Source organism: Pagrus pagrus (genome assembly GCF_965226575.1).
Source record: "Pagrus pagrus genome assembly, chromosome: 6".
Classification (NCBI taxonomy): Eukaryota; Metazoa; Chordata; class Actinopteri; order Spariformes; family Sparidae; genus Pagrus; species Pagrus pagrus.
This window is the reverse complement of record NC_140190.1, coordinates 29,029,117-29,173,295: the sequence shown is the minus strand read 5'-3', so window position 1 is coordinate 29,173,295 and position 144,179 is coordinate 29,029,117. Positions and strand designations below refer to the sequence as shown.

The 144,179-nt window shown below is 40.0% G+C and overlaps 1 protein-coding gene and 1 long non-coding RNA gene across 2 annotated transcripts; one reads left to right on the top strand and one right to left on the bottom strand.

The window, feature by feature from the left end:
* Positions 1 to 29,454: 29,454 nt before the first annotated feature.
* Positions 29,455 to 87,191, bottom strand: LOC311258641 (BMP/retinoic acid-inducible neural-specific protein 3-like). Its single transcript, XM_084355113.1, has 9 exons — positions 86,619 to 87,191; positions 69,031 to 69,386; positions 52,887 to 53,077; positions 50,434 to 50,624; positions 44,130 to 44,235; positions 43,656 to 43,892; positions 40,119 to 40,341; positions 32,952 to 33,294; positions 29,455 to 31,254 (listed from the first exon to the last, which is right to left on the bottom strand). The coding sequence occupies exons 2-9, from the start codon at positions 69,246 to 69,248 to the stop codon at positions 30,484 to 30,486; spliced, it is 2,280 nt and encodes a 759-aa protein (XP_084211239.1). The 5' UTR covers positions 69,249 to 69,386; positions 86,619 to 87,191; the 3' UTR covers positions 29,455 to 30,483.
* A 58-nt stretch (positions 87,192 to 87,249) lies between these two features.
* On the top strand, positions 87,250 to 102,400 carry LOC311258642. Its single transcript, XR_014622763.1, has 2 exons — positions 87,250 to 87,340; positions 101,853 to 102,400. It is a non-coding gene; the product is annotated as an uncharacterized lncRNA (long non-coding RNA).
* The last annotated feature ends 41,779 nt before the right edge of the window (positions 102,401 to 144,179 follow it).

The window sequence follows — 144,179 nt, the reverse complement described above, 5'->3', positions numbered from 1 at the left end:
CATTTATCGCTCAAGGTGAGTACACTGATCGGAAAAATAAAAAATAAATACAATAAACATATGGTAAAAATAAAAGAAAATGAGTATCAGTCAAATTGCATTCACAAAAGAAAAGACTAACTGTCACATAAGGTACACTGCACATCAAGTAGGCTACCAATATCACAAGTGACAGACCAACATGATGTCCCCAAAAAAATATGAGACAGTAATTATGCACATAAGAAGAAAAAAAGAGAAAAAGAAAATTTGAAAATAAATGGCAAGATACACTAAGACCAGCACTATCCACCTCATTCCCAGCCCCCATGACACCTTGTGCTAATAATGGGAGCGACCTCGGGAGCGTCCAGTACCTTAACTGGAACCAGCATTTTTCATGGTAACGGGACATTAATCCTCTTTTCTTAGAGCATCTGGCACAGCGTATCATTCATTAAGATCTAGGTTAGTGACTTTATAGAGTGAACACTACCCAACACTATTATTATTGCTCAGCCCACTTAGGTAATGCTTCTAAAGCCTTGAAACCCACCGGTGCATCAGTTATGATATTTTGTCATGAAGTAATATTCATTTCTCCAGTAACCTCCCCAATAACCTCCCCAGGAAGCTCCTGGATGTGTAGGAATCTTATAATATCAACTGATAAGCCCCAGACTGGTGTGAAAAAACAAACTAACAAATCAACAATTGCAAAACAGCTGTAATACAACAGTGCCTATACAGATATGGTCTGCCAGGAGCATTTGGAGATAAAAGATGCCTGTGATTATTTGTTTTGTAGCTCAGATCTGACAAAATATCTGATATTCACAGCTGTGGAACTGTAATGTTTGCTACCAGCAACAGAATGTCCATCTAGCATCTGGAGGTTAACTGCACAATGGTAATGTGTTCAGTTACTGTAGAGAGAAGGATATTCAAAATGTTGTAACTAGATGATGAAAAATGTCAGTGAATGTAGGATTGTCTGATAAAAAATAAATCTAGTTACTTGGTCCTTTTCTGTTACTTTTCTTCTTTCTTTTGTCCTTTTTCTTTGTTCAGTTTTGGGCCAAACAACCCACGTCAAATTCAGAATAAAGTTAACTGACTGTTTGAAATGAATATGAGTTTAATAGAAAAAGGCTTGATCCCAAATTTCCCTACTTATTAAACCCCTCAAGTAAACAAGGCTGCTCAGATGTAACAAGTACTTTTTTTGATTGCATGTCCTTTGTTCTGTGACTGTACCTAATGTTTATTAAATAATTAATTAATTTATTATTTTTTATTTTTTTTATTTATTATTTATTATTTTTTATGTTTGGAATAATGATCCTAAAATGCTCTCATCTATACAAAGCGGGTAGTATGTTGTTAATTGTTTGATACTTTAGATGTCTTTCACGATTGGGGAGTATGCTCCTCTTTTTTTTAAAAAAAAGATCTGTTTTCTGAATTTCATTTATTTTTAATGTTACTTTTCAAATTGTGTGTAATTTGGCGAAACAACCAACCAAGTCAGTTCCCCAACTGAACTAACCTGTTCTTATGAGTTTGGAAGAAAAAGCAAAACACCAAATATTAATCTGTAATATATTTCTGAATAATAAAGCAAACAATGTTATTTTAATAATGCAAGAAAGATCACAATAAACTTGTTAGAGAGATCCCTTCACTGAATGTATTTGTATTCTTCTTTCTTTTTTTTTTTTTTGCGCTACTTTTGAATTTGTTGTGTTTTATTTGGCCAAACAATCTAAATTGTAGTCTCAGTTTAACTATTGCTGCCTATCATTACCTTTATGCTTTCGAGCAAAAATCCAAATATCCATTTATGCATTTTCAATGACGAGCCTGAAAAAAAAGGCATTTATGTCAACAAGGCTGTTTTCATGAAACTAGAGCAACAGTTTTGAAAATGATATTCATATTTGCTTTTTGCCTGACCTTCACTGGCACCAAGACCACATTTTTCTCCATCACAGAACAGAAAAAAAAATCTGACATGTTTGCCTGAGGACCATCCCATTTCAAAGGTGGATTTTGTATGTAGACAACAACCTAGTAATTTCCCTCGGCACGGCAGCTGAGCACACTCATCTGTGCGATGACAAACGGAAAGGGTTATCCGGTCCCTTCAGAATTCCTCACAAACATCGCTCAGATAAACCTAATTTTGCCCAAGGCTCTCTTCACCTGCTTGAAAAGTAGAGCAATAAATTTGCAAATATCTTCAAGAGTTCCCACTTCTCAAAACCTGCAGGAACGATACCTCCACAGGGGCATGTCACTTTCCCTTGAGGACTTTGGGAAATATCGTTGAGGCCTTCAATCTTTTTTATTTATTTTTTTTTATTTTTCTCTGTGTGTAACAATTACAAATGTCATGGAAGAGAAATCACAAGCTCCATCAGGGGCCCTGTAGCACTTTTTGGGGGGTGACATTGCCAAATGTGTTGGCTTTTTATTTATTTAATTTCTTTTATTATTCATGAATATTAATGTTGCCTCATGGTGGGAACTGTTTGCAGTACTCAGTGGGCTGGAAGAGGCCGTGAAACAAAGCTGGGAAAAATCATACTCGCTAATGTGTAGAGGGAGTTGTGGGCTTTCGGTGCAGTGGATCAGTCACTGAAATAACGGCTAACTAGCAAATTTCATATTTTTATATAGTACTAAATAGATCCAGGGGGAAAGGAGAAAATTCATAGAGCCGGCCAAAAATGCCTGCTCAATATCTGACATAATTTTTCTCCAACTTTCCAAAGAGCTGTCCAAGAAAAGCTTCACACCATTTTCCAAAAATAAGTCATATGGGAGGTGCGGACTGACCTATAGTGGGTCTTTACCCCAATGCTAGAGCTGCTTTTAGAACAGACAGCCAAACTTCAGGTCAGCAGGGATTAATTAGCTTTTTGAAACCCACCCAGCAGATGTCAAGGTAATCTTGGGATGTGGGCTGCAGAGGTCAATGCAATATCTCAGAGCAGAGGGAGTGAGAGCTCATCTCACTAGTGTACAACACTTGGCCATGCCAGGCGTCAGTCCCAAATAGGCTGAGATCGCCAAGTGCCAACCTCCAGCCCTCATTCAGGCCCCATTAATGGCAAAGTTTATAACTGGGTCACACATTTCATGCCTGCGGGAAACCCCCTTAACTTTTTACAGCGCATTTCAAACCACCAGTGAGTAATTGTATAGAGTATTCATGAAAGTTTACATGGACAAAACCTGAGACTTTCTGATCTCTTTGGATAAATTAAGCTTTCACACATGCGATGAGCAGTTTTTCCCCTGTCCTTTTTTATCTGGGTGAACAGAGTCACACATTGCCAGAGCAACCTCGACTATTCTGGAGCTCTGTGCCAGCATAGGAGGAATCTCTGGCCAAACCCATTATTATTCTGCGAAAGGTGAGAAAACACCCAGGGTTGAGGGGTATTGAGATCAGAATTGTCAAGGGCCGGCCTAAACTGTGCTGACCTTGCTGGTGCTTTCACAAAAGTATGCCAGGGGCAACAATTACTGTGGAGCATTTGGGGACAGTACCAACACTTCAGTATTTTCAGGTTATAACTGGATGTGTTTGCTAGAGCATAACAATGCTTTAGATTGTTAACCACTCTACACACATTAAATAGCTTTTCAAATGTAATAGGAAATAATACAGAGTATGACTAAACAATCAAGGCCCATCATTACATATTCTCAAATATTTTTAATCATTTGCATTCAGCAATTATCTTTTAATTTCTGCTACGAGTAACCGTAAAGCAAAACAGATCAACCCTGACCTCCTCCCTATACAGATTTTTCGCTCTTTATAAAACTTCACATCACTCCCTCCCTTCCACTGTAATAATTACTACAGCTGCTAGAGGCTGCCATCTAACAACAGGTATAAATATGGGCTGTAGCGCTGCTTTTATTTTCACCTATATGACCACTTTCTGATTAAGACTGGCTCCAAAAATCACTTGGGTAGGGTTAGGAAAAGATCATGTTTTGGCTTAAAATACCTGGTTCTCTTGCCACAAACATGACTGGAAACTGTCTTGATATGCCATCAAAATATCCAGTTTTGTGCCTCTAACAAGGCTGGAAGGTGTTGAGGCACAAAAAACACTTTGTTAGGAAAAGTTTAAATTTTGCATGTCTGGTTCTGTCACCTCAAACACAACTGGAAACAGCTGGATAATAAAAAATGGCCTGATGACTTGTCAAAAACATCCACTGGTTTCACACTTACAGAATAGTGGGCTCTGGCACAGCTTTGCTTTAATGGAAATGCTAACAAAATGCTGCTGTTCAGCAGGTATAATGTCTTATATTTTCACCATTTTAGTATAGCATGTAAAACACGTTATTTAGCACCAAATACAATGTTAAGTTAAGACTGATACCAATGTCATATTTGCAGGTAGTCAAAAAACAAATCATTAGAAAACGAGATAAAAAAATTGCCATGGCAACTGATGTAAAAGTTTATCAAGACATTTCACTCAAAACCACAAAGGTTAACCTTATTGTAGACTAGAGGAGTAGTCAGGTCGTAAACATAATTAGAATTCATCCTTGGAGAACCACGACTGTCTGTTTGTGTGAAATTTCTTGCCAGCTCCATTTCATAGTTAAGATCTGTCATTCTGACCCTGCTACTGTGGCTGAAAATCGACAGACGGATCCAACCAGGCTTACACTTGCACAGTCCAAGCCTCCATCATTAGCATGTAGAATTTTAGCTTGAGCATATGTCATTATTGTTGCTTAGGACAGGAGAGAGGCCTGGCAAAAACCGGCTCAGTCTGTGATTGGGGAAATCAATGTTGGCAGGCGGGCATTATCTACACTTAGCCAATGTTATTGTGCAACAATTTGCACATGCATAATTAAACATTTGCCATACTCAGTCCTGTCTGTTTTAAACGGAAGTTCAATGCATTTTTGAAAGATAATTTACCTACTCAGTCAAACAGATCTGTGTAGGATCGACAATATTCTCCCATCATCAGAATATTGATCATTTAGATAATAAGTTTCTATATAGACGTGGGGATTTAGACGTGTTAATGCAGGTGAGAGTATTCAGTATCTATAGTGTACTGGTGGTTGCAGTGGTGGGTCTGATGAATTAGGCTGTAACGGAAATGCACAGCTTTTCTGCATGAAGAGGAAATAAAATAAGAGGTGAAAGGAGGAAAACAAAAAAAGCTCACGGTATTTTCATAGTGGCTGAGAATATCTCCGTTCCCTTTGTTTCTGGTTGACCCCACTGCTGGGAATTGGCGACCCGCCCTGCAGTGGCACAGCGTTAATGACTCAGAAAATGCAGCCAGGCAGCAAACTTCCATGGGAGTTTCAGTATGGCCACCATACTGCTGGATGTGGAACGTATTTTAATAAGCAGGTGCAAAGCTCGAATGTAGGTCTCATCAAATCCAGCAATTAATATGTTGAGAGCAACGCTGATGGTGAGCATTTATTTCACTAACAGCCCAATGGAGAGCACTGAGTTCAAAGTGGTTCATATAAATACTGCTTTCTCTATCTATCTTTATATTTGTGCAGGTGTGCCTGGTTATAATTCATTCTTTATAACAGAATGCTATTTTTCAATGCACCAGGTTCATCTCTGAGATCCTACCTATATTTCTTCAGAGTTAGTGCTGAATACAGCAAAGCTTTGTGGGAGAACCTGCAGCCTGAAGGCTCCTGTTCTCCCATAAGGAACAGCTGAACTCATGACTGGTGCAGTGAGCACAGACTCCCTTTCTGATTGATGATGCTAACATTTTTTACTAAAATTTCAAAGAATCAGCTGCTTGAATGAATTTTACATGAGTCGACAATGACAATAGTCGGATCATGATCTGGCTTTGCTGGTTGTGTGATGTTGGACAGGTAGAGTGCAACACGGAGACTCAATAAATTCAGGGATCACAAAACTATCAACATAATTTGTCTAGAAAATTAAGTCAGCAATTGACAACTGACTACAAACACACTGGCTGGAGACACACCAGCCTGTTACTTCAGTTCTTACTGCCACAATAACTTGATGCAATTCATTTGAGGGAACAAATTAATTAATTTGTGTGCACAAATTGCATATTAGAGTGTATGTATTACTCATTTGTGCTCCCAATTTAGTTACTCAAGCATCCAAATTAATAACTCCTTACACACAAATTAGTAGTTTGAGGTTAGCATTCACTAATGATGATAAATCTAGCCCCTGATACCTGCTGGGCTCTATACTAAAGGAACCATACAAGTGTTTAGCTTCTTTGGTGACCCTATTGGTAGGAGAACGATGCACCAGCGGGACTCATGCTAAGCGGGTTCAGTGGTTGGAAAATGCTAGACTGTCCAGATGGAACCCATAAACCACAATCTCACTTTGTACAACGATCCATCAACCTGCATTACTCTTTATAGCAGTATAATGGTATAATAACTGATGCATGTCATTTTCCTTTTGTATGGAGGTGTATTGTGTCTATACTGTCTAGTAACTCAGTGAATTCAATGAAAAAAAGGACCATCTTGTGATAGAATCACACCAGCTGCAACGCCAACGTCAACATTTTGATGTTCCGACCCGTTAGTACTCAGTGGTCATTGTTGGGACCACCGATCTTTGAACTCGGCCCTTATTTTGATCTCAACTACACACCTGTAAAGTTTTGTGACTGCATCTCTTGCACAGACAGACAAGGTGGAAACAATAATAGCTGGAGTGGACGGGAATGATTGAAACTTCTGAATGACTGATCTGCCACTTAATACAAATGTAGGGGTAGGGACACCAAGTGACTGCTACCTACGTCCTACCCCCCTACTTGCGGTGCCTTTGCTCGGACAACATCCGTCTTCCAGCTCAGCCTTCATTTTCATCTCAAGTCTTATGACTGTCACTTGCACGGTTGTGACGCTTTTGCGCTGACGAAATGTATCCGCCGACAGACAGACGCATAAAACAACTGGCAACTTAAACAATTTTGGCATGATGACGTGGTGGTGGTAACATACTACACACTACATTATTGTACACAGTGAAGGTTCAGAAACACCTCAGCAATGAGGACTTCTTTACTGTTGCATTCAGCGCATTTAGGCTTTGGCAACTCTAAACTCACTTTTGAAAGCTGCTTTAGCATACCATCAATCTGTCATGAAGTAGTTTGGATTCCAAGTTGATTGTTTTGGTCTTGGATTTAAAAAAAATGTGCCTGCAAAAGGCAAAAGTCAGTGAAGTTATCAAGTGGAAATATACTGGCAGAAAATATGAATACACAGAAACACACAAACTTCCAAGACTCCTACTGATAACATCTCTTTTCATCATCTTAATTTGTTTTTACCACCCACAGCATCTGATTTTTTTTTTACTTTGCATTAATGAGCAATTACAATCCTGTATTTCTTCAGAACTGTGTCAGAGTTTCCTCATTAAATCAAAGTACATTTGATATTTAAACAGTGTTTTGCAGGACATTCTGTTTGGGTTGTTGATGCTGTGTCTTACATTGATTTGCAATGTATTTCATCCAAATAAACAGCGTTCTACAGAATCAAATCAAATAAATTTTATTTATATAGCCCAGTGGGCTTTACAATCTGTACAGTGAACAACATCCTCTGTCCTTAGACCCTCGATTTGAGTGAGGAAAAACTTGCCATATTGAGAAAAAAAACCCTTTAACATGGAGGAAACCACAGAGGAGGAAACCATAGGGAAGGGATCCCTCTCCCAGGATGGACAGACATGTAATAGATGTCATGCATTTTTAAATGTTTTAACTTTTTTTAACTGAAACCACAAAATGTTTTTCCTTTGCTTAATATGCTCTCATCATTTCAATTTCCATTATCTTGTTGACTTGAACTGTAGTAAGAAGGTGATTTTCCAATATGGCCAAATGTGAATGCATGGAGAGGGTGCATGAGATGAGAGGGATCGAGTATTTCTTGCTTGCAAGAAACATTTTTTTTATTTTTCCACTAGGCTGCCAGGGCTTGAGGTCATCAGCAGAAAAGTCACCCAGGATATAGAGTACAGAAATTCACTGTCTTGCTTGAGGACACTTCAAGGTCCTGTAGAGTTGAAAGAGTTTCCCTGCTCACTGTGAGACTCTGATGCCCCACACTTGTGATGAACACGGACAAAGGTCAGAAAGAGCAGAAGAAAATCCTCTGTGCCATTAATATTCCAAGTGCAATCACAATGCTCGGTGAAACTGAGTTAATCTAGAACACATATTTAGTCTTTTCTCTCCCATCTGTGATTAAAGAATGTAGCACTCATCCAACTGAGAAGTTTCAGGGGAATCTGTTAAATTCTCAGTGACTACAGCGTATCACTTACTCAGTGGAGATGGATGAAATTTAAATTGGTTAGGTCAAGCTTTCTGTCTGCTAGACTTTAATCAAACCATCAGACTTTTTCAGAATGGTAATTGTGTGCAGAGAATCTTTGACTTCAAATGAGGAAATATGGTCAAATAAGATATTTAATACAAATCTAAATATTCAATAGACTTAGTATTATTCATGTTTCTTGTAGAAGCTTTTTTACTTAAAGTTGACACTTTTGCTTTTTCATCAACACTACGCAACGTTAGTATACAGGATAAAAATGGGAATTTATCATATGGGGGGCATGAATGTTGGAGGCTTGGTGGGGGGTGGTCTTGTTCAGTGTCCAAAATTAACTTTTTAACCCACTAGCAAGGAGACTGCTAGATTAATTTCATTGGCCAAAATGATTTTAGTATTCAATTATTTAAAACATGCTGCAGCAGAACACCTTTAAAATGAACACAGAGCTACTTGGGGACCTGTTGTAGCCTAAAGGAATTAGAGTTGGCTGATTTTTAAAATATATATATTTTTTTTATCTGCCTATGTACAAATTAAAATTGTGGGATTGTTGTGATTTAAGCATCTAGTTATTCAAAATGCTGTTGTGAAAGAAGAAGAAAGGAATAGCAGATGTAGGCTTATGTAATTCAATAAAGGAAAATAATTTAAATAAATTAATAACTGAATTGACCGTCAAGTCCCTTTCCTTGTGTATGTGTGTGAAACTCTGTAACAGACGGACAGCAGAGAGGACAGAAGACTGTGCCGGTAAATTACACCAAAATGCAGTGTAGATTCTCAGCATGGTGCAAAATCTAAGTGGGTTGATGATGTCTTCTGTGCGCTGCGGGAGTGTAGGATGGAAGTAAGCCTGCCGCAGCTGAGCCCCGACAGCCCTGGCCCTATTTAACCTTCACTTAGATTTGGTCCTAATTATTTTGTTTTCTCAATGGCTTTCAACTCATGTGATATTAACGCATGTTTTAAAGATGCAATGTGTAAGAATTTTATTTGGACACTTTCAAAAATTAACTAAAATGCTCAGTGTGCAGAAATAACAGTCATGACGCTGTTACATCTATTTATCTGTGTAAACACCAACACTCCCTTGCTCTTTGAGCACTCAGACAGGACTGCTAGCTGCACAGCTAACTTAGCTCACTAGCTACTGACAGCTACAGTTAGCAGCAGTTAGTGGTTATGCTGCCCCCTATTTCTTTTGAGTATGAATTTGACAGCTGGCCAGTTCATACATATAGAATCCTTCAGCTGTATTTACTTGTGTCTTGTGTTTCATCATAACTCTATTGACATTTTTTGTGTCTGCATTATCGGTGGTAGCTCACACTCTGTTGTGCTTCGACCTGGAATGAAATGTGCTATGTGAAAAGTTAAGTTTTGCTTGCTTGCTAATTATGCCACATTATGTAACTGACATACATGCCTTTTTTTTAAACTCTGGTCATTGTGGACTTTTCTCATTGTGGACATTTCTCTGTGTGCTGTTCTAGCACTATAGGAAATGGTGTAGTCAGGCCTGATCCTGCAAGAATAGACCTGTCACGACTATTAATCCATCTATAGAGTGTGTAAAAAAAATGCATAATTCAAAGTCATATTACCTTTCACTGCAGCATTACAATCAGTTAGAGACCTTCTTTGAAAATCAGTAGCGACCTCCTGGAAATTAGACTCTCTTTGAAATATGGTTTAACCAGTGAGTTTTCAGGCAAAAAATCTGTAAACCTTCCTTTAGCTTTCCTAATTGTCAGTCTGCCTACAATCAAAACATTAACATCACGTAGAAGAAAAAAATAACTTTTTAGGGACAATGTCGGTAAATGAGGAGAGAATGATTAAAAAAAAAAAAAAACTCTCTGAGGAGTATATGAGCAATGTGGCTTTATTATTCCTAATTATCTTTTAAAGCCAGCAAAGGCGTCACTGTAGCTGGGTTTTGTTCCCCATGAGGGACTATTTACCTCCGACTGCATGTCTTTGTTTTTCCTAATTCTTTGCAAGTTGGAGAACACTTTGTCTTTGTTGTTCATGAATGCTACATCAGAGGGAGGTGTTTAATTTACAAATGGAACAATATTCACCTCAAAGAAATAAACATTTTGTACATACCAAAATAACACGATAAATTCATGAAACACAAAGGCAGAGTCATAGTGCATGATCCCATCTTCTTCTTAATTTTCAATCTCTTGTCTTTGGTATAAATATTTGAATTTTTCACGAGGTCAAGGTCCCGGAAAAAAATGATCCCAGAAGCGTTTTACTTGCCTGTGCTATCAGCCCTGTGGTTGTTAATACAGATTATGCTGTCTCTTCTCTTTAAGAAAAAAATAAAGTAGCAGCTATTATCTTACATAGTGGAATTTAATTGAGTGGATATTATTGTAAGAGACATAACACTGGTGAAAATGTTCACATGAATTCAGAGCAGAGAATAGAGGACACAGCCTCTGAATGTTTAATGACCGTCAGACTACCCCCAGACTAATCAAATGATCAGCTTTGCACTTGTTTTTATTCACACAGTGTCTGCATTATGCACTGTCCTTATGCAAGCGAGGGGATCTTCCAGAAATTTGCATGAATCCTCAGAGCAGAGCTGAGAATGTTTAAGAGGACTAGGACAGGAATGGATCTTTGTCTGCGAGAGATTCAAGGGAAAACAAGAATAAGAAACACCCACTCCGACCAACCTGTACCATGTATTTTTAGGTCATTACCTTTAAACGTTAAATGATCTCTCTCCTGAACACTGTAATGCTTCCAGGCTCAAGGAGAGATTATGTGGGTTTTCTGCAGTTTATCACCAGTTCCCGCTGAGTACCTCTCAAGAACATAGTGATCAAAACATGATGGATAGCTTTCACATTAGCCTTCATCTGCAATCCCTCTTGGCAGCACCCACAGAGGTATTCATTCACAGTCGGCTATGTGGGCGTAAAAGTGAATATACTTAGCCATGCAATCTGTCATGCTTGGTCATAGCACGTTGGGGAGCAATTAACTTTAATCAGGCTTCAACTGGGTCAGTAATTCCAAAAGCAATCACAATACTCCAGTTTGACATTAAATGTAGACTTGGCACTGAATTTGTTCTCAATAGATCTGGTACATGTTTGTTTCCTGTGATGCTTTTCACTAGAAGTGAAACACAAGTGCTAAATAAATTAGACATATTATGCTCATTTCCCAAGTTTCACCCGCTAGGCATCAATTATGCAAATGTGTGACATGGTGACGTAGTGTGATGTCACAGAGTCGCAGAATTAAAGGTGAGACTACTGACGAGGCATTTCAGGAGCAGTGTTTTGTGTGGGCGAGAGGAGCTTCTGTTGGTATGGACCTCAAGGAGCTTTTATATGCACATGAGCATATATAAAATATATATATATGTGACAACTGATTAGCTGATCAACAAAAATGTAAAAAATTCTGACAACTGTCTAATCATGTAAGTCATTTATAAGGAGGGACAGTTCCAGGAATTTGGGGAACTTGCAAAAGAAAGTTTTTAAATGAAGAAAATCGATGCAGTGACATTTCAGCCAAGTAGGATTCTGCCCTTAATGTCTAATGCCAACGTCAGATCTAATGTGGCAAGTCTGGTCCTTTTTATGTGAAGAGGAGGAAAGTTTTGCGGAGGTCAAACAAAGAGGGGTGTTTTTCCCTGTTGGTGTGGATGTAGTGTGCAGGACACTGGAGTCAACCACTCATGGACCTGCAATCACCTTTTCACATTTCATCAAGCTTACTGGATCTTTCCCTAACTTTGAACATATAAGAACGAGTTCTTAACTGGTTATGAAACAGACTCAATTTAATACCGACGCATCTACTGTATATAACTTAATAAGCAAAACAACACCATCAGTGAGTAGACTGGCTATTTCTGTATAGCTACTACAGGTAATCTTAGGGAACACTCAAACTTGGCCCAGTTGCTCCGTGCCATGCTGAAGAACGATGTTCCCTCCTCCCCAGTCCCCCGCTGGCCCGCACTCACATTGCTCCGGCCACAACCGGGCCTGAGCCATCACTTTACTTTTTTGTGGTTTATTTTGTGTTGTTATGGTCATGGCCCTCTCACATTCCTGGATTTCTTGATTATGCAAGGTGGCGTAATACACATGATTATACTTCATCAAACAACACACCCTTAATGCCTGTCACCAGATTGGATTCTGACTTATCTATAAGTCATAAAATTAAAAACTTCTTTTTAAATGGCAGATTGCTGAGGATGAATTGAGAAAATAAGCTGCTCTGTAGTCTGCACTGAAACAAAGATTAGTTGGTTGGTTTCACCATCATATTATAGTTATTAATCTTACATAGTCACAAATGTATATACCTCATCACCATGCAATAGTATTAGTAATAGTATTAAAAATATGTTGTGTCTTTTAGTCACCTCCAAAACAAGTGCATGAGCTAGAAGATCTTTACGTGAGATGGTGGTGCTCATATTGCTTTTGTCCACAGGGGCCGCCAGAATCAACAAAAAATAAAAGTTCCTTGGAGCTGCTAAGTGTTGTTAACCACACTGAACTCAAATATTATCAGTGATAACCACAATTTTCCTGTAGTTGTCTATCACAGATATTGTAGAAAAAGAGAATTTTGAAACCACTGGCATTGAACATAATCCATGACGTTCCTAAGAAATGTAATATCAATGTTCTTGTCTGGTGGTAAGGTTGGGCTTTTCATCCCTAGTAAGGGTCAATTTCCAAAATGCTTGATTTCTACATTTCCCCCATTTCCTATCCCTTCAATTGGCTCTCTATACATGATCAGCTGTAGAACGAATAAAAGATAGAACAGGCCTTCGTTGTCCTACACAGTGAAAACCACGCCTACTACTGAATTTTACATCTCACCAAAATTAAATCAGATTCAACCATGACCTTCTCTGTCAAAGTGGAACAAGAGATATGACAGGTTCAGTACATAAATTGACTTGTTATGAATAAATAGCTCATTCTGTGTTTCCTTGTGTTGTCATCAGTTTACTGTCTTCTTCACTGAAAGGCTACCAACTGCTCTAAAATAAATGCTTCAGTAGAATCAGTGGAGTTTCCCCTTTCAGCCAAAATACCATTTGCTGCTTCAGGTTCTCAAATTAAGGGTTTGGACTTTTGGTCCACTAAAAAAAAAAAAAAATAATAAGGAAATGTTACCTCTGGCTTTTGGCTTATATGATGCTTATTCTCCCTTTTTCTAATTTTTTGGCAATTATTTTATGGATAAAAGAAAAAATAAATCATCAGAGTTTTTTGACTAAGAGAATAATCATTAGTTGCAGCCCAAAAGTAAAACATAATTCTCCATGTATCCATGGACATCCTGAAGGGCTTTTTCTTTGTAGATTTGAGCTGTGTGCGTGTGTGTGTGCACATACTGTATGTGTGTGTGAAGTCCTTGTTTACATCTGTTCCAGTGCGCCGGGTTCATTGTGAGTGAGCATTTATTCGATAAAGGCTTAGAGGGATTTGAGATGAATCTTGTTTCTCTGTCGTTTTTTGCCCTCTGTTTGATTTTGGTATGAAAGCTGAAGCTGAAGATTAAAAAGAGCCTGTTCAACCTAAAAAGGTTGTGTTGGGGCCATCTCTGACCTCTCCACTGATTCATTTATGACTCAATCTGACCCTGTGACTATTCAGATTCAAGGGTGATATGTCTATAATCGCTCTAAATTAACTTACATGCGGTATCAAAATCTTATCAAGTTCTGACCCTAATGCTATCTGAGACATTTTGATGGTTCTTTATTCAACATGATCCTACTGGCCTCCTTCACAAGAATGTCACCTTGAGCTGAAAGCCTCACATCAAGAAAGGTTGAACAAAATCCAGCTTTCATGTCTCACATTCAAAACAACTTCGTTCTTTTGAAAGGACTCCATTATTTAACGAGCAGAAGAAAAACCAGTGAATCATCCTGTTAAAATAAAGAAAAGGTTTGGTCTGTGAATGGACCTTTGAGCTCACATCTCGACTCGCATCTCTCACTGACCGACACCTGAATGTGAATGCTGTGCCCACACAGATACCTAAAAATCAATACAGACTGTGAACGTTGCATTGTGAGGCCTGCTGTAACCTGGCACGGAAATGCCAGGGCTTGAAAGTAAAGTCTCTTTGGCGCAAATAGGATGTAATTTAAGCAGATTTGTCATGTGAGGATTTGTAGGATTCCCAGCGGGAAGACAAATGCTGTACCTGTTTGTGTCAGATTGATAGTTATGACATAAGTTACATGATATCCTGCTGCCGGGCGTATCTGATGGAACTGCAAGCTGACACATTACCACGAACACTGCTGTCCTTATCAATATTCACTCTGCGTCCTGAACCGCTACCAAACAGATGGCTATGCTGCTCTTTTTACATAAACCCACAAGAAATTGTTACATCTCTTGCATACAGAACACAACGTAGGCTCAAATAATGGGGTGTCACTCTGCATAATGTCCATATTTCTGATGGATTTGGGCTCATAATGGATTCTTAATTAATGCTTGTACGTTTTGAAAGGCGACGGTGCCTGCGCAAATGATAAGGCTCTCTAACCATCCCACACTCACTTCTTTTTTGATTCGGTGGACGTGAACGTGATGATGGTGATGATGATAACAGCTCTATTTAGATTCCTGTGTGTCTGCGCTGGCACTAGTCTGCCATACATCCATCTGTGGTTTTCTAATATTCTAGTACGTGGGCTGAGAGCGTCATTTGTCTTAAGTGTCAAAGGCACTTGACATTACTGGTCCTCCAGCTCGCATCTCAAAGAGAGGTTGACAGGGATCTGCCAGGCGATTGGGAGCCATCTGAGACAGGGCTGATCTGTCAGAAGTCTCCTCTTCATGCACTTTAAAAGTTAACCACTGAGATGACTTTCGGGAAACTTGAGTCGAGTCCTGAGACTAAACCTCGGCTGTATGGAGGAAGGCAGACGCCAGCAGCATGCTGGTATAAGGAGATGAGCGAATTATTCACTGAGTACTGCAGCATGATGGGCTTTGGGCAATTTAGCAATTTATCCGAAGTCGTTGGACAGACGATTGGAGGCAGAGAAGCACTTGAATTGTTTCTGTGTGAAACTCTTCTCATAGATCTAAAATGACCTAACTCTGAATACTTTCTCCACCACATAATTTCTAGATTTTTATGTGTCAGAATTGGTTTTGAGAAAATAGAAATTGATGTAAATTGCATTCAAGTGTCCACTCACTCCCTTCCTGGTCAAACCATTCTGGGAGAGAAACTTGCACTGCTGCTATGTCTGATAAATGTCTCAGCAATGATTTATTTCTGCCAGATACCCATAACGTCACTGCACTGTCAAATTCATTCACTCTGATCAAGGAGCAATTTCAGCACATACACTAGAAAGGCTTTTTTTGATTTAGTTTTTGACATTTTTGCCAATGTGTCTGACATGCAATATATGCAAATTGAACTTCTCTAATAAGCATCTTCTTTGGTTCAATTGGTTCAGACCTTTTTTCTCTCATCTGACAGTCTGCGCGTCTAATTTTGGTCATGAAAATAGCCTTATTATTTTCCTGATAAGGGCATGCCTATTGAGATGTCACTATTCTATTCTCATAGAGCAATCACCCCATCCATTCAATTTGGATTCAAAATATCACTTGCACTTCTCAGGGGAGATTGTTACCTCTCCACAGCATGTAGGTGCATGCACAGATGCATGCGTACACACACATCCGAGCACCTCATCATTGTCACCTCAAATAAGATTTGAATGATGGATGGTTTTGCGATGTGTTCAAGGCCAAATAGGAACGCTGAGTTCTCTCACCCAGCTCCTCCAATTTCTTGCTCTCTGCTCTGCCAGGAGGCAGAGCAAAAAAAATTGCCGCCGGTGTGTGTTGTTGGTGTTTTTCCTCATCTGAAGATAAAACAACGGGTGGTTTGAGTTAGGGGGTCAGCGGACTCACATTAACTACCTTTGGAGGAACGGGATCAAAGATATACAGGTATATAACCGCGCCTTCTGCCCCTGGGAGGGTCTGATTCCACCCTGCACAGTCCCTGCACTCCCTCTATGGGTGGGTCCCCCCCCCGAGAGGTTGAATAATGGTCGGCACCAAAGCAGATCTGAAGAACTGTTGCCGAGCAGCTGCACTGTGAAATTGATATTAATTGAAATTGATTATTCAATCTGGGAGACATGGGTCATTAATTTCTAATCTCTCCCCTCAATCAATAATATATATCCCTCTCTCTAAAGCGCCTTTTACAGCTTTTAACTCTTGTTTATGAATAAAAATGATTACAATGATAGCATTCCTTAATTAAAGCCAAGCCTTCTCTGCCTCGTCATTATTTTACTGAATTTCATGCCTCTACGAGAGGAAAAAAAAAAGCAATTACGCTAAAAGAAAAGACAGATTAGGAGTAGGAGAAACTCCTTGGTTGAACCCCCTCCCTTGCATCAAAATGTTAGCACTTAACACCAAAATTGTGCTTTACCCGTTCGGTGTCGATGACAAATGTGTTGTCTAATATATGGGTCTGTATTTTTCTTATAGGCGTACTGGCCTTTTTATCTATATAGAGCTGGGAGGGAACAATGCAGTCCATGAGATGATACATGGAAGGCTGTCAGGTAATTTTAAACACCCTTTTGGCAGCCATGTGGAGGCTTAGTCTGTAGATCAATTTGACAATATTCACAAGTGGGTGATCTGATGAGGCTCGATGCCTAAGAACACGATTTTTTGTCGATTGATTTCTAAAAATAACTAAAAGGACTAAACACCATCTTGAAGCTCCACAACGACACCAGACACAGCCAGCCTGTATCCCAATGCCATTCTATATATCAGTAGTATATGAAATACACCGTGTATGTACGATTTGTCACTGTAACTGTTTATAATCAAACTGTGACTTTGGGGTGATTCGATGAACTTTGCGAAAGAAAACAACATTCATCAAAGATTATTATATTTTAGTTGTTGTTGTTTTGCAAGTATTTTTACATAGATTAGAAACTCCATACTGTTGACAGCATACTCAAAAATCAAGAAGACTGTCTCGTTGACATCTTTGATTTTACCTTCTTAAAATATAGCATGGAATTTGCTCCTTTTTAAAACATTTTTTGACAGAATATACATAAATATGACAATTTTGCTAACTTTAGACGCATAACAATGTGTTTGATTTTACAGATTGTGGGAGGGTGGTGGTTGTGACTGACCCTCTGTAAAAAACTTCACTTTGCAAGAGTCAACCTAAAACAAAGGATGTGTCTGACATTTTTATTTACTTCTACCTCTCAACAGTAAAAACACATTTACAGCTCCAGACAGACTGCCTTTTGTTTGGTCCATTACCTCAGGGTTAAATCTTGTGTCAACACGGTTGTCTTTATTGGTACTTAGCAGAGGCTTAAGTTATTTTCCTTTTGATTATCAAGTACGATTTAATATTAGTCATCAGTGTTTCCTTAATTTAGTACAATGGTACTATTTCCCCATTCAGGAATTGCCCTTGAGAAATGTTCCTATTTCCTGTCTATTGTCCAACATTGACATGAAGTATCTGCCCTTTGTTCAGTGGGGTGTAACTTGAACGTGTTGTTTAATAAAAGGCTTATGAGCTTTTTCCAGAGCTTTCATCCTCCATGAATTGGCATAGTTGCCATTCGGGTAGCACGGGTATCAAACGGCCCAAGTATGGAAAGTATGATAACAGGCAGTTATTGTCTCATGCTAATGAGCATGGGGCAACAGGTGGAGTGACGTGTTATGTATTGTGTTCACAGCTCCCACAGTTGATTAGTGAATTGCATTGTGGGACAATAGTGTTTTGTTTTTGTTTCCATGTATTTAATTTTTGTTTTTGTTTCCAGTGTGAACACAAATGCTGCTTTGAATGGATATTTATGTAGTCTGGAAATTGGGACACTACTAGGGTCTAACTTTATGACAAAACTGCGAAACCTCTAAACATTTCATGTTCATGAGGTTTCTTCACTACAAAATACTGATTTGAATGAAACACTTTACGTGGATACAGAAAATTAACACAGGCTTCTTCAGGCAGAGTTGTTTGCCACAATACAGCCTGATTGGGTGTTGATTATGTTTGTTGGTTCAACCTTAATTATCCTGGCTGTTTGGAACGCATCTTCTCCCTCTGATTGCTGACGCATATTACCATGAAGTTGCGAGAAGCAGCATCCTGAGCGAGTCAACAGCGACATTTCAAGAGCCACTGAGGTTCCTAATGATCGTTTGCAAGCACTCCAGGCTGCTCGGGATTTGATTTGGAGTGTGTATGTCATTGGACGGTGAGCTTTTTCAACAAACACACAAGTGTGTATTGCTTTTTCATGAACTTGCCTATTCTTGAATCATCATCCTTGAGGATGTAAAGACCTGTTTGCCCCTGAAGTGATTGCATAACCTCTTCTCTGTTTTTTTAATTTAACATAAGAAGGATTTCTGCTTATTCACAAACATGCACAAACACTTGAAATGGAAATTTGGTATATTGTAACTTGTAATATACGTGAAATTTATAGCAATTATTGCATTAAAATAATTTCTCGAAAGTAAACATTTATCACGAGTGTCCTCTTACCTATGTATCAGAACGATGGATAGATAGATGGTGATGTCCTTTGTGTGTTTGTCAAATCAACAGGAATCTTGACCGATCACTGCCTACCAATAACATTTGTGATAGCAGACAAGAAAAACCTTATAGAATCTGACCATCTGATTGGAATGTGTTATTGATTTTTAGGGTTTTTCAAGTAAAGTGTTGTGGAATGAGGAATAGGTAAACCAGGGGCAAGATAAAAAACTGCTGTCTTGTAACACCAGAAGGATGCGATCAACATGTGATATTAACCTTGATATGTCTCAAGCAAAACAGCATCTCCATATGAATCATATTACAGACCATTTTCCTGATAAAGTGGCTGTCACTGTAGCTTGAAACACGTGAAGGCTTTGTAACAATGATTTTTTGTGATGTTTTTTTTTATGTATGAAGACACACATGGATGCCCACGAGTATGCAGGGTACAAGACACACAGTGATAGACTCACCTTATCAACAGGTGGCAGTAATTGCTGCTAGTAAAGAAGATAATTCACATATTACATTTTGACATAAAAAGCATATAATCATTGGTAAAATATAGTAAATACAAAATATACTTTATATCACTTTATATCTATATCACTCTCATGAATACCGTTTCCAAGGTCAAGAATGAACTTTAAATCTCAACTTTTCAGACAACACGGACAGGCCAAGAAAGGAGGTTTAACTCCTGCTGAGAAAGACTGTGTGATATGATTGAAAGCTTGAAAACAACTACACAAAATTCTGTTGTTGTTGTGACAAATCCTAATGAACAAAAATTATATCATATTAAAAAAACGAAAACAGTCTTTTAATGGCACAGGACAAGTATTACCATTTATTTAGAAATTACCGGCCCGCATTTGTGTGTCCTATGGCGTGTTCGCACAGGATACGCGTTGTCTGTATTTTACTCGTATGTCTGCTATAACATCTATGCCTCCTCAGCAGTCACATTATTAATAGTTTTGAGGTGAATTGCCTGCTTTCTACATGTGTTATAAGCATAAATACATTCATTTGGATCAAGTAGCAGATGCTCTGTGGCTGCGCTTGAATATGACAACCTTTTGTTGCTCCTAACCTACTTTGTCACTTTTGAATGTCAACATAACTGATCTCAAAGCACAACTTGTGACTGCTGCAAAACATTATGAGCCACAATCAGATTTCATTAATTCTGTCTGACAACAGAAAACAGGTGCTTACCACTATAACGATTCACACGGGACAGATACAATCACATAATGGTACAGTAGGGTATTGTTACTCTACAAATTATGGACATGGCAGATTTGCACCAACAGTTTCCACAATTAAGAAATTACTAGAGGTCTTACACTTACTTATTGCTCGGGTGGTAAATGGTAAATGGACTTGCTTTTCTATAGTACTTTTCCAGTCCACTGACCGCTCAAAGCTCCACAACACTTGTAACATTCACCCATTCACACACACATTCATACACTGATAGCAGAGGCTGCCATGTAAGGTGCCAACTGCTCATCAGGAGTGTTGCAGCACATCCTAGCCAAAGCAACCCAAAGTATTTTTATGCTCAGTCACTCACACATCAGCTCACACACCAATGGAACAACCACTGAGAGCAGTTTGGGTTTCAGTATCTTGCCCACGACCGTCGAATTAGTGGATGACCGACTCTACCTCTTGAGCCACAGCTGGTCTGTTTTGATGTGATGGTTCCATTTTTTCTGCCAACTCTGTGTGTGCACCATAAAATAAAAATAAAAAGGGGTAAATGTTGCAAGGTGTAAGCAGGAAAGCAGGATGTAAAGATAATAATAAAGAAAATCTTTCTTCAAACCAGCGACCTTTCCATTACTAGACGACCCGCTCTACTCCTGAGCTACAGCCGCCCACAGGGGTTGAATGTGAGCCCACAGCTCATTTTTGCCCTGGAGCCACCTAGCTGTTTAATCTGGCCTCAGTGTTCCTACTTTTGCTTGAGTAAAGGATATGAATATCTCTCCCACCACTGCCATTGTATGAAAATGACCTCCATCAGACAGTAACAGGTGTAGCATCTGTGTTAAGATACATACATTCTAATAGAAAAGTGAAAAGCCATTTCATTTTCATATTCGTTTCACAGCTGATTTCCTGCTTTATACACAGTGTATGTTGGTATTCCTAACCATGTACATTACCTTCGTGAAATATTACATAATGAGCCCTATTTAAATGACCCCATTACCATTATCTGAGGGCAAGTGTAATGTTTGATGAGCATTAAGTAGGCGAGTAATACTTAACTCAAGCATCGCAGCACTGTCGGGCCTCAGCTATCCAGAGAAGAATAAGTGCTGAGTTCACAGTCCATTCACTAACACACACACACACACACACACACACACAGACTCAGACATCGACTGTGGAGCAGCGTATTCGTAAAAAATGTGACACAAATCCAAATAATTCATAAATGACCTTGTCTAGCGCCAGTGCCTCAATCCTCTGATGAGTACATGTCACAGCAAAGGATTGTCTAATAAGTGATGCATTGGAGAGCCTGGCCAGAGGATCCCTAAAGCAATTCTTTTGTAATTGATGTTGCAGCATAAAATGGCTCTCAGCGGGCCCAGCTGATTAGGTTGGTTTTTTGTTGCCGTCTAGCCGCTCGCCTCTCACAGTCACATACAACACTCACTCACCAGGTGGAATGACGGTTTCACATCCAATTATCCCATTAACCACGATCACATTCTTTTCTGTCCTGCCGGTTGTCTCTCATTTCTAACTGCGTGTTTGCAGACCAGAAGGGTCTGCATATAAATATTAAAGTCTGATTATCGACCGCCACATGCATTGATGGACGGGAGTAAAAACAAACAGATAAGATGTTGGAGTTCATTTAGGACTACTGAATACAATCTATAATTTATGTGGATGAATGTGCTGGAAAAAATTCTTCATTTTTTATCCCCGGCTCCCCCTCTGTATCATTGTCCTTGTTTTATTTTCTGTATTCACTGCCACATGGACTCTGGGGACTCAATGCAAATGTCCTAGTGCTCCACTTACTCCTCGATCCAACAGGGTTCATCAAATCTAATCAGCTGCGTGCTCCGTTGAGTCCCTGTCCTCGTAACAGACACAGAGAAAAGAACAGAAGTACGTCTTTGTGTATGCAATAATTTCTCCAAGCACTTCAGTGCACTCTGAGGCAGATGAGCATTAATCTATAAGCATCAGATGGCTAAAATTTGTGTACTGCGCAATATTGCACATTATGATAATATAATATATATAATGTATGATATATTATGAATATTGTGTAAGATTAACATGCAGCTGCCTCACAGTACTAAACCCAGTGGCCCGAACATGAAGCGAGATATATATCACATACGTCTGACAATTACGATAATGCTTTAAAATGAGCTCACATTAAGCTTTTGATGCCTTGTGAGCTCACTCAAGCATGGCACATTTGTGTTCTGTTGTGGTTTTGAACAGTGTTGGTGCGTAGTATTCACTAGCAGTGGTACTATGGTGTGGTGTGTGACTTATGAAAGGATGTTTCCATGAAAAAAGTCGAAGCAGTTTTCAAGTCAGTCTCTCATCATCCACGCCTATGATGTTGTCCTCAACTGTGTGCTTTCACATACAAGGACATTTTTTTCTGGTGCTTTCAAAGACACATTGTCTCTGTGTATAGAGACAAACAGGTTAAAATCAAGTTGTTGTTTTTTTTACTTCTGTAAGTGAGTGCAAGTGCTTGATTGTTAAGTGCTTAAATGGTTATAAAAAAAGTTATTTTCAAATCAGTGATGCTGTGTTGGTAACATAAGCTGCATGCATCAGAGATAGTCCTATAATAAATATCTAATGACAAAACATTTTGAGGTGACCCATTGCCCATTTTACTTCAGATGCTTTAGTAAATATATTTTTATGTAGCAGCCTACAGGAATATTCATAGATCTTGAAATACTGAATATTCATAAATTCCCTCTCCTGTATCCTCGATGTTAGCAACATAAGCATGCACAGCAATTAGATAATATGACAAAGTAGTTCAAATGTAACTTTAGATCATATACATGTAGCAACATAAGTACTTTAACATAGCCTATGTGTATCTATTCAGGCCTTCCTCACCAGAAACAAGCTTATGTCGTCCGTGTAAACGGCTTATTACGACCCATTTTTTCGTTTTTTGCGGTGACCTCTAGTGGCTAAAGTGTTTATTATGGCAGTGAAGAAGGAACTCAGATGAGGAATAAAGGTCAATGTTATTTTAACTTAGTAATGTAGTTAACTAACGTAACAAAGCTAAACTTAATTTACATACCTATACACATGTTATGTACGTTACTTAAGTTACATTGGTAATGTATAAATTTGAACCCAAACAAAAAACATGATCTTTTCCTACACCTAACCAACATCTAACCTTAGTTGGATAGGTGTAAGCTCATGGTTTTAGTGGCTAAACTGAACCAAACTGCAACCGTAGCTCTGGTATGCCTGATGCTATGCTGAACTAGTCATGTTGTTTTGGGAACAGGGATATATGTCGTTGTGGGAGAAACTGGTTATCAAACAATTCAGTTGTTTCTGTATCTATCTCTTTTTTATTGTCAAAATGAGGAAGCTTTATTTATATATATATATATATATAATTTATATTTTGTAATCTATTATAATGAATCCTACACATATTATCCAATTTAACTTCAGTTCACTTGAAAAACCAAAGTGGTTTTCTTTCAAAACGTCTTCACTCACTCTCTCTTTCTCTCTCTTTTATTCTCTGCACATCCACAGTCGATGCAACCTTACTTCCTAATGAATGGCATTCATCTGGCACCCTGAGTAATGTCATTTTACAATGCATCATAGCAGCTAATAAACTCAGGATTGATTTGTGCTTATACAAAAACACATCAGGCGGAAACCATCACATCGGTAATAAATTGATGCTGATCTGGTCGTGGGGACAGAGCAGCCAAATGCCAGGAGAATTTTATTTATTTATATTTTTTTCTTATTGGAGGCTCCTCGGCGGTGCAATCGATCTCGGTGCAGAGCCTTTTGTTCTCTGAAGTAATAAAGGAGCGTATTGATTTATTGGCGGGCGACAGTTACCTTTTGCCTCCTCCTCCTGTTCTCTGTTTCGTTCCGCTGTCGGGTCCCCAGGGGAGGAAAAGTTTGGTCTGTATGGAAGCTGAAGGCTGCACTTTGCTACAGCACAATGCACATCCATACTGACACTGAGATTTATCCCTGGGAAAATACAATGCCAAAGGTATAGATCTGGACAAGTAGATTTTGTTCTGGAATGGGTGTTAGTCAGGACTGGGGGCTTTATCATCATGTACAAATGTGACTGTTGATTTTCTGAATGATAAAACAGGCCCAGTGCTAATTTCCACTCAGGGATAAATTATCTCCTCCAGTTGTCATAATAAGTGTGAGCATCCATAATTGTGTAAATGTGAGCAGGAATTAATGCAGGAAACAAAGTGGCAGATGTGAGAGCAGAAGCTACCTGACTCAGCTAGATAACACGCTCACCAGCGCCACTATTCCAGAGGGCTAATGTCCAATCCTTTGTTTTCATATAAACTGTAACCATAAAGGAAGAGTTCACCCGAAATACATTTAAAACAGCTCCTACTTCTTGTTCTAGGATGACATTTAAAATAAGCCTCACATTTTACTTGTCTGTATTATCATTTTCTCTCATTTAACCAACTAGAATTGCAACTGCATTGGAAATGCATTAATGAATCATTGGATTCATTGGATACCAACATGTCCTCAGGCGGCTCTGTCTCATCATTTGGGTTTGGGCAACAAAAGCATTTTGGTTAAGGATAAGGAGAAATTGTGGTTTTGAAAACATGTAAGAACCACATTTTGTTTGGAACCTAAAATACTCACCATTAATCATTAAAACAGCAGAAATTACCATTTTATTTTTTGTTGCCTAAATAGACGATATCCTGATTCATAATGAAAACCTCCTCTCCTGAAAATGGTATGAGTCATTTTTGCATGCAAGGTCAAAAGTGCAATACAGGCAGCCAGCCACATGACCTGATACATTTTCTGATCTAAACTAACTACTAGGTAATGGTTGAGTGAATTTCCTTGCTATGGCAGCCCCTTACTTTAATTGGGGTGCCAGAAATAAGAAGAATAGAATATAAGAAGAAGAAGAGGGAGCTGGCTCACCACCTGTGAGCATGAGGATGATCTCGATAAAAGCATGTATTACTGTAGAAGAGAGAGCATGGGCGCAACTGGATAAGAGTAAATCAGACATGAGTACATCAGATTTGGGGTGGATTTGCATTTCGGTGAGTATCACAGAATGTAAAAATAAGGTTTTTTTCTATTCACAAGAGAAACTTCAAAGGGCCCTTTAACCAGATCATTCTACAGTTAGTGGACGTGGATATTGTAGGAAAACAATAGAAATACGTCATCAGTAAACATTTCAAATTAATTCAGTATCGACACTTTGCAGCTTGGTAGAGAGGTCCATTAACAATGTTTCCTCATTATGTTGATTACAAAATGCAGTCCGGCTTTCTATTGTAATGCATTTGCTGTTGCAAATGAGTATCTCAGTATATAAATGCCATTTCTAGGAGGGAGGGTTCCCTAAGGATGAAACTTCCACAAAGTTCTTGCACACCATAGAGGCTTACTGACAGGTGTGTTGAATCAGCTCTGTTAACTGAGATGGAACCAGACATCGGGCACACTCTTGTGCATTGTAGTCACTTTACTGGAGAAAGATATTTGTTATCTGATGGCATCTTGTCATGAAAACATTAAATCACTTGTATGTGGTGCCAAAAATAAAAACTTTAAATTAACTGTCCGTCTTTGCTTTCTGTTGTTGAATTAAAAGTGACAGGAGCATCATAAATGTCACCTAAACTGACATCCTGACAATGTGTCAGTCAGCCTATTACCGCATCAATCTAAGGCAACAATAGAAAATAGAGATCCAAATTTGAATTAAAAGTACTCCCATCTCTACTGAGAAGAACTTCTGCAATGAGCTTGTCCTTTTCTCAGTTTTTATTTTAGTCAGTTGTATACAGCATTCTAAAAATTCTTTCTTCATGAATTTGCCTTCCCTGTCTGGTTTCCAGCTTTGAATGAAAGTTGTTCATGTTGCTGAATTTTGAATATTTAAGCCCTCCAAGGTCATGATCAATATAAGTATTCTGCTTTTGGGTAGAAATTCTCTACAGAAGAAAAATGAAGTTAGAGAAATCATCTTCAGTAAATCACAAACAGAGAATTTAATCAAACAGATTTACAGTGAATCAGAAGGGGCTTTTCTTGCCTCTGATACTTGATTGACAGAGTCATAAAGGTCAAAGCATCTCTGATCAAAGCTCGCCTCTTGCCACCCACTCACAATGTCATAAGGGAGGCTGCACGGACACACCGGTCGAATAAAAAATTGAGCTATTTACAAGCTCACGGTAATGTATTATGGTTAACTGCCTCTGCAGGATGGGTTTTTAGATCCGAGTTGGATAATTGCACAATGAGCAGAGTGCTCGGGATCTTTTATTTTGCTGGAGGAGGAACACGTACTATTGGGAGGGCAGAATTATTTTCTAGTCCTCCATTTCCATTTTTCTTTGAAAAACACCATCCATATCCCTAATTACTCTGACTGTGCGGATGTTTAATACATTTTTGGTGAGGATGAGTAAAATGTGTTAGTGGTCTTCTCCTGTAGTTTCCTGTTTCCTGATGCCTTTCCCTCCTGTGCATATAAAGCGGCTTGACTACCTAGTGTAAGGGTTTGCTGAGCAACTGTGACTGTTCATTTCAACTTTAAGGTCACTGAATGTCCAAAGTCGCCACAGACCCCCAAACACAACCAGAGGTGCTGTCTCTCATCCTTCCAGACCTGCTCTTTTTACGCCGCGGTGGAGCACTCATTTCCTCCTCGTAATTGACACGGCAGTATCCAGGAAAAGACGTGCTGACATTTAGTAATACATTCCACCACTCACACATCTCATCAAACACTACTCATCCATGTACAGCCGTCAGCCAGCGTAGCTTTTGACATGAGTTGGTGTTGGTAGGAGGAGCAGACAAATTGAGGTGATGGCTGTTAACCTTTACAGGCGCTTGACTTCTCTTTGGTCTGCGAGGTCACTAAAACACGCACGTTAACAGATTAGTGGTGGCATCTTAAACCTGGCATAAATAATACAGACAGAATCTTTGACCGACAGTACAGAGGCACAACAGCGTTTGATCAGTGCCTGAACTTAGAGCCTGTATCTCTTTAACATCAATAAATCATTTTTAATCCAGAGACATCAGTGTCATTAATGTTAAGAAATAAAGGAAAACACCTGAGCCCGCCCATGACTGAAACAGAGCCTACACTGCTAAGTCTGGCTTTACAGTATGCTCCTATCACTTGCCAAATACAAGTGGAGTTCACTTTAAACATTAATTGGCAGTGTTTGCGAGTAATGAACTACTTGTAAGTAAACTAGTAGTATTACTTTATTTTTCAGTACGATTCCAGAATTTCTTTTGACAATTTTGTGTCGTTAACTACTGATACTTCAAACAATTTTAAGTCATAAAAAGGAAGGAATACTTTCAAATGCGTCTGTGTCATAGGTACCATATTGACATTTGTACAATACCTGTCATATCATGTTCACATTACATGTGTATGAGCTGAGTAGCATGTCAGTTGTTGGAGGGGCCAAGTCAGTAACTGCATTTTGAGCATGTGTTTCAACATTTGTAAGCGTGACACCTCTGTATATTTTCGAGGAGACCTTGTGACAGTTTCTAACAGTGTCTATGGAGACAAAAAATGGATATTTTTGGCACGACGTCAGCAAAAACGGGTATCTTAAGCCGAAAGAAGATCTTTTCCTAAACCTAACCAAGTGGCTTTTGTGCTTAAACCTAACTAGGTCATAAGCACAGCTCTAGCACAACATACAATTGAAAATTTAACCTACAGAAAGGTAAAGTTGCAACATAAAGGAATGTAAAGTTTCAACATATCTGTTGTTCGCAGAAACACACATTGCCAGCATTGTATTGATGCAGCAGCTTCCACTGCACTGTTAAAAAGACCTTTTGTTGACTGAAACCCAATTGCAACCTGCTGTTATGATGTAGGCTGCAACCTGCCACCATTTTCAGACATAGTAAGTCACAATGAAAAAGTCTCTCATTAACGAAATGCTAACGGCCAACTTGCTAATTAGCTTGCTTGCTTATAAACTTGCAGCATGGCAGCGCACTTTGTTGGGTCTCAAATAGAAATATTGGTATATTTTCATTCTTCTTGAATTGAAAAGTGTGGTGATGATGTGACTGTGGGGGATATTAAGCGAAAGATGATCTCAAACTGTCTTATCAAACGTCTGCCTTCAAATAAAATGCATTATTATTATTATTATTATTGATTGTCCCCAAAAGAATATCCCTAAAATATTAGTTCTTCCACTTAAGGGTACGGACGGATAGTAGACCTGGCAAATTAATTGGCACTCTGGTTGTTATGGTGGCCTGCATTCAGCTTATACAATTTGTGGAGGGTTAAGGAAAGATTGTGGTCATGCATAGATATAAAAAACAAACAAAAAAGCACTGTACAAGATGTTCTCTGAAGTTAAATGTAAAACTCTTCCTCTTCTTCACAGCGTGCCTCATCCCATTGATACAACCACATAAAAACTGTCTTGCAAGCACCGTTTAACAATGGTTTGGTGAGCTGCCACACTCTTGGGTTGGACAGAAAGTGCTGTGTGCTGCCTGAGCTTAATTGGTATTTGGTACCATCACCTTGTCTGAAGCGGCCATGCAGGGGAAGCAGCATGTCAGCAGCACAATAGCAGCAGCTGCTGTCCTCTGTCAGTGTCTACACTGGATCTGTTCAGCCCCAGTACTGTTGTGCACTCAAGACATGTTTGACAAAGCTCGCAGGCCCAATACACGAGCGTATCTGTTTGTGTACAGTAAGTGATAAAAAAAAAAGAGTGCTTCAGGTCACAGATGCATAGTGCAAATGAGGCACATGCCACTACACAGCTGGTATAGTCAGCTGCATTAGTAAAAATGCAATGTATTTGTTCAGTCACACAGAAGACTGAAAACAAAACATTGCGCGAACACGTCCAATCTCTGCAGGATGTTACTTGCAAAATACATCAGAGAGATATACTGAACGATGTAGAGTGAAAGTAGCAGACAGACCTACAGTATTTCTCGCTCACAATAAACGCTTAATGGTCAAATTCTCAAACCTGGCACAAGAACCCGAAACTCAAGAATTCTGGAACCTGGACTCAAGTCATGTACTGTGGCTGACCTCTGACATTTACTCACGTCCATGCTGCTTTTCATTTTATGGTCCAATGTATTCAATTTGGAGAGAAAAAAGAATATTATGGTTTTCCAGCATCATTGAATAAAATTTTAATAATACACAGTTTCTTTTTACTATTCAAATTGCATGGTTTCAATTTTACACAAGCTTGTCTCATTGGATTCCACAGGGTGTTTAGCTTAAGAAAGGGCTTTCATTGGTTCTTAAAGAGAGGGGAGAACAAATAGGTTCCATTGCAATAGAACAGGTATGCCTTCAGCAATCTATCTATTTTTTGCACTACCTCTACCAAGATGAGTGGCAGTTTATAGACTGATGTTTGAGCTTGTGTAATCACATGCCGAGCATTCTGCAACACTTCAGATCTTGGGATGTTTGTGCTCAGAACAAAATTTTCTTGGTGAATGTCTGTAAGTGAAGCGAGCAGAAAATGTTGAGACACATGAAAGTGATTGCGGAAAAGAAGGAATCCAAACAAAACTATGTGGTTGTTACATTTCCTTAGAGCCAATTCATTTACCTTGACTATAATTTATCAAAACCAGAAGAAAGAAAGTTCAAAGTATCATGAAAAATATTCCAACAGCTGGAATCTGTTATAACTTTAATGTTTTAATATCAATTTATCTACAAAATCTTGACTGACACCACTGTATTCTGGTCTTCATGGAAAGTGCACTGTCACTGAAGCAAAAGGAACATATAAAAATTACAAACAAACAGACTGTACCATTTTTACCATAAAATGTCCATTCATTTGGCGTTGGTACTTACAGTATAAATGAGCAGTCATATTGAAACAGGATGGTTCAACTTTTATATAGCGGTATTTGAATTTCTACTGTAGAATTCTTTCGTTCGTTTGTTCAGTTGTGCATTTTCTCGCTGATCCACCTCTTTCTTTATGATATAGCACTGAGGGTAGTTGCCACAAAACAGAAAACAACCAGATGTGTACATTCTTTCTGATTTCTCTCCTGATTTAGCATACAGTTTGGTAATCCATAGAGACTGTAAGCATCTGCCCCACAATGGGCACAATTCTTCTGTCAAGGAGTTCTCCTTGAGTCCATTTACAGTCCAGATCTTCCATCAAGCATCTGTTAACTGCACAACTTGGTGGTCTCGTAATCCATCGAATTGGGCAGACGTGAGCTGAAGGCCTGTAAAGAGGCATGAATGCGAACCACCTCGCTGGCAGTCAGTTTGAGCCGGTGCCGCAGAAGACAGGCAAACAGGTCCAACCTCTGTTGACCTGGCGGGGACAAACGGTTCACCCGGTCTCGTATTTCCAAGAGCTGAAGCATGGCCGTATCTTGGGAACCTTGCGTGTACGGATAGTCCAGCTGCAGAATCAAGTCACGGATCGCCTCCGGGTCAAAGTGCATGCTGTAGCCAAAGACCTGGATGCTGTTGATCTTCATGTAGCCCAGGTTTCGAGCGGGCTCTGTCATTTCTAAAGGCTCATAATACATGCTGTCATTCAGTCCATCTTGAGTCTTTATCCTGCTCCGAAGGTAGATATGAATGGTTTCAAAGAACGTCTTCCACTTGTTGCCCAGCGTCAGAGTCCAGTTATAGCACTCGAAGGGTAGGTCCAGCTTGGTGGCCTGCCAGTCTGGAAAACTGTTCTCGTTGACAGGGATGTACCAGCTCTCCGAGTGGCTCCCTCCAAAGGGATTGATGTAGAGAGTAAGGACAGGCTCCAGGGTGCTGTTCTTTGTAAGGCAGATCTGGAGGGATATTCCCAGCAGCATGTGGACCATGTTAGACTTGTACTTGTTGCTCTTCAGAGTCAGCAGCATTCTCTTTCTCCACGATGGGTCAAACCAGCTGTTCAGTCGCATGTCATTGCTGATGAAGATTGCGTGGACCTGTAAGACATACAGAAAACCTTAAGTACATACATGCGGTGGAAATTTTCGTCTTGTGTCAGTGAGTGGGAGGCTCAAATACTGGGATAATGGTATGCTGCTGTGTCCAAGTCTTTAAGTCGTATAATCGAAGGGAATCCAATAAAACATTATCATTTTATCACATCCTGATGGATCAGCAACTTAAAATATGGCCCCATGTTGGTCCACAGTATCACTATCATTCATCTTTTAAGGTAAAACAAAATATTTGATAACCAGTTATCTAATGTTAGCATTCAACTACTTCTAGCTAATGTTACTGTTTGATTATATCCAGTGTGTTTTACGTCCCAGTTTAAATAAATGTCTCCAAGTTGTATGTCGATATTTTAGAATTAATTTACCCCTTTTCTTCAGACATAATGTTAGCTAGGAAGTTGTGAATGCTAACGTTAGGTTTTGAGATCATGTTAGGTAGTAGGTTCAAATATGACTTAATTTCCCTGTGGATTTTCACTATCTTTTGTCTTTTCTGTTGCTGATCAATCAGAGAGCAGTGAAATGATAGCAATTTGTCAGATTCCCTTCATCATTACTGTCCACCAATAGGCGGGTCCGCGGTTTGATCCCTGACCTCTGCAGCCTACATGTCATGCCTTGGGCAAGACACTGAACCCAAAACACTAGAAAAGCACTATATAAATACAGTCCATTCACCATTTCCATTTATGGAACTCGCAACCTGGAACACAGAGGTACAACATTTAAGCTTGTGTGAAATGTCCTCTGATCTTTTGTTTTTTGTGTAGTGCTTTTTTGGGCGGTTTCGCAGAAGGGAACCGACATGCAGCAAAGGTACCCGGCTCAAACAGGCATATTGTGGTCATAAGAAGTATGTATCCTGGGCAACATGTTATAACAATAGCAGACCAAGTGACCTGCTCAGGCCCAAAAGGACTTTTTCTCCCACACACAAAGAAGCCGCTGTTAGATTTTAGACTTTTTTTGAGCACCACAAACAATTCAATGCTCATGTTCTGTGCCAAAGAAGTGAAAGCCTGAGGAACTCTTTTGCTGTCCAGAGAGCAACCTTCAATGAAATGACTGGGGTGCAATCTTGCAACATGTTTTCCTGTTTCTTGATACATCCATGGGCCGATTTGGCAATCACAGTTATGTTTTAGAGCCAAAATTTACAGAAAGAAAAAAGCAATGGATCAAGGAAGGGAAAGGGATAACTTAAAATGCTTGACAGTAAGTATTAGGTTTCTTCTTCCATTTGAACGCCTAAACATACAGTCTTACTTGTTGTTTCAAAGCTTTAAACAGCATCCCATGGCCAAGGAAGACCATGTGAATGCCGTTTCCAAGGTCAAAAATGACCCATCGAGCTGACCTGTTTTCATTTATAAAACTCTCATTGTGTTGGGTCAAAATATTAGGTTACTTCTTCTTCACTTCTCACTGCCTGGCCAGGTTTCGTCAAACACTGCCTGTTGCCTCGGACAAACAGAACATCTAAAACATGGTATAGTACAACAAAATACAAGGAAAACACTGGATAACTACGAAGTTCCTCAGGAGTCAGAAGGGCAAGACTTTGTAATGCTGAGCAGCTCCCATGAGTCAGTATATCCTCCCTAGGCTACTGCTGAGAAGGACAGCTCAGCTCTCTCTCAGTCTGACTGATTAAACAAAAGCTAAAAGAAAAATACCTCTAGCCTGCGGTCAGCTCTCTGCAGTAGGTAGCCCAGCTCCAAATCCTGGAGGTCCGTCTCGAATCCCAGGTAGTTCTCCGTAGAGTCTGCCACCATGGGCCTGCAGGCCCCCTGCATCAGAGTGAAGCCTGGGTTGCAGCTCCCACAGCGGGTGTGGTTGTCTGGTGCACATGCCGCACAAAGAGAGCCTTCCCCAATGGAGCAGGGCGGTGGCAGCTGACAGGGGCTGTGCTCGTATCGACAGCTGCAGCTGTGGAGCTCCTCGGAGAACGCACCAAGCTGGTTGTTCTCTGAGCAATACAGGAGAGACTGGAAATGACTCAGCCAGTAGGACTGAGGCCTGCACAGGAGAAAGAAGAAAAAAGAAGAAGAGAAGAGGGTGGCGGAGAGGGAATAATTATTGAACAGGACTTATAGGACGAGCTGGTTTAATAGGTAGCTGCTTTATTGGGTCCAGGACACCTGTCTGGGTGTGCCGACAGCTTGCTCGTTAAAATTATAAAGCATAATCAGCATAATGTAAAGTATGCAGACAGACCCGACAGGATTCAAGCAAGCGTGGTTAAGGTAATTTGCAGGTCAAAAGACCTTTGTGAAAGTTTTTTTTAGATGCTTCTTTACAGGTCTCAGGGATTTTATCTTGAGCTTTGAGTGTACGCATGCTCTTTCATTGTCTGTTGCGTTGACCTTATTTTCCTTTGGCCTTGTTTGTAAAGCACTATGGTCAGCTCATGGTGTTTAAAATTTGCTATTGATATAAATTTGACCTAACTTTACATGTCTAGGTTACATAACCATTATTTCAATTGTATTTCAGTCACTATATTTCAATGCATGATTTGGACCTGCTACACAACAAAATACTGTTTCTCTGACTATAAAGGAAGGAATCCTTGTCTGTCTGTCTGTCTGTCTGCCTGTTTGTCTGTCTGTCTGTCTGACTGTCATTCTTCTTCACACTTGGTGGGTGTATTGCTGGAGACCAAAGGGTGTGCATTGTTGAGTCTGAAGTTGTTTGGTTGAGAAATTCCAAATATATTACTATATTTAGTGGATCCATTATCCATTAAGGCAGCCACACAGATAATCAGGTATTGTTTTTTCTCAACAACCATTCATCTGAGTGATGGTGGGTGTGCTACTGAGGACTCAAGAAAGTCTAGTGTTGAGTGTGGAGTTGTTTGAATATGCAACATGTTAAACAAACTTTGGTAAAACAAACGAACAGCTAGACACTCCACTTGCAGTGCAGCAGGGACTGTTTGAAAAACACACAGTCGTATCCCAGCAGGGTGGGGCTTCAGGGCTCAGACTAGCTGAGGGCGACAAAGGCACGTACCCCTCTCAGCTAAACTGCCAGAGAGGGAAAAACAAGTGCATCCGGGACATAAAACGAGTGTCCCTATCATGTTAAAGAGAAACTTCTGCACCGTGGTTGTAATTCTTCCATTTTATGAGCAATCTCCATCACTGATGAAGGCCACAGGGTATGACTGAAAGTAGCAATTTCCACATTCAAGCTCGAGTTGCATCTTAAATGTTTTTGCTGAGTGTGATCACCGTTGCCAGTCAACATAAAATGACTGTCCTAGGATTACAGGCATTACAAGGTGTAGAGTTTATTCTGATGTCAAAGCTATAGACCCATAGTCATTCTACAGCTGGTTTTAGCAGAATAATGATGTCCAGATTGTACAGAAATACAAAAAACTTTTTTTTATGGAGTCAAGCTGGCCTGAGATCCTTGTGTAGTACACTAATTTTCATGCTTTTCTTGTCCTAATGTGCCCCATGATGAGAGTAGGTTACACATGCAAAGAATATGAGCACAAACAGCGGCATTTGAAAAGGAAGAGAAAGCGAGATACAGAGACGAAGAGAAAGTTGTCTTTGATCAGTTTGTGACATAAATATTAGACGTGCGCTGCAGCCGCAGGATAACTGACTCTCAGATGCACATATAATTCCCCTATGTGGGCCGGAGTTTGATTCCCGTCTGTAGCACTTTCTCGACTGTGATCCCTTTATGCCTCTTATCCTCTTTGCGCGCAGAAAAGAAGAAATGCATAGCACATACCGCCGGCTTTCCTTTCAGAAAACCAAATATAAAAAGCGTTTTCTTTGATGAGGGTGTATTGTGGTAAACTTTATGCTAATCTGAAAATGTTTGCCGGATTACATTTGGGGCATCCTTCCTGTGTATCCCAATCTCATTGTGTGCTTGACAGTGGGAAGTAAGTCTGAGTTCAGAAAATCACAGATTTGAATATCAAGACCCCCTAATGGAAAAAAGCAGTGATGGGAAATGAACCAAAGGGGCTCCTTCTTTCCATCACCCGCTACCTGTGGACAAGGTATTTCCCCTCCAACAGCTTCAGCAGAGCAAAGCAGTGGCCAAGACAAGAATGCAGTTGTACTGTTAGTTCCCTGGTGTGAATATGTACAGCCTTCCTGCTCCCTGCTACTCTTCCTCCAAAACACTGCCGTAAATCACAATGTCTTCTAACTTCGGTGCCACTTTCAAAGGAGCAGGCGACACTGTGTTTGGAGAATGAGTTCAGCCTAATATACAGTTGTTGGCTTTTGGGAAAACCCTGCAACACCCAGTGATTAAAAAGACACTTGCGCTCTGTTTCTGTTGATAATATTTTCAATAATGGAAGGACTCAGGGTCTTTGAAAAGATCAAGGGATTTCCTGGAGATTTGTGGAATTGTACCCATATTGGATTCCATGACACAGAACTAGTATGCACTTTAACCTATAGAGCTTTGGAGTAATACAAGTAATACATGGCGAAAAGTACGTGGATGTCCAAATATTACATTACATGTCGTTCTCAATCCACTGGCATTGATCCGCTGCAATGACCTGCACTCCTCTGGTTTCAAGATTTTGAAAACTGGCTGAATGGATTCTCTCCCATTGAGCCGCAACTGCTTTAGTGCGGTCCTACACTGATGCTAGCAGATCTGGCTCACAGTCTGCATTCCAGTTCATCCCAAAGGTGTTGGACAGGTTGAGGTCATGGCTCTGTGCAGGCCAGTCAAGTTCTTCCACTCCAAATTGGGAAAACCTTTAGTGAACTTGGTTTTGTGCATTCTCATGTCAACACAGAAAAAGCCCTTCTCAAAACAGTTGCAATAAAGATTGTTGTCTTAACTATCACTGTATTCTACAATATAAAATGGCACCATTCACCCTATTACAAGACAGTGCACCATCAAAATTATTTGGAGGCTATTATTTTGAGGTAAAAAGTCCCATAATGTTGCTTTAAAAATATAAATTGTGGTATTTTCTTTTTTGTTGCATGGTTGTGTCTCAGATCCTGTAAGAGAAAACGTTCAATAAATTCCAATGAATACATGTGTATGCTGTAGCATTAGGATTTCATGTTTAAGTGGAATTAATTAATCAAAAGTTTACACCTTTTTATTTTTATTTCATGCATTTGATGGTACATACAGAAAAGATTAAGTAAGTTGGCAGAAAAAATTTAATCATCACATCAAAACATCATGATATGTTTTATACTGTCTTATATGGGGCGGTTGCGGCTCAAGAGGTAGAGCTGGTCATCCACTAATTTGAGGGTTGTGGGCAAGAAACTGAACTGGCAAATTGCTCCTGATGGCTGTCCCATCTGTGTGTGAGCTGATGTGTGAGTGACTGAACATAAAAATACTTTGGGTTGCTTTGGTTGTTGTGCCGCAACGCTCCTAATGAGCAGATCCACACCTTGCATCAGTGCCATCAGTGTAAGGATGTGTGTGTGTGAATGGGTGAATGTGGCATGTGTTGTAAAGAGCTTTGAGTGGTTCAGAAACCAGAAAAGCAAGTTCATTTACCATATTTATAGTTTTCTACTGTCAATAGAGGCTCCTCAAAGGAGCACAATTGTGCTTATTTTCAGAAGCTTTCTTATCAACTCACATTTATCTTCTGTCAGAGGTACTGTTTATATGCTATTTAGAGAAAATTGGCAAACCAGCAGATTTCCCAGTAAATCCTCAGGGAAGCTTACAAAAGCAATCAATATGAAGAATGTAAGGGAAGAAAAGACCGGTGTCATGATATGCAATAATCACAACTTCTGGCCATTTTTCCTGTGAGATTTAATGTGATTGAAACAGTGTGAAACTGCAAAGATGAAACTGGTCTGATCCACTGAATGTCTTGAAAAGTTCATTAAAAAGCTATTCAACACTTTAGACTCAAATCTTAATTGCGCTCTCTTAGTAGTCAAACAAAGATGAGAGTACTCTTCCGGACAAGACCTTGTTTTCGTGAAGAAATCCGGCACCTTTTTTGGGGGAGAAGGCCGTGCATTAGAAAGACGTTTTCTAAGCTGATTAAAGCAGAAGTCCTGAAAACATCACTTGAATGACAATGTGCATCATTATGCCTGATGGCGAAAGTTTGAGCATAAAGTGTACTGTGTAGTCTTATCATTACCCAGCTAATAAAAGGCAAGCTGACTGCTGCTTCGACTGGCTTATTTGCTCATAATTGTCAGCGTGGTGGAAAAGTAGCCCCCAGGAAGCAAAATCAATCACATATCTCTCATCTATCTCGAGTGCCTCAAACGGGATGTTGAAGGGAGAGTGAGGGGTTTTTCAAGAGCTTCCTTTTCTCTCCCAGGCAAACTGACAAACATCCCATTTTCAATCTCTTTCCACTGAGTATGGAGATTTCTGTGAAGACAGAAATGAAAGGGGAAGCTTCACATTTGACGCAACGGTAATAACATAGATAAACACTGACTGGATGAGGGCGAGGACGCTCCCACACCTTTTCTTGGCAAGCGGGTGGGAATATCAGCTGCATAGATCAGTGGTTAATGTATGTTTTGGCAATGTGGTGGAGAAAACAAGACAGGGGTGAACGCGAAGAGAGATAAAAAAGAAAGACGGAAAGAAAGCAAGAGAGAGACAGAGTGCACTGTCTAGTGTCACCACCATTACTGTGGAAGCTCAGTCGATCTGAATGCTGTGTGGCTGCCAGTGTCGGTTAGATTCTAATTGAACACGAGCCTAAAACTCGGAGACTGTCCTCAACAGAGAACATTGGACAGACATTTAAAATGACCTAGGTCCATGACAAGTGACCTCCTGCTGGCATATGAATAATGACTGTCCTCTCTCAGCAGCAAAGGAATGATGTTATAACTTTCAAAAAAGTCATGGAGGAGGTCAAAGTGTAGGTTGTACAAAACATCCAACTTTGGTACTGGAGACCGTTACTTTCTTTCTGTGTCCAAACCACCTAGACAGTGATCTCCTATGTAACCAAACACTTTTAGTTGCCTAAACTAAACCCTGACGATACATGTTGTACTGTAGATCAGAACACAATGAGGCATTTTTGGAACTGCCATAAGAGTCACAGTGGACTACAAAAACAAAGCAAAACAAGCAGTCAAACAAAATCAATATTTCACCGCACACCAGGACAAGACTGTCACTATTTTCAATTTTTTGGGGGGATAATGCATAGCAGTGCATAGTTTAGTGCATAGTGCATAGTCACATTGGACATCGCCGAGGTGCTTTGCAAATAGAGCTTTATCTATTTTCATTTATTAATCAGAGCATTCACAATAATCACTCAAAATCAGTGGAGAGGCGTGTAGAAACTGTTCCTTCACTTCCATGTTGTTTCCCTTCTGTCTGTGAATTGCTCCAATGGGGAAAATGGAAGTAGGACAATATCATTTATTTACAACTGTGAAAAGCAGGCAGACAGCACCGGAACTCAGTGACGTGTTCTGTCTGTCTTTACGTCTATTGATTGATCTCCTCTGCTCCATTTCAAAACAATGGACAGCGCCGCGCTTACACAGGCACCTCCTAATTTAGCCATACTCATCATTTCACAGCACAAATGCCCACTTGCTTGTGGGGTTTACAGTAATCATATGCCAAAAATGTAGATACCAAAAGGAATTAAAACTCCCCCTCTCTCTTTTTTAAAAATTAGATTTAAAATGCAATTGACAAGTGACCGCGATAGGAAATAAAAGAATGACAGAATAGATAACATCAAATATTGAGAGTAACAAAGGAGTCAGATCCAATCAAATAGCTGCCAGTCCTGATCGGACAGATCCCAGATCCTGTTCCATCAGGATCTGTGACAAATTAAGCCAATTTAGGAAATACTAACACAAAACTAAGGTATAAGAAAGAGCATCAGTAAGTCTCTTTAGACTGGTTCTGAAACATAATTAGGAAGAAAAACCAGTGGTAACACTTCTGATAAATGTTAACAGAACAGGTGCCAATTGCTCTTACTTAAATTAATTTGCAAACATATTATAATTGGGCTATGAATCAACACATGTTCATTCCCCTTTTCAAAATTTCATCTGATTTTGTGAGTTAAATATAGAATTTTATAAACCTCTGACACTGACACAGAAATACCATTACAAATGTTGAATTTTCTTCCTTTCAGCCATAAAACCTACGCAAAGTATCTGGTTTCAGAGGGATTTCATCTGGTGAAATGAAATGATGATTTCATCCAGATTCATGAGGCTCAATAAATAATAAATGCAGCAGTGACTTGTGAAGTTGAAGTTTACAGCTGGAGCAACTGATAACAACAAAATGAGGCAGGTAAACTCATTTATGGTGATCTTCAGAAGGAACGATGTGTGTTTATAAAAACTGTGTTGAAAAATTGTACTGTTCTGTAGATGTCAGGCTTGTTCAAATGGCATTTTAGTGTGTAGCAGGATGTACTTGGTGAAAGCTATACAAAAGAGATAAAAATGAAATCCTTTGCAGTCACCAAAGGGGTGTTGTGAGGGTATACAAGTGAAATGCCACCACAGTGTGGCAGCTTGTTTGCTTCCACCTACGTCCCTGGATTAGTCTATGGAGAGCACTGCAGCCTGTGACTCCATCTACAGTAGCTTCGGGCATAAAAATGGAACAACCTTGCATCTACCATGAGGGTGGAGATCAAACAGAAAGCGAAAGAAAAGTACATTATGAGAAGACTGCTTTAATGTAAAAATGTTGCTGTAGGTTTACTCAGCGTCGTAGACTAAAGGCTATGAAAAGGATTGTGAAACTGTTAAAACAATTCATCAGATTTACATAGTTAACAAACACATGGAGAGAATGAAATTTTGTGTTACAGCAGCTGTGCTCACCGTTCTCGTGGTAGGCGGACTTGGGGCTGTCGGTGACATCTTTTACTGAGACTGAAGAGCTTGAAAATGACTCTCTGGGCTCGTCTGGAGAGGACCCGCATGCTGTTCTCCAGCTGCTCGTACCGCCACTGGAACAAGTTGTCCATCGACCACAGGTGTTGGATGGTTGACACGTTCAGGAAATAGTTCTGGGGCAGCCTCGCATAAAAGGCCTTGAATTCATCTGTAACAGAAAAGACACATGAAATGGATTATCGTAGCATTTTTAACATCAATGCAAAAATGCTTTGTTTATTTCCTAAAGGATTGCTAACACCTCATACCTAGTCTGTGAAACATGAGGCACAACCATGACAAATGGTGTTTAACACTAGGCATGCCACGGTGTGCATTTTCGACATTGGTTAACAGCTGATCAGTTTGAAATATTGCAGGGAGTAATGGAACAAGAAGGAGCAGCCACAGTGAGGTGTTACGCCCGGGCCACATTGCCTGCGAGGGCAGCTCGTATGTGTAGTAGGTAGTTACGTGTTGTGGACCCATGCAAAAAGGTTAAAGCAGCCATAGTCTGTATGAGTAGTGTCCGGAAGCTTGCCCTTTTTTTTCCCGTATCACGCATGTGGTTTAAAACATAGACCTGGAAGTGATCAGTGGATAGTCATATCAACACACCAGGTGAAAGGCAGTATTTTTTTTAGTGTGATCACACCTCTCTCTGTCTTTCTTAACGAGGATAAAGGAAAATCATCATTATTGATCACTTTCAAAAGTGAAGCCCATGTTGAAAAATATTGCAAACAGTAGCAGTGCCGCATCCATCATGCCTTGATGTGGCTCAGGCCTTACTTGAGGGGCTGCAGGCGACAGTCTGCACACCTCAATCTTCTCAGTGAGGTAACCAACCTATTTTCCTCATTTTGTTTTCCCAGTAGCCATGTGATGTATGTACTTATGCTACTCCGCTAGATAACTCCTGGGTCTGTTTATACTAGATTATAGTTGTGGCATTTCACTTCAACACATGATGGACAACTGGCATGTTAACACTTAATATATCTATGTGGCCTGTGTTTACAAGATGCCTTGGTTGCTAACAAGAAGACATTTATGTTTATGCGTATTAACATCCTTCAGTGACTTTTTCATGGGTCTAGATCATATAATATATTTATGGTCAATAATGACCACTTAAAACAAAATACCTCGTAAATACAATATGGTCAGGTGATATTTCTTGTCTTTATGACTTGACAAGCATAAGCTCACCGCTCCATTAAACAATTGACCAGTGCACACTGGATTGTGGGATGCGGTAAAACACAGAGGGTGCACCAGCCATGTCCTCCAGTTTGAGGCATTGAGGCAGTCTGAGATGGCTCAGTCGTATTTGAGGGAGCCTTTGATATTGGTTAGACCTTGGCAGCCTGTTTTATTTGAGCTAGGAATGCAGGCATTGGAGTATCTGAATTGGGGCACAGCATCTGACAGGTGGTGCTTTAAAAAGTCACCTCCAACATTTTGATCATATTCAGTAAAGCAAAAAGGGAATGAAAATCATCCAGAATTACAATAAAGATAGTAAAAAATGAGAAAGGGTCCACTTTGAAAGCAGAAAGCAAAATCTTTACTCCGTTGGCACGTCAAGACGGAGTAAACTGTGCCTTGTATCATAATTATTCCGAGCATGACACTGTATATTGATTAAAAAGGCTAAATATAGAATCCCTGATATAGTATTACAGCTGCAGCAATCTGTGCTACTACTGCTAATAAAAGTATCACTATCATGATCATCATATTCATCCGCTGAAAGGTGAACCTCCTTTATGCACTAGTTTACACCGACCTATTTTATTTGTATGTGTTTTGTGGATATCTCTACATGAATTTAAAACATATATAATATTTAGAAAAATATGATAACTTTTTTTACACTGATCATCTTCACTTTATGAGTGTCCACTATATTGGCCACTATATACTGTATATCAATATACATAAAACTAGCTGTACCCTCCAGGGCTAAAAAAATTAAGCCAATGCAGAAGTACCAAATGCTGCAGTACCCAGAGTGGCCGGTTGAGACGGCTCCAAAAGCATCAACTCAAGACAGCATGTAAAAATGCCCAACTTTATATGCACATTCACGGCCATGGCTGCTTTGAGTGACAGCTAGCTGTGGGCTGTTTGTTGGAACTTTTTTAAAGCAATCATTGGACAATGATGTGGCCTGTTGTGTGATTAATTGTATGAACAGTGGAGGGACAGATGCTGGGGAGCGACCCTGTTTGTGTTAATTGGCAGACAGCTGTGAAACAGCCGTGGGCAGAGCCGAGAGCTTCTTGGAGAATAAACACCCGGAGTTGAGAGCATAGAGGTTTTTTTTTTTGGTTTTTTTTGAAGGTACTGGCTTTTCAGGGCAAAGAAACCAGCTGCAAAATATGACATCATTTGCTTCTCTGCATGTGTGAAAACAGATAGCTCTTTAGCCTTAACTAGCTTGGTAGTTTTCAGCTAGTTGGGCGTGTTTCAATAGGCAGACTTTGAGCTTAATTCTGGCTGTTCAGAAACCTGTGGGTGACGTCACAGTGGTTCCATCTGCTAGGTATTACAGTCAGTGACTACAGTCAATAAGTAAGTAAATTATGTTTATTCTGAATGCAAACGCCACTTACTAACTATACTTTAAAGACTGTGGTAACAATAAGGGTCCTGCCTAAAACAACAGGTAACCTTTCTGATTCTGTTTTGTCCTTTTTTATCACAATTTTGTTTCCAGGTTAACAACAGTAGTGGTTCTAGGGAGAAGTATTTCCTCCATTTCCATCAGTAGTTTGTCCTGGCCTCTTCCTCTGCTGATAAAACAGAGCAGTAGAGATCTGTATATCCCTTACTGAAGGACACATTTATGACAATTGTGCGTGTCGGCATTCTGAGCACACTCCTGCCCTCACTTCACACCCAGCTATTAAAACATAAACTTTGAAAGTAATTGCACTTAGGGATATTTGAGCCAAATCTGAGGAGTGGAAAAAAAAGACATCCATTTTGATTTCACCTGAGTAATAATCACCACGGCAGGGTGACTGAGCACAGCAATAATAACCAAACATTATGCTAGGAGCTTCCACTCAAGCTCTGTTTCCCCGGTGATATGAAAAGCCGGACTCGCAATAAATGGGTTTTATAGCTGATTAATCTGCTCCCGACATATTGTAAACTACCTGAGCCGAAAGCTGTTGATTTTTTTTTAACCCGGTGCTGTCGGCTTGTTAATTTGCTTTATGCAGATAGTGTGCCGGGGCCTAGGATTCACAACCAGCTATTATAGTTCACCTATAAATCATAGAACAGGGAGGGAGATACATATAGGATCTTCAGTCAGATTTAACGGTGCAGATAAAACACTGGAATTCACCCCAACTCCCTCTCATATGAATGATTTATGTTCTTAAAGTTTGATTTTCCTGCATTAAGATGAGGTATGCGATGTGAAAAGGAAGAGAGAATTCATTATTTTCCACAGGGCTTTGTTACCTGATTCCTCAAACTCTTTATAGAAGATATCCCACGTCTCTGTGATCCTCTCCAGGCTCTCCTCCATGGCTTGGATGTCCATATAAGGGCAGTTGCACTCAGGGAACTTGGGGTCACAGTTGCACCAGCAGTCATTGTCCTTGCAGCCAAATTCACCCTCTCCATTGCAGGCTATGTAGCTGAGAGCAGCCTGCACAAAACTTTCTCTCAAGTAGTCCGGAAGGATCACCTGCAAGCCTGTAAAACGAAGCTGGGTTTAGTACCGTCATCAAACTGCAAACTCTGGGAGTGACAGTGAAAGTGTGGTGGCAGTATCATGCTGGCTGAGCTTATAACTTACTTAATAAAAACCATAAAACTGTGTATTTGTGCGTTGTTTTTTTTATCCCTTGGCATATGCCTTTTAGAAGAATGTTTGATCTTCAAACAACATAACATGACAATCATAGTAAAATTAGTTAAAATCAGACAAACCTTGCAGCTGGACTTTATTTTCAGGGCTCTGCACCAGCACAGAGCTAACGGAGTCAAGGTTGTCATAGTTACTGCATCCGAGAGGACCTGTTCGGGTTTCTGTCACCTGGGCAACAACAAATAAAAAAACTCACATATAAATTCTCTGAAGCATCCATTTTAGAACACACACACACACAAAAAAAAAAAATCTACTTGAAGGGTACATCTGAATTACAAATATAAAATTAGAGGGAAGCCAATTAAATGTGCCTTGTGTAACATAAAAGCCTGTCTCTGTTCTATTAAAGTAGTTTCTACATAATCGATTGTACTTGTGAATGTGAAAGAAACAGAAAGAAAGTGGGGTAAGCTCATTTAGAGTCTTCTAAATTGCTGTAAGAGTACTTTGCTGCACTCATTTTTCTGCTAGAATGCTAAAACGTTTCTTTTTTTCGGTCCAGTCGCTGATTGAAGATGTTTCGATTGACCTTTGCCACAAAGCAGCTCCAGCAAAGCATCCTTTTTCACTTCATTTGCAAGAAGAGCTCTTATTTCAGCACTCTCCTTTTTCTTGCTGTGGCACGGCAGGGAGCATGTAACGGATTCTCATTTTTCTCTCTTTGTGGTTCGGGGACACCATATTTTGTTTGGCGATTTGTCCTGGTCAGGCTTGTCAGAGGACAGTTGGTGTAAAGTGACAGATGGATGAGGCGAGACAATGAGGGTCAGTCGATCAGTAACACAATCATAGAGGGCTGAAGGGCTTGGGAACTCATATTGAGGCCGGAGCTGCAGGGAAGTGAAAACCCAGTGTGGGGCTCTTTAATCAAAAGCCTAATCCAGAAGAAAGGGGTTTGTGAGCGGAAGAATAAATATCCTCTCTGAATGGGAAAAGGAAAATGAAGATAATTTCATTGCAATTCTTCGACTATAATATTTATATCACATTATAAATCCCTTGTTTCCCTCATGAGGGATTTTAATCCTGATATGAATGTGAGGAAATGAGATACAATGCTGGGTTTCACACCACATGAATATTGAATCCATATAAGGAATTATTTGATATGCCATATGATATGCCATATGGCAAAACATTGACTGATGAGCAGAGTATTCAATTTCCGCTTCACATAGCAGCTGCTATTCACTGTAGATGCATTCTGGTATATTAAAAATACTTAATAGGACATTATTGGCCACCTGTATCTTGACACATGGCTATATGAGGGAATGAAGCGAAGGCTGGTGCGCTGTGGGAGTTTTTTTTGTCTTTCATTGGTATATTTTTATGATGTGAACTAAAGTTCAGGTGCTTAAGGTATTTCACTGACTCATTCCAACAGCAGAGTGGGAGGAAGAGAAGCATAGGAAGAGGAAGGCTTTGATCATCGCCACATACAGAGCATTATTATTCTATAGCAAATTTCTGAATAACAGCAAACCTTTAATGCAGCCTGGCACACAAATGTTTACAATGTATGGTCATGGTTCTTGAAATAGTCTGCCAGAGGAGCTGAGATGCTCCAACTTTAACTTGGATGCTTTGAAAGATTTTTGGCCACTAGAGAGCAGTACACACACTGCCAGACATACTGCATGCTATACAGTTGTTACAGTTAACACGGTGACTGCCGGCAAAGATTTGCGCCAACGCTTTCAATTTACCATTTTAAATGATTAAAATGGTAAGTTAATCAAACTTTAGTTAATAGTCATTTCATTTTTTACAAACTTTTTGTTGTTAGGTTACTGCCTTTTGGCGCAAGGACTAAATGGGAATGAAACTGTTGAGTGAATATTTATGACAATAGTTGAAGAACATAGAAAATATATATTTTTCAAATTAAAATCTCAAAGGTACAAGCTTGTCTTTGTATATTTACAAAATAAGGTAGACGTTAACTAAAACACAGTGATAAGAAATGTCCAATCAACGATCTTAAAATTCTGTTGTGTGGGCTGCTAGCAATAATCTTGAGTTTTAATACATTTTCTTAAGAAACATTGAGGATGTCATTGAATGCGCAATAAGTATTTTCTGCCGCTACCCAGTGAGCAAAGAGTGGTCTAGATCACGTCTTTTAGACGTCATTTAAGGACATCCAAGACGTTTAAAAGACGTCCTCTGGGGAGCCAGAATGAAAGTTTTTATACGTCTTTTCTGGACGTTGTATAGACGTGTATATAGGTTGTTTATCGACTAATTCTGGGTATGGGGTGTCTCAAATCAAAACAAAAGACCAAGTGTTGTGTAGGGGGTGCCTGGCGGAGCAGGGGGTCGGGATGGGGCGAGCTGGCTGCAGATCCAGCCCTTCTGGGGTAATAAACACCCAAAGTCACATCGGATTCTTACTGTTTAACTTCTGGGTATAAGAGCTAGATTTATCTTCACTCCTGTTTAACAACCTGACTGCAGCAGTGATCCACAGAGATGACCGCCATGGTTGGGTGTTCATGTACTCTAATGTTGACAACCAACCGGAGCTGGAGCGGGAACGTACTTTGCTTTATGAATGTACTGTAATGTCACAGAGAGGAGAGGGAGTAAAAGAAGAGGGAGAACCGGAGTCTGTGGCTGGTGAGTGCTGAGTTAAGTGAGAGGTTGAACTGGATTCAAACACACAGACACACATACCCTTTATACATGCTGCTGCTTGCTAGCTTACAGCTAATGTAGGGTAAACTAATCTGGCTGTTTGGGACTAATATATACTCCTGCATGCAACACGAATAAACATGAATGATCCCAACCGTCAAATTCGGGTACAAAGGTAATGTTTTAAAGTATTACTCACGTTGTGTTCATTCTTATTTGCCGAGGTTTGATATGATTGAAATATAAGACGAGCTAGTTATTATCACGTCACATATTCATTTGATTCAATGTTCAATGCAGCTTTGAGCCATTATTCATGGTTTATGTGTGTCAGTATGTGGATACTTGATATACCAAGTCTGTTTTTCTGTCTAAAATATATTGCTCAGTAGTCTGAAACTACTTTTTGTCATGTCTCTATTTGGTGCCCTTATGCCAGCAAAATGCTGTAAAAATGAAGTTTGTCTTGACTCTGATCATAGATGATCGAGTTAGCCGTCTATCTACCCTGTGATAATCCACACAACAATCGATTGAGTCAGGGAACACAAAAAAGTATTTCTCTCCCATAATGAGAACACTATACAACCGTGAGGCTGTCCACAAGATGAAAATATGAAGCCAGACATCCCCGCAGTTTCCTCCTCCAAGTCTGTCCGCACGCATTGATGAACAAGCCGACAGCATGGCAAATATGGCCTGAGTCAATCGGGGATATCGCCATCAGGTCAGTCTAGGAAAATTCTCAAATTTAACAAAAATGATCCCTGACGCTCCTGAACAACTTGAGTCATTATTCATTGTAGAAACAAGCTGATATGATCATAGACTCTGCTCTGCACCATGGCTTTTTTAAAAGAGTCCAAATTTCCACACACACCACAACAGTAACAAGCTTTTCCTCCAAAATGAGCTTCAATTTCCCCTTTGCATGCAGACAGCAGGGGGGCCTTGCCTTGCCAGCCCTTTTTCATTCATTCCTCAAGTCATTCGATTACAAATTCATGCAGAGGAGTTGTATCTGTTCCACTGCTGCGTGGGTCAACGCCCTGTGGCAAATGATGCACATGTGTGGAAGAATGTGTCACTCCTTTGGCTCACTTTCTACCAGTGATGGAGGTGAGTCTCTCCTCTTTCCACTTCCTACCTGTCAGTTACGCCCGCTGACTGCCTTTGGAGCATGAAAGCACACTCTCTTCCTTTCTGTAGCTACAGAAAAACCCTAATTCCCAAGAAATGAAACACACAAAAGCATCTGCCTCTGCACCTCCGATGTGCCCACCTTAGCTGCAAAAGAAATACCCAGCCCTCCCTGAACACAATGTAGTGCGAGGACAGAGCTTTGATATAAGTGCAGGGAGCCTGATTCATGTTCTGCTATAGCAGAGAAAGCCACACTTCACAAGCCGACTACCACTGTGTTCAGAGGAATAAAAAAGGCAGAAAGGAGGGTCATCCGCCTCTCCACAGCCCTATTAACCCCACGCTACCTGAAGGTGACAACCGGAGGCAGAAACCTGTCACGAGCTGTGTTTCACAAGATTCATTTATCTTCCCCTCACCATATGTGCACATCACAGAGCTTCCTCCAGCCTCGATGTGCTCGCGGCGGCTCAAGATCATATCTCATCGCGGGCAGGCTGATAAAAAGCATCATTTTCCACTTCACCGTCAATCATTGTGTTATAACAGGAAATCACACCCAAAACTACATGTATGACTTTTAGAGACGCAGATTTTTAATTTGCAAATGAGACTTGGAAGCGGCAGACAAATTTAAATCTTGCGGTTTAAATTGGAGTCTGTGATTGTTTCTAATGAACAGTGTGTGCACTTTACATAGAGATTAACGGGTATGAAGAGATCAAGTGGAAAATGAGTTTACATATTTTTAAATGTACCTATTTATTTAGAGACTCTATATTCATTTAGCACAGTATTCTTTCATGGTATTTAACTTACCGGTACATCTCTAATTTGTTTGACTTTCTATCTTGTTATATGATGAATATATGCAGAACTTTTATATGTAGTGTTCTTATTATCTCTGAATGTGAGCTGAGCAATTAATCAAAGTTGAATTATGGTGCAACATTTAAATCTACTGTGATATTTTGAGAAAGGTAAACTGTGTAACAATATACCATTATAAATTAAGTATTATGGTGCTACAGAGTTGCCCCTGCTTACAAACCATACTCTCCAGACCAGCCCACTCACCAGGATATAATGTTTACCACAGATACGTCCAAGGATGACATGTTTTAATAACAGGGCATAATCCTGTTCACATTACTGTATATGACTTTCACATCAGGAGGTGGAGGGACGGAGGCGGTGTTATTACAGCCAACAAGGCTGCCAAATTGCCGACCGCTGTTCAAGTCACAGCAGTGGATATGTATTTGTAAGCACATCTGAGGATATTTCTAGCCTTTTTTTTGTCTTTGGCTATTTTTCACAGGAAGTTTGACTACCACCATTTGTGATCATGGCGACCAAAACAGCTTATTAAGCCGGATCATGATGTTTTCCTCACCTTAACCAAGTCATTTTTTGTGAGGAAAGCATAAGCGCACACTGGAAAAAATGCAACATGAAAAATAAGTGAATAACAAGGAAAACATGGTGTTTCTCACTTGTAATAATATATCTGCCAACTAAAATTAAGTCCTGTTAAGCACACTGAAATGATCATTTCTAGGCATTTATATCTTATATTAAGTGTAATGAGATCGGTTGTGTAGAAATTAGACAAATGTACCGAGTAAGATTGAGTTTTTACAGTGTTGTGACAAGAGAGAAACAGAAAATTGAAACTAAACATACTGATTGGGTAAGAGAACATGCTTATTTAGACACCAGCACAAATTTAAAATTACCATTCCCCGTAGACTCATGACTCACATCGACAGGACTTCTTTTTGCATGTTGTTCAACCCTTCTCTTCATAAATAATCACTTGCTAGTATTTGCAATGTAATTCTGTTGTCTGAGACAAAAACAATAAAAGTCCCTTGAATGTTTCAATGCTGTCATTAAGTCCAAATAGTTCCTGGTGAACTCTCTCATTTTGATAAAGCCTAAGACATCATGTGTTGGAAAGTTTCTCACTGAAAGAATAAAGTTAGTAAAGGAGATGATATCATATCACTTCCAATTTTGGTAAACATGCTTTGCTTTCACTCAAAGAAGGGCTTTTACAAGAAGCTTCTCTGGGCAGCATCCCATTTTATAGCAGCTCCAGATGGCAGTAAGAGGTAAACCTTAAAACCTAAAATCCTGAAATCATGTACTGTGATTTTGGGCAAACTCAATGTTTACAATCAAAGCCAGTCTGATGCTTTACAACAAAGGAACAAAAAATAATGGAAGAAAAGGGAGTGCAAGGTCTAATGTTAGTGATTCAAGTCTTAGCAGAGCTCTCTGCTGCTGAAGAAAACACTTTTGTTTCAGTTTTTTATATGATTTTCGCTTAGCTTAGTCTTGGCTACACAACATAGTTTACAAAGTTAGAATGCAAACACAGGGAGACGGTTTCAGACATGTTGTTTTACAGATACTGTAGGAAAAGCGACAACAAAGGTTTCCAAAGAAATAGGATAGACAGCTTATTGTTATCTAATATGATACTGACTGAAGAAGGATGGCATATTTGACAATCAGTGCACTTGTCTGACAATGTGCCTCAAGGATTCAACAATAGAGATACGAGGGCGTTACCTTGATGGCAGTGGAGGCGATCTGGATGTGGTGCAGCTTGCGCAGAGTGCTCTCCCTGTCAATGAAGTAGGAGGCAGCCAGCTGGTGCAGAGCTTCCAGAGTCACAGTGGAGGAGTTACCCGAGTAATCGCTCACTTCTGCTTTCTTACTCAGTTTCCTCTTGTCCACAAATATCGTTAAGGCCTCTTCTCCTGCACAGAGACATAACAATTATTAATAGAAATAATTAAAGGGGTAGGGTGTGCACATTATCTATTGCCATTAAGGGCTTCCGAGTGTAATCCCACTTTAAGCTTCTTGAAGGCTGAGGTACGCTTCTCAGACATAAAATCAAAGAGGTAATATCTTAAGTGTTTAAGTGATTTTTTTGGTGTTTGGTGCCTCTATCTGTGGTGCTAAGCACTCATGCCGAGGTGTTTATGCATCGCACTTCCCTCAAATCACTTCATCAAAAATTGTGCCAACTGGTGTGTGTTCTTTTCTCTTGGATTCTCTGTTAATGAACTTTGAGTGCCTGCATTTGCCACTGTTTTCATGGCGGATAAAAGCTCTTTTGTTTTACATTAATCCAATTAACCAATTCATCATTATGCCACCTGCTCTGCTCCAGGAGAGACACATTCACTAAATACTTTTTAGGTTTGAGAGCACAGAAGCAGCCATACAGGGGTCTCTGAAGCAGAAAAGACACTTGACCACAGTTAGGATTAACAATGTCAGCCTGTATCTGTAGCCACTGATCATAGCAATCAGCACTTCACAAGTCTAGGGGCCATGGTGCAGCACACTCTCTAGCTGCTTGAGAGTCCCCAAGACACTGCACATCATATTCCTCATCATAATGCAGCGTTAATGCTTCAGGGCCATTTTCTGCCCACTGCCTTTCTTCCTCCGCTGCTGAAGGGCACCCTCTTAATATCACAATCTATTTATTAATTTCACTAAGTCCATATGTTTCTGAACACAGAGGCAATCCATTCAGAACCACAGAGGCATATCTCTGGCAACAATCCAATGCAAACTCCTCATTCTCCTCTCTTCATACCACTAAGTGCTGGCTGAGAGCCAGAGTGAGGGGCGGCATCAGCTCAGGCAGCGAGTAGGGCTGCATTACATACAGCCACTCACAACAGCGACCTTTTCTAAGCTACGAGTCAGGTCTAAAGTAATTGACAAGTGTTGCTCTGTAAAAGCAAATCTGCTTTGCAAGACCTGCCCGGGCCTCTCCGGCATCTTGAATTGTTTTTTTTTCTTCTTTTTTTCTTCACTCAGAGGACCATTAATGCTTGTCCATTCATCATACTGCAGAAAAACTAAAAATGGAGTAACTGTGATTGGGAGTCACAGTACACAGGCTTTTACATGTGTACATAAATCTCTGAAGAGTGATTCTGTGTTGCCACTGGAACATTATTTTGTTGTGATGTGTTATTCAGTTACTTACTGTGACTGAGTTATTGTGTTTATGCAATTCCTGTCAGAGCAAAATTCTAAAAGCTTTTATCAACACAAATTGCATATTTTACTAAAGCCTCATTCCTAAAAGCACATTTTTCCTCATATTACTGTAAAATAACACTTGGGCGAATAAGCTCTACACTGGAATACTTTTATTTACATTACTCACCAGGCGGTGAGCATGTTGACTTTACCTACATCATGACCTGTATCAGATATTCTGTCAATGCAATTTGTAAACTGTGATTTTGTTGTTCTTTTCTCGACATGCGATATCTATTGCATGTCTGTCCATCCTGGGAGACCTCAGGAAGAGGACCTCTTCCTGAGGTTTCTTCCATCTTTTTTTTCTCAATATGGCCAGTTTTCCTCACTCGAATCGAGGGTGTAAGGACAGAGGATGTTGTTCACTGTACAGATTGTAAAGCCCACTGTGATTGTGATTTTGGCCTATTTAAACAAAAGTGATTTGATTTGATATCTAATCACTTTTTTATACATTATTGCTGAAATGAGTCATCATGATCCTCATCAATGTAGCCTTTTTTTGCAGGGTTCTCATCTTCAATCGGCTCAGTTGAAACAATACAGAATCAACCAAAGAGAGATTTCAACCAACTCACAGAATAAATCGTAAAATCTGCCAGCACTGGTTACCATTTTTTTCAGCAAAATGGACTGTTGCTTGCTGAAAAAGAAAAGGCTGCTTTTGTCTACATCTGTTTGAAATCAAAAACCCATTGTTCCAGAGATTACTCTGATTTTTGAACGTGTCTCCTCTGTTATTGGAAATTGCACACTTGCTGAGCGAGATTACATAGCTTGAAGTGAAAAACTAAAAGGGTGAACGGCTTACGGAACAAACATGGTGGAGTCTCTAGTCCAATGTATTCAAAAGGTTTAATAAGTTACTGTATAAGGGTTAATGTGTGCCACTATAATATCTTAACAATGTAATCAACCTGCAGTCAAACATCTTCTTTGTTTGTGTTTACCTCCCAGTGTGGCTGACAACAGGAAGTGGGTCCCATACTTCCTGATTAGATTGTCAGTGATCATCTGGGTGGTGGGCCTGCGGCCCAGGAGTCGAATGTTCCTGATGAACTCAGGAGTCAGAGGTAACGGAGACTCCAAGAAGTCTCTCCTTTCCACAGCCAGGTTGTTCACCTTCCATCTCCCAAACTCCCTGCAGGAATTCATGGGAAAAACAAGAGCACAACAATGTAAGTATACACTGTTTTAACAGTGGAGTTCAGTCAAGAAGGTGGTACAGGAGAATTGGAATGATTAGTCAATTAATCTACAAAAGCAACATTATATAGGTGCATAATTTGCCTAAAGCAGAGGATGTAACTGGAATAATGACAAGAGCAGCGAGACAGAGAGGGAAAAAAAGAGAGAGCAGCAAATTTAATTCATTACGTCCCTCTGTGCTTTTGCAATGTGAGAAATCCCTCGACCATGCCGACACTGTCTGAACCAGAGTGAGAGTGAATTGATGGAGAGAGAGAGAGAGAGAATGAGAAAAGGAGAGAAAGCGAGCAACAACAAAAAAAAGACAAAAACAAAAAAAAAAATCCAGACAAAACTTAGATTGTCACCTGGGATGGATACGTGCGCCTTCTACACAGCTAACAGATGTTTTCCTTAATAGCCCCATCATGACAGAGATATACATGAAATGAAAGTACAAGGTGGCCGTACTGTTCAAATAGAGGATGTATTCAGTAATGAGAGAGAAACGAGAAAGTGGTGGTGCAGGCAGTGTGAACAAAAGACACTTTTCCTCTAATAAAGAAAATCACTGACCTCAATCATGAGTGCAGCTTATAAGCTGTGTTTATATGAATACTAACACCTCACTGATTATAATATCCCTGGATATGTTTGTATTGGGGCCGCTTTAAGATGATAACACAACGCACAATACACAATGACGTGAGTCCAGGCAGCAGGAAAGGCGCAGAATTTTAATAAAACTTTGAATGCTGTTCAGGCAGGACTTTCTTCCCTCCTATCTCCCTCTCACAGCCTTTGAGCTCCTGTGACTTTCTTTTTTCATGTAAAAAGCTAACACATAATGTACAGGAAGGAAAGGAAAGGAAAAAAAAGCAGATATGTCAAAGGCAGCATGGTAAGCTGAAGTGGAGCAAAACTCGTAGAGCCAAAGGATGTTCAATCAACAAAGAACAACCTGGCGCTCTGCAGGCATTCTCAGGTATTGTTGTAGAACATTTGCCCAAAGGCACAACTCTTTGAACTGATACGGCATTTGGCAGTGCTTTGACTCCCAGCCTTTACAAAGTTATTCTACTACCAAAGACTTAAATGTGTTTAATGGAACATTTCCATGTGAAGCGTCCTTCACAGATGCTTTGGTAGACTCCTCGACCCGCAGTTCTGCACTCAGCATAACAGAGAGAGCATCCTATGAATTAAAAAGCAGGCTTACAAGTGCGTGTTTCATTTGTCTGACATTTGGCAAAACAGTGCAGATTTTAGGCTGAGAACATTGTGTTTTTTAGAACAGAGGTGCATATGCCATCCTTCATCTGAATAGCTCTGCAAAGTCAAACAAGTCACATCATACTGATAAGCTGAATTACTGTTTTAGAATCTCAATATAATACATTTTATCTTGCTGAAAAAGTGAAAAACATCCCCTACCTTCAGTGTGTATCATTCAGAACCAGATATATCATTGGAATTAAAACGGAATAGTATTTCTTCCAGAAAGAACATAATGTCAACATAATGTCATGTATGGCAGCTGGAACTGGAATAGAAAATCATCAGCAGCCTTCTAGTACAGGCACTATGAGTAAGGTTGATTGCAGAAAGTAACTCATTTCATCATTTCGGTTTTGATCTGAGACACTAATGACTGTAAAGCTTTGCAGAAGCCTCATGAGTGCGAAGTTAATCACCAACGGAGCAAAACCAAAGATAAAACTAAATCAGCAACTTCCACTTAGAAGCTGAGCTGTGAGCTCTGACATGAAATGTTAAGAGTTGAGATATTACACACTGGTGACTGTGAGAGCCCAGACACATGAAAGCAACATCAAAGAACGAGCGGCGAGGAAAGCCAACTGTCACGTCGTCTCACGACACCTGTGTCTTGCTAAAAAGCTGCACTTGAACACACCACAAAGTCTACAGCTGACAGCCAACTTGCTTGTAAGTTCTGCACCTGCGTGAGAGGAAATACCTCTTCATACCTCCACGTGACGCCCGTCCGTATTTGTAATTCAAAAAGGGGAAACCGGAACACAGCGGATACAAACTGTTGTTATGATTAAGCAGCATATTCACACCACTTTCCCTAATATAGCCATTTCTAATCAAGACTATGCCTGATAAAAATGAGCAAATTGCAAAAAGTAAGGAGAAACTGCACTAAATGGGTGAAATCACAGTGACTGGGTCAAGGTGATTCCTCTTCCTTTTCACATTTCTCTTCTCTTGCTTAGCTGAACAGCAATTCAGAGTGAATTATCTCGCCGACTGGCTCTGCCACAGATTCAACATGCTCATTTGGCTGGAAAGCCGTCAATGTGGGCTGACTGCTGCCAATGTTGCAGGACTCACTGCAAAAACTGGGAATAATGACGATCCACCGAAGAAAATGGCCAACCACCGAAAGTCCTGTCAGGGCCCCAAAACAAAACTGAGTCTGTAGCTCTGCTGAGCCTTAAGGGCACCGTGCTCACAATGCTTTATGTTTGTCAACTATGGTCACTAACTAATGTCAAACTCATGAATTTACCCTGCAGGTGGCACTACAGTAAACGTAAGGGGATGTGAACCTCGGAAACTGTTTAAACTTTGAAGTGATATATACATATAATAATTCACCTTGCGAATGCTCTGTCCATTATTTCCATTTTCAACAGATAACCCCAACCATGTGTCCATGGACACAAACCTGCAAACACACACAGGTGCCAGTATCTGCCTGCACAAACACCCAGTAAGCTGCAACGCCAGTTTGTTTGGGTCTGTATCTTCCAAAGAAAAATTCAACTAATTTCGATGAAAGTGCTTTCACTTGCCCCGAGCAGGCACGGCTACAAGCTGTACTCTGACCACTGCTAACCTGCTGTCATAACAAATTGGATAAAAGAACCAACGGCCAAACTCCATATGACTAAGGCAGCACAAGATCAAAAATGCAAGGTCAAAACAGCTTGCTTTACAGAAAATATGCTCTCAGAACTGAGCATTCAGCCCTGAATTCCAAATCTGCAACTTTTGCTTTGAGCACAAAGGCTGTAAAATACGATGTCATATATATTAACAACAATATATAGATCAGAATCTGATTTTTTGGGCATTTTTTCACCATGGAGTTGGTTTGTCAATTACAGTACTGCTCATTTTTTACTTTGAAGTCAACATAGATGAGAGCTCCTTAACGTGATCAGAAAATTGGAACCATGTGATACAATCAGGCTCAATAACATATACAATGACCTTTTGTTGAGATGTTGTCTACAACCATTTCCAAGCAGGGAATGATCTATAGGGGTTTTCTAAAGCAGAGGCCATGAGGGGGGGGCGTACTTTACTTTTGACTATTAGACATTTTATTGTATTCTGGAAACTTTTTACGCAGGTTAATAACTACAAAACCTCCCTAACAGCAAGTCAACTTGGGGTGAGCACAAATTCAGGTGCCAGACATCAACATATCATTTATTCTTTCAAAAATTTAGTCAAGGATGTGCCCTGAGGCAAATAGCAGAACTTTAAGGTCCAATCAAGACTTCTGCTAGCGTGAATTTCCCCTGTCGCCTCGGCTGCTGGATCCACCCATGTTTCCAAGGTAGTGATCACTGAGTGATGATGCGTATACTGTGTTTTGTTCTCATATGATTTTGATTGCTGCTTATTTAGCACACGTGTTTCAGGTTAAAATTCTTAAGAGTTCAAAGCAAGTTCAGGTGTATTAATTCTACATTATACATGCTGTGCTGAGACATAACACTACTAAAGGAAGCAGTAGATGAGTAGATCTAATCTAATAAGAATCATAATTTTGGGTTAATTTACAAATATATTTTGGTACTATTTCTTTATCATACCTGCTGTTAGAAACATTAAATGCAGCTTCCAGTTTTGCACATTGTGAACATTCTTTGGCATTTTGATTCACTTCTGAGTCAGTGTGGCCCACAGGCACATAAGGGAAAGGCCACGACCTCTGAGGAATGGAGAAGAGGAGAGCTCCACAGATTTTGCTCACATGAAGTATGCCATCTGTACCTTGTTCTTTTACTTTCTGATTTTCAGAAACAAATGTATGCTTTTTTTGAATTCGCTCGTTAGGGTCCAAATGTTTTTTGGTTCATTTGATTTCCCAAATGAAGTACTTTTCAATATGTAAAGAAACAAAACGCTTGTTCATTAACTCATTTGTTAGCAAAGGAAGTGTTCCCTCATAGACCTCAAACATGTAATCATCAGAGCAGCAGGGCTCATCCATTGTTTCACAAACAGTCAGAGGAAGTAAGAATAACTCAAATAAAGAGAGATTATTCATGTGTGGGTTGGTATTAATTTTAAATCAAAGTGGTGTAGATGAAAACTATCTAAACAGACACACATAAGAAAACCCACCTACAGAGAGTTAACCTATTTCAAAGTCTATAACTAGGACTAATTAAATATGTACTTGCAAAATCAAGACGCTGTTTGAAGACCATAACTATCTTTGATGTTTAAAAAAAAAGTACGACTCTGATTATTAGGCCTTGGGCGTGATTGTATTTATTTTCGTGAGCGCTCTCCCACCGTCACAGATCTGCATGGCAATGAATGTATAAAGAGACAGTTATGAAGTCACAGACAGATATCACAGCTGTAATTATAACAGATCGGGCGTGATTACTTTGAAATTTCTCGGGGAGGCTGCAGGAGTGTGGTGCCAATTTTTGCAATCCGCCTGGCTCTGCCCCCAATTTACTCACATAATCAAGCTTATATGAGAAGAAAGTAACGGGAAAAATGTTCGTCAAACAGCCGTCTGCCTTTTTACAGAGCACACTGTTCATTTTAAAAAGAAAGGTTTTTTGACGGGCTACATCCTGATGCTTTTTAGAGAGCGACAAAAGGATCACTTTGAACATCAGAATCACGAAGCAGCCATGTAGAAATGCACCTGAGTAATTGTCTTGACTGAGGGATTATTTTTGTAACATTTCATCATGTGACGGTAAATAAACGTTCGGTGAATTCACGTGAACTGCGCTGTTCTATCACTCAAGTGCTGCACTTTTCTTTCTCCAAAACACAAGCTTGACTGCTGTAATCAGAACGGGTTGAACAACCTTGGCTGCTCGTGATGGATGGAGAGAGTGTGGCCTTTTGAAAGGGTATATATCACATTAAACCAGGAGTAATGAGGAAAGCTCGAACACCCAGATGTTTGAATGATACAAAGTGTAAATCCCCCAGAATCCAAACTGCTGCTCACAAAAGTTCCAGCAAGCCGGTGGCAAAGATTTGCAACGCGCATCGATTTCAATTCCCGTCATATAATCGCGAAACAAGACACTGATTCACACAATATTAAGCAGAAACTGTAGGCAGCGTGTGTGCAGCAAACATAATGATGTTAAATGGATATGTGGTACCCGCTGACCTTTTTGCTGACACTGTAGTATTCAGACAAAGGCTATGACTAATCTCTTGCTCAGATATATCTAGTGTAGCTATTAATCTTCACCTCATTTCATGCCATACAAATAAATGACCTCTTCAAATGGGACACTGTGTCGCCCGAGTTCCACTTTGCAAGCGTGAGAGCACTAGTTCAAAGCTGCAGCACATTCTGGGGGAAAAGAGGAATACACAGAGAGGAAGGGGGAAGCGGAGAACAGGTAGAGTATTCGTGAATCCCCGCTGTCTTTCGTTTCTTCAGTTATCGTTGACTGTGATAAGCTAGCCCTGTCTTATCTTAAACCCCCGATAGGCCAAATGGTTCGTCCTGCAGGGAGAGGAGGAAATGAAATGGGTTTCACCATGGAGTTCATTTTTGGGGCCTGCAATCCTCCCTACAACCGGCTAAGTCATTATTATTATCAATTTCAGTGCTCCTTTTCGCCAAGGTACATCACTTTCATCAGTTTAACTCTGTGGACCCTGTCATGGCCAAGTTGTTTGAGTTGTTGAATTTCCTCCAGATTTAAAGAGGCCCCTCTTTTCCTGCCTGGTTCAACATATCTGCAGCGGCAAAAAGGAACTCAACTACTTTACTTACAGGAACAGTTCAACCATAAATGAACTGGGTCAAGCTCATGCACCCACTTCAGACAGCGTGCATGCTTTTAGCTTAGCAGCAACGGTTAAAATTATGGGTTAAAAAAACGGTGTGAATAATGTCTTTTCAAATCAGTTTGGGATCCTGAGGCTTCCAGAGACTTGGATTATGCTGAACAAGCTGTATGAAGCTATTTATGTTACTTTATTTTTTGTGTTTGTTTTTTTTTTGTTTTAAAACAAATTCCCAGCTAATTCAGTTGTTTAAAATAATGTTGAAATGCTGTTTTGCTGTGAAGCTCTAGACATTTTTTGTGGACTATGGTACATCACACTGTCTATGGACATGTGGGTGAGTAGACAATAACTGAATTTTCATTTTGAGGTGAACTGTTCCTTTAGGTAAAATCTTTTGGCACTTGTACTTGAGTATTTCTATTTTACGTCACATGTACTATATACTGCTACTCCACTGCATATCAGATGAAAATATTAAACTTTTTACCTTACTGTATTAATTTGATAGCTAGTTACTAATAAACATATGGTAAGCTTATAAAAACCGTAGTATTACACATCATCACATTTAACTGTTAAGGTCTGCCTGTCCTCACAAGCAAAAACAGCTGTATAGGTCTGCCCAGGCGGCTTAGTACAACCTGCTTCAGTAAAGTGCTTTAAGTGGTCGGTTGACTGGAAAAGTGTTACATAATTGCAAGTCCATTTACCAATTTTCCATTATTACGCTTTTTTGTTTGTTGGGAAGCGACCTCTAGTTAAATCAGGTGTGCAACAATGTACAGCAAGGTGGAGGATGGGACAAACAAGCACAGGATTTCACCCAGAAAAGCAAAACCAATAAATGTTTGTGAGATCTATTAAGTTACATCACACACATAATGTATCTTTTACATTACTATTCATTACATACTGTAACATAGATCACTCAGTTTAACCCAAACCATGATCTTCTCTGAGTCCTTACCAAGTTTTCGCATAACAATGACATCCGGCCCACTCCACCTATCGCTGGTGCTCTCCAACCTCCATCGGCCAAATGTCAAAAAAATTTTGTGCGGTTGTGGGAGCAATCATAAATGGCGGCTTGTGAGTCATTGTAAACAGCCATATATATCAATTTGGGAGCCATTTACAATCGACCTGTTCAGTTGTTTAGGTATGAAGCTGTGTTGATTAAGGTCCAAATAGATACCTACTACCCAATTTTCACAAAGATTGTAGAACAATAAAAATATAAATACAAATGTATTGTCCTTCTTTCAAACACTATTAATCATGTCACATGCCTCCTGACTTTTGGACGGGGTCCAGCCACTCAGTTGGGAACCACAGGACTATACCTACAATAACAGCTACAAAGGTAAACTGCTACTTGTGCAATTATGCATTGGTAATAATCTAACGATCATTGCATATCAAATATAATAATATGAAAGTTAAAGGAGTCATTTTCCTGCACATGTAGTAAGTTGACTTTTGACACTTTAAGTGCATTCAGCTGACAACACTTTAATAGGAGTTTGATGCAGAACGTGTAATCATTTAGATTAAAGGATTTTGAGATTGGTGTATTGCTACTGTTACCCAAGCAGAGGATATAAATATCTTTTCTGCCACTGTGCTCTCATATTTCTTATATCCACATTTATTTGCTGGCAGGCAGCCTAATGCTTAAGCAGTTTAATAACATTTAATGAGTATAGTGAATTTTCCACAGTCAAATAATATTTAGAATGAAATCGTATCCCATAAAAAATAATCACATGCATTATCCAAATGCAATGTGTTCAGAACGCGGCCAAATACATGTCAACAGTCCTGCCTTCACCCTGGTGAATATGGCAGCTTTCCCTTGGCAGTGTTTCCTGAGGACAGGTGGCTAAGGCGGAAGGCCCACATTGTGTTTGCAATGGAAGCAATGGGAATGCTCTCCGGTGAATCGCCAAAACACACACTCACACATCCACATAAAGCACAAACCCTCTTTCATTTCCTTTAGACGACTTGTTAATTTTTTTTTCAAATTCAAACAGTAAGAGACAGGAAATTGAATAGAGGGATGACTTGGAGTGAATCCATTAATCCATCATTGCTGAGGTAGCTCAAACACTAACTCGAGGCACTCGAGTCTGCTAAATTCTAATAAATACAGGCAAAGATAGATTACCATAGATCCGGACTGCACATGAGAAAGACCAGATAGAAATATAATCACCACTTTCAATCCAATCTTTTCTTGTTTGAAGTTGACTGCCAAAAATAATCATTTACAACAAACACAAGCTTATGATTTATCTGTCAAGTTACGATCATTGAATCTGAGCAATGGCCACTGACAGTTTTGTCAAGTAACACAATGTGTAGTATTCAGAACAGAAACTGCTGACACAATGAAATGTTGGCAGGAGAACCGTTTTTGTCCTTGTACCATTTTCTGTAAAACTGTAGTTAATAACCTAATGTGGCTCTTTTAAAGTTCCGCTACCATTCAGGAAACAGTTCCTCGTAAAACCTTATCAACAGTGTGACATAGCCTGTGTAAATATTGTTAGCAGTCAGACTGAGCAAAAAATAGCAGAAGTAGCTCACCAAAAATGTAGGTAACACTAATAATCATTATATCATTACATTAATTAATTGTAAATGAATAGTTAATTAAACTACAGTTAATAGTCATAAATAACTGTATTTAGGCACAGCAGTGGTTTTGTTTGAATTCAATGCTAACATCAGCATCTAGCCACGTCACAGTGACATTGAGATGTTTAGCAGGTATGTTTAACATGTTCACTAAGTTTAGTGTGTTAGCATGCTAACATCTGCTACGTAGCACACAACACAAAGTACATCAGAGGCTGAAATGTCATTCATGTTGCTGTCAAACACCAAAGCATTGTGACCTGATGATGGCACTCTACAGAAAGCTGCACACAAATGCAAAAACATAGTTTTATGATGTTGTGAAGTAGCATGGGCTCATGGGAGTTGCTGTCTTCACTGGTAAACTACCACCAATTACCAATGAAAATCTTTCTGACCTGACTCAGGCAGAAATGTTCACAGATGAGAAGGTATTAAACTTTCATTCATGTTACGATTAGTCACGTTCGCTGACTTCTTTCCTCACTCTCTGATTTATAATCTGAAGTGCACTGTTACTGAAAGGAAATCATGGATTTCTCTGGGTGTGAACATCATTGAAAACATTTGGAAATCAAAGATCTAGTTGTTTTTTGACATGTTATTGCAGATATGTAACATATTATATCTTTAAAGGATTATCCAACTAATATCCAGTAAGTTTTCCTGACTCATCCTGCGGGGATAGACTTTCAAACTGAGTAGGATTTATCCTCTGGGGACAATGACTGAATACAAGTTCATGGCAATCCATCTAATATTTGAGATATTTCAGTCTGGACCTAAGTAATAGGCTCACACCACCATCCATCCATGCTGCTAGTGTGGCTAAAAACCTAACATGGGGATAAAAAGGGAAACTGTAATGATGCTTTCCTTCATTTGCAGCGCAATCATCACCTCTTTTTACACTTATTGAATCAAAGTTTAGCGAGGGAGCTCGACCATAGTGAGAAGTGTCTGACTTCAGTTGCCTGCAGCATTAACAAATTGAATTAAAGTGAGAACTAAAGTGAAAAGTGAGCAATTAATGTGGCTAATTTAGGGTAGACTGTCTAAGCTTGTGTCTCCTTTGACTTCATAAGTGAGACCATATATAGTGAGACTGATGTTTTAAGAAGCCATTGAGGAACAGTGTCTTCAGGGTGGAAAACGACTATTTATTACTGTTCTTTACGCAGTCTATTTACCATGAGGAGGAACTTGGGGTTGCCAAAACCTCTGAGGGAATTTCAGGAGGATAGACGAGACAAACAACATCAGTAAGAATGTAACAGTGGGATGATGAGAAGCAGCGCTGAGGGAGTCTGCACTAAAACACTCACCTCAGCCCTCTTCAGAGCACCTGCAGACTCCCCTGTGGTTTTGGAAATCTGCTGTTGTTCATTGAGCTTGAAGTGGTTCCTATACCAAACAGTGAGCCGCTTTCTTCTGATCAAGTTAAACTCGAAGGGTGGGTGTGTCTTATGTCCTCCGGTTTGCAGAAAAAACTAATTGCAGATAATTATTAGTGTCCCATTGTTTTAATTTATTATGTGTTGATGCGCAGTGATGCTTATTGACACACTGACACGATCTACTGTAATTAACTCCCCTCTAAACCGACTGGGTGTCCTTCATTTTAAGTATAAAGCAATTACTCGCTCTTGATGATTTTAACAGCTGTGTAGACAGCAGCTTCAGCAACTTTGCTGCAGAGCTTGTAACAGGAATGATGGCCATAGTCTAGTTCAACACTTTGAATCTCGTTTCAACCTTTAGTGACCTGGAGTGACGCAAATCCTTTCGAAGTCAAATACAATGTAGGCTTGAAAAGTGACTAAAAGTTAAAAGGTTTCCAACAGAAAAGCAGTTATGGTCTGTGAATGAAAGTGGATTCCAATGATGACAAGTTTTCATTGGGGTAAAAAGGTCAAACCTTTAAAGGGGACATCTTATGAAAACCCACTTTTTTAATGCTTGTGTGCATATGTTTAGGTATCTGGAAGGCCTACCAACCACACACTATGAAATAAGACATCCCATTCAGTTCTCTGGGTGGCTGCCTGGGCCAGAAACCATATGATTAAGCGACTCATTCAGAATTTAGCCTTCTTCTTACGCAAAGTGGAGGCTCCTATCACATACCTAGAATAATACAATTGGAAATCTGAGTATCTACAGTACACCCACGACTTGATAGCTACCTCTTTGACGGGCCGCCACACTATGTAACGTAAGTGCTGGACTGCTAGTGCTAGCAAATATGTTGTACGTAAGAGTTAAGCAAAGCTGCTTTTCTGTTGGAGGCACATACGGTACGATTTTAACAGGGGACCACAGTGTTTTAACATTTGTAAGCATGACACCATAGGATACTTTTAACGACAAGGGCCAGTAAGTTAAGCACAGGAGCTGCAAGAATCAACACAAAAGTCTTCATCTACTCCCATCTGAGGATGTAAAGACCCAGTGGATGAACTATCTTTGATAGAAATATTACAGAAATGTTCGCACAATGACTAGAAAACTATTGAACTTTTCCACTGAGCAGGCAACGTCTGTGGACATCCAAAACAGGTTGATATCAGGTCCGTCGGGCCAGGCCATGATCTGGACATCCACTGACAACCAGAATTAGTCGATAAACAACATTGACAAAAGACCTCTGGCCAGCCCATAATCAGTTGATAAAAGACTAAAGAAAAAAGATGCCAGTTGGGGTGGAGAGGCAGCATGGCTAAGAGACAGTGTATGCATCTTCCCATGGCCATATAAATGTCTATATAATGTCCAGAAAAGACGTATAAAAAACTTCATTCTGGCTCCCCAGAGGACATCTTTTAGATGTCTTTGGATGTCCATAAATGACGTCTAAAAGACGTGATCTAGACCACTTTTTGCTCACTGGGTTATTGTGTGTGTGTGTATTTTACTCCCGGACTGCTCCGGTAACCTCACAAGCTCAAGGATGCGTGGATTTTACTACAGACTGCATTATCAATGAGGGCCAGTAACTGTACAAGTTCAAGAATAGATTGATGCCAGATGTTCATGATCCGACTTCAGACCCTGTTTTATGTTGCTTTATTGTTTATTTTGTGGGGCAGGTTGTTGAATTAGGCATTAGAACATTGCTTGGCTACTCCCAGCCTGGGGCAATGTTGTAATACTGAGAGACAGTTGAGAGAAACTGTCTGAATGTCATGCCTCATCTGAAGCCAACTAAATATATGTTGGTAACTGTGTTTTTCCTGTTGCTTTGTGTGTTCATACTGCAACACTAGCTCAGCTAGCATTAGCTTTGTAGTTATACAAAGGCCTTTTTGCCTCTCAGGTATGTGTGTGTGTGCTGCTGCTGCATGTGAATGTACTTAAAAGACACACCCTGAAGATAATGATATAGGTATATGTGAAAAGGAAACAGTCAAATTTTGCTTGTCAACTGTGCGTAACTTTGATCAGCATCCAGCAGTTGGCTTGCTAACACTATACAATTTTACCTAGAAACTCTAATAATAATTCAAGGTAGCTGATAATAACCAAGCTAATTTACATTCACGGATAATTACTCAGGTAATTAAATGAAGTGGGACAGCTGAGACCTGATTCGTCTGGAGAGCTATAGCAAGGTCCATGTTACATTACCCTGGATTATTAATTTCTGGCAAATAATAAATAGATCTTTGAGTAAACAAAAATTGTCAAGCATCAAACAGCAATTCCTGTTTTTGTCTCATAGGTTCATAGTCATGAATTTGTCTAAAAAAACTCTGCTCTGCTCACCCTGGAGGGAGTGTTGTTTTGGGGCACCTGTAGAGATAAGGTACTGCCTTCCAGACAACCAAGGTCACATTCTGTTCTGCCAGCATCTTAACCTTCACTATATCTCATACCAGAGATGCACTGGCGCCATGACACACCCAACTTCCCATATTCTCCCATCAAATGCAACGTGACTTAGGTGAGCACGTTTCCACAGAGTATTCTGTACCGGGTTGAATAGTCACAGACCAGAAATTGTCATTCAGACCTGGCAGCACTGCATTGTGTTACTACATCTAGTGTTGAGTTATGTTCCCCTCGATCGAGCTTCATTAAATACTTCAACATAAGGCTTCACGTCTCCTGAATCTCCTTCCCCCCCTGGGTCAATCTTGTTTATCTTTTCTTTAATCAGAGTTCATCTAACGTACAGCTGCTTGAACACTGATGCATTGAGAGGTCCCGAATAATTTGTTGAACAAAAAGTTAAAAGTAATTTTGGTATCATTGCTGAAGCTCAGGTATCATGTTGCAACAGTTTCAAACATTTTTAAAAATCAATTTGACCTGCGTTGAGGAGCAACAATGTTTGCCTTTTACAAGCCAGAACAGTGAATCAACGCCACATAACTTCATGCTCTTCTTGTTGATACAGGACGGTAAGTGCTTGATTTAAAAAAATGTAAGGACCTATTTTACACAGCGGGAGCACAGCTATGAAATGTGGCTCCCTTGAGAGAATATTGCAGAGGGCCCACTTTCTTTAATAACACAACCTTGCTGAATTTTTCATGAGCCAGCTCCAGGTGTGCGCTCCCAAAATTGTCACCACATTTTACTCCACCAACACCGGCACTGAAAGAGAGAGCTATTATTTGCCAAAACAGAAAACCAGAAGCTCACCCACAGCTGTTTCCCTCCTGTCTTGGGATTTTGCATTACTCTAGAATCGAATGGGACTGAATCCAAGAGAATTTCAATTTAGGAAGATTTACCGGCTATTTACTTTTTAGGTTAGTTTTTCCTTTTAATATCATCACTATTAATCAATGCCGCATTGTGGTAATCTAGAGAGCCTCAAACACAACCTTGCAGCTGACAGAAGCCTCTCAGGGGATTCTGTGATAATGCAGAGTAATAAGTACTAAGAGCTCACTAATCACTTGGCCACATGATAAGACTATTAATCTTGCCGCCCATGCAGCTCCACTCCGACGGATCGCTGCCTTTTGCCAGAGAAGGAAATATTAAAAAGCTCTAATGCAGCAACCGTTCACCGAAGCCATAAAGTATCCTCGCACCGATCCATAGATGTCAGGAACCCTGTCTATCTATTTCCAGAAGCCTGGACAACATCCTCCTAAATGACGAAAGATATGATTCATGACACAATCTCCACTAATTCGGTCGCATGCCGATACCTCAGACTGTGTTGCTGTCATGACAAATCATCATTTTTTTCCGCCGCTAATCAACATATTTCAGTTGACCACCTGATCAGGTGACTCCCTGAGGGTTTGGAAGGCAGCAGAAGGTGATATACAGCCAGCTGACAGCAACACGCCCGCATGAAATACATCCCGACTCTGTCTGCGAACATTGGCTGCTCTTATGATTACATGAAACCTTTTCTGCATGACAATGCAGGGGAAATATTGCAGTCTGCTTGATAACCATGAGTGTTTTCATAAAGCATAATGTCCATTGTGTGCACTAATATAAGATATGCAGTTGTGTTGCACTTTCTCCCTTACATCATTTTGATGTTACAATAAAACAGTTTGCAGGCAGAAGCAGAATGTGCTGCTCATAAAAACCTTCTGCAGCTGCAGCTGTGAACACTACCGTCACACTACAGTAAGTGTTCAGATAACCCTATCACATACATGCTAAAACGCCCTTGAATGACCTTCTCCTCGACTTTAATCTGCTCCTCAGCCAACGTATTAGAGCAGATGTGCAGATTTGTAAGTTAATACAACAGAGACCGATGAAAGTTCACTCCTTTCCTGTCTCCTCTCTAGTATTTAACTCAACCTCACCTGATTTGACTGCAGTGCATTTCATTGCAAGCAGTATAATTTTCACTAGAGTGCCTCAATAGGGGTCAAGGAAGGACTAGTGGGAAAGGACATCTAAAACACGCCTGACTGTGAATAGGTTTGCAGGAAACATTCAGTATTAATGAAAAGCCGCAGGAGGTCTGTCTTCAGGCATCAAAGAACGGTGCTCAATCATTGGATTTATACTTCAAAATCTCTTAGAGATAGACTCTTTACCCCCAAACCACATACACTGTATACTGTAGACATACACATGATGAAAGTAATGCTTGTGGAACTATAGTTGAACCAGAATGGCAGTAGAGTGCATACCTCCACCGCGGCACAACAGTCCCCTTTAATTCAGTCAAACCTAATCCAATATCAAAATCAATAAGCTCACCAGATCTCAGATCTGCATGAAATTGTACTCACTCATAGATACCACTCATCTAACCAAGCCTGATTTTCTCCAACAAGGTCCATGCTTTATTCCCTGCAGAATTAACGCAAATGTGGAATAGGTCCTTTCCCATAATGATAAAGAAAGGGAGAAAAAAATTCTTGCATCTGTCCCTTTGTCCGGATCCACACTAAAAGCTAATTGGGTCTATTCTGGGCCAAGACCAATCCTCCATCTGGGTTTCCTGGTCAATAATTTTTGTGTAATTCTACTGACAATCCAACCAACCAACAAATGGACACGGCTGAAAACAACATCCTTTGAGGTAATAAAGCAATGACTGTGTCAATAACTGGTAATAGTGATCTTCAGCTTTTGGTTGTCAACTATTTTCTGTGTGCCGTGCTAACTGCATTTAAAGGAATAGTTTGACATTTTATGAAATGTTCCATTCTCATGCCTGAAGGACAAAGGTTTCTGTTTTGCCAACATTCATCTTGGCGGTTGGGTTGTTGCCAGAGGCACCTCAAGAAATAACACAAGAGGGCTAGCCAAGTCATAGTTTGAAGCATTGAGCCACCGACTAAGCTGCCATATTTGATGCGGAGTGAGAACGGGCTTTCTGAGTAGCATGCTAGCTCACATACCTTCACATAGAGTGAAGAAGTGTTCGCTGGTGGAATCTTCCTATAATCAGTCACGCTAATGCTAATGCTAATGCTAATGCTGATGCTTGAAATAGCAAATGAACTCTTTGATTATGTTGAATGATCTAAATCTCACAGTACATATCTAAGTGCTTTTGAGTACATACTGTAGTGAAGAAAATGTGCGACGTGTGATTTATGAGCACATGCGCATATTCGTGTATGGCCTTTATTTACACAGAGCTGATGCTTCAAGGACAATCTCGGAGACTGACTGACTGTGGCTGCAGGTGGATTTGTCATGCATATAATAGCAGTAGTGATATAGAGGTAGTAGATACAGTATAAAGTGCCTCTTCATCCTGCAGTCATGACTCACCTGTATATCTTGTATCTGGTGGAGAAGCCTTGCCGGTTCTTCTCCACAAAGTCGATGTACTCTGGGGAGTGGTGGAAAGGCCCTTTATCAGACAGGAGCCAGTCCAGGGGCCCCCCGGGCTTGTCATTGGGGAGGCTGGCTGTTGCTGCTGCTATTACCGCGGACCGTAAACACACCCAGCAGTGAAGGCTGAGGCTGATGACGCCCCATAGAGCCATCAGAGATGGAGGGAGCAACGGAGGGATGAGGGTGGTGATGGTGGGCGGGACGTTCAGCGGCCAAAGCCACTCGTCATTAGCTGGCTCCTCCACTGGGATGACCGGGGGACCTGCATCACCTCAACGCCCCCGGAGCACCTAAAGAAAAACACAAGCATACAGATGAGGATACATACAAACACCGACAACCAGGCAGCATGATACAAACGCTTGAATTTTTAATTGTTTTTAGGGGGTTTAATTACACAGACGTACCGAGACTTCAATTAACTCTGCAATCTCTTTGTGTCGAAATGATTCATCGTTTGTGTATTGACAGGCAATTAATTTTCAACAATGTTCAAAATGAAATGACCATTTTAATAATTCATCAAGAAAAAAAAACATGAACTCGCTGCAGCCCTTCAAATGTGAGGATTTGATTCTATTTCCAATTAAAAAGAGTCATCACTTTGAGGGGGGACAAAGGGGGAGACGCCACGCTCCTTGTTACCAAAATAGCCAAAATACATCCCCCTTGTTTAACCTGCCATCTCTCTCCTGGACCCGGTCCTGTAACTAATAAATGGTTTCTAGCATTCAAACATTTCTATTTTAAGTGGCACAGCTTCATTAGCTTTTACGGCACTAGTGGCCGAGGAAACTCACGGCCGATTGAATGACTCATGTGACTCAACTGGGCCAATTAAATCCGTTTTTGTCTTAAAGCATTGTGATTCCAGTCTGACAGATATACACACACAGATGAGAGACAAGACGAGAGACAACAACGGGGGAAGGCTGACGGTGAAAACAGAGCTTTTAATTAAGAATGGACCGAGTAAAAGATCAGTATGAGTCATATCTGACACCATGGACCCCTGCAAAAACTGAACATTCGCCTACTTACACTTGTAACTGTTCATTAAAACAGTGTCTAAAAATCATTCATTAACTGAATAACTATGTGTCACCTTACACCACAGAAAAATAACCTTGACCAAACTTTTAAACACTGAGGTAGCGATTCACACTTCCTGAAAAAGGTCATCGTCTTTTTGAGTTGTTACCATGTAAAATATTACAGTGTCGTATTTTCACATTACCATCCCCATAAAAGCACCCATCTACTCATTGAGAGCAAATTGGGGTTTAGTGTCTTCATCAAAGACAATTCATTATGTGGACAGGAAGAGCCGGGGCTCCAGCCGCCGGTCCCCAGAGTCTCGTTTTGATCCGCACCACTCTCAGTGCTCAAATTGGGGAGAACGTCACAGATTGGGCACACAGCATCACTTAAAATGGAAACAGGAGAAATATCACAGAACACGATGTAGAGCTAAATAAAGAATGCAGGAAATCAGAGTCAATGAGCTTGATGCCCCGGCGCATGCTGAGAGAGTCAGAATACATGCATCACACACTGTTAATCAATATTATTAGACTGACTCTGATAATAAGTTTTAATATTCCTATCTTCGCTGTCAAGCTAATCTAATCCAAACAAGAATTAACCCTCTGGTAGAACTTTCAAAATAAAGTTTTTACACTCAAAGAGAATTTTTTTTACATTTTAGATACAGTAGTTGGAATTAAAAAGTGTACATTGTGTGAACTCTGGGCCATTTAGATGTGCATGTTACTTTCATTTTGGAATTTTGGAAGAATGTATTGATGATTTGTAAGAAAATAAATAAATAGTGAAAGATTGATCATTAATAAATGTCATCATAAGTGGCAGCTCAAAACAATAATTTGCCTACAACAGTGACTTTGAGTATATTTATAGTATACATATCTATTTCATATAAAATGTCCTTATTCTATTGCACAAGTTCAATGTAAAGTGTCACATGTAAATCAAAGTATTCTACCAAGTCTAAATTAAATAACTTGGTCTGATTAAATTAAATGAATGCAGACATATACATGAACCATAAGGTGAACTGCATAAACATAAAGGCTATGTTCAGACTACAAGTCCAAATCCCTATTTTTTCCATATCCAGATTGTATCCAGATTGCTTTCAGGAAGTCTAGACAGCAAAATAAAAAATAAAAAAACACATGAAATGCGATTTTTTTTGTATGCATGGACGCTGAAATAAACTGCCTGCTCCGCGACTTGACTAGTGATTGTTTGGAGAGTGAGATGACTGATCACTCCTTCGTGGCGGAAGGCCGCGTCACCACCACACCGAGTTACTGGCGCCTACATCGTTACCATAGCAACATATCCTGTATATATAATATATTCACAGTGACTCAAAATGATAGAAGCCCTTTGCATTAAATGCGACCCTTTACCATTTACATGTTTCATGTAACTGAAATACTTTAAGTCACTATTTTAGTCATTTTTTGAGTGTGTACACCAGTTACCTCAGGGGCTGGTGAGGAAGTAAGTCATCATGTAAAAGAAAATCACAGCGCTTTAAATGTTAAATGCATTTTGACATGCTATGAATCCATCTGCCTCTAGCTCATTTTTTAGGAAACAGTCGTTCACATTTTATATGAGTCATCACTTCCTGTGAGCTAAGATTTGCATGCGTGAGACAGAAATTTAATTTGGGTGAGAACGGGAAAAAAGTTTTGCACGCTTGATAAGTGAAGTTACACATTTCTGTTGCAGCCTCACTTCACAGAGATATTCTGATATAAACGTCTCGCCTTGACTGCTTCTCAACTGCCGTAATGATTTTCAATGTCGATTCTCAAATTTATGATTATAATTGTGAATTCATCGCTTTAACTCAGCGAGTAATTACTCCTCTGCTGTTTCCAAAATTACACTCGTACTTCAGGACTTGCTTCACTGTAACACTGCAACAGATCTATTAAGCATTTGGAAATGAAGAAAGAAATACACTCACACACATACACAGAGACATACTTTCTTTGCTAAAATAAAAAAGGCGCGGTCGCAGTGTTTTATCAGACTACATGCTGTCCGGATGTTGTCCAGGGCTCACATTATTCTCCATCACCGTCTCGAGCCCCGTCAATCATCTCCCCCGCAGTGACACACTCCTTTGCCGTGTGTGTGTTGGTGTGTAGGGGGTGTTTTGAGTCCCATTACAGTATTCCGATGACAATCTGTCAAGTTAACTCAGCCATATGACCGTCTGTGTGGGTGTGTGCACATGTGTGTGGGTTTCAAAAATCATTACTCTCAAGACAAAACAGCAGACAGCATGGGAAGGGCACACAACAGCTTGAGGTGGACAGAGAGAGCAGCGACAGATTTAAAATGTAATATTAAATATGCTTATACATTCATCCAGACAAAGGGACAGAGATAAGAGCTGATTATTGAAAGTTTAAACATGCAGGAGGACTTTAAATTAGGAGTTTTAATAAGAGGAGATGAGCTGGCAATTTGGAAATTGATTTCAGTCAGACATCGCTGTCATCGCTCCACAGAGTCAGTCTGCCTGACCCTGGTGTGTGGGGGAGAGTGTGTGTGTGCATTTCTGTGTGTATAAAGGTCTTCACTTTTTACTGTGCTATTAATTAAAAGATATGTCGATGCAAAATCTTTTTTAAGTTTTATAAATCACTCCTTTAAAGGGGCTCTATGTAACAATTTGTAGCAATTTACATGTATTAATCACTTTTTTATTGGCCATATGTGAGCGGATTGGAACGTGACTTGAAAAATGAGACGGTCCCCATCTCCCTCTGTCCCTCTCTATACCAGCCTGTGGATGATTGGTTTAAGTTGTTTAATGCTGCTTGTCTGTGGATTTCTTTGTGAAGGACTCCGGATTTTCCGCTACAGTCCAAAGGCTGTGACTTCATGTGGCTTACCTCAGTGTCACGCTCCACTCGGCTAACAGACAGCAACGGTAGAGTCCAGTTACGTAAACAAACTTTACTGTAACTAAATATTTCTGTTTATTCCACTTCACACAGCTCCCTCTGGAGACTTTTTTTTTGCACATGTGCAGAAGTCCTCTCCAAGACCTGTAAACAGACAGGTGGAGCGTGTCCTTAGCGAAGAGCAGAAGTCTCAATCCAAGGTTCTTTGGTCTTTCACAGGGTTTTTTTTTCACAAATTCTTCTCAAAGCTATGTGGTGTTTTCATGACAGAAACTAAAGACTTCAAAAAAGCTGGGACCCTCATCACAATAAAAATGAATGCAATCACTTGTAGACGATCTGTGTTCACGAAGTGTGCCTGAGTCCTTGTAGTAATATCATTTATATAATCACGTGTTTCACAACGTGGTGAACCTCACCCACCTCCCTTTCATACACAATAATACTGTCACCTGCTACTAATACGCCTTGTTTACCTGTGAAATGTTTCAAACAGGTGTTTTTGGATCATTCCACAACTGACTCAGTCTTTTGTTGCACTTGATACATGTTGCTGGCATCAAATTCAGAATACTAACATATCTAGAAAAGTCAGTTTCAAAGTTGATGAGGTAAAACATTGAATATATTCTCCTTGTACTGTTCAATTTTGTACACATAAACGAAAAACTGCCCAGTCTCCTGAATATAATGTTAGCGGTTAACATATCTGCAAACCACAGATACGTCCAAGATTGACATTTGTTCCAAACATTACATTTACATTTAAATGCTAATTAGCTGACTTTCACATCGGCAGATGGAGGGGGGATGGTGGTGGCGTTATTACAAGTCAACAAGGCTGCAAAGCGGGCGACTGCAGCCTGACTGAGGAGATTTGTGGCTACCAAAGTCGGCTATTTTTTTAAGGGGACATGGAGACGTTTACAGCAGTTTTTGTAGCAACCAAAACAGGAAGGCTATCATGTGGATTTCCTAACCATAAACCAGTGTTTCTCTGTGCGTAAATCTTACCAGAGCATATGCACAGTGTTGTGACAAGAGGGAAATAGAAAATTCATCCTAAGCAAACATAAAGTAGCAACACAAAGAAACCTTATCTGTGGTCTTGCAGAAACATACTGAGCTAACATTTATTCTTGCGTTCGGGTTGACAAAAAAAATGATTAGCAAATTATCACATTCTGTTTAATCTACATTTAACACTGTGTTCTAACTCTTTTTTGTGACCATAAAATTACTGAATCCAACAAAGACCACACCACACACAACACAACAACTTCCTCCACCAACATACACGGATGTTTTTTAGCTCTTGACAGGCAGAACAGAGCACAACAGGTAGTCAGATACCTCCTACAGTTCCTTGTTACTGTACCAAAACAGAAATGGACATGCATCAAAAACTGTTTGTGTGCATTTTTGCACTGACGAGCCACAGAAACAGAGAGGAAGCTAGATTTGGATGCGATGGAGGAGATTTGGCAACTTTATGAGAGTGAGGTGAACTCTGCTGGACTGTCTTGCTCATAGCACCCTATTGCTTTATTAGTTGGCTTGCTGTTTTGTTTCCTGATCCTGACTCCTGTTGTGAAAATAAAATTACATGTTTGTAAAGTGTCAATTATTAGTTGATTAATCGATCAGTCGATCAAAATATTACTAATCGGCAACTAAATTATTGTTTATTTAGCATAAATGTCAAACATTTGCTGGTTCCAGCTTCTTAAGTGTGAGTCTTTGCTGCTTTCCTTTGCCATTTACTGTATAATAGTAAATAAAGAGTCGTGGTTTTTTGGACTGTTTGTTGAACATAAGCAATTTGAAGACATTGCTTTGGCAAATGTTGATGATTTTATTAACTAAAAGACTAAATTAATTAATTGTGAAAATAACCGCCAGTTTAATCAACAATGAAAATAATCATTAATCGCTGCCCTACACGTTTGTATAATCTCATTGAGTAAAACGGCCAGAGACTGATCAGACGGCCAAAGATTATAATGAAAACTAAAAAAAAAAAGAAATGACACACAATATTATTTTATATCCCAACTGTCAACACCAACTGGTCCAGACTGTGATGAACTTAGTCCAACAGTCATTATGCCAGATCATCATCGCCACTATAACCCAACATGTGGACCTGCTGCCTGACCCGGGCCAAAGTCTAGTTTCAAGTCTGCAGTTCTGATGTGTACACGCTGACGCTGCAAGGAAAGTTCCCCAAGACTGAAATGGAGCAAATTCTCCTCAATTCTCTTACAACTTCTTTTGTTGTTGATGCAGTTAAACTGTGAGCGAGTCCTTCAGCAAAATCTGTTCTCACTCCAGCAGTGTTGAATAGTTTATTCGCACTGAGACAGAGGACCTCTGTCATCTCGGCTCCGCTGTTCTCTCCTGCCACGCTCTCTGTTCGAACTCGAGCATCACACTGTTCTCTCTATTCCTTCAGCTGTGGAGGGCCACACAGCGAGCAGAGTAAAACTTTGTGCATATTTTTGACACCAAACTTTTGACTTACTATCACATAGTATCAAGTTTGAGTCTAAGGAGATGTATGATAATGTCTAATGACGTGTCTGCTGCAATAAAACAGCGACAAGTGCATCTTTGTTAGCTAAATCATTGCTGTCAGCTTCTACTTTGACCACACATTAGCTGAAACACTGCGCTCGCTGTACACGGTGCATGTTGTGTATACGGTGACCTGACTCAGAGGGGAGTGTGTGGCGTGTTAATATCAAAACAGGGCGAGGAGGTCACATTAAAACACTCTTTAATCCTATCATCCAACAGGCAGCTGTCCAAAAAGCTGATGCAGGAAAACTCTGGGCTCTCTCTGTTCCCTGTTGCCCACTTGCTCTCCTTTGCTTCCTCTCACCCTCCTTTGTCTTTGACTTCTTTTGTCTCTTCTTCCTCAAACAACCCACTCTGTTCTTCCCCTGCATTCTAAAATACCTCTAAAACCCATTTTTGACTCACATCCTCTGTTTTTTTTTTTCTTTGTTTTTTTTTACACACTTGCTATGACAGTCCTGTCAGTACAGTCATTGTTTTCAGACAGGTCTGTGCCAGCCTTATAATCACATTATCGCCCAAACAAAGCCATCCACTAAGCCTTTGTTATCAGCTGCCTGGGTGATATCAGATACACGCCATTTTCACTTTACAAGGGCATTATGTCACTTTTCCAACCCTTATGTAAACACAGCTTTTCATCAAACAATGCTAAAAATGCTCCTCCTTGAGGCAGGAAGCCCTCACATAATCTAGGAACAACAAATCAAATGTTGGGTGATACAACAAGAAGGAATTTTCAATTCAGGCAGAAGACAAGCACCGGGGCTCCAGTGGATCCACTCAAATATGATTTTGCGCAACGTGGGCCAGCAATAACCCGGGGCTGTTTGGAACCTCTGTATGAAATGAAAGCTCTGTTTGTTCCTGTGAGGTCCTCTCAATGGAATTGTGAGTAGAGTGCAAATGATGGGGGGATAGATTTTCCCATACATGAATGTAATGAGGACATTCGTCCCCTGAATAGTGAAATGCCAAGAATATTAACGGTATATTAAAGGCAAGTCGTGGCATCATATGGCGAACACAGTCTTTCACCAATTACCCATGTAGATTTTAGCTATCAAGTGACTGTTTTGTTTTTCTAATCTTTTCATAATCTCCTCCCAGATCTTTATGAAAACATGAAAGCACTGCCAGACATATTCTCAGAGCACCAAGGTAATCAAAATTATAAGTTAAATTAAAAACGTTGTGAGCTTTCTGTAGCAGTTTTCCCTGCCTTTGAAAATGTTAGGGTGCCCTCCAGGTTTAGGAACAGCTCTCTGGTGTAACTGACAGTCAGCATGTGCCCCGATCCACAATCACCTAAGCCTCGCCGTCTGATGCACCATTTTTCTTTGACATGTTTAAAAAAAATGTCTGAACCACATGACGTTTCTTTGAGAAAAGGAAAGCACAGGGATTGTAATTCATCTTTTAAACGACAAGGTCCTGTTATTCTTCAGAGGAGAGCTATCCGTTTGGAAGTCTTTTTTGTTCCGCCAGTGCGATGGAGGAAGGAGGGTGTTAAGCAAATGGCCATTCGAGTGAAGCACAGCCAAAAGTGGATCAAACTCTACAACATTTTTACGCCCACTGCCTGTCATAATGACAGGCTATATCTAGTGAGCACCACTGAATATCAAATACTCGAGCGGCAGAAATACTTAACAAGTCATCTGTGATGACTCTCGTCATGTGCAAAGTTTAATGTATTGTCATTACTTGACCAACAGGCGCTGCCGATCAATGGCTGAGTAAAGAGTGCTTCTGTTTTTTGTTTTTTTCTCATACCATTTTCTTTCAGTTCCAACAGCTATGTGCATCACTCTCTTTCTCCCTAGGTCTGTCCTCCTCCTGTCTTTTCACCCTCTGCTGGCTGTCAGGGCCTCACAAATGTGCTGGTTATGGACTATCCAGTCCGCCCTCATCAGAAAACTTGCATTTAGGTCGACAGTGGGAGCAGTTTTTCATGACACATATTAACATTTCTTGTTAGGCAGTGAACTCTGGTGGCTGTGGTAATTATTACTGGAGCAAAGCGGGAAGTCGGGCAAAGTAGTCTAAAGAGTGACAAAGCCCATAGGGAGGAGATGGAGGACGGGTGATTGGGTCAGACAAGTTGCGTCGTGTCCGGTCTGAAAGTGTAAGTCAATGGTAAGTTATTACGAACGCAGTTGAGTAACAGCATGTACATTCCTATACCTAACCAAACTATGACTGTTTGACATTGTTAATTACAGTTGAAAAAATCCTGTCATAATATGTGAACTGTTTGTCAACAAGCTATATTTTTAAAGTCTAACTAAACTTTGAAATGACATATTATCACTAACTTGAGTGCCAAGCCTTTATTTTGAATGTCTAACCAGAGTTTGAAGTTTTAAGGCCACTGACCCAGCTGCTGGATTTGACAATTTTTGGTCATGATGTTTTGGGAACGCTTACATATGTTGTTTTAGGAGTCACTGGCAATCAGTTCAGGTATTGAGGTGTGAGGGTGTCTTGGGATTTTCGTACTCTTCGGGCCTCCTCATGGATCATTGCTCACTTATGTTGTGCAACCTTCTAATATCTGTTCTTTTTTCCGCTAATTATCTTGTGTGGCCTGTCCTCTTCCAGGTCAGCATGGTGGAGAAGAAGGTCGCTCTCCTCCTCGATCCACACTCATTTTATAATTGACTTCAGATATAATCTGACAAATATTTTGTCATTGTAATCTTTAAATTCAGATTTTATTGGTCACATCTATTACATGTCTGTCCATCCTAGGAGAGGGATCCTCCCTTTGTGGGGCTCCCAAAGGTTTCTTTCCTTTTTCCTTCTAGAAGGTTTTTTGGGGGAGTTTTTCCTCACTCGAATCGAGGATCTAATGGCAGAGGCTTTCATCCACTGTACACCCACTGAGGCGATGTTTTGAGCTATAAAATCAAATCAAATTGACTCGACTTATATAGTGTAACTTATCAAATGCTTTTAAAATGAAGTTCTCCAAGATGGGTCTTGTCAGCCTAGTATCACCCAATAAAACGATTCGGCTTCACACAAGAAGTTCATTCAGAGAATCGAGGCAGTTCTTCAGACATAAATTCTGGTTGAAAAGCAGCAGTCAGTGTTGGAAGACATCCACACCAAGCAAAAGAGAAAACATGATCATATCATAAAACATATCTGAAAATGTTCTTCCCTCAGGCATGAGGTTAAAAAAGTAAATGAAATGCTGAAAGAGCCTAGTCAAAGGCATTTTTCATTACAAGGACTACTGGTGGTTACATCAAGGTACACAGGCACAGTGTGGGCGTGATATGTCCTCCAGCTATTTGGAACCTCTGTGAGAAATTACATATCTCTTTGTTTTTCCACTTTTTATCTGAATGATCAAAAAGGAAGCATTCAAAATAAAAGAAATGTCCTTTATAATGGTTTGCCGACTGACGCCGCAGTTGAAATGTTGTAAATAAGCAGCCTTGGGAAGCAAATAAATGTTCAGTATGTCAATCAGTCAAAGAGGTAATTTCATTGAAGCCATGATTGCTGATATTTCTTGACATCATGTGGTTTGAGATTATGTGATTGATTCACAGACTACTTGAGGTAAATTATCCAAATTGCCAGTGTTGCCACTTTGAATTTGAATTTTAATATCTCAGTTGATTTTGCGAGAACATATCCAAAACAAGCTCATTTACTGGCCTCCTCTGCAAATCTGCATTTGTGATGAATGGATTTATTGGTCTCCACAACATTTCCAAGCACGTCTTTCAGGCTGTGCCGCAGCACTTCCTGTAACTTTGTGCCAGAATTACAGGTATTCTTCAGAGATATAGGAATGGCTACCGACTGCAGTGCTGAATCCTCACTCTCTTTTTTTGGGAGAATATGCTAAGCTTGATGAGATGTGGGAACTCCCAAGCCTGATCTTTCTTGAGAATTTCAGCAGCCGTTTTCATTGGAGACTGGGACAAAGCAGAGCATTCAGCCTCTAAACATCTGCTCGCTTCGCGTAGGATGCCAGATCTGTAACGGTCACCTACCTGAGCTTTTTGTGTGAGTGTGTGTGTAGATGCTTGCATGTGCGTGTGATTTCCTGCAGTGTGTGTCCATATCCATGATTGGAACACTCACCACAGCAGATCCTCTTTGTTGGCACCGCAAGTATGGAAATTGAAATGAGTCTGTTTTTGTGATATCTCGCAACGTTTGAGGAAAACGATGGTGGGAAAAGAGACGCAGGCGAGGCGCACACTTTGCAGGAGGGGGGGGATTGATTAAAACATTTCATTAGAATTTCTTCAACAGGATCCACTTTGTAACTTGTCTGCGAGCCAACCCCAAAACCATCCTCAAAGTAGGGGAACAGGAACTGATAAACTTTACATCTTCCCCTCTGTGCTGACTAATGAGGTTTTTGGCCCTAATTAACCCAGTTATCTTCTCTCCTACAACTGTCAACAATACCTCTCATACCAGCGCCAGGGGTAAAACGCAGCCTTTGTGAAATTATAATATATGACTGCCAGTCGCGCTCATCCGGCTGTCTTACAAACAAATACAAAGGGATGAGCTCCCACGGTGTCTTGGGAAGAAGACATCAAAGACCAAAAAAAAAAAAAAATGTCACGATGTATGCGCTTACACGCACAAGCATGAACTCACATTTGCAGATCCATAAACGTGCATATATATGAGCAGCCGATGTGAAGATTCAAAGCAGTAATGTATGAACAGCAGTGGTAGCTTGCAGTCGGGAAGGTCAAATGAAAGTGTGTGCTCAGTGTTAGTGTGAGAGTGTGCTTTTCTGCACAAACTGTTGTGTAGGTGTTGTGATGGACAGTTCTCGAAAAAAAAAAAAGATAATCCTTAAACCACCCGAGACATATTTCTTTAAAATCCAGCACACAAGTCCAAATTCAGCGCACATTAACTCAGTTTTTTTAAATAAGTTCTGCTTTCATCGCAGTAAAATCTGACTTAAACTTTGATGATTTGCATTTTGGCTGCAATATTTGTTATCTCTTATCATCCTCTTTGTATGTAAATGAGTTGTAGTGAAGTCACACAACAAAGGAACTTATTTACATGGATTATTTGCATGGACTGCTGCCTCAGTAATGTGGACTACTGTACATGGAAATACTGTATATTTTGACCTACAACACAAACTGTAGCTTTCTTAAACCTCGTTGTTTAAACTGGCTTAATTTCCTCACTGCTTAGGCTTCCACAGACCCCCCATCTCAATGTAAAATAAGAACAATGGCAAAATCAACCACTGTTTAATGTTGTCTCTTCTTCTGACCTTATCAAACCCAATGCAGCAGTGTATTAAAGAGTGAACTCTTCTCTTTGCCACAAACTGGGCTTGCACATTTGTAGAGAGACTGCCCTCTAAGAAGAACAATGGCGTGAGTCATTTCAGAAAGTGTCCCAAAACGACATATATTTAGGTCAAGTGTGAAAACCCTCCAGCAGCCGGAGTAATCATGACAGGAAGAGAGGAAGATAGAAGGTGACGTTGTTATACAGTGACAGTCAGAAGCCTGCGCAGGGAGGTGGTCAACAACAACTAACCTAAACCATGATCTTTCCTTAAACCGATAACTTTCAGCAATGATTTGTAAAAGTTTGGAAAGCACAGACAATAGTAGTCCTGAAAAAAAAAAAAAAAACACAGCCCATGCCAGAATAAAATGTTGGCAGTTAATTTTTTTGCAAACCACAGATACAGTGCATTTAAATGTGTGCATGTAATATTTAGATTTCTCTGACATTTTACAGGTATATAAAATGTCGTTACTGAGGCGAAGGTTATAGTCGTGGAGTTACAACTAGGAGAGAGGGCTGCCATGCCAGGGACCACAGTTCAAGACTATGTTTCAACATTTGTAAGCATGATCATTGGTATTTTTAGGCAACAATGAGATGTCAGGACAATTTCCAGCTGTGTTTAGGGTGACAAATAATAGTTATTTTTTGTTGTTTCTAGAGGTAATCAACACAATTTTCATTTGCACTGTGCTTTAATTTTACTTGTTTGTAGAAACTGATGAAAAACATAAATTACAAAAAAGTAAGTAGCCAAAAAGCAAATAAAAAACAAAAGGGGTTTGTTACTATTAGATGAGAAATGTACAGTATGTGACATTTTTTTATGTTTTGGGACAATAAGTCCCCAGAGAAGTCTGCAAGATCAATCCCATATAGAGCATATGACAGTTCACGTCATAAATCATGCCACAAAGTATCAATCTCATAAAACAATAATACGTATGTTTTATTTTTTGACTGTCAAAGATGACATGGCTCTACAAGACCCCAAAACAGGGTTTAGAACTGTAAGCAAGGGTACTACAGGGTTATGTCCTATCTGTTTGCTCTGTTTGCTTGCTGCTTGTTTTCTCAATATGAGATGAAAGCAGCCGATCAACAGGGGAGCCAGATAGCACATAAACTAATAAACCGGCCACAGCCACTGCCACAAATTCACTGTTGGACTTTACAGTGGTACAGTTTATCGTAGTGTTCGCCCTATTTAAGAAGCATAAACGTCACATCACACACTGTGTCTTTGTAAAATCTCTCCACCACCATTTACAAAATAAGACAGTAGCTCGTTAGGGCGGAGATTCTCTACAGCAAACGTCTTCTCAGCCAGCATCAGGCCAACAAATCCTTCCTCTCACAAAAGCAAGATGAAGATTTGGCTGCAAGATAACAAACTGATAACAAACACAGCACTGTTCTGAATGCAGCAACAATTCATTATGGAAGATGGAAAGCAACAAGCACAGTCACCTCACACACTGCCATCAACAAATTCACATCATTATGCAGAGATGAAAAAAAATGATCCAAAAAAAGTTCCCTCAAACGCCTCCGGATCGATTCGAAGCAAACCGCTATTTTCGAGCGCCGACGATCGATATAACTATGTTAGTACAGGCAGGAAGTGAGTGTGTGTGGTTTTCAGATTGTAAACAGAGTGTGTGGTTTTGTTCTCCACGATGGCTTGTGCAGCAACTGAGGATTAATTATTTAGGCGGATTCAATCAATTACTCAGCTCGTGGTCTCTATCAGCATCTATATGTGTGTACATGCGTAGGTTTCAGCAAGTTAAAACGGAGCGTGCAATTTTTAATCTGCGAGGGTGTTGCAGTAAATCATTGTAAGCTACAGTACATAAAAACTCAAGTTGAAAGCAAACAGGGGAAAAGTCACCTTAATGATTGCTACCCAGACTGTAAACTTCTCACTCGCACGTTTTTATATGGCTGCATATCACCAAGTGGCCGAGAACATACAGAGAGCGAGGCTTCTATAAATCACAGTAAAACACAAATAGACCTCTTCTGCTGGTGGCCTTGTGCAAACAGGAACAGAGGTTGCTCTTAAATTAAAGGGACGGCTTCCTTCATCAGTCTTCTCTCTGGCTTTTTCTTCATCTTGTTTGTCTCCTGCTGCCACACTGGACTTCATGAATACCCCCAAATGAAACAAATTAGACATTAGTCTCTGGTAGTCTGACTTCTCTTTCACTGAAGAAAAGGCAGGCTAGGAGATGTAAAAGGCATGGCATGCGTCAAACAGTAGTTTAAATGGCATCTTGTTCGAAGCTCAAACTTTTTGCACTTTCGATGATACATCAATATTTTACACTTACACCTAATGGGTTTATCTGTAACTTATGATGCCCTCTAAGTGGAGCTGTGTATATCTTGCTTATGAGATGTTTTCCATCCTTTACTTCTCATTTGCATGTCTCTTAAATGTAGAAAACAAAATTAGCAACCATTTTTTGAAAGGGGTCTGTTATTTCATTATAAGCCACATATTAAGACTGTGTAACTTTACACTTGTAGCAACTTTACGTTTCTTTATGTTGCAACTTGAAGGTTCTTGTCAAATTTGACTTGTGACAGTGCTGTGCTTATGGTCTGGTTAGTTTAAGGCACAAAAACTACTTGGTTAGGTTTAAGAAACAATCATGGTTTGGCTTAAAATACCTTTTCTGGTCATCACAAACATGCTGGAGATGTCCTGAGTTTCGTTAAGAACTGCCAGTTTTGTGTGAGATGTCCTGACATCCCGTCAAAGTATCCAGTTCCTGTTGCCACGAAAACGCTTGAAAATGTAGAAACACCCTGAAACCCCTAATAAAATATTATCCAGCGTATTCACACTTACAGACGTCAATGTTTTATCTTGAACTGAGGCCACTGACTTGTCAGACGTGTTGCCTCCTCCACCTCCATACATGAAAGTCAGGTCATAAAAAATATAAAGTGAACGTGATATATGTGCATATGTGATACGTACAAATGTGGAAGTATCAGTGGTTTGCAAAAATGTTAAGTGACAACATTTCATTCAGGTGACTTGGCTGGATTTTAAAACCACTGGACCTCTGACTTCCCATGTGGAAAATACAAAGTGACTAGTTTCTTCTGAAGGCAGCTTGAAATAGGATGTGACTTGACATATCTTTTGGTAATATTACACTGGGGAAAAACAGGCCACTTCAAAAATAAGCTCAAAATATAATAAAAACGTTCTTGTTTGCTTGGAATGTTCCTTTAAGTGTACTGAGATCATGTCACTAGAAGTAAGACAAATATCCTTGGTAATAATTTGTGTTTTCGCAGTGTAGAGATGAGCTATTTGCGGTGCATCTGAGTGGGCAGTCAGTGTTGGTGTAAGGTTTTGGTCATGGTAACGGCAGCTGAACGTATGGCTCTGCCTGTTTCAGTGAGCAGTCTGCACTTGATTTGTGAAACGTAATGAAAATTAGCGCACTACTTTTTGTGACGGACTGCAAATCTGCTGTGAGAGCAGTCTTTGTGTCTGTCCGTCAGCATGCGCTTTCACTGAATATGTTCAGACTCAACATTCAATTACCAGCTGCCTCATCGAGAGATTTTAGTTTAATGCCCCAGGCCCACTTAATCTGGGATATTCTGTTTTAACGCCCCAGTCAGCCTGAAATCCTTCAATGAGACGTTTTTTTCATGATCGTCTCCTCTTTTGCTTTATTCTCATCTCGTCTTCTTCTCCCTTCTCTCCCTCCCACCGCTCTTCTCCATCACTTCAGATTGAAGTCAAACTCGACAGTTTGCTCATTATCATAAAATAATGGGCTGTGGACATTGAGCAGATCCTGGCAAAACTTGACCAACCAAATGCTGCACGCTCTTTCTTTTTTCTTCTCTTCATCCATTTTTCCTTTCTTCTTTCCTCCCTCTCTATCCCCAATCTTCTTATTTCAGACTTCATTTTTACCTCCTTCAAACTCCCACTTCCCTCCAAATAGCTGTTATGATCAAATACACCGCAGTGGTATTTCTCACAGCGAGGGCACTCATTCATTAAGTCAAACACTTGTTAGCATTCTAGCCCCCATCCCACCTGCCCACTTTACACAACGCTGAGTGACGGAGAAGAATTTTGCATCAAACTGAAACTGCATTTACTCCGAAGAGTCTTATCACTGCCTTGTGGTGTGTTTACTGTGGCAGTGGAGGGAGGGAGGAAGGGCTCGTGTCGTTTCCTCCCCTCCTCAGCCATCACACCTACAAACAATGTCTCATCCAGTCCAATGAGGCAGCCAACACTAAACTGTAAGAACAAGGCGCCCTCTCAGGCATGTAATTCCTCCTGTTGGCACTAGTTTAGAAGCCTATAGATGGCTCCCTGCTCAGACACAGTCGCCATGTAGAAGTGCTTTTCAAGCTCAATTTGACTCCTCTCAGGTACATGTCCGTCCCGGGCAGCTGGTCCAATCACCAACAAAAGCAAATCTGCTCTCGCACGAGCAGATATGTCAACAAACAAAACATGTAGCCCGGCTGGACAGCCGAACAACCAGAAAATGCAGAAATGTGTTAAGCTGTTGACTTCTTACTTTGTGCGGGGCAGGTGAGCGGCACAAGGAGAGAAATCTCTCTTTTCATAGGAGGAGACAGTGTGCCTTTCAGGCCTGGACACGGTCGGGTTCACCAGTCTCCGAGGATAGATGAGGACACCGCTGAACAGTGGCCCTGTTGTGGCCCTATAAAAAGTCAGAGGCTCTGGCACTGACACTGGCAAGTGGCAATGAGAAATACAGCAGTGATTCACTGGTTTTCTCCGCCATAAACCTTACAGAGTGGAGTATTCGCTCTAAGATAATGGTTTAATATAAAGCTGAATTTAAAAATTAATACATACAGCACCTATGCCAGTCTGCCCTTGAGCCAGCATGATTGCATTCAAAATGCTATTTGTTTGCTTTGAGGGCATTTGGCTCATTAGCCTCCACATGACGATCCCATAAGGCTGCCCTGACTCATGTGCCTTCTTTGAGGGTGATGGCTTGAGGGTGAAATGTATAATTACGGAATCAGTGGGACTTTTTTTTTTTTTTTCCCAGTTCTTTTCCCAGGCTGGGAGCAAGCTGCCTCGCTGGTGCTTGGCAGGCGGTGTGCCGTGTGCGCATCGGTGTTAGAGATCTGATCCTCTACAGGCGAGAATGCCAGTCCACCCTAAGGGATATAGATTAGAGATGTTTGTTGGGAAGGCAGAGAAAGGGTGGCAGTGTGTGTGTGTGTGTGTGTGTGTGTGTGTGTGTGAGAGAGAGAGAGAGAGAGAGAGAGAGATGGGGCAGGTGGGACGAGGCAGATCAGTGATGGAAGGAGATGAGTCTGATTGTGCTCCCGTAAACTGACAAGGCATGAAAAGCAACGTTGTGCATGCTTGTATGCGTGTGCAGGTGTGAGGTGTGTAGTGGTGTTTGAGCATGTGTGTGAGTTTCTGCTTGCACTGTTGTCAAGCCTCAGAGCATGTCCTGCATGTAACAGCGCAGCAGATTTTAGAGTCAGGGCAAGTACAATGCTGCTATGTAGTTATTTCCCACAATCAAATGAGCAGACAACATCCACAGGTAGGTTACACTACGTGTTTAGGCATTCTACTTCAGCGGCACACATCCAAATTAGACCCAAGAAAAATGCGTAATTGCAGGAACTCACCGCGGTTTGGAACAGCAGATAAAGTTTAACTCAGTATTTCCCATTCTCCCGCTGAATCTCGGTGACTCTCAACTGTCGACACTGTAGAGGAACTCATTTCACAGTTTGTCGGGGTTCAGTAGCAACTCCGCGGAGACAAAACAGCCCTCCACAACACCAGAACACACACTCAGGGATCCGGAAAAAAAGTAACCGGAGAGGAAGGCTGCTCCGGACCAATCCGTCGCGCGGTTCTACACCAGTGAGAAACTTTGACTTTCGTTGGGGGGGGCGGGGGTTGAAAAGTCTCCTTATCCCACTGTAAGTCACCGTTCCTAGAAGCAGAGGCTTTGACCTTTCTGGGGATAATGACTTTACAAAACGAAAATCATCCAGCAGGAGATGTAGTCAAGAGGAGAGGAGGAGAGAAAAGGAGGAGGAGGAGGAGGTGGTGGAGGAGGAGGAGAGAGACTCGAGGAGCGCAAAGGGGCTGTCGATTAGAAGATTAAAAAAGACGCGTTTGCGCATTTGTGTCAGGCAGAAAGCGGCGGGGTCCAACGTCGGACAGATGCGACGGAATGCGGCTACCGGGATGCGGACAGCCGCCCCACGAAGATGGTTAAATATCCCGTTATGAATTCCACCCTGTTTTTTTTTTTCTTTTTGTTTTTTTTGTTCTACTTGACCCGCCTACTCCGCAGCGCTGTGCGGAGAGAGGAGCGCAGCAGCCAGACGAACTGTAGGTAGGCGCCCCGGCAGCAGACAACAGGCACGGGCGCCTCGGCTCTCCCCTGTGCCCCTCTCTCACTTAGTCACATGTTTAAGACACAAGTAGCCCTCTGTAATAGCTGCCGGAGGAGGGTAGAATGGGGCAGGCGACGTGGTGAGAATGATAACACGCGTTTTTTGGTGACAGTCTCCTTCTCTGCCTCTCAATTTAAATGAAAAGCACTGGTGTGCACTAAGCGAAATGACACTCTCGTCATTAACTTTACGCCCTAATATAGTTCTTTAATGCCGCAGTTATTTATAAAGACATGGACATTGGAGGTAATTGAATATTCCCCATAACTGCTTGGCTGGTCCACTCCAAATGCGCCTCAAGAGAGGGACGTCAACATTTAAGTCCTTATCTGTCTGAGCTGTCACATTAGTCAGAGGAGAGAGTGAAGGTGCTGAGCATAATGTCTAATCCTCTCTGGTTTTGTCTTGTGAAGCATGCCTGTGCATGAACTATGAGTCATTAAGTGGCGCTGCAAAGGCAGCTCTGCTAAAATCTCCATGCAGCAGAGAGCATGTAGCCACTGAGTGAGTGGATAGATGCTGGCATTTTCATGACTGTGACAGCACGCATTAAAGTAACAAAGATCAACGCTGTTAAACTGTATGCTGAGGCACCTGATTTTATCCCATGTTGCACTGATCAAATCCAGCACCAGCCTGTGGAGGATCTGAGGTGACCAGTACAAGGCAGAGATCATTAATATTCAGAGAGCTGAGGAGACTCATTGTCTGAATTATGTCTCAAATACAGTTTGAATCCCTCAGTTATATGGACACTCTCCTGGGTGAGTAGATTTTTAAGGCCATGGTGGCTAAAAAAAAAATTCTAAATAGTTAAATAGATAAAGTATGATTCATTAAATGTAATGTTTGTGGCAGTTAATGTGTTAAAAACACTGATCAACACTGTGGGATGTGGCAAATGTAAAGGTTAGGGTGCTGAATCATGAAGAGTACATGGGGGAGGTGTCCTTGAGTCCCTTTCTCAACACGTGAAGAGGAAACTCAGTCTACCCAGAAACAGCAGAAATTAATCTGTGAGAGCAATCAGGGCTTTGAATTCTACAGGCACAGCAGCAGTGTGGTGCTAATTAACCCAGTTCCCCGTGTGTGTTCAGTGTCCATTTAGTATGCTGCGCTTTGCTGTAGCTGTCCGTGGTACTGAAGTTGATTTATGTCGCGTCCCAGCAGAGATTGGTGCCAGATTCGGTGTGACACTGACTCCGCTTCATATTCCTGACTGTCAATTCCGATCAGGATGCTGCAACAAAAAAGTGACAACTTGTTAGAAAAATCTCATCAATTTAGCCGTTTCCTTAAGTGTATCCATCCATCTGCGCGCTGCATTAGCAAAACGACAGCGTTGTTCCCATCCCAATCCATTCATCATTCATATTAAAGCCATCCAGCTCTGTGCTTGTTGTTGTTGATGATAAGCTTATGGATGGAGCGCTGTCCATGGTGCTGAATAACCAGCGACACACTGTTTGGAGCCTCTGGGATCATTAACCCTTTCCTGCATGGTTTCCTCTACAGTTGGCAGATATTCAGAAGCCATTTTTAATCATTTAAGTTAGAGTACCATGTCCATGCCAGCAGGTGGCAAATCCCCAAAGCCTTGTTCACAGTTCAGTTTGATTATCGTTGTATGTCTTTGTCATTTTAAAGCCACAATATGCATGTGTCTGAAGAAAGATACTTGATTATTGAGTCTCATTTCCAGGTCAACAAAATGGCCTACTGACGCTTTGAGAGGGGTAAGACTCAACAATCAACCATCTCTCTCCAGAAAGTTTAATTATACCACTCCCCCCTTCGAGTTAGCTGGGTGCTAAACAGGAAGTTAGCCGGCTCAGTTGGCGATCCAGGTATTTTCATAGCTGGGAAGTCAAGCTTATTTGGCTTCAAAACACCACTGAGCAGCTTTCATAGGAATGAACAGGGCTCCACCTCCAACACTGTGTCCAGTAATAAAACGTCCTTAATAGACCGCATCCCAAATTCCTTCTTTATTTATGTGCCACCACCGGATGTCAATAACACATCATCACATTTAGATCAAAGCTGTCATTTGACCCGGGTGTAAATGCAGAGTTTACACATTCCTATTGCACACAAAGCCTGATCTTAGCGGGTTTAAGTGGGATTTTTGACCAGTGGAAAAGGGGTAATAGAGTTGCTTTAAAAATAGCTGAGGGAAGAAGAAATGTACCAAGAACCTCTGGAGAACAGTGAAATTATCGTATTTAGTGCTGACTAAGGTGTTAGAAAAACTCTTCTCCAGCTTTTACCAACATTTTCCGTGTACATTTTATTCTGTGACCACTGCAGTGGATGTTATGCACTAAAGGCTATATCCTGCTGATTTAGATTCCCACATATTTATATGTTTAATTCAAAATGATGACATAATTACACTTAAATAGTTTTATTAAACATATATTTTAGATAGTCTTTAGATTGTATCTAAATATTGGCCCATTTTTTATGTAAGTAAGCCCAATAGGCAGAATATACCCTTTGGTGCAGATGACGTCCAGATCTATTTTCAGTAAAAATAAATAAATAAATAAATAAATAAATAAATAAATAATGAATAAAATAATGTCAAAGTCTGGTAAAAAAAAAAAAAAAAAAAAAAAACCTGTCTGGTTATAAAAGGATTGAACATAATTGAATCACTAATTATGTCATTGATGCATCTACATAACTCCTTTAAAATAACATATTTTGATAAATAAATGACTGCTGTGTTTTTCATTTTTCACTTGTTCTCATTTAAATAATTCATGCATAAAAGGGGTTAAAGTTTAACTTTCAGATTAAAAACTACTCAAATGCTTGAATGAAGAAGTGATTCAATGTGTTTAAATTAGCAAGTGCTCTCCTTACATAACAGCAAACTAAACATAACTTCAAACCACTTTATCTGAAAGTGTTCCGTGTGACAAAACACTTAACATTTCACCAGAAATATATTATTTTAACTCCGAAAGGCTCTTTAGTGGGAACACGGTCCCTTTGTTCTTGCCCATGACCCGCTAAGTACTGTAATTCCATTAATTTCACTATCAACCATTAATGACCTCCATTAGCATATTAATGAGTGATGTTCATGAAATGGATCTCCATCATGTCTGGTGGAACTGGAGCAACCCAGTGGATTTGCAGCTCCAGTGTCTGTGATGAGCAAGGCTGTGTAACTTATTTACACCTTAAGCACAGTCTCATTAGAGGACCTGGGAGTGTCTGGAGAGAATCACATTCATTTTAGCTCTGCGACTGTCTGGACGGGTGCAGGAAATGTTCCTCCAATAGGGAGTGTGGTGGTGTCACGTGTCATATTTGGCCTTTTTCGCTGTCATTCTTCATCTTGGAATGTCAGCGTTCGGTTCAGAAAAGGAGTTCACGTCCATGTCAGCGATGAGTCACTCCTGAATCAGAGATGAGATGTAACCTTTTTTGGGGGGCTCTCGGGTTTCACTTGCATGCTTGTTTGATTTAATATTTTTGACAATTGCAAACTTTAACACACAACGAGATTTGCGATTTCTCCCAATCCTGTGCTCCGTCTCAGTAGATCTTACTGTATAGCTGACTGGCTGACTGTCAGGCTCCGGCGAACTCTTAAGCAATCGCCACCCCCCCACCCCCCCACTATAATTTGACCTTAGCAGTCTCCAATATCCCTGAGGCAGCCATGGAGGACAGTTGATTCAGATAACTCCATTTCACTGGGCCTGTGAAATGAATTTAGGTCTGTTCAACTAAGGGCCCATTCATTTTGGCTCCATTTCACCGTCTATCATTTCCCCAGAATACCATCAGACCAGCAGTTATCTATTCTATATTTAAAACAGCTAGGATTATTTGGTGCATGGGAGGAATATACCTCATACAGATTACCTCAAGCTATCTTGTGGTACCTTCTATCTATTGCACACTACAGATTCGGTATTAGAATATAAGCCGGTGCCAGCAGTATCATACCCTGTTTATTATGGTATGTGCTTATCGCTGCACATCCAGGACAAAAGGATCATGAACGGAAGGAACTTTTAAGCTGCTCATAGGGAATATTTAACTTTTTGTCTCATCACAAAGCCAATTCTGCTGCTTCCCCTCTTGACTTTTTAAGAAGGCGAGGAGCAATCATCATTATTTAGGCCTAGCCTTTATTGAACACTGCAAAATCTCAGGAATAACCCCATTGACACGTTTCCTAACTGGGTGCTGAAAAAGACTTAATGAGACTCTTCAGGGTTAATGTTTTAATCTACCGGAACTTCTCATAATATCATAACCAGTTCCCAAACGTGCCATACTGTTGTACTTATTATACCATAAACAACACTTTGCGTAATGGCCAATACGAGGCTTAATGATGAACCTGATGAGAAGAGGAATTAAGATGATACCGGAGGCAGTTATAAAGAAGATAACCTTGTTTTTTGGCTGGAAGCGACCACGGTAATGCTGTGATAGTAATCAGTGTTTCCATTCAAGATATTTATCATGGAGCGCCAGCTTCAGTGCTTAACAGTGTGGACGCTAATTCGGTGGGATTGTAGGATTGATAGAGCAACTGTGGAGAGGGGGATGAGGGAGGTAAGCTGCTTTGTCTACCCTTCAGTAAACACAAATCACATTCACTGTGTCATACAGATTTTGCACCATTCTTCTGAATAAATATTACGTTCACATGACACGTAAGAAGTGCAGGGGAAGAGTGTTTTAGTAGATGTGAGTAACGGTATCATGTTAAAATATAACTTTGCTGAAAGTATAAGTCACCCATATGAATAGTACTTGAGTAAAAGTCTTAAAGTACCTGATATTAAGTATTAAAAGTCATTTTCTGGCAATAAATGTACTAAGGCTTATCACATGGTGAAATATAGTCTTGATAGAAATACATTAAAACGGTCCAAGGCAGACTGTGGAATCTTTTTCTTTCTGTCAGCTCGAGAAATGTTCATCTGATCAACTTCACGCTTGGCAGTTTTGTTTCTGAGGACCCAAGGAAGTCCGGCATCGCATTTTGTGCAACTTGGACACATTTCACATTCAATATAAAAACATTTTGAAAAAAGAATGGCAATGCTCTGTGCAGCAGTGGGGGCTCTGGCTTCATGGCTCTGCAGACTGAAGCTGGGCTCACATGTGATCCCTCTCACAAGATCCCATGGGGAAGCAGACGTAAACAAAATGGAGATTAGCAAGGTGCAACATTGCTGTAGTAACACATTTACATTGTAAAAAATCAAACATACCATTCAGGCGGTGTAAGACTGGATCTGTGAATCCCTCACGTTACCAGATAATCTGTGCCGAACAGCATGTTTCGAATGGGCACTAAACTGGTTTTAAAATGACTAACGTGTTGTGAGCAACATAGTTCTTCATCAGGGTCATTGTTAGCAGTAGCTTGTATTTCACAAATGAGTTGAGGTGGCTCTCTATCACTGTGCCAGTTGGTCCAAAACAAGGAAGTGATATATCACAGAGGGAAGAAAGAAGGAGTTGGGGAGATAGAAGGGAAGAGAAGATGGATTCAGGGAAGGAGAGGGGAGATTGGAGCAGGAGTAAATCTCAATAATTAAAAGAATATAGATTTAATGTGGCTGCTAAGTGGAGGTGGATCTAATCCTCTCTCTGTGCACACATCATACAGTCTATTAACTGCTCCAAATGTTTCTGTTTTTTACAGGTGACATGCATTTTATATTTTTCAATCGAGACTATTTCACCCCCCCATGAGCCCTCACATAATGGTTACACCCGAAGTCTCCCAAAGAGCACCTGTATGCGATCAGCATGAAGACCCAGCAGTGCTTTCACTCCACTGTTTTAAATTACACATATATTTACATGTACTGTATGTATCTACTGTGTACTGCGGGGTCGACCAATTACCCACCTGGTCGATTGATTGATTCACTATTCAGTTGTTTTTTTTTTCTGATTATCAGAATCAGTGTTTGTTTGCTTGTTTTTTGTTTGTTTGTTTTTTAAATCTGATTAATTTAAAAAATCCTACACTAGGACCGATGCAGCATGGAATCTACAAAGCAACAACCAACTAAAGTTATCAAATAAATATAGTGGACTAAAAGTACAAACAATTCGACTTCAAAATGTAGTGGAGAGGAAGTATACAACTGCAGAAAATTGAGAAACTCCAGTTGAAGTACCTCAAAATTTACTAAAAGTACAGTACTTCATGACCTAACTGGAGATACAAATTGTGTTTTCTTTTCTGCAGCTCAAGAAGAAAAAGAACTAAAAATAGAGAAAAAAAACAGTTATTGGCACTAATCCCTGGATGGGCTGAAGAAAAAATAAAAAAGAAACAGTTGAGCATCAACTACAGTCAAAGTGCCCTTAGGTTAGGCACTGAACTTACAACTACCCCTGTTAAGCTGTTCATTGGTCCATTGGTGACTAAAAACAGAGCTGTGAACATTTGACAGAGAATTCCCACTGCAGCCACCCCCTTGTTGTTACTGTAATGTATTCTTTTTATCATGCCCAGAATAAAGGTTTAAAACATTGAATAATAAAACAAAATAATTATGATCTGCAGCACAGCTGGTATCCATCTTTGTAGTGACTCACTTCAACTGTACAGATATTATCAGTCGGTTCTCGTCCAGAAAAAAAAAATGGAGAATTGAGAGGCCAGATATGGACAGACCAGTGCCGCTGTACCAAGAGTATGCCGCCATGGCGGAAGCCTATCATTGAAACCCAATGAACAGATCGCTTGGAGATTTATCAGAAATGATATAGTGCTGTGAATGAGAAGGGTATGGCTTCTCCATTACCCATCCGTCACCAATGATGTATTGCAGATAAACTACCAGGCAGCAACAAGCTCTTGCTGAGAGGCTGACCTCGTTGATGAAAGCGAAAACTCCCCCATGGCCATTCCAGCATACACAGCCCCCTCTTTTCAATGCAACAGTCAGAGCTTGTCTCTGTACGAGGGAACTCATATCAACACTATTACTTCTTGGGGGTGGTGTGTGTGCACTGACAGAAAAGAACAAACACACAATTTGTCTACAGACATGGGATGGAAAGGCCCTCTCCTCTGCATCAGTGCTTGAAGGTGAAGTCAAAAGGCTACTCTCACGCTGCGCAGCTGATGTGCATCTTCACTAGCCTGCACCTCACCTGTTCAAATAGCACCTGGTTTTATTCCACATTGGCAGTGATAAATAGACTGCAGCTGTGCCTGTCCCAAGCACTGTCAAGTTTTGCACTTTAGTGGCACCAGATTTCAGCACAGCACAGCCTTTATTTCGAGTGCTTTAGTGCCCAGGAATCACTTTAATCAGTAAACTGCCACATTATCAACCCAAGTCTGTCTATAAACACTGTTTACCAGATGACTCATCCTTCAAAAAGCACAAAAACACGACTCTAAGCAATTTCTTTGCATAATAATATCCTGACAATAACAGTCCCCACGGAGGTCTCAATTGAGTTTTTCAGCTGTCTGATTCAAGTCCTTTAATATGGGGTGTCTGATAGAGGTGAACACAATGTTTACATTTTCTTTCAGTCTGCATAATGTCTACACTAATGTGCATAAGATCATTTATTTATGTCGAAATGAGAGAGAAGAGTATCATTCTGGATCTGTTGCTGGCAGGGATGGACAGTAGGGTTGGGCGATGTCTGCTGAACTGGCATATGATGATGTCTACAGTGAAACATCGTGATGGTTGATGACATTGTCATTTATGAATCTGAGGCAACGTGTCTCCTCAGTGTTTTCATATGGCAGCAGTTGTCTCACCACTGTAGCTGCCGCTGTTTCCCACCGTTGCTCTGCTATGAATCTCCAACTGTCTCACCCTGCAGAGGAAGCTATCTCCCGTTACCACTGACATATATCCCTGTTCCAGGTTTCCACACCGCATTTCCGTAAATTAGCTTTGTTCAGCCTCATATGCATAAAACAACGTTGGCCGACTAGCCAAGGAAGCTAAGCTAAGAAAACTGTGTGTAAAAATGGCATGACTGAGTGAAACAGCGGCCTGCAGGAAAAGAGACACTGCTGCCACAAATTTAACCGAGTGTCTTGGGTTCTCCTAACTGAGCTGGTTTAAAAAGAAACTTTTTAGATCATGATGTTCGATGGCCAGGGATTAGTAGACCAGGGGTGTTAGCCATCGACTACTAGTCCCTGACCATCCCTGACAATGCGACAAGTGAGAGACATTGGTAGGAACGACACCATGTGTGAAACAAAAAAGATACTGTTAGCAATGGAGAGTCAATCAAAGTCACTGTTTTACTAGTGTATTAATCATATTTCCCTGAAGTACAACCAATTTGCAAACAGAAAATGTGATTTTTAGGTAACATAATGCTGCCCAGATTATGTTAGTTGTGTTTTTTGAATAAAGACAACGAGGAAACTTTAAGTCATATATCTGGCAAGTCGCATGTTTTGACAGTGAAAGAATGTATTAAGTGTTCACTGATAGGCTATTTCATTTGTTTTTCTTACAATATGTGCTTGTAGCAACTAAAACACTAGTGATCATTAGCTGTTTATGTCTAGACACTTACAGCAAATTTTTGCTTTACTGTATCATAATGAAGTAAATGTTTTGATTGCACAATGTAATGACTATATAATAATGACACTTCCCACATTTAGTTTGGTTCCCTTGCTTTAACTTAGCAACGTTATCTGCCACCTGCCCTGAAATCTCCTGGGAAAATGACAGCTGACTGGTGGTCTCGTCAGGAAGGCTGCCTGGTACCATTTTGTCATCTTGTCCTGTGTTGTTGGTCGTTGCAACTCTGAGAAAAACATAAAGTGATCTGAATGTCTGCGGCAGTGGTGCGAAACACAAAGGAGAATAGTTGTCTGTATCTACTTTAAGGTTAAGGAAATATCCGAGTCCTGGCCATTAGCACAAAACGGCCAGGACTTTTTTTCAAACTGATTTTGTTGTCTAAAATCTAACCACACACGTTACTTGGGATGCAAACACTGGCCCCTGGTATTAAAGTAGTATATGCCTACCCTATAAATCCACCCCAACCAGCTGCCTACAACTTGCATGCAGCACACAATTGCAGCTCTCCCTTTACTTCAATAGGCATTACTCATGAACACCACTACATAATTGGTAAAACAAATTAGTATCAAGAAGCTTCACCAGGCATTAGTGATGCAGAAATCCATTGTACCTCCTCAGATTGAACCGTCCTTTGTGCAATTAAAGGCCCCGTCCAACCAGTATTGCAGCAACAAGGACAGGATCCCTCACTGGTTTCCCATCATTCTGCTGAATGTCTTTGTTGGAAAGCATGATCAAGCCAAGGGTGCCAGGGAATAGAGTTGTTCAGTACAAGCTGGTCATCAAAGCTTTTACTTGCCCAGACATCAATATTTTTAGTGTTTGTATTGTTGTAAGACATATCAGCAGGCCAGTGTGAATTAAATGAGACGATTATACCCCAGTCCCCAGTCATGATATCTCCAGCCAGGTTTGTGCCGATCAAAGTGGGCATATTAAGCCACAACCTGATCTCTTCTGAACCCTAACCAAGGAGTTTTTGTGCCCAACCCTAACCCAACATTGTCATATGAACCGATAGAAATGTAAAGTTGCAACATACAGTGAAGAATTGTTCCACTATATCCGTGGTTTGCAGAAACATTTACTCTGCCCACTGTGTTGATGATTAACAATGTGGCATTGGAATGTAGTTCTCAGGTCCACAAAGAAGCCTCCGACAAGCCTTGGAAATTGCAGAAGAATATGATCTCTTGTTTCTGTTGTGTCAGTTGGAAAAGGTGTGCTGGAAAATGTAATGGTTTTCTTGTCTTTTTTACTCTGTGTATCCTCCTTATCCAACCTTGTGCTTCGGCTAGAAGAGGGTAAACAAATGACACAAAGCTGAGTGGAAGTCGTGGAGATAAATTCTCAACCTGTGGTTTGCAGAGGATCGAGCGTTTGGACAAGTTAAGGCATGTGAAGTGACCCGGTCCACATTACCCCTGTCACTATCTGTATTTCCCAGCTTGGCCTGATAGATCCATGGGTCCTCTGCTGACAGAGATAATACAAGGTGGAAAGAAAGACTGTTTTGTGACAGCACTGGGAAAGGCAGAGCCGAGTGGGGAAAAGCAGAGAAGAAGGGGCAAGTGCATGACTCAGCGAAAGGTGTCGCACCATTAAAATTAAATTTACAGCTGGTTTCAGACAAATCTGTAAGCTCTGTGGCTGTAGGCAGAGGTGGTTGGGCATTTGGAGGACATTACAAATTGACACCCTACTTCTCGGGACTCCTGAATCATTTATTACACCTACCACTACTTAAGCTGTCGAAGCAGTGATGGGTTTGGCACTGTGTTGTCCACAGTTAATTTATCAGGGCTGAGCTGGCTGGTGCACTGTCTGCCCAGTCTGGTGTCGAATCTTCCTCTGTCATTAAAGATGTCAAAATCTCCCAGCTTTTATTTTATCAGTAACGCTAAACATCCAATGAACACGTTCGCTAAAGCATGTTACAGGAGACATTTATATGCGTGCTCCTTTGAATAATCAATATCATAATGTACAGCTGCTGCTTAGATACTTATTGTTTCCGTGTAAAGTCGTAACAACGTCAACAGTTACGGTTGAGGCGAGGTTTTAATTTCTCAAGCAGTGTGGCAGGTACCACATCACTCCCTGTGCAGCTGATATCTCTGTGGAGCAGCCGTAATGGGACTGGGTCTCTGCTGAACCACTGTGCGATGAAAAGCTTCTATTATTCCACAAAAAGGGGAATTTTTAAGTATCCGAAACCAGCCTACAGGAAAGAAAGAATAAAAAGGAAGATGTATGTGACCTGAGGGCTGTGCGATCTCAATGTGTGTGCAAAACCATGGATAGAACTGATGAATTTCTCCTGTGGACTATGACCCCTGATTAAACAAACAAATTAAAAGCATAACTAAAACCTGGCTTTTCCCATTGAACTATTACTAAAACCGTATGCAAAGAAAGTGATTTTTTTTTTTCCTCAACATTACCATAAAACCCTTATATCTGTCTGCCCAAATTAATTACTTCAGTTACAGTGGAGCTTAGCAGAATGGATTTGCATTTTTTGGCCATAGAGCATAAGCCAGTCACTTCTATTTTTATCATAATTCATTCTTGAATACTGGATGAAAAAAAACACCACATGTCCACAAATAGGGTTTACTGTTCTTTTAAGCTTATTTTTAGTTTTTTATCTCATTAAATATTTATATATGTACTTGGCACTGCCTTTAGAAATTTGCTGAATGTATTTTCAATCAAAATACGTCACTGATGTGTGTTATGTAAGACAACAGTTCTCACCAGTCCATGATTTTTATTTCCTTTCCATGTAATGCACTGAGGTTTGTACTCTAGATTGAGCTGACTTAGCTCGCATACCACTGTTCTCTTTAGTGAAATGAACAGAATGTGCCCACTAGTCACCTGCTCATCCCCTGAACACTCAAAGGTCAAAATACTCTGGTTGCATTGTAACATAAATCTGTAAGTTCATGTTGTGTGCATAATGTAGCAATTATAGCACAAGTTGAAAATAACAGTCCAGTGTTAAAGACCTGCTGATCCAGTCTGCTTTGCCTAGGCAGGAAAAGTACAAGTGCGTGTGAAGGTGCAGCACCAGCAGGGGGCGATAATGACGGGAGCAAAGAAAGAGTGTCTCGAGGAGGTCATCATTGTTTGGGTGGGTCACTCACAGGACTTTCACCTGGTAGACTGGGGTTTGAATCCTGTGTGAGTCAAATGGTGATTGTTTTATGAAATTATTTAAAGCAAAACCACAATCGTTTTCCTAAACCTAACCAAGTATTTTGGGTGCCTGCATTTTGAAAGTGTAACTCATCGTTGCATATTTTTTATTTCTTACTTGACCACAGAATGAAACTGTTGATTCTGGACCTCTGGGTCTATTCCATCGTTTTGGTGTGATACCAAACCATGTAATAGAAAATAAGCATTCAAAAATGGATTGAAAAAAAGGAACGGAAAATGTTGGTGAACATCTTTTGTAGAAGTGTTTTGGATGTGGTCAATATTTGCACAGATTAGTGTGAGTTTCAACTAAAAAATAATAATATATGTAATGTTTTTGCAATCAAAAGACATTCTCATTATTCAAAAAGAGGGAATGAAAAGGTGTTTGGAGATGCATCGCTTGGCCTGCAAGCCTCTGAGTGGGCCGACCAGTGAATGTATTTAACTGACAGGATACCCAGCCGGATTATAGAGGCACAATATAAACAAAGCCTGTAGCGTATAAGCCAAGGACAGACAGCCATTTAGCATCGAAACCAGTCTTGCTAGATTTTAAAGCTATTCATTGAGCCACGTCTGACTAGAAAAATAACCATGTAGTCTGCAAAATGATGCTGATATTCCTGTTGTAGGCAGTCGTGTGTTATTGTGGGTTACTCTGTGTTGAAGTTGTGGTCAGGGTGTTATTCAGTGTCACTATAACCAATTATAGAACAATGATACTTCAGTCATCAATCTCCTCACCCTTCTATCTGACTGTTGAAAGTCAATGTTGCTGCATAAAACAACTTCCAACACAGCTACTAACATGCTGAAAATGTCCAGTTTTGATAAAGATTTGGATCATGCAATAAGACAAACCCAGCTCAGTTCTTTTGCTGGGATTTGTGGAGCAACATTATCATTGATTTGTCTTTTCTTCTCTGACCACCTGGTGAATGTAAATCCAAGAGTTGCTCCCTTTTAGATCTGTTTTGTCTCCAGCAACTCCTGAGGGAAATATCTGCCTCTTTAGCCTATAGTAAGCTTTCATACAGAAAGGCTTTTAGAGAGTTTCGCTGAAAACAGCTGCCTGCTGTGGGCGCAAATGACACAATAAGAGCAGTGAGAGTGAATCGAAGTAGTACAGTTGGAGCCACGACAGCTAAACAATGAGCTGAAACTCGCTATAACGCTCCATAAAGCTGAGGGGAGCTGAACATTCAGATGATCATTTTCTGTAGGTTCATCACTACGAGCGGGCCATTTCTCACTGTCATGCTGTATTCACTTTGCCATTTGCTACGTTGTTATTATAGAAATATTGATTAGAGCCACTTTAAATGAGGGTGATCTGTAATACAAGAGGCATCAGCACATCCCAGAGCAAATAATGACATGTGCCTTAATAAATCAAGCAATTGATTTTCAACAAACAAAAACTGCAGTCAGGGTCATGGAAAATATTAGATGTGTCCTCACTTGTACTGGAGAGAAAAAAGCGATTAAAGCCGCTGAAATTTGTGTTAACCTTTACGTGCAGAGAGTTTAATGAACTGACTATCAATTAAATCCTCAGAGTACACAGAACCTAAAATAGAATATTTCAAAAGTACATGGTTATAAACCTGAAAACAAGGAAAGGTCATTGCTAGAAGCGTTTTTTTGCACCAGTGAACTATTAAGTCCAAGCTCAAAGTCAGTTTTATAATATAACTGCCTGCCTCAGGAATTTAAGTGGGTGTCTGTTCCACACGCGGGTATCTGCTTTTATTGGGACACTGAACACTGGTGATTTGGCTCGCTTTCAAGACAAACTTTCGCCCATCAACATTAATTTAGTTTGAATGTTGGACATCTGTTTTTCAGGGTTTTGGAGAATATTTACTGCGAAACAGAGCTGTTGCCAATCCCTTGGGTTGTTGTTTTATCCCCACTACAGACAAGGGATTTAGGGGCCCTTTAGAAACAATGATTGACAGCCATGTTAAATTACACAGAGCTTCCGGAAGAGGCTTCTTCCCTCGTGGTATGACTGGCTGTAATTTTCCATGAATCTGGTGCAAGAATTCCCCTGTTCCCGAGCCCTAATTTAACAGTCCTAAAACACCCCTGCGCACTCGGAGCTGAACAAAAACCAAATGCTGCTAATGCCAAGTTAATTAATAGAACCCCAGCTGCTTGGGCCTCAGAAAGACATACAATGCCAAGGAGGAAATATTGTGCTCTGTACGTGTCTATTGTGACAATAATGCTTTGGTGTCAGTGGGACGTGCCCTTATTGGCCCTCTCATCTGCTTTGTTAATTTTGTTTACAGAGCCAGTGCTTTCCAAAAAATGCCCTGATTAATTTCAGTATCGTGGCTCGTGGGGCTTCCATGAGCTGTCACATCTGAAAAGAATTTGAGTGCCTCCACACAAGTGGATACTTTTCACCCAACACTGATTCATCAACACTTTTATCTGATGAAATCCAATTAGTTAGTTATTCTTTTGACAAGAATTTTCAGACTACTCTGTGCCAAGTCTTTTTTCTCCGCTGCTTTTATGAACTCATTCAACAGCTGAAACTTGTACTTTTACCAGAATGTTTAAAATAAATCTTTTTAGGACATGAAAACCTTTCCCTTAATTATTTTGATAATTTCAATCATTACAACTTTTATGTTCCCTCAAGGACGAACCATCTGAAATCTGAATGAAAGGATCTGTGGTGCCGGATGAGGTGTCTGGGATCGTCAATGAGGGGTTAGGGGTTTGAGTGACAACTGCTGGATGAAAAATACTGGAGATACCTCGCGCACAGCGGTGCTACTCTCCTGGGTGCCAAGTGGTGCAGGGTAAACCACAGCGGATTTAGACATGGTGTTCTTTGTAGTCTATTATATTCTTATCTATGGTATCTCACATAGTGTATGTTCTTGTCCTCTGTAGTATTGTGTATAGCATAGCCAGATGTTGTACTCAGAATGTTTAACGCATTATCTTGAGTGAACATGTACTGTAATGTTTATTCTAGTTCTGTACAGTGGCATTGTGATTGCAATTACACATTGTTGTTGACTTTTGAAGTGCATTTGCATTGAGGAATGTGAACTGCTAATCAGCACCTGATTATTTGAAAAAGTGTTAGAGCGAATCTGATGAAGCAACATGTGAAACGTGTAGATCGCTCCTTGTTGTTTTTTATTGTGATTTGTTAATAAAGTAGTGTCAGTCCTCGTCCTGGTTTGCCCTGGAACATTTATTTTTCTGGTCAACTATTAGATGGACTTCAATTAAATTTGCAGACCAATTCAGCTTGGGGGGGAACTTCGGGGTGAATTGTAATCACTACTTCTCTAAGTTTCCCTTTAGCAGTTTCCTTCAACTGGTCCAAATTTCAATTTGTCCAATTTGTGACCAGATATTTGCAAAACTAACATTTCCATCACCCTCAGTTGTACTCTGGGTTTAGTGCTACTTAGCATGCTAACATGATAATTGCTAAGTAAATGTAAACTGTATCATTTTGAACATTTCAGCATTCTGACATCAGACTTTCTTTCACAGCATTACCCTTCAGCATACCAGAAACAGGTAAACGCGTCCAAATGCACCTACCTTACATACTGCTTAAGGTGCGTTCACACCGGACCTTTTATTTTTGTCGCTGTCGCTCATGTCGCTCCAAAAAAATTGCTCGGTTGCTCAGCTGCAGTCGCTCGTCGGCACAATTCAACAGATCGCTCTGATAACGTCATTCAAGCTATTCCAGTGAATTTCACGTCGCTCGGAGGCGCTCATTTCTTCCCGTTTTCAACGGTATACGCGGCTGACAACGGCCCAGTTTGACGAGCTGTTGGCGAGAATCGGAGGCAGGAATTGCCCGGTTGGACACCAACTACAGGCGCTCCATCCCAGAGCGCCTGGCCATTTGTCTCCGGTGTGTGTGTGGGTGTGTTTGTGTGTGTCAACGTAAAGCCGGCTTTGCTCTTCCGGACCGGTGGAGTTGTATTACGTTTACATGGTTTCAGTAGTTGTCATAATTAGGCCTACATATAGATTACGGCAGCCAGTCAGCGCTGAGCGACAAGCGACTGACGGCCAGAGAGTTGGGGTTTCTCAACTCGAGCGACAGAGCGTTTTTTCGCTCCGTCGCTCGGACGCTGTCGCTCAGAGCCCCAGCGACATTTCGCCTGAGCGATTAATCGCTCAGTCGCTCGTTTGCATTAACTTAATATGTAAACTTGTCGCCAGCGACAAAAATAAAAGGTCCGGTGTGAACGCACCTTTAGTTTACATTTGGTTATCACCAATGCAGTTTCAATGTCGGCACTACTAGGTCTCATTACAAGCTTACAACTTAATGGTTTTTGGCGGTTTTGAAATGTTTTAAAAATATATATAATTACCTCACTATGCATGCCAAGAATGTTCTTCTCTGGTGTTTGATATATCTTTGACGTTGACTTTGTTGCCACCTACTAGCCCAGAATACTTGCATGTTCGAGCATTTAGAATCGTTTTTGTGTTCTTGTGTGTACAGAGATATTTGTATAATGACAATTTTTTTCAAAATAAAAGGCAACAGATATCAGTTTAGAAAAGTATACGTATATCTCCATGTGACACAAAAGATTTGAAGGAAAATAAGAATACATTTAAAAAAAACATTAAAGAGTTAAAGAGAAGTTTGAAAATAAAAATGGTATCTTTGACTTTTTGACGACAATTTTACATGAATATCAAAATTCAGAGACTGCATTAAAAACAAAAAAGAGACTGGACACACGAACATCAGTTAGAGACAAAGCATGAAAGCTACATTGGAGATAATCACAGTATTTAAAACACCACGCTTTATGCTTCACTCACAACAAGTTCCAAACCTTTTTTCCCCCTCCTTTCAAATGTAATCCCTCCTCCCCTTCATCAGGGGACTGGAGTAATTGAAAGGATAGATAACAACATGTTTCCAATTGGTGCAAAGCTTTATCTAATCCAGTTTTGAGGGGAGATAATTAAAGGTCAAATGATTGACCAAGGTAGCGCTTCCATTTGCGCCGTTGCCCCCTCTGATAAAACACAGTCACCCAATCATTTAATTGACTTTGCTTTACATGTGGTATCTCAGAAATGGTGAACGATACACGATTGTGGGAGGCAAGGTCATAAATCATCTGGCCTGCCTGTAAACACTATCACTTAAAAGGGATAGTAGAGATCGAGCAGACGCTGTTAACAAATCTCCTTTGACCCGAGAAACAGACCGGCAGCCCTCCTGCTTGGCCCCGCCGCTTTCAGCAGAGAGCCGAAGCAGTGCATATCCACCTTTCTCCATCTGACTTTAATTTTTCATATCTTGCCTACCTCCTGATACGAAGAGGCAGGTCAAATTGAGAAACATTGCCCTGAGTATGGTAACTGTGGTCAGTTAATGGCTATGAAATATGTAGCCATTTTCCCTCGTCTGAGGCATGCATGCTATTGATTTCTTCGGGGCTCCATCAATCATGGCGATAACCTCACCGTCACAGAAGTTACTGAGAGCCATCGCTCAGGCCGGAGGCTGAGGGAGGACAGGACAGGAAGGGACAGAAATCTATGGGCTCTCTGTCTTCCCAGTTTGTTTTATTCCTGGATGTTGTTTTGTTGCCACCAGTCAGTGTGTGATGTCATTAAGGTCCAATGAATCAGCTGACATAAACACTTTCCCTCTAATTGTGTAAACTGAACCGTCTCCTGTTTTATCACCTAATCAGCTCTGTAGTATCATAACCTCACAGGTCTTTGGGATGCATATGGATTATGTGTAACGCTGTAAATTTATGTGTTCCATTAGTCCTTGTTTGGAAAGAAGAAACTCTATGGTGGAGGCACAGTACTCAACTAAGTACGGATATATCTTTTTTAACTTGCTCAAAGCTCCACTAATCAATATTTTCTATATTGTTCTTTATCCTCATGTTTCTTCATGAGCAACCATACAGGAAAACACTACAGCAGATGTATGGGGTAAGCTTATTTGGAGCTTTAATTACAATCAAATGACTATATGTAACGTGAAAGGTTTTTAAGTGTCCTCCAGTGTGTTGCTTTGGTCTCATTGTCATCTGACCTTTCAGCTATTTTTCCATTTGGAAGTTAATCATTTGTAAACACCAGTGGGATTTAGGCCAATCCCATTTCCAACTTTTACCCCTACCTCTCATCTTCGAGGGGCCCCCTTGCCCCTCAGAGCAGAGTTACAAGGGGTGGTGGTAAGAATAGGTCAACCCTCCAAGACCCTCATACATCATCAGTTAACATTGATTACGTTTATTTAAACAGACACTAACGAACATTAACAATACGGCATCTTGGGTTGTGGTGATTTCTCTTGTGTTAAAGTGACAATCCTGTTATCACAATGCCATTTACCATTTATCTGATGGAGATAGAAAAGAATGGACGCTCACAATTTATTCACAGCTTCACACTATCAGTCCACTCATCAAATTAAAAAAAGAACACTACTTCACACCTGGCCACTAGTGGCGCTGTATAGGCTGACATCAGCAACATTAGTAATTGCAGCAACTTGCTTACTGCTTAATTTATGTTATATTTCAAGTGTCATGTGCCATCACGGATTGTCATGCAAAAATCAGCAATAACAGTGTAACGTGAGCTAGTGCTTGCTTTATGCTTTTTCTTAAGAAAAGGGACTTTAATGCATTAAAACATTAAAAAGTTCTCTTTGGTCTGAAGTGTGCCTCCGTGCAAACCTCCATTTGGAGGGCCATGTGGCCCTAACGCTTGGCCCAACCCCTCTATCCTAAGGCAAGGCAAGGCAAGTTTATTTGTATAGCACAATTCAGACACAGGGCAACTCAAAGTGCTTTACAGGCGCATACAATTACAGTAAAACATTTAAGATACATTAAAACAAAACATTAAAACAAGTTGAGAAATAGACATTTAAACAAAACATTAAAACAAGTTAAGAAATAGACATTAAAACAAAACATTAAAACAAGTTAAGAAATAGGAAAGTAGGCTAAAATAGAACAAAAGTCACAGAGAAAAAATAAAAGTCACAGTGCAGTTCAAAGACTTAAAATTGCTTCAGTGAAAGGCTGTGGCAAACAGAAAGGTCTTCAGCCTTGATTTAAAAGAGGTGAGAGTCGGAGCAGACCTGCAGTTTTCTGGGAGTTTGTTCCAGATGTGTGGCGCATAGTAACTGAACGCTGCTTCTCCATGTCTAGTTTTGACTCTAGGGACTGAAAGCAGACCTGAGCCTGATGACCTCAGAGGTCTGGATGGTTCATAACGTGGCAGCAGATCAGAAATGTATTTTGGCCCGAAACCATTCAGTGCTTTATAAACCAACAACAGGATTTTGAAATCTATTCTTTGACTGACAGGAAGCCAGTGTAAAGATCTGAGAACTGGAGTGATGTGATCTACTTTTTTGGTTCTTGTTAGGACTCGAGCAGCAGCGTTCTGAATCAGCTGCAGCTGTCTGATGGATTTTTTAGAGAGTCCTGTAAAGACACCGTTACAGTAGTCGAGTCTGCTGAAGATAAATGCATGGATAAGTTTTTCTAAATCCTGCTGAGACATAAGTCCTTTTATCCTGGATATATTTTTAAGATGATAGTAGGCCGACTTTGTAATTGACTTAATGTGGTTGCTGAAGTTCAGGTCTGAGTCCATTATTACACCGAGGTTTCTGGCTTGGTTTGCAGTTTTCAACATTATAGATTGATAGATCCTAACAAGAACTGGGACACCCTACCCGAAGACATGAACACGAAAGACTGAGAAGTAGGGCTAAATGGTAGGGGCAAGGGGTGTATTGGGATTGGGCCTTAGTGGCATCTTGCTGTGAGGTTGGAAATAGCAGCTAACTGAACACCACTTACCTCAACCGCCCCTCCGGTGGTGGCAGCTGGAAGCTCGAAAACCATGAAAGGCCCTCTCTAGATTTACTGTTTGATGGTCCGTCTGAGCTACGGTAGAAACATGGTGTTGCAAACATTGCTGACTAAAATATTGAATCCACCAAGAAGTATTTCTTTTCACAAGAAAGCTGAGATCTAATCATCCCAGCAAGTGACCTGTGTGGGTGTGCCTTCAGCAGGAGCACCTGTTGTTGTCTGATCTGGGTCTCTGAGTTTAGAGCTTGACACACACTTACCTTTTTCTTCAAGCCTCTAAGATGTGAAACTTAATTCCATGATCACAAATATGTATAAAAAAGAGTGCATTCGCCAAAAAGTATTTCTGCCTTGTGAGAGAAATATATCTGTTTGGTAATATATTGGTTTCCATAGTAGCTTTGGATTTAGCCTTCTGTACCTGCTACCTAGAAGAAGTCAGAAAGACCATACATCTGACATGCCATTTTTCAGTGTCATTTGTAAAACATGTGCCTGTCATCATGTGTCTGTCCTCCCAGTGTTTCCCCTCCATGTGTCACCTGGCTGTAAACTCAGAGTTTCCGAAGAGCTCTCCTGTCCGTATGTTGTTCTGCAAATATTTTCACCTTGATCAGAGCACTATTGTAGAAGAACCATGAATACTTGCAATAGTGGTATTCAAACATATTGAACATCAGCACAAAAAGTACTGGCAACTGCAAAGCCTCAGTCCTGAAATATCCACATCAATATCTCCTGCATCAGTCACCGACATCACAAGTACATTCTTTTTTTCTATTCTGTTTTTAAGTGTGGTACTGTTTGGTTTTGCGATACATCAATGCAATTACTGTAGCTTTCTGACAGTAACAGAAATGTATCTGAAAGTCAGTTTTGTATATTTCCGTGTGATTGACAACCTTTCAACTTTGCTGACACAGTCTTAATTGTGCCGGTGCAGTAAATCCCTGCCATCATGTACTGCACGCAGATTAAAACACAAAGATTGATTTGTAAGGACCTGGGCCTCACTCACAAGCCTGTGCAAATGTCACTCACAACACGCTGCACGTTTGAGCAAAGAGCGCCCGAAAGGCAGCGGAGTACAATATTTATTTAAAAATGATTTTGATGGCTATGCAAAAGGGTCTGTTTTTTTTCTCCTCTGACAGCCAGCTGTGAGTAAACAAGTAGCCATTGTCTGATTGCTTTGCCGATGTCAAAGCTGCCCCTTGGGACTGACATAAAATATTCATAAGGCTTGTTTAGAAATGCATTTAAAGCCATAGCAGGGAGTGAGTTGCAGAGGGGTTGCACTATATCGCTTCGAGATCCTTTAATCTGGGGAATAACCAGCATGGTTTAACCCCAGTGTCCACTTCCCCGCTGCACGTCGTATTAAAGGCCCACATGGGTGTTTTCAGTTCAGGCTGATTAGACCTCTGCTCAGGTTGATGTTGAGTATTAATAAAACATGAAAGAAAAACTAGGGCACGATCATGCAATTAACTTTAAGGTAACATCTACAGTAGGAGGGAATGAGGTATTAATAAAAAGGAACTAATGTGCAACTATAAATTCGAAGGAAGCTTCCTGGATTGACATTAAAACCTTAGAGCAAATGTGTAGCGTGTCCAGTTGGTACATTTCCAAAAAATGCATTCATGGAGTTTGCAAAACCTAGAGAGTCTGTTTCATTATGCAGCAGGTCAGTTGAATATTCAAATATTTGATTTCTGCAGGCAAGAATGCAATTCAACAAATGTGGAAAAAAATGATACAAGAATGTTTACCTTGGTTGGAGCGAGTCTTTAAGAATATAAATGACCGCTGAACAAAAATAACTAAAGGCGCAAATTAACTATTTGGACTGAATTGTCAGCATCTCTGTGCTCATAAACCAAAACTGAATTATTTATCAATAGAATAAACCTTCATATTACAAAAAACTAAATCCAAATCTTTACAGTTAAACAGAAAATGAAGAGGTAATGTGTTTGGTCACACATCTGAGCTGATGAGCTCTTATTTCAAGGGCATGCAAGTGTTTCCCATCATGCTTGGGATTACATGCTTCGCAGTGGATGGAGAGCAACTGCAGAACTTTGTTCTGAGACCTGTAGCTGCCTTGATATTGTCTAATGGCAACAAGACATCACATCAAGTCAGGTATATCATGACCCAATTGGTATATCCTGCATACTGCCTACTAAATGAATGTTTAAGTATCTACCTGCAGGCTGGTCACACTGAAGTATATTCAAGTGAAACATCTTCTCTGCATCAGACTGTACTGATAACAACATTACCGTTCTCTTCATCACATCCACCAGCCAGCTCTGAATGAACTTTATTTATCACAGTTGTAAATCAACATTACGTATAATGCAATATTTCCTTGTTTTATTTTGAGGTAAAGTGAAGTGCATAAAGGAAGAGATACAATAAAGGCTATTGTTTGTGGTTCTCATTTGATTTAAAGAATAAAGAATGGAGATAAAATAACTATCAAGATCAAAAATGAACCCAGCAACGTTATCAGCTACCGTCTGTGTATTTTAACCAGAAGCAGAAGAGTATAGACTGCTGAGCTGAGGGGGCGACTGCAAGTGAAAAGAGCCAGGAGGAGGAGGAGGAGGATTTGTCTCAGGCTGTGTACCTTATCTTGTAAAGGAAAATAAATAAAATCAATGTGATACAGTTGACAGAAATGTTGCTGAAGTCGTCCACTGCGATTGCTGCTGTGGTCTAGGTGACCGTAGGGTGAGAGGGGCTGTAAGCCGACCAGCGAGGCAGTCAGCCGGCTTGCCAACTAGCTAGCCCCGCAGACACGTGTGGAGCTTGAATTCTGAATTCGGAAAACACCTGCCCATATTTGAAATCTACACAGTTGACTTCATTGTAAAACATTCTGAGAAGTGAAGTTAGTGTTGGAATTGTCTGCCTTGCAATCTGCCATCAGACAATCTAACGAGATGCAATGCATTCTGGGTATGTGCAGCAAGCTCACGGCGCAAACTCAAATACACTACAAATTTTTGCTCATGTAGGATACATTCAGACATTTCTTGCATGCACAAAATCAATTTACTATGTAGTTGAAACACAGTCTGCTCAATTCGACATCATAATTAGTGTAAATGTATGTGATTTCGAGCAGGTTCAAGTTGGACAGAAATGTAACCAGCATGCATTGTGCTGTGCCAGTGATTATAAGCAAGCCCATCCTTACCATTTTTATCTTTATTTATTGAAAAAATTATAAAGGTTTTCTTCAGGAAAATTAAACTTTTAAGTTAATTGAAAAATTAATGTCCACACGGTCAGTTGCTGTGGTCTTTTGGGGCGTGGGAGGGAATTAATAAATTCTTCAGTGGTTAGAACAAATTAAAAAGCGCTTCCAAAAGAAAATAATATTAAATAAAAGGTACAAGTTGTTCTGCCTGAAAAGGTCGTACAAAAAGGAACATGACAGTGAGATAATGCCACTGCAGCACAGTCTGTGGAGCACCTGTTGATGTCTGATTAGAGTCTCTGAGATTAGAACCTGACCCACACTAGACTGGTGTTTTAGGGTTGTGTATATTTAAAAAATGGAACATTGAGTTTTGATTTATTTATTCATTTATTAAAAGCAGAAATAGTATCTGCTTAACACTGTTATTTTTCTATGGCATTTAGTGTTGGAATACATATTGTTAGTGTCACTGAGTCACCTTTTATTTAATAACTTCTCTCAAGAGATTTCCATTTAGTTCAAGCACTCCATTGACTTCAATCACACAGAGCTCAACAGAACTGAATCTTAATCGCATAAATTATGTGCACATTTTGTCACCGGAGTTCATCCTCTGTGCTACATTTGATTCCCTGTGGCCTGATGTAACGGGGATCTTTTTGATAACAAGTTGAGGATTTTTTTTTCTTCCTTTGTGTTTTAATGCTCAATGCTTTTCATTATGTTCCAACACATCTTGACATGGGTTTCCAGCAGTTATTAAAGGACCCTCCATGTACTGTTGAGTGCAAGGGTTTAATAATGATAATAATAATATAATAATAATAATAATGAAGCATTATACCACTACTAACAAAGCCAACCTTAAAAAGACTGGGTGTGTGCCTCCACTGAAACTTACATTCCCCTATTACCTCTTTCCCAGTCGATTAGATGGTTTTGACAACTGACACAAAATGTGAGCTGTTTTACTTTGCTGCCACTGCTTTTGTACTATTGTACATGTAAAGTGTTGCCTTCACAGTAGTCTTCCTGGACTGAATGCATATTGGCCTTGCTCTGCTGTACGAGAACAGACGGCAGGGAGGCAGAGTGGTAGAAACACTCTCTTTTCAACAGGAAGCAGCAGGGTTTATGGGGAAATGGCACAGGTGCTAGTGAGTTATCAACTCGCTACAACTACAGCTGTCAACTGTATGATTGATGTCTTCCACTGTTACTCGCTATGAATAAAATTGGAAACCAAATAGCTTGAAATGCTCGAGTGTGATGCGAGAAAAGGAATTGTTGTCTCTCAAAAAAAGTATTTCCAGAGGTTTTAGAATGACTTCCTTTTGTTCGAAGAAGCCAATCGCTTGTGATTTGATTTCGTATTTTATTAAAATCTAATTTCACAGACTTGTTAAGTGTTTGACACAGACTACAAAATATGCAAAGGAGAAAAACTGCCAGTGTCGGTAAATTAAGTTCACAGTTGCACTACTTGACAAGGCTTTTGCAAATGAAGTCACGGTTCAAATATAACTCATAGTCTTTGGAAGAAGTTATTAAATGTCTTTTTATAAGTAGAAATTTGCTGCTGAATTTCATTGCTGCACCTTTTTAATAATTAACTCCAAGGCCTGAAAGAGGTTTGTGCTATCAAAACAAATTATTCCCAATTAGCCGGTGTACAGAGACAAAATCGATTACAGCAATTACAGAAAACCACCCCAAACGGTGGAACTAAACTGTGGAGTTAGGCAGCAATATAAGAATATAAAATAACTGACCTCCCACTTTGGTGTATTTTCAAAAGCAGTGTCGCACAATAACTCACTCATTATATACATTGGAAATGCAAAAAGGAGTTTGTCATTTTTAGTCAAATCTTTCCCTCAATTGCACTCAGTGGAGCCATGATTATTGAGATGGAGCCAACATTAACTTTTCTAATGCTGGTTTTTGCACAGCAGGTGCCGTCATTAACATGGACTCCTGCTGGAAGCCTGGAGCCTTTAACTGTCCTTACACTGCCCATGCAAAAGTGGGAAATTAGCAAATGTCAATCAATGGCTGACACTGCTATCAAGAGAAGTCAGTTGGAGCCTGAACGGGCCTGGGGGGGGCTGGGGTAGTGGTGGCGGTGTGGGGTGGTCTTTGCTATGCAGTGTCACACTCTGAGAATCAACTCATCATATTATGTTCATCCTCCTCACTGTGCCGAGTTCTTGCCCGCGGCGCTTCACACCAAGTCATCTCGTCCTCTGTCACCTTGTTTGCTCAAAATGACAGCCACTGGAAATCATGTAGGTGTATCAATTAGATGGCAGCAGGGTACACCGATTACTGGCACATTATCCATCAAGATTTCATCCAAGACACCTCTTCCTGTGATTCACTGTGTGGATAATACACTGAGGACATGAAGAGAAATTATCTGAATTTACACAAAAATATAAACGCAACTGTTTATTTTCCGCTCCAAGCTGAAAAATGCTTATTTCTCTCAAATTTCTCCATTGACGAGATAATCCATCCACCTTCCAGGTGTGGTGTATCAAGATGTTAATTAAACAGCATGATTACTGTACAGCTGTGCCTTTGACTGGTCACAACAAAGAGCTGCATGTGCTGAAAGTTTTCATCGAGTATGGACGTCGCATGCTGACTGTGTACAGTATGTTCAACAGTGTTGTGGGATAAATGTTCCAGCAGTAGAGTCTTCTGTTAGCTGGACCAAAGAGATTTTAATGCTCACTTTAAATAGTTTTTGATCAATGCCTCATGGTTATAATTTTAGATTTGGTCATATTTTATCTTACTTGCTTTTTGTGGTGGTTTCAGCACTATTAGTATTCTAAGAACAAATGCTGTGTCTCTGATGTAGATTGCTGTTCATGAGGCATTGGGAAAAGCACAGTCAAGGGTGCTCAGGGCATGGATGCTGATTTTTGATGATGTTGTGTCAAAGCAAAGTGTGGACTTAAGGCACAAATGCATTATTTTCGAGCTTTCCAGGCTAATCAACACACACCTGCAGTGTGTTGTCTTTCCCTTTTTAAAAGCTGCGCTCAAAAACACTTGTACATACAAATAACTTTATTTTTCTTTCTTTATGTTTTATAAACTATATTTTTTACTTCTTCTTGGCAGCCTGAAATTAGGCTACAGATAAATCCCCCAATATCCAAGTGTAGATTATGAGCTGTTACAATTTACTTTAATATTTTACAGACTGTAGGTTACTTTAGATATTCCATATATTTATGACAAGTTTAAATACGTTTATGCCTGTATTCCATGACTCATTCACTGCAGTGCAGGTGATGAATCAGCATGTGGCTGATTTTTAAAAACCTGGATATGAATGTGACCGTAACATATTTCCTGACTTGCCAGTGTTGACAAGGACCTTCTAAATGCACCATTAAACAATTGTGGATGGTACAATGGGCTGCAATGGGTGCAGCCATTTGTGTCCTCCAAATTCAAACACGGCTGGCTGCCTTTGGAAATGCAGACGATGAGAGGATGCAGCCTTTTGATTGAGATGCAACACATAGCAGAAGCTAGAAGTGCCATGTGGAACGTCCCTGAGGCTCCCATTGTGTTCTTCCCCACATGCAGTCCTGTGCTCCCCTGTCTCAGCTGCTCCTAATTAAGGCCTACCTTATTATCCCCAATGTATTTAGGCTGTGTCCTTAGTCAGTTGTAAGCTGGAGTCTCAGCTGCTGACAGCACTGAAAGACCAGTTTAATTAATAAAAATGGGCACAAAACAACGTAAATGGTCCCAATTTTGCATAAAGTGAAAGTAAAGAAGTATTTTTTTGGTAGTTCGCATTCACACAGTGTTTTTAAGACATCCTGTGCTTTCATACAAACAACGTTTCAGCCGAATAAGTGCCATTTAAGGAGAGGAAAATGGAAAATGTTTTGAACTTCTTGAATTCATAACTCAGCATGCTTATGAAAAAGTAAACATTAAAGAACAAAAGTATGCAATGTGAGATACCCTTACTATCTCACATTGTTTTAGCATTGCGATTTTAACTTCGTCAGATATAAATGGAATAAGCTTTTGGCAATGTGGCCTCCAACACAGATGTCAGAAGTGCCAAGACAGTTTACTACCAGTGAACAGCTATAATTTGCATGCCAACAAAGTTGAACCACATTGGAGAGCTGAGCTCTGCACACTTGAACTCCGCTGCTGTTAGTGAATTATCCAGAACATCCTCCGAAAACAGTCGTATAGGTCATCTCATAGGGCGACGGATCCTTGTGCCCATAGTAATTAAGACAAGAGCAAAGGAGGAAATCAGGAGACGGAGTAGAAAGAGCTACAAAGTCTGTGCAGTGTGGATGTGTCAAACTTTCAACCAGGAGATTTACATCATGTGAGTTAACATATGTAATGTACTTGAGTTATGTGTTGTATGTAACATAACGTCACTTGTGTCTGCAACTACCATTTTAACCCAAACCATGATCTTTTCCGAAACCTGAAGAACTCCAGCTCTTTCACATCGTAAACCATGTATTTGTTCAGAACCTCTGTTGCTGGTACAGTCCAACAGTCAAACGTGCTGTTCTTGTGGTTTTGCAAGTCATATAGGTTTGAAAATGTGTTGGAATTATCCTGTTAAGGCACAACACTACACACAGCAAAATAACCACAATCTCAGTGACTCTGTGACTTAAGTTTGGTAAACTCTTGGCCACAATGTGAGTCAGACAGTTATCTATTTTTAAATACGCAATATATAGCTTCTGCCACTAGGGGTTTTTCTACAAAAACAAAACAACATTCGCCAAGGGTTGTGTGGGGATGGCTGGGCAGAGCGGGTGGAGGGAGAACCACTGTTCAGAGCTCCCGAGCTCTGGAGAAGAGAGTCAGATGCAGAGCCAGACCTTCTGGAGGAATAAACGTCCGGAGCCAAATCAGATTCTGCTGTGTTACAGAGCTGTTCACCAATGAGAGGAGAGCCAAGAGATTACTTTTGAACTGCTGCAATTATAACTGGGAGGGTACATATGTAATGTTGCAGAGCAGAGGGGAAAATAAGAGAGAACCAGAGTCTGTGGCGAATGCTGAGTTAAGCGAGAACTTGAGCTGAACTCGATCAAAGACACACACACTCTCGACACATGCTATTGCTCGCTATCTTACGACTAATGTGCAGTAAAGTAATCTGGCTGTTGGGGTGAATTAACACATGCAAGTAACACAAATGAATAATTTGTGTTACTTGCATGTAGTGAGTGTTCTTTGCTGGTGGTGAACACACCATTAAACAGCCACCATGCTGATGAAAATAAAAGCTAAACTTGTGAATTTCTCTGGGTTTGGGATATTGCAAGTATACAACTCAATAAAATAACAGAGTTAGGTAGGTTAAATGATTGATAAATGTTTGAATAATGTATCAAAAAAAACAATGTTTTTCATATCATGTTATTGGGATTGCTTTATTTGTAGACAAGGTGTCATCATTTGGAGTTTTTGGGTGGATTTTCTGTGCTAAGTGTGTTTTTTCCTTTTTGCCTGTGTGTTGTAGGGTTGCAGTGGAGGCAGGGCGTGTCTTTCCTGGAGGGCTGGAGTTTTCTGTCTCACACACCTGCAGCGAATCTGCTTAAATGCTCTGGGCTACTCTGCGTTCCTTGCCAGATTGTTTCGTATCACGTGGTAGATCAGGCCTCCTGCAAACCTAACCGTCTCTCTCCACTGTGGACATCCTCCTCGAGCTCCAGCCTCACAAGCCACCACCATCCAGCCTCCAGCCTACGCACCTCTGCAACTCATCTCAGTCCTCCCCGCTTACTCTCCGAGCCTGCCTACCCAAGCTCCACTCTGCACTTCAGCACAGTAGGTCACAGCTCTGCCACCAAGCCAGCAACCCACCTGTCCAAAGCTCACCAGAGCTCGACCCCAAGTAACCCCGCTGGTCACGAAGCCTCCCTGCAGGATCATGCCAGCTATTCACCTGCACTATTACCTGACCCTTTTTGTTGATAAATTCCTTTAAACCTTTCCCAGTCTGTTGTCGGCTCTTGGGTCCTGCAAATCACCCCCCAACCGTCACACAAGGCTCATTGACCCACAATGATGTCAAAATGTTGTCATTAAATCTTGACAGTGTCAGACTTTTCATGCATACTGTCTTTGGTCAACAAAGCTTTGAATCGGTTGAAATGTTTTGCAGTCTAGAAGCCCTGATTTCGATTGATGAACACAGATTTAACTTTTTCTCAATATTGTCAACTTTGGTTAGCCCAAGGGGGATTAAAAGAGCCTTTTTGTGCAACAATTATGTACCAATTTAGTGTTTCATTTTTAATTCTCTCTTTAGTGTTGGTGTCACTGATTTTTGAACTATTTGTAAAACATGGTTCTTTCATCAGCATTTACATGCACACTGATTCATCACATCACTTTTGTGAAGTAAGGTTTGGATATTTAGTTCATCTGACTAAGAACAACAGGCCAGTTAACTAACCAAAGCCTTAGTACAAAACAAACCATAGATTTTAAAAGCTCTTCTCCAGGAAGGCAGAGAGCAGCAATCTCACCAATTGAGATTTCCAGATTTTAACAGCTCATGGCAAATTGCCAAGTCTGCTTGGGCTTACCTTTTCCCCAAACCTTGTAATGCTCAGAATCCTGGAGCCTGTGCTACCCGGCCTTTCATTTATTGTGCTTGTACTTGACTTTCCCGGTCTGTATTAGCTGCAGAGTTCCTTGGAGCCCAACAAATCTGTGATGCCTCCCTACAGGTGTTTAACAAGCCCTAGTCTTTTTTCCCTTGGTTGCTTCCCTTCCGGTAAGCTGCACTGTGTCTACCAATTCCTTGAAAGCTCAAGTGGGCTCTTATGAAATCAACCCTTCTGAGACCAGAAGCAAGTGAACAATGATGTAGGCAACACTCAAGGGCCACATCTTGCAAAAAATGTATTCTGATATTTTGTTTCTCTGAATAATGAACGAGCTGACTTAAAGCACAAGTGTACAATATATTTAGAGAGTAGCACTCAGTCTTGTTGTCTTGCGTGATGGCTGATGTGCTGTTGCTTTTGGATGCGGCCCTTGTCACTGCATGTGACCACTCTCTTGACTTATAGTGCTACATAACACCACAAATCATCAAATGTCAAAGGAACTGAGGGAAGGCATGACAATGATTACTAAACCAGCACGCTGTTGACCAGCTATTGGGTCAGTAGCCCACCCTTTCAGTTGTGGAAAATCACTGTCGAGACTGTAAAAAATAACGTCCGTAAACTAAAGATTGTTTTCTAATATTTTACTGGAAGGTATTTTTCAAATGCAATGTTTTCTATTGTGCTTCTGCTTACAGAGAACTAGAGTGGAAGAGACAATGAAACATTTCAGTGATCAATTTTTGTGTTGACCAGCCGGTTTTGAACAAATGAGAGCAGCTTTGGTGACTCCCAAGGGAAGAACTATCGAGTAATACATTGGAGGGAAACAAAAGCGAGAAATCTGATTGCTGCAGCAGCCGTTGATTTTATTTTCAGTGACTTTCACTCAGCATCAGTCAGATGATAAGTAAAATATCTGCAGAGCTCAAGACACCAAAAGTGCACTGTGCTGCCTGATTGTTACTGACACATCCCCTCACTGTGCCTTTCCTCTGACTTTGACAAGTCATGTTTACAGCAACTCAAGGCCACCAAGTGAAAATGCCATCTCCCCTCTAAACACCATCTATCATATAAACAGAGCTGCCAGAGATGGCAATATTTTGTGTACGTTATTATAAGAGCAGGTGTGGAATAACGCAATCCATAATTTCCACATCATTGCATAATTGACTGATTATAAATGGTGAAAACTGAAAATGTATTAAAAAAGAGCACTCTTTTTCATAGTAGACATTGTGACACTGGGCATTGAACGAAATCATCTGTGTAATGAATACATTAACATTAACCCGTTTAATCCCACCGGCAACAATTGTTGCCACTCTTTTTTTTTTACTTCTGGAAGCTCTAAAAACTGCTGTTTTGGTTTTGGCAGCTAATGCAAGTTTTTAAATGAAAGAATATGTTGTCTCCTCTAATTTGTACCAATGTCATGTAACTAGTGTGAATGGTCACATGACCAGGCCTCTTCACTTCCTGTTTGCACCGCTGGCGGGAAATGTCTGCCTCAAACTTGTACAAGAGGAAGTAATTAAAATACCTTAATTAACAGATATAAGTGAAATATTTTGCACATATATTATTTAAAGGGTCTACTACTGATATGTAATGAGAATTATATGCCTGCATAAATCTTTTGATCATAAAATGAGTAAATGTAACCACGGCAACATTTGTTGCCGCTAGCATAACACATAGTCATCACGTTATGCTAGGTGTCAAAAGTTTTAGCTGTTTATTCTATTTTTCCTATGTTTTTCTATACACAACTTAAAACTATCAGAGGTTTTGGATCTTCTAGACTTAAAAGAACCCCAAAGTGATGTGTGCTACATAACAGTCATTCCTACAGTTGAAAAAGATGCAATTGAAAGTGACTGTGATAGTGACTGCTCAGATAGAGAGTACCAAGGCGAAACAGGCCTGCTAGACTGCTGAATGGTGAAGCATCTGGAGGATGAGAAAGCTTTTAACCTGATAAGTCCAGAACTACCCCCAGAACCCTCCCTGCCCCCACAACTCCCCCACTCCCTCATCTCTCACTCCGGCAGCATTTGGTGCTGAAGAAAACCCATTGCAGCTAGTTGGTGAATGGGGACGGCCTTCCAGTCCGAAACCCCTCCATTGCGAAACACCACTGTTCCGAATACGACTTTCAAGTTCCAATTACTTCCCAATAGGGTTAGGGTTAGAGTCAGGGGTACCCCAATAGCCTTTTCGGAATAGTGGGGTCTTTAGAAAAAAATGGGAAACCACGCCATTACGAAGAATGGAAGTCTATTTTCGGAACAGCAGGGTTTCGGAAAGGCAGGGTGTAACCTTGGTGAATCTCCCACAGTGTCCAGCCAGAAACCCAGAACACTAACCAGAAAAAGATGATGCCCTGAGGAAAATGAGATCCCCAAACAAAAAAGAACCCAGAAAAAAAGATCACAACGCCCAGCCACATCCGGTATTCTAGATTTTGTGACCTATGGTCCAACTGCAGCAGATTGCATAAAACAAACTAAATCTGACCCTGTTGATTTGTTCCTTTTGATATATCCTCCTACTCTGAGGGAGCTCACTGTTGAGATGTCAAACCTCTACTCAATGCAAACCAAAGGGAAGGCACTTGATCTGAGCATGATGAGTTGCTGAGTTTTTATGGGGTTCTGCTCGCATCTGGCTACAGATGCCACAGAGGCATATGTATTGGCCATATGACCCTGATGTCTACAATGAAGCCATCTCAAATGCAATAAGAAGGAACCGCTTTGACAAGATAATTGATTTCATTTTTTACAAACTAATATCAGTTCTTATTTTTTAAGTTCAAACACACTTAGCTCTACGGTTATTTAATCGTTTTTATGAGACTATGAAATACAGTAATTGTGTTGTGTCCTTGTTAGTTCCCTTCAGTATGCATTGAAATATCTAAAAGTATCTAATAAAGTTCTAAACACATTTGTAACCATGCCTAGTTATAATATGTTACTCATGTTCATGTTATTTTTATTCTCTACATGTGTAAATAAGTCAAATTGAAGAATTTGTGTAAATTTAGACTATGCGGTTTCCCACCGGCAACAATTGTTGCCGAGTATAAAACCTACATTTTCACTAACATAACCAACATGAAATGAAAAAATTCATACATATTATATGTTAGGGAGGTCTAAGGAGTGAAATGCATGCACTTATTTTGCAGGGAAAAATTTGGGATTAAACGGGTTAACAATGGCTCCACAAGGGGCTAAATGGACTTGAGCCATCGTTAATTTGATTATTTACACTAGTGCTTTTCCTACTGCAGCACATCAAAATATCTATCAATTTACTGTCCAAAGACTCTACTGCACATGCACAAATGGCTTTTTTTTTAACTACAAGTTTTGGTTTTACAATTTGCTATTTTTGATGCTGTTACACAAAACGCTGTCATCTGGTGTATTCAGATCATGGTGGATTGATAGACATTTATGGAATTGTAACAACATTGTTTAATTTTGTGTTCATTATAAAAAATAAAGACACATCCACTTCATGTGTAGTATTCCAATGCCATGCCTGTGTGTCCAGTACACAAGTTAATGGTGTCTGTTCAAGGCCGAGACTCATCCTCCATCCAAGTGTTGTGGAAATCCATTCAGTAGTTTTTGTGTAATCCCGCTGACAACCAACAAAAGACACACATGAAAACATAACTTTAAAAGACAAAATGTTAATTTAAGTAAATACAAATAAGGATTAAAAGCAATTTGAAAAAGGCAAAGTCACAAAAGTAATTCAATCCAAATAAAACTAGTAAAAGGATACAAAGACAAATCATATCAAGTAGTATAAAAATAAACAAACCTTATTTTTTTATTATTGGAAAACTAAACTTTAACAAGCCAATCACTCCCCAGAAACTAACTGAAACTAAAACTAAAACAGAACAAAAAATACAATACAGTAAGTGTGATAGGCTAACTTTTGTTAGCACCACAGTGTTGCACACTCTCAAACTGTTGATCTTTTTCCCCCAGTCGCAGGCAGGGAGCACCACAAAGGGCTGGACACAGGAAGTTCCAGGAGGAGCAGGGGGCCGTTTGTGCATAGTGGTGGATCGGGTGGATGGAGGAGATCGGGTGGTCAGTAGAGGAGCTGTTGCCGGGGCCAGGCTGTTGAGGTGGCAAAATACAGTGCCTAATCCCACAACATATCTCCTCCAATGTCTGGAATCTGGCCTGCAAGATCTCCAAGAATGAATGGTCCTCCGGCCGGATGATGTTTTTGCCTTGGCTTGGGTCCTCTCAGCTCTCCTCTTGGCCTCAATGTTTCTACCACCGTCACTTATCCCTTCACAACTACCCCCTGCTCCTGCTGACTGGGTCTGGCAGTGGTCTCTGTTTGTTCTGTGGGAGAAATGCACATCAATCGCAAAGATCAGATATTTTGTCGCATGTTTCACTGAATAAAAGTTGTTTGACGATAAAAAGATCACATAAGAGGAATTGGATACAGATTAAATGAATAAGGAAAAAAGACCAAAAGGAATAAAAAAAAATAAGACGACTTCACATAGCTTACCTACTTACTGCACACATTCAGCAGATAGATGAAGTGTTAGCTTTAATTTTGAGATGTTTTTCTGCCATCTAAAAAATAGTCGCATATTTACTCTTACTCTTTTGAGCTGTTATGCTCATAGCCAACACCCAAGGGAAATCTGGTTCTATGTTCAACAGCTACACCTGCATTTTGGCTGCTTTTTTGTACTGAAAACAATGTGATTCATTGTTAATATATTTTAGATTTTTAGCTCCTGTGAAAACCTTTCTTTTAAAAATGTAACTACATTGTGCTTATGATGCATAATCTTACCAGTCCAGTCTAGAGTGCTCATTAGCTTAGCCTTTTAACAGTGAGCATTAAAAAGCACAGTGCAGACCACTCACCAGCACATATGGTGTAAGGTCTTTTCAGATTGCTTTAATGCAAATCTTAAACAACGACAGATAGTCCTTGATTAAGCTTCCACCTATAAGGGGGGCTGGGTTTGATAGCATAAGAGTGTGAGATCATTTGCATTGATTATGTCACACTCTTGTTACAGAGAGCCAATCCCTGAGAATTAACTTCAGTTCCGGAACTCCAATCATTTTTAACCATCCTGCTGAAATGAAGGCAAGAGTGATCGATATGACTTCGACTGGTTCCATGTGGGGATCGCTCCATGTCTTATCTCCTCCTCTAACAGCATTGACAGATGAATTTAACAAGAGGGGCACTATCTGCCTCGCCAAGAATAGACCGGCTAAACTATCCGCGGCCTTGCTTGCATGGTTTCAGCAGTATTGATGAATATATCACAGTGTGTTCAGTCAGTAGGAACCAATCCTCCTCCTGCTTTACTTTTTTTTTTAATCACTGATTCAGTTAGATCTCTTCCCATGGAGCTGGGTGTGATGACCCGTGGTAAGCTGCAGATTTGTATGCTGTTAAATAGAAAAAGCTCTTGATGCTGAAATGTATTTATTCTGTCTAATCTGCTTGAGGTCATGAGCACTGTTACAGTTCGGTAATCAAGTTGGATGCAGTATGTGTGGTAAGTATGTAGACAAATTAGCTCGAGCAATGAGACTTTGTGAAATGACTTCACATTTTTCTACCTTAAGGAGAAACTTGTGTACAACAGCTTTGTATTAACTGAGATCTTTTTGTATGTGCAACTGGCATCAATTGCAAGGTTGAAGTAAGAAGATAAAATAAACTGAAGCTTTGAGAGTGAAGACTTGTTTCACAAGTTAGTCAGCTGCTGTAGTAAGATATACAGTACAATTGTTAGTTTTATATCAACTGTGTTTGTTTCTTGACTTTCCCAAGCCAGGGCAACTCACAGGACCTCAGGCAGACAATTTAATTTGATTGCAATTAGAAAGTGATACCATCTGTGGCTTTGTTGATCCCAGTGATCATTAGCAAACCTTCAAATAACATATAACATGAAGAAACAACACTTTTGGTCTTGAACCAAAAGGGTAAGAACTCTAACTTAGTCATTATACAAGGAGAGATCTCAATTTAATACTGATGCCTCTATATACACTACATTAGCAAACAGGACCATCAGCTGCAGGCTTACATGTAATCTGGGTGTGTGAATGGCACAAAAGCAAAGTTAATTTATTTTGCTGTCATTATTCTACAATTATTAACCTTACACAGCCATAAATGGATATATTACATTATGACTTGGCATCCTGCAAACAGCTGCTGTCTTTCACTTCCAAAACAAATGTACAATTTAGCCAGATCAAGAGCTTCATTACAACAGGTGGAGGTGCAATTATGCTTTTGCCCACAGGGGCCACCAGAATCAACAGAAAAACCAAAACAAACACAAAACAGTTTTTTGTAGTTGCTTCAACTCTCCACTTCATCCTTTTTTTTTTACTTTAACCACTAGCTTATGCTATTGCTGTCCTATTATCGACTGACAATGTTTGAAAAGAATTTGTGCTTTGGATAGTGGATCCCACCCCCCCAAAAAATCACATTTATTCAACCTAGGCCCTGTCTACACGTACAGAGGTATTTCTTAAAATGTAGCTTTTTCTATGCATTTTCACCTTTGTACGCCCATAGAAGGCGTTTCAGGTCACTGAAAACTCAGCTTTTGTAAAACTCCATCCAGGGTGAACATCAACTCAGTTTTCAGTGTTTATGTCTCGGACGGGGAGAAGCATTTGCCTCCTGATCGAGTCTTATATCAGTAAATAGTATATGCATCACTGGCAAATTTGAACTTGGAGCCATGTGCACATTTCACAGCTTCATCAGTTTTGTCTTGTAAAGTGAATTAAAAGTAAAAATCAAATCAAATTTTCTGTAATTAAGCAACCACCCACAGAGTATACAATCTGCTTCCTGTTTACATGGGCTTGCCCATGCCAAGTGCATGTGAATGGTCATCCAATATGTGTTTTCAGAGATTCTACCTGATATTGTGCTAAAACGTTCAATAGTCGGAGATTGTTTTTGTTTTAAAACCCTGTTTGAAAATAAAATATCTGTGTACATGTGGACTAGTTTCAGTCCATATTTTTCCCCTGGTCATTCATGCCCACTTGCAGTGGCTCCATTCCCTGCCAAGTGGGCCCACCCCAGTTTGAGAGCCACTGATGTATAGAAATCATTATTTATAATAATATTTATAAATAACGTTAATAGAATAAATTAAGTAGCACAGAAAATCAGCTTGCACCAGGGCTTTGAAAATTGATAAATCTAATTGAAACCATTATTAGTGTCAGTTAGTTACAGATGTTTCTCCTTTCATATGACCTGTTTGCTGCTACGTTACTGTAGTGAAAAGGTCGGACTGCAATTGATAACTTTAGACGCTAGGTGCCAGCAGAGTGCTTGGATCCTGATGATGACGACAGGATTTTACTGATGACAGGATATTCATTTTCCTAAGCTGCTGACACAGTTGCACAGTGCGTTCTTGGTGCAGCTGTTTACATTGTTATTGTTATAGCCTAGCTATTGATCTTCATGTGGACAGCTCTGTACAGTTGTTTGTCTGCAGATCGCAGCGCCGGAGGTCTGATCCCCGGCTCCTCCAAACGTAGCCTTTTTTATTCAGTGCCTTGTTAGATTAGTCAGCCGCGCATACAGATATTATTACTGTTTTTGTCAGTATTTTCATCTACTGTCGTTGCTATTCAAGCTCACCACTGAGGAATGGAAAAAAAAAAAAAGACAAAACACCAGATTTGTAGTGTTACAAAGGGTCTTGCTCTGTGTGACAATGCACCTTGTGGCAGCTGGAAGACCTGTTGGACGATGGCTCATTAAGTGAACAAAAGGGTCACTATAATGCTAATCAGGTATGTAGTCACAGTAGCCCTCCTGGCCCGGCCCTGCTGCTGCTGTCTGCTAGACACAAACGGAGAGAATGGGAAGAAATAAAACACGTTATTTTATTTAACCGTGTCCCTGTCCCAGGAAACGAATCGAGGGAAAACCCCTCTTCCCTAGGGGTAATTTGTGCCAAGGGGCAAGTAGTGCCACCCCAGTTATCTAGAAAACCATAGAAGAAGTTGGTCATGTGACCACATAATTTTGAAGAGGCATCCATTTCGCTCATCCTGCAAAGAAGGGAGACACATGGTTTGAGAGGTAAGATTTTTACAATATTAAAGTCCCCCCTCCTTTTCTGGTGTGTTGCGGCACCTTTAATTTACATTTTTCGGGCATTTAGCAGACGCTTTTGTCCAGTAATTGTTAGTACATACATACACTGATGGCGGTGGCTGCCATGCAAGGTGGCGACCGGCATATCAGAAGCAGTTTGGGGTTCAGTATCTTGCCTAAGGACACTTCGACATGCAGACCAGGGGAATCGAACCAGGGTCTACCCCTCTACCCCTGAGCCACACCGCAGCAATGGCATCCTCTGAAAGGAGAAACATCTATACACCTTTTACTGTATATCTCATAAGGTCGGTGCTTTTATGACATATATTTCATGCAGGTCGGGACTAATTTTACTTCAATACTTTCATGCATTCATCATCAGTGAACTTCTGTCCACTGTCAATGATTGAATCATTTTTTCCATTTTGAAATTAATCATACTGTATCTGACACATTGCCCCTGTTGTGTTCACCTCCAGTAGAAATCTTCAAAGGAAGAACTCCCTCCATGTGGCTGATGGCAATGATGTTTGTAGTAGAGCCTGAGGTTTAGAAGTCGTATACAAAGCCTGGAGTAACACAGCTTCCCTTAATACTTCTGGTGGGCACAAACTCTGCCTTTGGTTCAAGGTGAAACAACTGTAAATTAAATCAAACTAAAACAATCTATCCCATGAGTTTTGACTTTTTCTACTTCATTATATGTTGTTGATTTTAGTGTGTCAATGTGTACATTTTCTGTTGGGTTGTGTTGTAAGAGTTCTGATTTTATAGCCTGTTGGTCAAGACAAATTAACTGTCACAATTTATTTTACAAAAGTAAACATGGTTAGTTTACTTAGCATAAAACGGTGTATGTTTACTACGTAATAAGGACCATATTATTTCTAGTTTTTGCCTAATTTGATACAAATCATGGTTTATTATGTCTTTATCAGATTACATAGCGTATAACAGTGTATGTTTACCGTCTAATATAGACCATATTATCTCTAGTTTATTTCCTTGACAAAAAGTACAGCTTATTACGTCTTATTAGCGTACTCTAAAATAAAGTGTGACCAAATATAAGATTCCCATTAATAAAATATTGAACATGGATTGAACTGAATATGAAGAACAAACCTTCGAAAAGAAAGAAATCCTTTGTCTACACACAATTTGTTCATGTTTTCAGCAAATGCATCCATGAGGATGGATTATCATGTTTCGGGTGCACTTGTTCCATTTTCTCTGTCCAAAGTGATAATTAATGTTTTTATTCATTAAATACTTATTTATTTATTAGCCTGATAGGATAAGTAAAAGCACCTGGATGGTGACACAGTTTGTTTCCTCAGGATTGATTTAGTGTGGTGCATAGGTTAACAAGATCCCACTGCGGGAAATGATGAAGGACACTTATTAATATCACAGCATGTGCAGGCCTGGGGAAAAATGGCGCTCATTGTTTTTCCAAGCAGTCTGCCATCCTACAGCGTCACTGTGGAGAGGCAGGGAGGGCTTATTTACCACTTGTCCCACAGGTTCTGTGACATTTTTGTATCAAATTTAACCCTTCCCACCACTCTCTCTACCCTGTATTTGTATTCTTTTAAATAAATGCCTTAAAGAAAAAACATTACAGGAGGTGCTGGGTTAATCAATCACTCTCACTGCATTCAAACTGCAGCAAAACATAGAGCATCTATTTTTTTTCATTTTCATTTTTTCTATTTATATTTACTTATTGTTTTCCTTTCACTCTTGAAAATGTCCTTGGAGAGCATTGGCATTGTCAATTGGATAGGTGTAACATAACAAACCACTCCCCATTTCTCAACAGAATGAGTAAATCCCATAATTGTATATATACCATGAGTCTTTCACCACTGTTCCACCATATTTGTTACAACCACTATGGGTTTAAGCATTCACTGAAATGTGAAGCTTCTAGGGCAAGGTGAGTGATATGAATGTAGAGTATGTGTGCGTGTGTGCAGCACAGATATAATGTAGGCTATTTGGTTAGGGGGCTAGTGATGACAGAATATCATCAGGTGATGTGAAAATATTATCCCCAGGGATGAGTGTGTTTGTTGGTGTGTATTTTTCTTTCCATTCTGTGGATGGTGTGGAAACCATGCTCATAAATCATATCATGATGGGAAGAAAATATTGTAAAGGTTAGATACTGTACAGTAGTGTAATGTGATCGCTGGCTCAGCATTCACTTTAACTTTTAATTGTTATTGGTCTGACAATATTTGAGCTTTTTATTGTAATAGAAATGTGTGTCTTTAAGCTGCATTAAAATATTTTTGGTCATGAACAACACAAACTGACAGTGATCACATATCACCTGTTTCACCAACAGTTGGCTACTTTCAGAGTGCATTGGTAGCCAAATGGTTATGGCACATGCCACATGGTTGCCTGGCCTTCACTATGTCGTTGGTTTGATTGTCTTCCAACAGACCGTGGTTGCTTGTCTGCCTATTTCCTGTCTTCCTCTGCTGTCTAATAAAGGTTTAAAAAAAAATAGTTGGGTTAATACATTTTCATTGGCCCACCCCTCAATCCCCCAACCCACAGGATCCACTACAACGTCCCAGTGCTAGACGTCACAGGACAAAATGTGTGTATGTAATTTACCATATGAAAGGCTGGCTATAAACATCTTTAAAGGGAACCTTCACCAAAGTTTGCTGCTTTAAACAGCCCACATTAGTAATTATCCAATGTTAATATTAAATATAAGTTAATGCAGGTTTCAATGAAAAAAAAAGTTGCTTATTCCAAAGTCATTGATTTCACATTTTCTTATAAAGTTCAAGTACTACTGTCACTTATATAAAAGCATGGAAATCTATGCAATGACATTCTTGTACCAAGGCAATGTCTATTTAAAAGGATAAACTTGCAAATTAAAATGTACATTTAAGATTCAACACACATAAAGTATGAACCATACAGTATACACTACAATATACATAACATAAAAGATATCTTTGAAATATGGTTAATGAATTCCTCTGAATGCATACAAGTAGGCTTTAGTATGCGTAGTTACATACTGTGTATAATGCACTATATGATCTATCATCACTAATGTTATGCTGTAGTGTTTTCTTCAGTTTTTACATTTCAGCATTGTGGAAGTGCTGCTTACAGTGAAGTAAAGGGGTAAAATGTGTTATATGTTATTTTAACACAGTGTGATTCAGATGTTTCTGTCAACACTAGCGCCATCTGGATGGGCAGACAGTGGTTCACCTCATACAACAATTACAAAACAATTGTCCCGTGTGTACTTTGATTAAATCTCAAGATAATCTCAACATTTTCAGTGTTGTTTATGCACTGAAATGCACCAGTAACCCAAGTTATGTTTTGTTGTTCTCAGTCTTTACCCATTGCTGATAATTTATTGTTATATTTTCGGTTTTGTGTTTAGCTAGTCCACAGAAAAAGAAAGAAAAAAGTCAATGGTGACATGTCGACAATTAAATCTGAGTTTCCTGCAGTATAGACTAACTTTCAATTGTGTTTATTGGCCTCCCAAATGACATTTCATGTCTTTTTATTTTCCTGCAGAGGTAATTAGAGTAATGAGGAACATTGTTGTTTAACAGGAGCAGGCCACACAACTGTTCTAGGGCAGACAACCACTGCTGCATTGCAATGTGTTGATGGCTGAATTGTAAACGCTGGACTGGCAAGCAAGCAGAGGAATTTTAACAGAAGCAAAGACAGAGCGAAAAGAGAAGTGGGGGGTGGTAATCATTGGGAGAGGAATGTGCTATCCACAGGGGCTCCTGCTAATTGCCTCGCTCATGAGTTTATGGGACGTGTTAGTCGGCTACTGGATCTGGATCCAGCTCTGCCGCCTCAGGGGTGTTGGCATCTCGGCTCACCAGACGACAGCTCAGTTTGACATGGACTTTTTTTCCCCCTTCCTCCCAGCAATTGCAGCTTGCCTCCCCTAGAGGTTTTCCCCCATCAGAAGTGGCCTAGCTGTGATGGATTGGCATCCTGTGAGTGTCAAACTGCTTTATGGCTCTTTAATGAGGCGATCAGGCAGAGGGAGCCGCCACTGCCACTATTGGCGCTTAAATAGGAAATCAAAACAGGTGAAGTTTCATTATAGCTGCTGCTGTTAGCATCAGTCTCCAGTGACCAAAATACTCCTACGTAAAAACAAACGCACACATTTTCATTGAGAGTTAAAATTGAAGTATTTCCATATTTCAGCTTGCCTTGGGTCAAACGTTTATATTTTATATAATGCACATTCTCAGAGGATTAATGGGAATACAATTTTTTTCTTCCGTTTTAATGTGAGTAATGACTTTCTGGAACTGCAGCTCTATGAGCGTAATCACAAAACCTTGACAGAGATTGCATTATTTTTTATTTCCATTCAAATAAAGGCCCATATTGTATGTTTTGCATAAATTAAAGATAAGGCTATGGCACACACATGCAGAAAGCAGATGTCTTCCTGTCTTCAATATTGCATTATTTCTGGAATTACATCATTAGTGAAACACCACAGAACAGCCAGCAGATAGCTTCATTAAATAATGATGTTACAGCTCGTAACAATCTGTTGGTTTAAAGTATTCTGCATCGACGGAACACCCACCCACACGTACAGTCTGGATATGTGCACACACGCACCTACCCTTTCCAGACATACATGTCTGCACACAGCCAGCCCAGTAGCCACACACACTCAAACACACACAAACACTCCAAACGGGAGCAATGTGAACCCTGTTGACAAAGAAATACTCCAATTACGCATAAAAGAAGATACAGAAGCAAGCAATTACTCAAACTGTGCCAGCTGTCACAACAGTAATATGGCTGTGCATATGCTGTATTCCATCAATCAAGAAGCTGCCACATGTTTGCCGCAGCACAGAGCTGTAGTCTAGTGACTGGCGAAAATAATCTACCCTGACAAAATTAGTCACAACTGGAAAGCAAAAAATAGGTCTGTTTTTTTGCAAACAACAAATCCCACTAGATTTTATGAGTGTATTTCAATTATTTCTGTTTGGCTGGGATAACAATCTAGCAAACATTAGTAATAGTTAAAGATAGAATATGTAACATGGCTGCACTAAAATGTTTTGTTATATAAATTGTTAACTTGTGTACTCACATTATCCTAAATGCTTCCAACAATGTTTAAACCAAGAAATATCCACATGTTTACCAAATGTAACGGTGTGTCATTTGGTCACCTGTCGCTATAACTTCCAGGAGAGAGTCAGAAAGTGAGGGAGGAAGTTGGCTAAAGGGACCAAACATTATGTGAATAAAACTCAAACATTATCTCATCTATTGACATTTGTGCTGAGTCACATCACATGGAGTTTCATCGGCAGTGGTGGTTGTTTAATGGTGTGTTCACAGTTCACCTCCAGCGAAGACGATTTTTGCCTCGCGCCGAGTTTGACCATAGGATCATCTGTGTTCATTTGCGTCACTCGTGCAATTGTGTATTTGCCCCAAACAGCCAGAATACCCTTATGTACATTAGCCATAAGACAGCAAGCAATGGCATGTCATCAAGGGGGTGTGTGTCTGTTTGTTTGAATTCAGGTCAACCTCTCACTTTAGTCAGCAGACTCCAGTTTCTATTTCCCCCCTCCTCCTCTCTGCAACGTTCATGTACATTCCCCTTCCAGCTCCGGTTACATTACAGTACATAAACACCTGACAATGGAGGCCAGTCAGGGTTTGAAGATAAATCCAACTTTAATTCCAAAAGCTAAAAAGCAACCTCTGAGCTCTCTTCTCGTTGGTTAAAGGGCACCATATCAAAGCAGAATCCAATGTGATTTGTTTATTCCTCCAGGGTTTTGCTCTGCACCAGTCTCTCCTCCAGAGTTGGCCGGCTCAGAGCAGCTGGCCAACCCCTAGGACATATGTACATTACATTCATTTAACATTACATTGTGCAAATTAGTCACGTCACAAACAAGAAGTAGTGTCAGAAGTGCAAAACCATGTAAAAACACAACCAACTTCGTCACCAGTTTGTTTCTGGTTTCTTTTACACATTTGGTTATTTATCAGTCAGCACTGTCAGTAGTACAGGATTTGATTTCTTGCTTTTTGAAACATTATATAGCCAATGGTGGATGATGACTATTGTTGCAAGTATTGAATCTGTGAATTGAAATCTTTCATAATGTAATACTCAATATTGTGCGACTCTGATGCCTCAGTTTCATCTAGTTACACTTATGCATTCTAATATGGCAATATGTGCTAACCTCGTCAATACAAATTGGTGTGCAAATATTATTTTTATTGTATTTAATATGCTATAAATGTCCACCAAAGAATTATGTAGCTGGCTGTGGATGATACAATACATAAACTACAGGTCCATAACCACCATTATCTCATTTCTAGTCCACTTTATTTATCCAGTATGGGGGAAATTAAAACAACATATTGAGAGTGATACCATAAATATGCGTTTGGGTCGAATTCCTTAACACAGAGACCTCTTAATGTCACCGCTTGTTTTATTTTTTTGGAGACTGAGCCAAAACAGTGAGCTCCACATTGTCTTGTATCTCCATTGCTCCGCAGAGGGTGAACATTCAGAGTTTTTTGATTGGAAATTCTTGCTCCTCTTTTGAAAAAAATGTGTCCCAGGAATGGCTTGCAAACAGAACCAATTTCATGCTGCTTTAACACTCAGAAAACCATTTTAATTCAGGACCACAAAGTTTATCCAAGACTGCTTCTGTCAGATGAAGACCATTACGAGTCTGGGATTAAATCAATAATACATGGTATCGACATGAAACTCAGTGTATTCCTTAAACACAAACAGTGTACAGATTCAGCATCTCCCTCTGAGGCCTACCAAACTGACGGCTTTGCTGATGTTTGAATCGTATAATTGCACCTCTGAGAATTCTCTTCTGCAGGATACATTGCTACACCAGTACTACACCAGTATACGTATATGCTCAGTACATTAAATAATAAGTTGATAGTCCAGTATCTCTTTCTCTGATGTTCTATTAGAGTCTTTAACATATGTGATAACCAGACCAACAATTAATTTTAGTCCTTTTTAAACCATGACCACAGTCCTTCTCTGACTTTAGCCAAGTGTTTAAAGTGTAATGACAATGGACACGTTTTAGTATTTGATAACACCTTTTTTTGATATTTATTCAAACTGCATGTTATATGTTGCAGTCTGGGAACAAATGTATGTACACTAATGAAGAATTGACCCTACTTCTCAATTGATTTATTACCTAATTAAAGAGTTTCCTAGTGGTCTCAATTGCTAGTTTCAAATCTTCGTCAATACAGCGTAATGTCTTTCTGTAAATTATGATCCCATTTTTTTTTTTTTTTTTTTCGGAATTACAGGTCCTTAGGTTCTCAATCCCATCCAATCAGGATATCCTCCCCAGCTCCACCCTCTCATCCAAATGTGGTCACTTTTGGCACCACATTACCATGGTGGTGATTGCTGTAACGCCTAAAATGGAAGTCCACAAACCAAAGGGTAACATCCAGTGGGTTTGCACTTCGGTGGACCACACATTTGAGGAGTTCAGTCTAATCACTGCTTGCCTGATTTCAAACCATTTGAACTGCTGCCCATATCTCTAAGTTTGTTTTTAGAGGTTGTAATAGGTCTGGAGATCTGCTTTTTCACATCTGTTTCTTCAGTTTGGCAAATAGCCGAGCCAATCAGAACAAAGTAGGTAAAACTTTGTTCTGATTGTAAAACTAAACTACTCATAGCAACCACTAACACTTCAATGTTTACTGAAAACAATGTTGATGGAACAAACACTACATACTGCTGATTCATAAGGCCAAAATAACACTCCTTTCAGAACAAAGAACGGCTTACATTAAGACACTGTCAGACTGAATCATGAAGGAAAATGAAATCACAATTTAGTTTGATTATTAAACTAAACACTCTCTTGATGTGTTTGACCAGGATTTGGTCAGAAAGTAATGAATAATACTTGAGAGCTACCTACCTTTTTCATTATATTCTGATTTTCACATCCCTCTAAAGTTTGTGGATGTTGTTACGACAAAAAGAGGGAGATGCGCATGCGCTGATCAAAGTTTAACAAAGGTAATTTATTAAATTAAGTGTTAAAGATAGTATGGGGTGTGGATATCAGTATCAGTAGTGTATGTAAGGGTGTGGGTGCTATGATCAATGTATGGTGGGTGTTGTATGTGCGACAAAATAAGCAAACAAAAGGCAAAAAGGGAACAAAGGTCTGCTGTGGTGAAGAGTCAGAGAGAGACACTCGCGCCCGGGTAGGCGGGCCTATTTATCCTGCAGGTGCACTGGCCAGGTTGACCTGGTTAGCAATCAAGCTCCAATCAGTCCTGCAACAGAAACAACAACCAGTACACAGAAAAGAGCAAGACCACAGGCCCCAGGGCCGTAACAATGTGCACACAATTATCCTTGCAAAATCACATACTTAGTTTCCATGATTTCAGTATGCCATTTACTGTAACTAAGCGAGCTGAGTTATGTCTTCCCCATGTATACTGTGTGCCAGCACACAAGTGTAAACAATTACACTATTAAACAATATTTTTTTCTGCAAAAACTTCTCCCATTGAAGCTGAGGTTTGGGTGGTGCCATTTTCAGCGTTACACTGCTTTATATGCAAAGCAAACCCATAACCTCCACCATAGTGACTCTGACACTTAGTCTGTCACTCGACAGAATAGCCTCCCTAAAAAGCACAGCAAGTGGTGATTATGTAAGGTGGTGAATGGGTTTCAAATGAATCATATCCTGCAGACTGGACCTATGGAACAAATTCAATCTCCCCAAAAGTGCAAGCACTGCCTCTCTACCATGGAACCTGTGCACTTAAACTCATTTTAAGCATCCTGATTGCTATTTGTCCATACTTTAGATTCTAATCCCTCTGCATGGCTGACTGTTTCCCAGAATAATGATTTATGTCAACATTGTTCATTTGTAAAAGCCAAAATTGAATAAAAAATAAATAAATCTCCAATAGGTCATATAAAGAGGTATACACCATGTTTTTAAATGTGATGCCTAAAGTAAACTGTTTTTAATACAATTTACTATATATTTACTACATATCAACATTTAAGATCAATTATTGACAGTAGTTCGTCAGAAAATTCCTGTCACCAGGTTCACTTGTGGAATTTTCTCTACTGAACAGACTATCAGCTGATAGAGGACACAGGATATTTTTAGAAGGGCCAGATTTGATAAAGTAAGGCATCAAGGGGTCAGTCATTTTCAAAGTTTGTAAAGTTAGGAATTTAAATATGTTAGGTTTTTTCTCAAGTTTATTAGTTTTCACAATTGAGATATAAACATTTTATATAAAAAAACAAAAAAAAACAAAAAAACAATGTACCTTTTTAATCTCTGAAGTAGGTTGTCAGTTTGATATTCTAACTACTACTACTACTAACAAACTTATCAGATGGCTGGAATGTGGTTGTTAAAGAGCTGTCACGTGACCTGACTATGTAACTTTTTATAAATCACCAAGTTTTCACACTATTAGCTGATGTGGCTGAAAGCTCAAGAAAATGTTCAGTTAGCAGACTTTGAGCAACACACCAAACTACTTCATGTTACATTACATTTATCATTGCTACTGTGTGATAAGCCTCAGTGCGTTCATTTTGTGTTTCTTTGTTTGCTGAAAAATGTTATTTATTTTGTAAATGGAACAACTAAATCATAGATTACATATTTTTGATCGTTATTTGTTGGAAGAGTGAGCACCGTAATTGTTCAAGAAGCCTGCTGTTTCTTCTATTCCAGTGTCAGTAGGAATGATTGCATTTAAATTATCTCATCTTTATAATAAGGAATGTTAATCTCTGAACCAAATTTAGACTTTATTTAAATGGTTTGTTGAGTGTACTTTTCATATTGCCAATGAGCAGTTTGGACTAATGATTCTGCTCCATTATTACTGATATAAAGCAGTAATGGCTTTGCTGGAATACTTTATGCAAGTTAAATTCTATATATTGGACAATGGCTCTGCAGCGCCGTGTTATTACTGAGATGAGCCCTCCAACTTTGCTCGTTTCCATCCAAATGTCAGCTTTGATTAATCACCTCAGTGAGAGCCCTCCACCATCTCATGCATCTGCCAAGACCCAGCACACCACACAGCACACCAGCAGACTCTCAAATAGGGCCCTGTCCACTGGCAGACTCAGGATTGAGAAATTACAGTATGCGCTTCAGTACAGCGAGAGGATATTGGAAGAATGTCACCAGAGTTTCATCAAATTAAATCATTTCTGAGATGATATCAAACGATTTGGTAGTCTAAATTGAATTAGTAGAAGTCATGGTATTTCCTCACATTGATTGACATTTCCGTCATATGTCATGTCCCAATAAATGTTTATCATCTTTCAATCAAATTACAAATTGAAAATCGACATTATCACAGGTTATTTTTCTGACTGCTCTGGTGAAAGCGCTTTGATTGAGGACATCTTGACAGTTAAATGCAAAATTGGTGGGAATAAAGTCAATAAAGTTTCTGAAATTAAATCCGATGCAAGCTTCCATAATAGTTTTATTAAGCAAAATAAATTGCATGCAATATTTTATTCACCATTATTAATAGAAATAAAGTGATAAACCATATCAGTGAGGTAAGAGTTTATCTGTCAAACTTGTCTTTAAAAAATGATTTGTTTTTAAATCATTTATAATAATTGTGCTTATTACTGATGACTGATAGGGGAACAGATTAACATCTTTCAATTATGCAGTGCAGGTGCTGATTTATGAAATATTATCTAATTATGATAAAGAAAGTTATTAATAAACTTCAAAGTTTGGTGTTGAAAACAAAAATACAGATATCAGGAGCAAACTCTCTCAACCAGAGTTAAATCTCATCAACCTTTCAATGCTTTAATGCTTATTTTGTTGTGTTTTTGTTTTGTTTTTTTACGATGGAATTTATTATTATTATTATTATTATTATTATTATTATTGGTGCCTGAAACAGTAACACTATGAGCTGAAGAAATTTAAACTTGACGTTGCAGCTTGACCTCAGTTTGTGCTGCCTTTCTGCTTTAATTGCGTATTCCTTTTGACTCTGTATGTAAAGCCTCTAAATTTTGCTTTGTGTTATATCTGAACACACCTTTTGACAATCCTCTATTTCATACTGGCACACTGTAATTATACTCTTCATATTTACCTTCGTATATGTGTATCTCATATTGCTACACACAATGTGTTTCTTACATTTTTGTGTGCAGTTACCATGTAAAATTCTCCTCCTTGGTCATATCTGTAAGGGGAAGGAGAATAAAGTATATATGGTCTTACATATACTGTATATATTTGTCTTGTTTTATCTATCATTCAATCACAGTTCACCTTCTACTTTTGACTGTTATAAGAAGTACATTTCCCCGGTGAGGGATCAATAAAGTCTTATCTTATATCACACTATCTGTCCCAATTACAACTCTAAGCCTCTCATAGCGTTTATATTTACAGTGTTAAATTTACAGCCTCTTGAGGCAAAAAAAATGTCCCCTTATCCAAAGCAGGTATTTGCTATTACATATGGCCATGAGTGTCTGTAGACTTTTGGGGTTATTCAAGGTAAATAACTGTGCTCAACTGTAAGTTTGTTGTAAAAAAAAGTTTGTATTTTATCTCAAAACTTTTGAATTTCAAGTCTAAATGAGATTCAGTCGGTTCTGAATTAAATGATGTACTCTCATCTCCAGAAAAATCTCTGTGGAGCATCCTCCACTCTCCCTGGTCATTCTCTGCAGGTGTGTACCGATAATGTTAAGAATATAAAAATATAGTGTGGTAATCACAACTATGGGGGATGGAGTGGGCCTTATACATTGAAAGGTAATTGTCAAGCTAATTATTGTCGGCTAACAGATGGTGCAATAGTTTAGTAGCTGATGAAGAAAATCTCCTGGCAAAGTTCCTGGATTGTTCATTTTTTGAAAATTACTGAATATCTCAGCCACCCAAGTTTTGCGGATGTTTTTCACCACTCTGAATGATAAAGCCATTAAAATAGATGGAGAACACAAAATTGGAATACTAATGAAACTGTGGTTAACATCAGTGTGGTGGAAACACAAACACTTGCACGTGCGTAAATGCTAAATACTTTAGATTTACCTCAGCAACATCCCAGCGTATTTCAAGGTGTGTGTGTGTGTGTGTGTGTGTGTGTGTGTGTGTGTGTGTGTGTGTGTGTGTGTGTGTGTGTGAATAAGAGCAGAGAATTAATCGTCTGTCTTTTTCTGCATTAACAAAAAACAATTCTTCCTTTAGCTTTATCGCTTATGATGAAAGACCAGTGAACATACAGTTCCTTTGAGTTAGCGGTTCATTTATTTCTCTGGTATATGGCCACCTTATACATAGCACTGAATATATATGGGGATATTTCACAGATATTTGACCTAAGCTGTGCGTGTGCGTGCGTGCGTGCGTGCGTGTGTGTGTGTGTGTGTGCGCGCGCGTGTGCGCGTAGGCTGACATGAAGACCACCACAGTAACAATGAGCAACAGTGAACACATTGACCTGAACTGGAACAACTAAGGATTATTTTATCGTTCTGTCATGAATGCCATGCAGTATTATATAAACACTTAATGAAGGCACAGCACAAAGTGTGCAGTCACTGCTGTGTAACTATTAAAGGCAACTTCAACCTTACTTTGATAGTCTGTCCATTATTTCAATCACTTATGAAAATGTCTCACCATTAGAAAAATCAGAGCAATATTTATTAAAAAAATTAAAATGACCTATTTCTAGCAGTTTCCTCTGCTCTTGTGAATAATCACGTCCTCCTCTCAGTGGTAAAGAAGGGAGTAACATCATAATATGTGACTTCCAACAAACTGAAGTTTAAGTATTCTCCTTTATCATCAATCATGGTTGGTATAAGTGAAGGAAACAGTGTTTTTGGCCCAACAATTTGCTTTAATTGCCGAATCTTAAACAAACATTGATCTCTGCATCTCATGGCTGCAGAGCAAGGTAAGATACAAGATCAGCAGATACGGTCCAACGTTGGCATTCATTTGAAGTCAATGTTTGAAAAACCTGGCAGATTTAAATCCCAATATTCACTCTTCTTTTTAGCTCCGTTTTAGTCTAAGCGAAAAATCCGGCTCTTCAAGAATCGGTTGGTAGGATGTAGAAGAAGCAGGAGAAACCAGAAAAAGCAGACTAGATTTGAAAGAATCTTGCAGAAAATATCCCACCCACTCCTTTCAGGCCTCCCTCCAAAAGAACATGGACACACGCCACCTGACTACAATGACACCAAATGCCCTGAGCTCTTAGAGCTGGCCGGATGGGAGCTACAGTATGTGCTAATGGCAGGTTGGCAATGTTCAATAAGCCCATTTTTTTTCTCTAATAAATATATAATTTAACAACACTGTTAAATATCACAATCACAAACACAAGCAAAATAGCTGTCAATGTACCTCAGTTTGAAAAGGCTACCTGGCACCTGGTTACTGCTCTGTGGGTGTGTGCTTCTGCTAACGTTACTGAGTTGGTTAGTGTGCGAGAGTGTGTTGCTGCTGCAGCTACTCACTCTTTGCCTCAGGGGCTGTTGTCATTGTTGTCATCGCTAATACTGATGTGTTGGTTGTGAATGAGCCGGTTCTACGAGCCTGCTCTTTTAAGTGAAAAGTGGGAGCCTGCTCCTGTCTGAGAGCTGTCTTTTTTTTCTACTGAATTAATACAAGACAGAAAAATAGGGAGATGAACATGTGCAAAGTAAGTTCCTGATACGTCTGACTTCAGTAAAATTAAGAACAAGTTCAATATAAATAAAATGTGTTTGATGTTTTTACATTATTTAAGGTTTTATACCAATCATAATGCAGAATTTCAGTATTCGGGAAATTAAAAGGTTAAAGTATAATTACACTGATTATTTTAATTGATATGTGCCCACATACCCATCATAGGTCAACATATTGCAAAATTTGTCTAAATTATAAAAGCCAAAAGTGGTTCTTTATGCTGAGCTGAGCAAAATTATCTGGCTCACTAAAGAGCCGGAAATCCCGCCATCACTAATCTCTAACCATATTTAACTGCCTCATGTCTCATTCACATCTAAGAAAATACTTAACATAATCATAATAAAAAATATTCAATGCACACGGCTATAGTGCTATTAAACTAGCATGTTAGTATTGGGCAAATCTGGCAGCACTGTCCTGCCATTCTTGTGTGGCTAGCTGGCTAATAGCTTTAGCAATAAATCTACCCACTATTCAGGTCATGCGCGGGCAGAGTGCGCGCGGGTAAGCAGTCTGTCCAATCATTTCATTTAGCCTGAATGACATGATTGGATTGGCTGATTAGAGGCCTGCTATAGCCACAGACACCGGGTTGTTTCCCTTATTTGTCAGAGCATTTTAATTATTGATTACTGTTGTTGATGAAGGATCTCAGTCATCCAGGTCATTCTAAGTGCTGTTTCGTAGGCAATTGGACTTGTTTCAGTTTCAGTTTCAGTTTCTTGATGACGTTTCACCTCTCATCCAAGAGGACTGGAGAACTGAAGAACTGAAGAAGCCTCTCGGATGAGAGGTGAAATGTCCTCAAGAAACTGAAACAAGTCCAGCTGCCTACGATACAGCACTCAGAATTGATTACTGTTGATTGTTAAGAGATTTTCTACTTACCAACCATGGCTTTAAGTGGCTAAATGTTCCCCTATGTTTGGTGCTGGGCACATAGTGTACAGCACACTGGATTAATCAGAGCTTTTTCACAAAAAAAGCTGCCTTTTGCATCAGGATGCAACATTTAACTGAACAAAGACAGAACCAAAAGTCAGTCAGTCATCACTACCAGAGATCCTTTTTCTTTTTACATATAGTCAAGAAAGACTAACATACTAAGATTTAAGACTTTAACCACAGAGGTGAACATTGAATATTAATTGAGTATTAGAGCTAGCAGAGCTATTCACCTGCTCAATTGCTGACAAATTGGACCATGATGGCACTTAAGCTCTGCATGGAGCATCAGCACACAATTAATGAGTCCAGCTTTCAGACCACTTATTTTGAATCGAAAGGTACGTTTGGTATTGCAGAGCTACTTCCTGGTTCAAATTTCCCCTGCAGTGCTTACCATAGTCGTGTGTATATGCCATACTGAAATTCAGTGGATGATTTAAAATGGCCATTTGGGGAGCATTCCACTTCATTTTCCCTTTCAAATAAGTGTTTTACATAACTGGAATTAAACCACTTAAACACTTTTTGTTTCCAATGCCATACACATGCGTGCCCTGTGTAGTGGTCTCACTGTACCACTACATCCCAGCAATTAGTCTGGTGAGAAAAGTGTTATCGTGACACAGAGGAATGATAGCAAATGTAAGACCCGGGCTGCTTAACAACATAACTTTTCTCTTTGATAAGTACTTGCTCAGGTGCTGTGGCCCTGATGCCATGATAAAAACCTTTCAAATGGCTCCAAAGAGCACTAGAAGCTACTTTTTAATTACAATAACAAAACGATACACCCCCATGCGTACGTTTGGCTTATCACTTCTTTAAGCCTCTGTGATGGTGAAAATGCCTTTAAGACTTAATGGACTGTGGTGGTAAAGAGCTTTAAAATGATCCATTAATGGAAAAGCAAAGGCATTTTGTCTCCTTCCATCAAACGTGACACTGCTTGCAGCAACAGAGTAATTCTTGAAAAGACATTCAAATACACCATGTCAAGGAAGAGAGGTCTGAAGTTTTGTACTGTTTTTTTGTAGTTTTTTCCCTATGCATGTTCTGCTTTATCTAAAGTTTGCCTTTCAGAACTCAAGAGTAGTGTATGGCGAAAAGAGATGGGGCATCTCTCTTCAAAATAAGAGGCCGTTTCCATCAACCTCTGACACAGAGGAATCTGAGCACTAAAGGAACATCTGTTGATGCTGTGTGACTGCGCATTCATGTCCCAGTCCTCTCTGCACTGATAGTCCCAAAATACATCAGAAACTCTCAGAGGCCCAGATCAATCAAGCCCACCAAAGTGCCCAAATGTTTGACACATCCCCATCCAGCCCTGCTTTTCTAACAGCGTTCCAGCTGAGCAGCATGTAAATGTTTAAAGCCCCCACATCTTAAATATCTGCAGCAATTCCAATTTTATGATCTGAAGATGTTGTTAAACCTCTCAATTAGCTTCTAATTAAGGCTCCTCTGAAGCGGCTGAGGCAGGATGGAGAAGTAGGTCAACCAAAAAGCATCACAGCCTGGTCAGATTCAGTGGCTGCGACAATGAAACTGAAACGTGTAGGTTTTATTCTGAAAGACAACAGGCTAACTAAAAGGCTGCAAGACAGGCACAGAGCTGGACTAGTTGCTGTTGAAAAGGAGGTAATATTAGCTGGCTTTCTAAGTTATATGCCTTGTGTTGTTGCACTTTCATGATGTGTGGCTGTGGAAGAAATGATGTCACCTCCATAGGTTTTTTGATCGTAAGACAAGGCAGCCCATTTCGAGCAAGGTTTTGCTGGTAGTGTGTTATAGCCTGGTGCTATTGTCTCCGGTTTACGTTACATTAGCTTGGTTTGCTGTTACTGATCTTAGTTGTGTGAAAACTTTTACTACCGTTAGACATACGTTTTCAAGACATAAAATTGTTATGACATGCCGAGTTTTGTAATATGCTGCATCCTCGTGCAAAAGGCAGCTGATTTTAGTGTTAAAGCTCTGAAAAATCGACTGTACTGTACACTGTGTGCCAAAAAACTTTATAAGTTTTCAAGACATAACATTGTTATGATGTGCTGAGTTTTATTCATATTTGCACGACATGTTTCATGTGAGAAATTGTTACAGAAACCTAGGTTTTGCGGTGCCAAATTGCACAAAATATGAATTACTACATAATGTTGCTTTAATGACAACAATCATCAGAGGATGTGAGAATGATGAAATTCCCCCTCCATTAATTGTGAAATTCCTCAGAGTACTTTTAATAAGTAATCAGTTGAAAGATGAGGTTTTCTGTATATAGTTTTTGTAACTAATTATATGGTAATACTTCAACATATATTTCTAAAACAGTAAAGAAAATATTCTACATCTAAATTGTAGTTGTTTTTTTTTGTTTTACTGTGCATACCCACACCCCGCTATGCAGCTTCAACCAGCATGTCCTTTCACTGAGAACACTGCAACACAATTCTCTTGTCTCTCATTCAACTGGTTGCCACATTGTCTTTTGTGCATTTTGACAGCTGTGAAAAGAACAAAATTTGAATTTTCCCTTGAGCAGCAGTGTGGCATGAATACACAGTCACAAACAGTGTGTCGAGAAAACTGGGATTTCTGTAATGGCTACATCTGTACTGTCAGCCCTTGTATTGAGAATGAGAAAGCATCAATAATCATGTTTTCTATTTTTGTGGCATGTGGTGGGGGGTGCTCTCTCTTCTGTTTGTGCAGACTGTCTTCTCAGAAAAGAGGGACCAGCGCTGTGGGATCTATTGCAATCTGCTCTTGCCACATTTCAGATCATATAATGTGACAGGGCAAACATCTCGCTGCAGTCTGCACACCAATATGCACAGCCTCGGATAACAATGTCCTCAGTGAAATGTCAGAATGTTATAGAAAGATACATTGCAGGTCATGGTAAAGTAGTGGCCTCTTTTTTTCTGAGTGGAATGTATATATCATGCTGTGATAAGTGGTCTGACTCTCATAAATCATTCCCTACATTATTCTCCTTGGAGACTGGCAGTGGGGGATTCTCTTACGCTAATACATACACACACCCACCCACATACATATAAACAAACACACACAGCTGAAAGCTGAATTGATAGGTGGTTGCTTATGACATTGAAATTTACAAGTTGTGGTGTATTCCAGAACTGGATACAAGAATAAAGCACCTGTATAAAGCTCAACAGTGAGGTTCCTGAATTGTAAATCCCATTCATATCCTGAGTCCAGAATATTGATTATTAGCCATATGTCCTAACTCTCCAATATAGACTCAGCACGAGCTATGAAATTGTGAAAGGATAGTTAATGCTCCTATAGAAACTTTTTTTTTCCTGCAATGTCATGGAGAAATACTACACTACCTACAATTCTGAGTGTGACAGTGACACCTTGATGTTTGTTGCACCTGTAAAAGTCACGTTTGTTAGTGAGTTACCGCCACCATGATAAGATCATGTACTTTACATTTTCCACAGAGCAACCATGAGTTCCTTTTTTCTGACATGCTGCTTTTTTTGTTTTTTTAAGAGATGAAGAAAAGGTCCAAATGGATCAAAATAACTACAAGCCAGGCCATACATTTGGGAGTCGGGAGTGGTTGGAAAGGAATCATTCGCATTGGTTTATGGGAAGAGTAGTCCTTCCTACACTAGTCAAATGTTTTATGTTCACGATTCATCACGTCAATGTTTGGCTAGATTCCGGGTTTTGTATTTATCCATTATATGAGGATTTTTGGAAACGTCAGTGGAGAGAATGAATGGGAAATTTCCTTCCAGAACCAGTGCCATTCAAAAAGTGGGCGGTCTGTTGTGCTCTTTTGGAACCACAGCTGAAAAGCAGGATTAAAATACAGTAGCTTGCTCTCACTCTCAACGCTTCAAATACAGCAGGCTAGTCAGTGGCCCTATGCTTCTAAGTTTAAAGCTGTAGTTACCCCTCGAGCAACACTTCTTGAAGCATAGTTTGGGGTGGTCATAAACTAGACTTTTCCCCTGGACACCTGGGTTCGTGTCTTGAGTTTGACCAAGAGTCATGACTGATGTGTTTTAAAGTTTGTCATTTACGTATGTTAACTGACTTTTGCAATTTAACTTACCTAAGTGGCATACTAATGTCACTTACGTAATGTGACAGGACTTAGCTTTAGGAAAAGTGTGTGACTTAGTGTTTTTTGTGCCTAAATCTCACACAAGTCATGATATGTGAATGTTTTTCAGCAGCTTTATTTTGAAAGTGTAATCTAACCTT

Coding starts and splice junctions, on each gene's coding strand:
- LOC311258641 (XM_084355113.1), bottom strand. CDS start 69,248: ATGGCTCTATGGGGCGTCATCAGCCTCAGCCTTCACTGCTGGGTGTGT. Junction 53,078..69,030: donor ACCAGATACAAGATATACAG/GTGAGTCATGAC, acceptor GAATTCCTGCAG/GGAGTTTGGGAGATGGAAGG. Junction 33,295..40,118: donor GTCCGCCTACCACGAGAACG/GTGAGCACAGCT, acceptor TCTCCTGTGCAG/GCCTCAGTCCTACTGGCTGA.